This window comes from Centroberyx gerrardi, chromosome 11 (genome assembly GCF_048128805.1).
Source record: "Centroberyx gerrardi isolate f3 chromosome 11, fCenGer3.hap1.cur.20231027, whole genome shotgun sequence".
NCBI lineage: Eukaryota > Metazoa > Chordata > Actinopteri > Beryciformes > Berycidae > Centroberyx > Centroberyx gerrardi.
In genome coordinates this window covers 3179626-3323804 of record NC_136007.1, presented here as the reverse complement: position 1 = coordinate 3323804, position 144179 = coordinate 3179626, and the positions used below count along the sequence as shown (strand labels likewise).

Sequence of the window (144179 nt, the reverse complement as noted above, 5' to 3'; positions counted from 1 at the left end):
CGTGCTTTATTTTCGAAACAAGAAGCTCATTTATTATTAGTAGTTTCTGAGCCAGCGCCCCACATTTCTTCGCAGTGTGCTGTGGGAGAGAGGGAGTCGCTCCGGATGAGTCAACGCTCTCCGGAGCTGCAGGACGGCTGCGAGACTCGGCTGAATATATATGAGCTCATCTGAAATGCAGGTTGAGGTCGGGGGGGGGGCGGGGAAAAAAGGTCAGTCTGATCAAACCTGGACTGGACACACTTTGTTCTTCTTCCTCTTGTCCGGGAGAAGCAGGTTTCTTGTTATAAACACAACACTGGATTTGTTGAATGAAAAGGCAGATTCTGTTTATCGAGTTGTGTTTTACATTTTGAACTTAACTAAGTAACTCTGCATTATAACAATGTAAAATATTATGGCAACAATGTCTGTGCACTGTGAATAAATGCTGCATGACTATAATCAATTAGATGGAGTGGCTAAAGTGGCTTTGCAGTTGGACAGTTTTGAACATCATATGAACAAATCATTTTCCATTTCTATTGTGCCTGTGACAAGAGTTTTATTCCAAAATGAGCTATTCAACATTTCAATAAATTCACGCCTACTCTGACAAAATGATTGCTGACATGAAATAAAAGCACATTATGAAACACTAGTTTGGAGTCATATTTAGATCTTTGGATAAAAAGCAATAATTCAGGAGGAAATCATCTTTCAGGCACCAATGTTTCTGAAATACTGACTGACAGGACCAGACTGGGAACAAAATTCAGCCTTGGCATTTTTTGTTTTGACCAGGCCATCCATCCATCCATCCATCCATCCATCCATCCATCCAGCCATCCATCCATCCATCCAGCCATCCATCCATCCATCCAGCCATCCATCCATCCATCCATCCATCCATCCATCCAGCCATCCATCCCATTTAACTACCTGGAATGTTCTTTTTTGAGATATACATTATACAAGGTGTGCTCACTAAGAACAAACTGGTATAACATCTGAATTAGTAACAAAGTGATATAACAGTTAATTTAACAAACTGGTATAACATTTGATTCAATATGTTAGTATCAGTTATGTGTTCACAACTCATTCATAATTGACTATTCTGTGACATTACTGTATGCCAGAAGTCCATTCATTCCCCTTGGGAGAGGATTTTGACAGGAAGGAAAACTTTTACGTTTGTCTCCAGTCCTGACTTGACTCTGATAACTCAACCAGAAGCTGTATTCTTGGCTGGATTTGTGAGTTATTTACACAATAAAACATCTTATGAAAAATGTCTCATGATTTAGTGACAGTGACAACGTTACCTCACCTAACATCACCAGTGTATGATAGGCTATTTTGCTTTGCTTTAAAGGTCCCATATTCTCCACTTTCCAGTGTTTTATTTTCTGTCTTGAGGTCCATTCAAAGCTGTGTGTGTGGTGTCATGTACCAAAAACACTCTCAATCCTTTTTTACACATTTTCCAGCATCTCTCTGAGCCTTACCAAGAACAGGCTGTTTCTGTCGCCGTGTCTTTAAGGCTCATTAATATTAACGACCCCTCTGTTCTGATTGGCTAACCGTTTCAAGAGTGAAACGTGAGACGCCGCGGCCCGGCGGCTACAGGTAGGGAAAACTCTCCGGTTAATAAACAATGACAACCGCTCAACCGCTTTGAAAAAAACACTTTGTTAGTCTATTATTTCTTACAGAAATGATAATGAGCGAACCTTTGTGACGCCACAAAGTTACGGAAGTCCAAACGGCTCGTTTAGAGGCTCGCTTTTCTAATATGGATTGTGTGGATTTAGTTGGCGACCGTGCGTTTTGATACTTTCACCATGTTTAGATAGACCATCCAACTCCTTTATCATCACAGAGGCAAGGGGAGTCCTGTTTTACACGATATGGGACCTTTAACGAACAACAGAACCTCCCTCCAAACTGTTTTGCAAACAAAAATAAACAGCCGTCCCACTCAAAGAGGAATTTCAAGAAGGCAACGGAAAAGCCTAAAAACAGTCACCGCTAAACTTTCCTCCCTCCAGCTGGGGGCGACCTTGCGTTGGCGCCAACTTGCGTGAAAGACTAAACCGCGAAGGCGACGTCGCTAACAACAAACAGGTAGAACATTTACACACCGACAACTGAACTGGAAGCAAACGGAGAGAGCGTGAGAGCTCAAATGTTTGTCAGCTGACGTTGAATCCCGCCGGGCGTTGTTCCTCCCTCTCATCAGGCCTCGTGGCAGCAACTGTCACGCTTCGCTTTATTACGATCAGCCGCGGCTAAATCGAGGGGGGAAAAAAAGCGCTCTTCCTGTTGGGAGGCGGCGGGTTTTGCCAAGGGGCTCGATCTCAAGATGAAAAAAAAAGTCAACATGGTTTGAGGGGAGGAAAAATAAATAACACAAACGTTGGGTATGGAAAATTGCTACTGACTCCTGCCATATTGTATAAAGTGGAAAGAAATTTGCTAAGGGGGGGAGGGTATTGAATTAAGATGGTTATTCAATCAAATGATATAAAAGCCCTTGACAGCATGTAATTGCAATCAGTTAAATTGCTTAATCTAAATGGAGAGCCATGGGGAGCCACTGTTGGCTGAGAGAGAGAGAGAGAGAGAGAGAGAGAGAGAGAAAGAGAGAGGGAGGCATGGAGAGGAAGAGAGGGGAGCAGAGAGCAAGAACAAATAAGAGAGAGAAAGATATTGAGCATGCTTTTTCCTAACCACCTCTAACAGTGTTTAACTCAGTTAGCACACTCAATTAAATCTGAATATTATGTTGGTTGTATTGTGAGCCAATTTGCTGATGAATATACCCAACATGACTTTAGAAAGTGCCAGAAAAAAAGGGAAAAAAAGACAATTTTCAGCACCATGAGACCATGCTGGCTGCTGCAGGCTACAGGGAAACACACAGCGGTGCTTTCAGGTACGCTGACTGGCTTCACCTCCAAGGAAAATTAAAGTTTTTGAATCTTTCAAGCTATCCAGAGGGACAACTTTGAATAGATTTGTCTTTCTTTCGAGTGAGTAAGGGTCTGAATACAATACATTCAATATTTCAACGTGTTACATAATCATCATTTCTTCAAGAAGTAATCATACAGTCACATACGGTTGTCATCACAGGTAATATAGCATCCCCACCTACACAAACATATACACACTTATCACACATACACACACACACACACACACACACACAAAAAAACAGAACAAAATAAAAACGAAAACAGGGTTCCTTAAATTTTATGGATGCTGGGTGATTGTGATTTTGCGGCTCCACTATCTACAGAGCTTCATAAATTGAGCTCCATATCTTGTGAAATTGTTTCTCTTTGTTGCTTTCCTCCGACATCGTCCTTTCAATACTCAAGTAATATTTCATTAATGTTTGATTTCTTTCTTTCTTTCTTCCTTTCTTTCTTTCTTTGGTCTTGCGGTGAGATGTTTTTCAATTTTTTTATCTCTTATGCATAAATTAGTAAACACAGCTCCTCTTTTTTTTTTTTACTTTTTATCATCATATTTGATCTCTGTTAGGGTTTGACCGATATATTGGGCCAATATCCGCCGTTTTTTCAAAAATCGGATATCGGTGTATCTTTCTTCTCCGATATGAAAGAGGTTATTCTCCAGATCCCTTTTATTAAAGAGGTGACTCTACTGTGCTTATTCAAACATTTTATTAAAAAGGGATTTACTCGTTTTCTTGTTTAGTTTTTGGCGTAGTAATTTTCAATTTTAAAGATACTGAATATCGGCAGCTTTAGTTATTAACTATCGGTATCGGTCTTTACAAAAAAAAACATAACGGTCAAACTCTAATGTCTGTATTTTTAACACTTTCACTGTGCAACTAACCTGAGACTAAAGTATCCCTGCACATGCACATGAAGCATGGGCTCCAGCTGAAAGGAGTACAGATTATATCCAAACATTACCCGGCCTGGGAGGAGCCACCCTTTATTTCCCTAGGCAGCCGCACTGGGAGAACACAGGTGCATGATGGGAAACGGTCCGGTTCCCTCGCCGTGCTCACATGAACGTTGACAGAGTTTATATTCGGGCGTTGGAGTGGAACATGTTGTGGCACTTGGTAGGAAACAGAGAGGCATTTGTCTGAAGAAGATGGAAAGAGCAAGTGGGTGCGGAGAAAGGAAGAGACAGAGGAAGAAACAGAAGGAAAGAGAGAAGGAGGGAGAAAGGAAGAGAGAGGAGTGAGAGAAAGTTTTAGCGAAACCAAGAGACAACTAGAGAAATAAGAGAGAATGAAAAAGGAAGAGAGAGAGATACAGAGGCAGAGGAAGAAGAAACGCAGTAGAGGAATGAGGAGTTTCTCTCTCTCTCTCTCTCTCTCTAATTTATCCACTTTTCAGTGAGAAGCCGTGGTCGCTGCAAGTCAACTGATTGAGATAATACATTTGGAGTGTTAGTAATGCCACCTTAAGTGCTGCTGGAGGAGCCGGGCGAATTAATAGCCTCCGTGACTCGATCTCAGCCAATTACATTATCCCCTGATTTATGAAACAACGGCCTGAACGCCGCCGTAACCTTGAGACGAAGAGGTGCCGCCGAAAACGGGCTTTCTGTGAAGTTCCACCGGGGAAAGGATGAAATAACAATTACCTTACTAAATTCTCTGTTCATTTGAATGTGAATATATACAGTATAATAATTATAATGTAAAAGTAAGTACTACAATTAAATAAAATAACAGGAAAAAACAATTAAATGAATATTATTAAACATATTATTGTTTTTGTGTTGTTTGTACAAGTCTTTGGACATTACGCCATTAAAGCAGCATGCCATCTTGCTTTGCTCAGTGTTTCTGTGCGGAGTGTACGGAAGAGGATTAGGGCCACATGTGAAAAATGCATTTGAGTTCTGAGATTAATCTCAGAATTCTAAGAATAAAGTCAAAATTCTGAGATTCTGAGATTAAAATCAGAATTCTGAGAAGAAGAAAAAAAGTCAAAATCTGCGAAAAAAGTCAGAATTCTGAAAAATTCTGAAATTTTTAAAGTTTCCTCTTTGATTATGAAGGTGAGTTTTAGCTTCAGTTTCTGCTCGTCTGCTGTCATCTCTTGGCAGTCATCACCTCATTTGCATAACATTATTACATTATGTATCTAGTGCTAGTAACATTACAATTTTGTTGTTTTTGTTGTCTTTGTTGAATTGGTTTGTCAAGTTTGTAAGTTGCCACAGGAAGTTGTAATGTAATGGAAGCTGTTACCATGACGACTTGAAAAGGGCTTATAGTGTGCTACACCTCTACCCTGCACTGATACCATGTGCTTACATCACTGTGTGAGTTACTGATGTGTCTCTGCACCAAAGTCACCAAGACAAATTCATTAACATTTATCACACTTAAATAAAACCATTCAGATCCTGATTCCGACTGTGATAACTGTATTTACTCAACAATGTGAGAGATTAGAGCAGATAAGAGGCATCGAGGAGAAGATTAACAAGGCAAACAAACTCTCTGGTCGACTGTTTTTATAGCTGAGCTGTTTCCCTTCTGCTGTTTCTAGTTGGGCGTATGCATTTGCCTTCAATGCCAGCGACCAAGGTCCGTTTCTACTAAGGAAATTTCTACTGTGAGTCAAATTTTAATTTTTAGCAAAGGTTTTTCTTATTTAAATATGACCAAAGCCAAGTTGGTTTAGTTGCCTAAACTCAACTGTTAGCCAACATTTAGCTGAAAATGCCGTGTCCAATTCATGTTACTAGAATTTATAACCTCCTCATCTCCTCCTCTCCTCTTGTTGTCTCCTCTCCTCCTCTCCTCTCCTCTCTCCTCTCCTCCTTTCCTCTCCTTGTCTCCTCTCCTCTCTCCTCTCCTCCTCCTCTCCTCGTCTCCTCTCCTCCTCTCCTCGTTTCCTCTCCTTGTCTCCTCTCCTCGTCTCCTCTCCTCCTCTCCTCTCTTCCCCTCTCCTTGTCTCCTCTCCTCTCCTCTCTCCTCTCTCCTCTCCCCTCCTCTCCTCCTCTCCTTGTCTCCTCTCCTCTCCTCCTCTCCTCTCCTTGTCTCCTCTCCTCCTCTCCTCTCCGCTCTCCTCTCCTCCTCTCCTCTCCTCCTCTCCTCTCTCCTCTCCTCTCTCCTCTCCCCTCCTCTCCTCCTCTCCTTGTCTCCTCTCCTCTCCTCCTCTCCTCCTCTCCTCTCCTTGTCTCCTCTCTTTGTCTCCTCTCCTCTCCTCCTCTCCTCTCCTCTCCTCCTCTCCTCTCCTCCTCTCCTCTCTCCTCTCCTCTCCTCTCTTCTCCTTGTCTCCTCTCCTCCTCTCCTTTCCTCTCCTCTCCTCTCCTCCTCTCCTTGTTTCCTCTCCTCTCTCCTCTCCTCCTGTCCTCTCCTCTCTCCTCCTCTCCTCTCCTCTCCTCCTCTCCTCTCCTCTCTCCTCTCCTCCTCTCCTTGTCTCCTCTCCTCTCCTCTCCTCCTCTCCTCTCTCCTCTCCTCTCCTCTCTTCTCCTTGTCTCCTCTTCTCCTCTCCTTTCCTCTCCTCTCCTCCTCTCCTCGTTTCCTCTCCTCTCTCCTCTCCTCCTGTCCTCTCCTCTCTCCTCCTCTCCTCTCCTCTCCTCCTCTCCTCTCCTCTCTCCTCTCCTCCTCTCCTCCTCTCTCCTCCTCTCCTCTCCTCCTCTCCTCGTTTCCTCTCCTCTCTCCTCTCCTCCTGTCCTCTCCTCTCTCCTCCTCTCCTCTCCTCTCTCCTCTCCTCCTGTCCTCTCCTCTCTCCTCCTCTCCTCTCCTCTCTCCTCTCCTCCTGTCCTTGTCTCCTCCCCTCTCCTCTCCTCCATGGTGGGACACACAAACACACAAACCGCTCTCCAGTTATAGTAGTGGGATTGTCACAGAGTCCAGTTCGTGGTGGAGGAACGTAATTTTCACATAATTGGTATCCACTACACATAATCTGCATTTCAGACTTGGTGCTCATTTCATAACATTTTAAGAGATCATGTTGAGCTAATGAGGACCGAGAGGACTCAACTACAGCTATCAAAGAGGTCCGGCATCCTGCAGCTTTCCCCCACCGGCACCGCAACAGCTGGTGTGATTTTGATGAAACGTGGCGGGATGACGCATCTTTCTTGTCACTGATTGGCCCAAGGACCGTCTGCATCATTTGTACCCTGTGGAACAAAATTCCAACTAATTCCTCTCAAAGGTGGAGCAACGGTGCAGCCGAAAGTGCACCTCTGCTGCATCTGTATGTGCACAACCTCATGTCCTTGAGAGGCGCTGGAGCAGTTCTCACAGCCTCTGATTTGTCTGAATGTATTTATCTCTTAATTAAGACTGCGGGCAGATCGCTGGCTCCGGTGCGCTCTGAGGTTCGGCTGCTCCCGCTCTCTCTGAAGCACCATTAAATGTTTCTCTGCATTGACCCTGGGACCATTTTTACTCCAAGGGTGTGTAAAACAAAAGGTGCATTAATTGTGCAAGTTGGATCGCTGTGTTGTGATACAAGGTTAAGGCAGCAGATGGAGGAGCAAAAAGTAGACCGCGGAGGCCAGAACTGCGACCAAACGGAACAAAACTTCAGAGAATGAGGTCAGGCTCTTGTCTTACTTTCACTTTCCTCCTTCTGTGGTAAAAACACAGCAGAATCTGAAGTTTAAAGTCTTAAAACCCACTTTCACCCACTAGCTTTTTGTTCTGATTGATCAGATGTCTGTGGATGTATGTATACTCATGGCTGTGTGGGTCTGTGTGTAGCTATGTCTGCTTATTTCTTTTTTCTGCTCTAATGTGTTTTTATTCTTCTTGCATTTCCATTCTTGTCTTGTTTTATTCCTTGTCTTTTATAACCAATTTCTGTAAAGCACTTTGGTACAAACTTGTTTTGTTTTTTAAAGCGCTATATACATAAACTTGAACTTGAACATGAGTGTTGAAGTAGTTTAGTATCAGATGTATTGAGTATTAATATAGATAGATCTTCTTCATTCTGATTTTGGCGTGCTTTAGCACAAAAGTTGGGCCTACATTAATGCGGTTAGGGTTAGCGGTTGTTTCATGACGACAGCAGACAACACTGAGAATAATCAGCCGCTCGAACGTTACATTTCTTTGCCTGCTATCAAAATGAGAGCCGTTCTTTAGCGTTTAATTTGCTGTGACTCAGTGATCAACTCCGCCACGGCTTTATTACCAGGAGGGGTTGAGAGAGAGAACAAAAAAACAACAACAACAACCAAAACAGTCAGCGGCGGCACCGGCACCATGCCTTTGACGGGCATTGTTGGTGATTAGCTTGTCTGTATCTGCGTGTCGGTCGCCGTGAGTTGCTCGATGGAGACCCTGAAGCTGATTAAAGGCCGGCGCTATTCGCTGCCTCCTAAACAGCTTGTGACAGCCTCCTGTCCTGTGGGCTCCACAGAGGCTCCTACTGCAGAGAGGCCGAGACTGGAGGTGCCATCGCTGCTTAGACTACGTGTGACAAGAGCAGCTTTATAGCCCGGCAGACAAAACCCACAGAAATCAATAGACGCTCAGCAGCGGCATCGCGGCTCGGGCCGCCGCCGCCGCCGCCGCCGCTGTCGAAATGTGTGTTGCTTTGTTACAGCGAGCTAGCAGTCTGTGAAGGCTGATTTGATTGCAGTTAGCCGGTGGTTACGAGAGAGAACGGCAGATAGAAATACAACCCAGCGCTCCAGAACGTCCTCTGTCACCCTTAGTGGGCTATCTGCGTTTTGAATGGCAGACCCACAAAGAGCCAACTAAATGGCTATATGCAACAGTAAACACAGTACAAGGGGTGCACGTAATGGCTCGGCTCAATACAACACAAAGTCTCTCAGCTGAAAAGAAGTTAATGGCTCCTATTGATATTGGAGGGTACAAAGGTGTAGCAGGTGTTTCAGCATTTTGGCGACATCAGAAGAAAAAAGCAGCAACTACATTAATCACATCTGCTGCAACGAGATTAGCAGGCCCTTGATTTTGTTTTGTGACATTTATTTTATTTTTTTTGTAATAATAGCTAATAGCTCCTATTGACATTCAAGAGCAAGCAGACACAGTGTTTTGCCATTTCAGCTAGGCTACATCAAAAGAAAATAACACTTTGTACTGCGCCAAGATAAACAGAGCCTGATCATTATTTTTTTTTTTTTTTTCTGTTCTCGTATCAAACTCATGATGTCACACATACAATGAATGTGCCCACTGAGCCACCAGGGCATCACATGATTGTAAAATTTGACAAAAAACAACTCTATGTAGCCACTATAGAAGCATCTATACTGCATTCATACTTCAGACATGAAACAGCAGGACCAAATGTCAATATTTTAAACAAAATTTTCTCTTAACTAGCAGTTAATCAGAACATTGTTTTTAACACAGTTCAATTGCGTGCACAAGTCCAACCTGGGTCCATGCACATGACCCGTACATATTCCTTTACATATCTTGAGCCAACACACATTTCTACACATTTCTTTGCATGTATGCTGCTTCCATCTGTAAATGCTAATAATGCACATTTGCACATCCAAACTAATTTCTGTGTCTAAGATACATCCATCTGTAAGTTTTACAGGGAGATGGCTAACAATGCTCAACTGTACATTCTGCACATAGTATTTCTATACATATGTTGCCTGCATCTGTATATTTGATAATGTGAATAGCTTACAAAGCACATTTGCGAGTCTGGACACATTTGTTCTCCCATTGGTACACCTGATAACCTGTAAACCTGTCAATGAAGACACTGTATCTTAAAAATTTGCTTTATTTTGGAGTAATTATTTTTTTTATTTCACTTAATTTATTTCAGCTTTTCTAATTATTATCTTCCGTACTCCTTGTCTTCTTCTTATCTATATCCTATTCTCTGCTGCGATGACCCAATTTCCACCCATGGAGCGTTCATGCTTTATCTAATCAAATCTAATCTAGTTGCAAAAGTTGATTTTCGTTCCAAGCATTTCCTCTTGAAGATGGAGTGAAAGTGTAACAGTAGTTCAGCAAGCATGCGGTAAAAACTCCTGCAAAAGGTCAGATCTGTAACCGTTACTCCAGCAGCAGCAGCAGCAGCAGTGGCAGCAGCAATTAGAGAAGCAAGCATGTGACCAGAAGGCTTAAGTCTCTACTGGGAACATCTGGGCGGGGGAAGAGAATAAGACGACGTTGAGCTGCCCTTGAGCAAGGCACTTCTCCACCCAAATTGCCCCGGGCAGTTCCTCAGGGTGAATATCTGTAATTGAACGAGAAGCAGGGCAGAAGAGCTAATCCTTCCTGGTAAATAAAGGTTAATAACATATGCATGCATCTATCGCATACAGATTGTGTGTGCACATACACAAGAGTCTACAAAATATCACCACCACCGGCTCTTTCCATGAAAGATGATTATTTATTTCACCTGCTAAATTCTCTTTAGTCAGGAAGGGATGATGTGAATGAAGGAGAGGAAGCAGGTTGCCTTGAGACAGAAGGCATTTTGCAGAAAGGGGGTGCAACTCAATATTAGAAAGGTATTCCTTATGTTTTTTTGTGCACTCAGCGGCAGCCAGGCAACAATTACTGACATGCTCCGAGGTGACAGAAGCATTTACGGAGAGTTTGCTAGTCTGTGCATAATTCTGCATACTACAGGGGAAGCCACTAGTACAGCAACTTTTATTTTTGAAAATGACATCAACTCATGAAATGACATTAAAAAGAAAGAAAATAGGTAAGGATAATAATAAGAAAAGAATAATCCCGAAGAAGGCAATTGATGCCGAAACGTTGATGTATTAAATTTAAACTGAAGCATCGGAGTGCGGCTTCTCTTTCTTTTCTTTTTGACGTCTATGACCTGCCAGTAAGTCAGCACCTCAACCACATAGGTGTGCATTTTTCCTTCTTTTCCCTAAGGATAATAATAAAACATATCAATAAAAGAAAGAAAGAAATAATAATAAAAACAACACCTGTTGCATCTACATACAGGTGATTTAGCAAAAGGCCACAGAGAAAATGAATGTTTTGAGCCTGCTTTTAAAAGAGATGACAGTGGGAGCAAATCTCAGGCCATCTGGAAGTTTATTCCAGCAACTGGCAGTGTAATTACTAAACGCGGGAACAAATATTCTCAACAATTCACCTCCCAGGTGAAGCCTTAGTGCAGCAGCAAGCGTGCAGTTAAATGTGGGACTGCTACACTGTCTGCATCTGTACATACTGGCTGTGTGTGAGAGAGCAAATTGCTTCTCCCCCCTCTGGGAGCGGGCTAGTTGACACTCCAGGCCCAGCCAGACAAATGACCATTTGCACATACACAAAGCCTTACAGACAGGGTCAAGTGTTGGAGAGCCATGCCTCCATTATCTGGATCAGCCCATAGAGGATCCAGGTGTCTACACTTGGAATGCATTAGGTGATTAAGGAGAGGTAAGATGCCACGGTGTGTGTTTGTATGTGTGAGTACACATACTGTATGTGTGTGCGTATGTGTGGCGTAGATATGAGGAGGGCCTTATCCATTGCTCTAGTAGCACTGTGCTCTCCTCTATGTGCTCTCAGATGGATCAATCCCTAGCCATCCAATTTAGACTGTGGGGAAAGGGTGCCATCGATCCAAGCTGGGAGTTTTACACACACACACACACACACACACACACTGGTAGCCGTCAGAAAAGTCCCCCGTGCTGCAACTATCCCTCACCCGCACTGCAACAGCCGCTGCAGCCTATTCCATCTCAAATGTTGTAGATAGAGCTGAATTGGCGCATTATAACTCACACCTGTAATCTTTCAAACTATTACTTGCCAGACCATTCTTTGCACCTCCTGATGGGTGAAAACATTGTAGCTCAGTCTTGGACCTAATTTGTCTTGGTCTTGTCTTGGTCTCGAATTACTCAAATTTGTTTTTAGTGAAATTAAGCTGATAAACACTTCTATAAAATCAGTGCATTATTCAGAAAAAACCCCAAACCCTCATCAGTTTTGTCCTGACTGCTGCTGCCTTCAGTGAGAACTGTGCGAGGCTGATCAGCAGCATATCGGTAATCATTTAAACCACAGAGAGTTTGTTCATGGTGTGAAGAAAAGACACACAGCTGTGTGCCGGTTCAGCAAGAAATCCATAACAGACAAACCAGGACAACAGGTTTGGACAACATCAGGTTTCTGCCAGCACATTGAAAGGGGCCATGAGGCTAACGTTAGCTACTTGGGAATAAATTCCTCTTCTACTAAACAGGTTGGAATATTTATGAATATCAGTTCAGAAATATAGTTATAAACAATATCTGAATCTGAAATCTGATTAGCACACTAGCTAACGTATCTAGTAGAAGCTAGCATTAGTAGTGGCTAGTCTGATGTTAACAATTAACATAATTTGCTCTAAATTAGCCTTCTAGCTAGTTAGCTAGCTAACAGTTTGTGACTTCTCAAACTACAACTCAGAGTGTTTTGGAGTAGAGACTATAGGGCCAAAGACAAGATAGTTTGTGCACAGTAACCAACATTTGGAAACAAATCCACCTTATCAGACTATTCACTTTTATTTATAACTTACTGAATGGATCTACACTGACGCCACAACAAACTTTTTCAGGTATCTCTCTTTTTCTAGCCTGGTTGTTATATATTCAGACATTATCTGTGCACAGCTAATTCTCCACTGGACCTCCATGATGGCACCAGATGTGGTTGCTGGGAAATTTATGACGCCAACTGCAAAGCCTCTATCTGTAACAGTCAATGTGTGAATGTGTGGCCCTGTGCTGTGTAAAAGAAGATATACATTGTGAAATGTATGATGTGTTCAATGGATTTTCGGGTGAATGGGAGAGAAGATTCATAATCTGATCTGGAAGTTTTGAAGAGGGCAGAGAAGGAAAGAGATGAGAGAAAATCATAGCAACAGAGAAAGAAAGAGGGAGAACGAGGGAGGGAGATATTTGGGGGAAAATGAGAGAGGGTAGAGAGAGGAGAGAGATGAATAGAAAGACAGATTGAGGCAGAAAAGAGAGGGTAGAGAGAAGAGAGAGATGAATAGAATGACAGATTGAGAGAGAGAGAGAGGAGATTGAAGGACAGAGAGAAATAGTTTATTCCCTCATTGAGACACTCCACAGCAATGCTGCATCCCACTTGCTTGGGAAGCAAGTGGGATGCAGTATTGATAGAGCAAAACCCCCGACAATCAAACCGCATATAAACCTTTATGACCCTCAGGCTCTGACTTAAAAAAAAAAAAAACAGCTCAGCGTAAACAGTCCAGCATATAACCAATATAACCAAAGCTGTGTGTTTATGACACTGTCGATGCCGTATGTCTTTCATGTTGATCACCGCAAGAGATTGTCAGAAAAATCAATCTCAATCTGGGCCTCCTCAGACTCACCCATCCTTGAGCGTCATCATCGGTGCCTTTAACGATCAACCGCAAGGGGGGATCGTCTCCTTAGACCAACTGGAAAGATGGCAGAAAGAGCCGAGATGACGTGACATGGGGCACCCTACTGGTCTAAAAGGTGCGTACCATGTAAACGTAACGTCCTGGGTTTGAATCGGACCCGGGACCTTTTATTGCATGTCACCCCCCCTCTCTCTCCCAGTCTTTCCTGTCTCTCTCTCTACTTTGAACTGTCAAATAAAGTGAAAATGCCCAAAAATAAATCTTAAAAAAGAAGAAGAGATGACAAACACTGCCAGGTCAAAGTCATGGTGTCACAAGTACATGGATGCACCTTAGTTTACTGATCAATCAAGGAACCACAAAACTAAAACTAAAACAGGCGTAAACATGACATCCTGGTTTGAATCCGGCCCAGGACAGTTGTTGTCATCCCCCTCTCTCTGCTAATCTTTCCTGTCAAAACAACAACAAAGGCAAAAAGCCATAATAATAACAAAATAAAATTAAAAAAAGACTAAAATAAAAACCAACTGGCTTTGTAACTGCAGCTTGACGGCACAGCAGTTGCCTACAGCAGTGGTTCTCAACGTGGGGTCCGGGGACCACCAGGGGTCCTTGAGGGGGTTGCAGGGGGTCCCCAGCAAACTGATGAACTTCTCCATTATTTCATCTAGAAGAATGTAGAAGAATGACTGTTTTGATCATAGTTTCACTGTTATTTCTCTACCTACAGTACAGATGGGCTAGTCATGGAATTCTGGATAAAATCATAACAATAAAAATGTTCTCAGATTTGGGTTCAAGAGACAAAATTTTACCAAATGGGGGTCTGTGGCTCTAATGTGGACTAAATTAGGGTCCCTGATATGAAAAAGGTTGAGAAGCACTGGCCTACACTACTTATAGCCAAAGTTTCACCGATTTACATCCGGTTGTAGTTAGTGAACGGGACATCTTTGTGCAGCCTGTGCCACACAGAGCAGGAGTTAAAGTAAAACAACATGTCCAGTGGCATCCAATTAATGTAAAACAACAATGGTTAGCACATCACGGGAAATAATAGCTTTTGATCATTCCAAACTGTGATTCTACCAATCATCACTGACTCCAGGCTCTTTGAAGCAATAATTGCGAGTGAGGAGAGCGGCTGATTGAGGGTGTAGTTTTTTCTGCCTAGAGACAGTTTCGATTGCAAAGTGCCCATCATGTCACACTTCTTGTTAGGGAGGACATTGTATTCCCTCTCCAAAGATTTAATGCAATCAAAATGCAGGGCTGTAAAGTTTGATTTGTTTCCTGGGAGTTGTGTGCCAAACTAGTTTTTGGGGCTGACATTTTGGTTGAAGTAATGGATGTGTAGTTTGAGGGGTGTACGCACATCAAGGTGAGGTGCTGTGCTTGGTATTGTAAGAGTAGAAAAGAATTAAGCCTGCACTAGGAACTAAATTTATCTTTCTCATTTCTGATCCAAGCACTCCTTTCCATTGGTTATATAGAAATGTAATAATAATTATTCTGCTCTGTTGCACTCATTGTAAATCTAGATGAGAGACAGGTAAATGCATAAAATGTAAATGTGAATGTAATGTCATCTTCAAGTGTTTGAATGGAGTTGCTAGTTTGCGGACTTTTTTCTGTTAAACAACAGTAATGCCACAGTTGAATGAAAATTGTGTTCCCATTCTGCTACCAATGTCACATCATTGTACCAAACAGATAAGCAAATCTTCCCCATGGGGGTCGGAAATCAAGCTGCTCTGATAAGCTGATCAATGACAGTTGTGAATAGAGCGGCTGTATGGCTATCAGAGTGGCTGCTGTGCAGTCCAAAAGCCATTAGCAGTAGTTCAACTTGAAATTAAATTAGATATTATTACATGCATTTTATTTCGACCAGGCATTTTTCTGTGGAGTCTATTTAAAAAACTTGGAAGTGTGATACTTGTTCGCATCCCTCTTGGAGTGCAAGACACTCGAGCGAGACACAGATACCGGATCCGGGGGTGCCACTCCTGGCTGCACCTACGTTCTCCTACATTTATGTATGACACGGCATATGCAAAGAAACAAATTCCTAATCATGCCTTGTGGAATAAGGTAACTGAAATGCTCTAGGGGGAAACTCCACCACCAAGTTTGGAAAGCAGAATTTGGGGGTTAGAGGGGGACAGAGCTCTGGTCACCATTAGGCTGAGGGAACGAAGACATGATGTGATTATCAAATCCAAGAACGCAAACTCGATACTTGTGTCCTCGTGGAGAAAGTTCTTCCCAAGTTGTCTTGGAGAGAATGAACTTCTCAAGAACACAGAAGCATCTTGATAGTTTGGGATGGGTTGTGTGCTTGACGTCACGCAATCAAATACGTTTCTGTTTCTACTGGCTCTGTGCTATAGGCCTAGACCAGGGATGGGGAACCATGTGCCACGAAGGGCCCAGAGTCTGTAGGTTTTCATTCCAACCAAACACTACACCAGATTAGTTCCTCCTCTCTGGTTGAACGTGGGCTCATCAGTGAAATCATGCGGTGTAGTATTTGGTTGGAATGAAAACCTGGTTGTGTTGGACATGATGTTTCGTTCTTGCAATGCATCTTGAGTGTTTGCGTTCTTAGTTGAGAAGTAATCTTCAAGTATCTTTATCCATCCTCGAGTTCTTTTGCTTTGGAATCGTATTTCAGCCGTTAGATATTACGTCAACGTCATGCAGGACAGAAGAGTGCACAAGAACACATATTAGTTTCCCGTCTCCTCCCATCTTCCTCCGTCAGCCTTGCCTCCAACAGTCCCAGCTCGGCAGCAACAGCAGCTTGTTGTCCTTGGGCACGATACCCTCTGGAATCTGCACCACAATCTGCTAAAACGATGAGGTTCATTTATCTTCTTAAGTAGGAGAAACATGCTGAGATGTTTTGCCGCTTGCAACAAACCACAACCTTCCCCCAAAACAAACTTGCGTGCAACATTTCCAAACCAATTAAGAATGTAATTAATGAAACCCAGCACCTGTAGTGCCAGAGCAATCACCAGAGAGGGGACAATGAAAAATGTGGCAATCAAATTAATCAAGCAAAAGGCACAGTCCAATTACTCACAAAACATCTAGAGTGCGATGCTGTGTTCATAGAACAGGTGATAGTTATCATTAAATTAGAGAGAGAGATCAGTGGCTCGGGCCGTTTCATCATTTGGGACCTTGATGAACGATAGGCCAGGCTCTGCATTTGTTGGTGGCAGACGAGACAGCCCAGATGTTCGCTTGTTGAGAGGAGAAGGGTCGGCAAAAGGCAGAGGAGAGATGGCGATAATCATTAGTGTGAATATGAGTCACTCTGATGCAGCAACACAACACATACATGACGTCTACCCAGCCTGAGCTGGCAAATATCAATCGTCTCTGCTACAGCACACAGGAGGGGCATTATCTCTGGTCCTGGTGAGTGCTAATGGATCATTATTGTCCTAGGTGTGAACACACACAGCCTATAGTATTGGATGAAGTTATCTGAGATAGCAACCTATAGAGGCTTTGCAGTTATGTCACAAATCGCCTAGCAACACCAGCTGGTGCCATCATGGAGGTCAATTGCAGAATTGGCTGTATGCAAATAATTGCTTAATATATAAAACCGGGAAAAAAGAGATATTTGAAAAAGGCAGTAGTAGCATGGGTGTAGATCCATTCTCAGCATCACAACATTATCAGTAAGAGCTCAGTTGAACGAACTGTTGGTTTGGCTTGTTAGGTGGCCGACTACCCAGAAAACACTTAGTAAAGCAACTAATGGTCATGTTAACCTGCCGCTACTAGCCACTAGGCACTAGCTAGCTAATGTTCGCTATTGCGTAAATCAGATGATGGTTAGCTGACCAGGTCAACCTGATCTCACACAAATACGTGAAATGAACACGACTTGTTAACACCAAATTACGTGTTGTTGGTGGCATGTAAAGTGTTAAAATTCTGTTTCACATGACTATAGGGACTAGTGTCACATTGAAGTAGCGCAGTGGAAAGTAAGGGTGTTGTGGTCGGGTGGTGGATGGGCGGATGAGTTTGCCTTCAATGTCGGCGACCAGACTTCAATTCCCAGCTTTTTTATTTTAATTTTTAGATAAGGTTTTTCTTATTTAACTATGACCAAAGCCTTTCCCTAACCTTAACCAAGTTGTTTTAGTCTAACCCTTAACCCAAATCCAGAGCGGTATATTAAAGCAGCTCACATCCCCTCCCTAGCTGTAGTTCCCAGTTGCTCAGATCTGATTCAAATTAAATGACATGAAGACAGTACAGTGTCCTGCACAGTATCCAATGGGCTGTTTTGTCTTCTTGCTCTGTTTAACATCCCTCGCTGAATTAAACAAAACGATTACAACAAGGGATGCAAAATGGCAGCTGCAAAACATCTGCAGAAGGTTGCTGTGGCATCGAGTGAAAATAAAGGATAGACTGAGCGTGTTAGAGAGAGCCTGAATGGTGCTGTGCATTTTAATTGGCTCAAGCTGCTGTCGAGTAGAGTGAAGTCTGAGCGGAGCTGTCCATGGTGCTGATTAGTCTGGTGTGTTACAGCCTGGCTGAATGGAAACAGCTCTGATGGACTCTGTGTAATAAACCATGATGACCCTGCACTAATCCACATACTAAGACCCAGAGTCATTAAAGGTTTGCGCAGGGAAGGGAGCGCACTATATCACCAAAATGACCAAATCAGAATACCATGTTATTCACTAACCATGAGCAATAAATAGAAAGCTGCCTCATAGCACTGGTCAGAAAATAAAGCCTCTTTTTCACCTGTTGTGTTATATTATTTCAAGTTTATTTATATAGTACTTTTGCTGAAATTGGTTATAAAAGACAAGAATAAAAATGCAAGAAGAATAAAAACACATAAGAGCAGAAAAAAATATATATTTGTTCATAGATTGCTCCTGATTCACCAAAAAATTATATAAGATCATTTGAAAGGTGGCGTAAATACTTTGCACATAGAGTTTTGTCATTCAGAATGGCTGCTATCACTGATGCAAGATGCGGGCTCCGTCGACAGCAAGTCAGGCAAGCGAGGGAAAGAGTTTTCCATCTTTGAATCTCAAATCAGATCAGAAAGCATTCCAATTATAAAGGGCAGAAGGGTACCGGCCTCGGTGGATTAAAGCTGAGGCACACAATTCATGCTTGCAATTGGTGATCAAGGGGTCTATTTGCTTGTGCAGTGCTCTTTTAGATGGTTTGTTTGCACTACAACTCAATTTGCATACATTTCTAAATGAAGTGAGTGAATGAGATGAAAACCGCGGTCTCAGCTGCAGGCAAAATGCACAAATTGCCTTTGCAATGTAATCTTAGTGCATCTGGATCTAAGTGTCTGCACCCCTGTCCTGTCCTGCACTAGTGTTATATACAGTAGAAGCCATCATAGAAATCCCCCACCCTGTATCTATACTGCATTCAGTATCGTATTCATTCTGTATCCAGTAGTAGCCATTGTAGAACTTCCACTGCATGTCATGAATCCTGCAGCTCTCCTGCATCAGTACAGTGATAATCACTGCAGAGGTATACATCTGTGTTTGGAAATGCTTTAAAGTGCACAGAACAGCATTCAGTGAAAAGTTCATAGTGCAACAAGTATAGTACATTCAGTGTGAGTGCAAGTGCACTAAATATATTAGTAATAATGGCAAATAACCATGTCTGGCTGCTGATACCGTGCTCATCATATCCAAAACTGCTAAATAAATATATAATAAAATAAAAATAAATAAATAAATGAACAACGTCGCACTGTCGTCGTCATTTTAAACTCAATTTGAAGCTCCTTCAGTCCCCACTCTGATAATAGGCTACTCATGAAAGCATATGTTAATTACTCCATACACCATGTAACATACAGTATGTTCTCCATAGCTAACATCCGTCAGGACCTCACCCGTCTCGATTCAAGTGAAAGCTTGGAGACGATGACGGAATGACATTCTGGCTTCTTTTCAAGTCGCGCATATGTTGTGGTTTCTTATCGGTACTGTACAGGATACTGTGCAGTTAAGTTTAAAGTTCTGAATGTTTGATGCATGGCGATCCATGGAAAGTGCATGCAGGGGCAAAAGCAGACAAGATCCTTATATCTGGTCTGGATTAGTTTCTTATCTGTACAGTACAGATGGATACTGTGGCATTTGAATCAATACGGAGACATTCAATTTTTTTGTCATTTTTGATTCATGAGGTTCTCGCCCCAACTACCCTACATTTGAATCATGAGATTACCTGAGTCTCTTGTTGAATGCAGAGGCCAAAACAACAGAATGTAGGCATCCTGGCTGTTTGATAGTGAACTACTGTATGTTTGTTTTGGTCTGGTTTCTCATCTCTACTGTAGGTATTGTAAAGATACTATGACATTTGAATCAAAGCAGCGATATTCAAAGTTATCCCGTGTTTGAGTCGTGAGGTTACCAAAGTCCACTGTTGAACGCGGATACCAAAATAACAGAATTCAGTCACCAAGTGCATTACATTTGGTTTGGATTAGTTCCTTATCTGTACTGTACAGATGGATTCTATGGCATTTGAGTCAATACAGACACATTCAAATTTTTGTCATTTTTGATTCATGAGGTTCTCGAAATTGGCCCGGTTTGGACACCAGAGACTCAGAATCCCATTATATTGAGTTGCTGATCGTGAACTACATTTGGAAATGTGACCGATTCTTTTCTTTTTTTTCTTTTTTTTTTTTAAACAGCTCGACTGGAATAGGAACAAACACATCATTAAATCAGCAATGTCCCACTGTCATTGTTATTATGAAACTCAGTTTGATGCCAACATCTTTCATTAATAAAACATGGAGTCATTTGGGGCTCAGTGTTCCCCTGGAACAGAAGGATGACGCTAATCACGGGCGCAGTGCAACCCGAGCTAATTTATGCCTGAGGAAAAAAATTCTCTGCTTTAGGAACGTTTTAAAATAACACCATTAAAACAATAATTGATGAAGTTGGCTTTGAGCAAAGGCACTAAGCACTTTAAAAGGTTTCGTTGTCTTACAATACGATTTCCAAATCAATATTTCATTAACTGGATAGAGGTGCAATGTTCTTGGTTAATAAAGAAGGTTTCGGCTGGGCAGAGAGTTAATGCTTAGTTTTAGTGGCGCGCGCGCACACACACACACACACACACACACACACACACATTCTGTATATGCTGTACACAATCTCAGCATATTATGTGACACCACAACACACCACACACACAAAATCACTATATTACAGTACGTGCGCACTTGCAGCACATTGTCTGCACATATACTCAAAACACACACACAAACACACACACACACACACCTATTCAGTATTCTGTACACACTTGCAGTATATTATACACACACACACACTCACACACCATACACACACACACACACACACACAATCATGCACACATATTGAGTATATTCTGTACACAATTACTATATATTATATGCGACGCCACACACACACACACACACAATCACTGCATTTTGTGCGTACATCGTCTGCACACATCACGCCATGCACACTCAGTATATTCTGCACACACTTACAGTATATTATGTGCGACGCCACACACACACACACACACACACACACACACACATACATTCAGTATATGCTGTACACACTCTCAGCATATTATGTGACACCACAACACACCACACACACAAAATCATTATATTACAGTACGTGCACACTTGCAGCACATTGTCTGCACACACACACACACACATATTGAGTATTCTGTACACACTTGCAGTATACTATACACACACACACACATTCACACACCATGCACACACACAAAAACCACACATGCGCACACACACACACACAATCATACACACATATTGAGTATATTCTGTACACAATTACTATATATTATATGCGGCGCCACACACACACACACACACACACACACACATTCACGCATACACATTCAGTATATTCTGCACACACTTACAGTATATTATGTGCGACGCCACACACACACACACACACACACACACACACACACAGCTCCCAGGGAGAACCTGGTCCTCTCTTGATTGTTTCCGTGTTTAGGGTCTATTTTACGGCCGGAGTGCGCCCGGTCTCCTGCGGCGGCAGCGGCGGCGGCTCCGGGTGACTTTCCCCGCGGCGGCAGCGAGGAGCGTGAGCCGCTCGACTTCCAATTCATCTCTCGCTGTATTTACAGAGCTGTAAACACAGCGAGGGGTTCAGGACAGAATTAGCTTACAGAGAGACTGTCTGCTGCACATTTGAAGAGTGGATGTAAATTATAAAGGCTGGGGACAGAGGTTAGGGTTACACCGATATATCAGTTTGCCTTTTTATTAAATATCGGCCAGTCATGTGGTCCGCTGCCAATATGATGATTCCTCCCTGAAAAAACCCTGAAGTCTTATTTTCTTTGCACATTTGATTTATTCGTTTAATTGTTCAAGTTTGTTTTTTTGTAAATCAATTCTTCATTTAAAGGCAGTAATGTATCCCAGAGTTTCCTTACCTTTGAATAGGTGCCTGCCTTAAAAAGCTGCTAACCCTAAAAGAATTTCATCAGTCTGGGAGAGTTTTAGTGTCCCATGACAGAGAGTTTTAGTGTCCCATGCTGGAGAGTTTTAGTGTCCCATGATGGAGAGTTTTAGTGTCCCATGACGGAGAGTTTTAGTGTCCCATGACGGAGAGTTTTAGTGTCCCATGACGGTCTAAATGCTTCAGTGTTTCTCCCAGAAGTTTATTCTTGTCAGGGTGGAAAAGCAAGTTTGAAACAGACTTGTAGCCTAATTTTTTGGCATAAAAATGGAAAAATGTAAAGACATTGAATATCGGCACAAAGTATCAGTACCGGCGGCTTCAATACAGAAATATCGATGTCGGTATCAGCCTTCAAAAACTCATATCAGTCGAACCCTAATAGAGATGACGTGTGCACAGACACACACAAGGATGGATGTGCTTTCCCTTTGTCTATGTGCTTCAATTCTATTTTTAATTGTATTTATGTCCTTAAAGCACTTTGTTCCTCATAAATCTGACTCGACTTGTGATGGATTTGTCTGGAGAGGAGTCAGTGTGGGCTGGGGTGTAAATGTAAATGCAGGGGTCCTTGCTGCGTTTGATTAACTATTGTACAGCTGTAATGAAATACTGGAACATACGTGTACAGTATCAGAATTACAGAAAGTTAATTTTACCATAACGGTCTTTAACAATACGTTACTAATACTTTTTGGCCCGCTGCACACGCTGCTCGGCCGATGGGGGTCAGCACGCGTGACGAATTGAAATATTGAAATTCATCTCGATGAATCGAAGAGACACGCAGCGTGCATGCATACCCGGCAGGACCGTGCGGGATTGGTTTCTGTGTCTCGGTGGGAGATTCGGTGTGCGGTGTGATGCGGCGAGGAGAGACGTCCGACCCGTTCAGTCTGGTGAAACGTTCCTCTCAGGTTTTCTGCTGCTGCTGCTGTGGGAGCCGGAGCACAACATGCTGCATGAAGGATTCAGACGTGACGCAACAGTGACACCCAGTGCACCCGATGACCGCAGAAATGTCTCACACAACCTCATGATTTAGATGTAGTATGTGAATATGGTCTGTCATGAAAACCTTAAAAGGGAAGGCAGGGCAAACTTTATTTATATTGCACTTTTCATACAATGTGCTTCACATAAAACACAAAAAAGTACATAATTTGTCCAGTAAAATGACATTAAAAAAGAAAGAAAGAAAGAAAAAAATAGATAAGTAAGGATAAAATTACATTAAAAAAGAAAGACAGAAAGATAAAATAAAGTAATGATAATAATAAAACATATAAATGAATAAATAAAAAACACCTGTTATGCTTATATACAGATGATTTAGCAAAAAGCCACAGAGTGACACAGGAATATATAAAATATATAAAATAGTAATAATAACAATGACAGCTTGCTAGACAATCATTTCTAAAGGGAAAATCAGCCTTACGTAAAGGGAAGGACTGGTAATATCAAAATTAGTTCCCATTAATATTGCTGAATATGCTGAATATAATAATAATAAAAAGTCTTAGAATCGCCCCTGCTCAGTCAGTAGATGCAGTAGATGATGTGGTGACTTCATGCCTGCAGCTGTTGGGTATAACTGAACATGTGGGAGGAAGAGTCAGGTGAGGAGGGTGAGCCTTCGTCAGCTTCCTGAGCTCATGGGGAGGGTGAACGAAAAACTGAGGCAGTCCTGGAAGAGGCCAGCGGTCCGGTCCGAGGATTCCTGTTGACTTGGACCCCTGCTGGCCTGGTCATGTCATTATAGCTGTGATTAATTTCTCATTTGACTGAAATCAAAGTGCGGAATTTCCTCTAAAATAATTTTTGAGGGAAGTCCTGATGTAACTGCAACCTCCTGGGTTCAAATCCGGAGCAGGACATTTGTCACTTTGTGTAACCCTAACCCCTCTCTCCCTATCCCAATCCTGGCCTGTCACCACACACACACACACACAACCTAGTAGCACTCACTGACTACGAGCAAACAGAAAGCAACAGTCACAGAAAACAATATTGTTGGCGAGCGGAGCGGTAGTTTTTACACACAGAATCCACTACACTACAGACCTATAAAACACAGCATAAGGGCGGCGGCCCCAAACCAGCAGACCTTCACAAGTGAGCTTCAGGGGAAAGCGAGGAGCATAAAAAGTTGAGTTTTTTTCCATGCCGACCCGAGCCCGAATTATTTATTTAGAAACCAAGCCCTACCAAAACCTGACATACAGCCTCGGGGTCCTGTGGGGCTCGGGTCGGGTAGCAGACCTCTAAACCACGGTACTGCAGGGTGGTGTGATGGTACTGAATGGTATTTTCATTTGTACCATGGTACCGGCCATGGTATAAACAATTGGTGATCCAGATGATGTGAATGAAGTACAGGGAAACAACAATCCAGATCCACAAGTTAGTACCTGGCCGTTAATCACTATCCACAGTCGGTAAACCTTCCATCTTTGCTTTAACCAAGCACTTACTTCATTCAGTGCTTATGAACATCATTCAGTTATAAATTATAATATTTGAGAGCATGAAGAGACTCATGCTGATTTAAAGGGGGGAAGGTGAACCCACATGATATATGCTGTTATGAAAGGGTTAATTCTATGAGCGTCAATTCACGTGACATCCAGCAGAGGGTGCGTCGCACGTCTCGCACCATTTTACCTCAGTAGATGGAAATTCTTTCCACTGTGAAGTTGCAACATTAGAGCTTTGGTGAAAATACATAAAAATAGAGAGAAAGTTTGAGATATTCGGCAAAATCATACCAATACTCGTTGATAAAGTATTCTTCTATTGATAACTCAACTACTGCATCGTGGGAGCCTGTTTTTGTTACTTTTTGTGTTTCCTTTCTTACATTTTGTTTATTTATGTATTTTTTGTACATCTTGGGATTTGTATTTGGTTTGTGAACAACGACAAGTTTATTAGTTTTAAATTAACAGTACAAACAATAATTAGAAGTCTGTTGTTTGGTGCGTGTGCTACCCCAACGCCCACAATTCAATTGAATAAAGATCTTGTATTTATTCATTTTAATTGTAAATTGTAAGACAATATGATAGAGGACATTTTTGCATTGAATAATTGGGATAGAGGTGGGGTTTTCGCATGTTTTCTGAAGAGCATTTATTTCAGTAACTTTAGGAAGCTTGTGTTTGCAATGTTTAAGATGGAGCTGACTAGTCCAACTGTGTTTCTGTCGACTTGTGAATGCAGTCATCAGTCCAGACGATCACATGGTCTTGGCACACACACACACACACACGCCTTCTTCACTGAGCACACATGGTCGTTCCAGAGTCCCAACCCTGGAAAACATGCCATGAGAAACAAGGTTATTATCGTTAACGAAAACTAACAAAATAACAAAAACTAGGTGTGAAAAAACATTTTCGTTAACTGAAATAAAAATAAAAACGAGGCTTTACAAAAAAAACGATAACTAACTGAAACTGTATTGTGTGTTTACAAAACTAACTAAAATAAACTAAAATTATAGAGAAAATGTCTTTAGTTTTTGTCTTTGTCAATTTATTTCATACATAAGCCTAGTATTTTGGGTGGATATGAAATCTATCTTTCAATTTTTTTTTTTTCAATTTTTTTTTTACTTTTTGAATCTCGCCCCTGACAAATACCCCATATTACAAAAAAAAGACTAAAACTAACACTGAAACTAATAAAAACTAAACTAAAACTAAGCATTTAAAAAAAATAAAAACTAAACTAAACTAGCAAACCCGCTTTAAAAACGAATTAAAACTAAACTGAAATCGAAAACAAAAAGTCAAAACGAAATAAAAATAAAAACGAATGAAAAATGCAAAACTATAATAACCTTGATGAGAAAACGTCAGTGAAACATTGAGTGAAAAAATGTGTTGTAGCTCAAAACATTTGCTCTTTCTGCTCTAGTCAAAACTAAATCTTATGATACTTGAGAAAGGCAGCTTGGCATTTCATCATGAATGTCTGCATGCAGCAAGGTTACATTTAGTATCTGTATACTGATGTCTGTGTGCGTGTGTGTGTGTGTGTGTGTGTATTACCTTTGCCCCGGCAAAGTTTCTCCCACTCATGAATAATTGAATACAGCGGTTCCCATTCATCTTGTACCATCCTTCACCAAGGGTAAGACATTTTATTGCTGGATATTGTCTTTTACAGTTGTCCTCAACCTCAGCTGTAGAAACATCAGCTGTGTGAACACCAGCGCTTTGACTGAAAAGGTTTCTGAAGGTTTTGACTCTCTGCTCTCTGCCCAGTGCAGCTGCGTCTGTCAGGTACTTACACCTGAACCATGTTGCTGTAGTGTCCTGGATGTGCAGCAAATTACAGCAAAGTACAGCAAAACTGGAATATGAGCTGGGAAAGTCATGCAGTCAATCTCTATTAACAACAGATTTAAGTGCCGTATTATGTTACATGTTAAAAGAGGAGCTTTAGCTATTCTGATGTCCTTTGTACCTTCTTTTACTCTACACTTCTTTTACTCTACACTTCTTTTACTCTACACTTCTTAAATCGCTTTCTTTGCACTTTTATCGACTCGCTTAATTATTCTCCTTATGATTTTTATATTCATTGGCATGCATTTTGAGTTATGTTATGTATTAGTCCATTCAGTTTTATTTTCAGACTTTGAATTACTTCTTAAAGGGTAACTTCGGTATTTTTCAACCTGCAACCCTATTTTCCCATCTTTTTGTGTCTAAGTGACTAAAGGGGACAACAATTTTTGAAATTGGTCCAGTATTGAGCGAGATCGCTTCAGCCGGCAGCCGCGAAACGAGCTGCGATGTAATCCGACGGGGCAAATCACACCGTCAATGTACGTCCACTAAAAGTTCTTGTTTTTGCCACTGACAGGCTCAGATTGTTATTATAAGTGTCTGACACCATTATGGAAAGGACCCTACAGAGAAATGAAGCGTTTTTCTTTACCTTTCGCTTGATCCGGTCTGTGTGTAACAACTCAACTCTCGCGAGACTTGAGTGAGACTTGGTTACACACAGATCGGATCAAGCGAACGGTAAAGAAAAACGTTTCATTTCTCTGTAGGGTCCTGTATTATGTATTCTGGGCCTTATTCAATGAAACAGCTGTGATATGACACTTTATTGATCCTCGTAGGGAAATCCTCTTTCCTCTTGCCCCTCCCTCCACAGAGAGGTCAGAGGTCAGCTACAGACCTGGAACTGGTAAGGATTCAACGTCTTATTGAACCCTCTGGTTGGTCCTCAGGTTGAAGGGCTCCCAATTAAAGTCACAAGGAAACGGCATTCCGATGGGTCTTCCTTTGGTAATTCAACGTATTTCCGGTTGCAGCAGGATGTCGGGGCGGGACAGAACGCAGGGAGGGGCTGTTGGGCTGTTCAAAAATTCAGGGTTCTTCAAAATGAATAAAGTCCAGCCACCAGGATGCAGCTGTGGTGTATTAGGAAAAGGGAACAGTGTGTTGTGATGGTGGAAACCTAAAAATGCGCTGCTGTACCTGAGTGACTTTGCCAGTCAATTTGAAATTTGGGAAGTTGCAGGTTTTACATGATGTTCAAAAATCTGTGATGGTGATATTTGTTTGGAATTTTTATGAAGTAACTGCTAAAAAACCCACCGTTTTCCAGGAAGAAAAAAATTATGAGATATTGATCAAAATATGTACATTTCTTTGAATTTATTGTTAAATAGGTGCATGTTATGATATGGAGAATTATCTAACAATGTGGAAATGTCATTTTTCATCTCACTGTGACTTTAATCGAAAAGGGAGTATAAAATAATTCTCACTGGTGATCGTTCCAAAAAAAAACCCCGTCACCTGAAATATGAAGCTGGAACAAGAAGAGACAAATCTCGTTACTTTTGTTTGTGTTTTTTTCTTTTCTTTCAAAAAAAGCGGGCGGGCCGAGGAAATAAAGACGGAGAGATAAAGACAGGCGGTGAGTTTATTCAGGGGGAAAAGCGGTGAATATTGTTTCATCGGAGGCGGTGTGCTGAAGTCCAGAGAGAGCTAACAAAGTGTTTCCTGTCTGGATTCGTTTCTCAAGGGCAAAGCATCCAGCGCTGCCAGGCCGGCTGGTTTGGGCCACGGATTTCATTTGGGAGCTAACACCATTTTGCAGCTGTCGCTCCACGCTCGCCGCCAGGAGAGAGAGAGAGAGAGAGAGAGAGAGAGAGAGAGAGAGAGAGAGAGAGAGAGAGAGAGAGAGAGAGAGAGAGAGAGATAAAAAAAAACATGAAATGGAAAAGCAAAAGGGAAATGAAAAACACCCTGAGGTGCTCCCAACACAACTCACTTGTGATTCCTATTTGTTTCTGGATCTAAGCCTCCGCTAGGCCGCACTGTCACGTTAGCGACAGCCCACATGAAAAGTATCATGATGCCCCACTCAGGTGTGTGTGTGTGTGTGTGTGTGTGTGTGTGTGTGGGTATGACTTAAGTCACTTTCAGGGACACACACCAGACTTAAGACCAGTTGATTGGGGACGGCTTGTGCAATTGGGGACAAAAGTCGTGTCCCCAATTGGTAAAAAGCTGATTTTTGGGTCAGTGGTTAAGGTTAGGGTTAGAGTTAGGTTAAGGTTAAGGTTAGGGTAAGGGTTAGGTTTAGGCAAGTAGTGGTTAGGTTAAGGTTAGGGTTAAGTTAAGGTTAAGGTTAGGGTTAGGTTAAGGGTTAGGGTTAGGTTAAGGTTAAGGTTAGGTTAAGGGTTAGGGTTAGGTTAAGGTTAGGGTAAGGGTTAGGTTAAGGTTAAGGTTAGGTTAAGGTTAAGGTTAGGGTAAGGGTTAGGTTAAGGTTAAGGTTAGGGTTAGGTTAAGGTTAGGGTAAGGGTTAGGTTAAGGGTTAGGGTTAGGTTAAGGTTAAGGTTAGGTTAAGGTTAAGGTTAAGGTTAGGTTAAGGTTAAGGTTAGGGTTAGGCAAGTAGTGGTTATGGTTAGGGTTAGGGTAAGTCTCCAGGAAATGAATGTAAGTCTATGTAAATACCCCAAAAGTGACTTAAGTAAGACTGTGTGTATCTGTGTGTGTGTGTGTGTGTGTGTGTGTGTGTGTGGCGGCCACTTTATGTAACAGCAGTCTTGTTTTAAACGCACGACTTCACCCGTCATGAATAATAAAACCCGACTAAATCGAGCCTATTTGAATCTTTTCTCCAGCGACTCCCCACGCCGGCAGCGCGTCGCCTCGTCCCGTCGGCGGATGAGCGTGCGAGAGAGAGAGAGAGAGAGAGAGAGAGAGAGAGAGGCGATGCATTATTCACCTCCTTTAGCTGCCAAAACTCTGGCGGGGGAATCCCTGAGGGGGGCGGAGCCAAACGAGTCAGAAGTTCAGTTACTCGCTCTCCATGCTTTATTTATGACAAATTTTCATTGAAACCTCAGTGGAGCAAAATGAATGTTTTACTACACCAGCGACTCTCTTGTTATGAAATGGTGTGTTGGTTTTGATGTGTGTGTGTGTGTGTGTGTGTGTGTGTGTGTGTGTATTGGGGGGGAGGGGCAGAAGTAAACAGGTGTTTATGCATCCAAAACGTACCAGAAAAGTTGTTTTTGATTCAAAAACAACAACCTGAAAAATTCATGATCATCTAACTCATTCATGTGCCAGAGGACAGAGCAAAACATATGGCACACACACACACACACACACACACACACACACACACACACACGAACAGACATGTAGCTGTACCCGCACACAGACACACCCACTCACTCACCAACATGTTTGCATATACACAAACCACACACACACACACACACCAAATGCAACCCACTGCACACACAAATTAATTCACCCACTTACGCACACACACACACACACACACACACACACACACCAACGTTTTCATATGTCCAACAGAATTAACCACACACACATTCACTCTCTCTCTCTCTCTCTCTCTCTCTCTCTCTCTCTCTCTCTCTCACACACACACACACACACACACACACACACACACACACACACACATAGTCTCACCAACATGCTTTTATATTATATATCCAACACAACAATCACATTCACACACAGGCACACACACATACACACATTTTCTCTTATAGCCAACGCAACTCACCACACACACACACACACACACACTGACATACCAAACGCAACCCACCGCACACACAAATTCATTCACCCACTTACACGCACACACCAACTCACACACCATGTTTTCATATGTCCAACAGAATTAACCACACACACATTCTCTCTCTCTCTCTCTCTCTCTCTCTCTCTCTCTCTCTCTCTCTCTCTCTCTCTCTCTCATACACACACACACTCACTCAGCAACATGTTTTGATAAATCCAATGCAACCCATTTCACACAGACACACTCATATCAAACACAACTAACCACCTACACACACACAAACACACACACACACACACACACACACACACACACACATGTATCCACTCACTCGCCAACATGCTTTCATCAATCCAACGCAATGGACCACACACACAACCACACATACACAGCAACATCTTCACAGATATCCACATGCCCTCACACACACACACACACACACACACACACTTGGCACAGCATGCACACACATCCATTAATCAGCGCTGTTTCCACGATTCACGGGAACATGCTTTTATCTTCTGGAGAGGCTTTCAGCTTTATTGGACCTGACATGCCGAAGCTTTGGCAAACAGTTTCCACTCTGTGCTGGTGTGTATCTGTTCACCTGGAGCCCGATGCAATCATCTGTACAGTGTCAGCTAATTGGTGGAGGCATTACACAAGCCGTGTGTGTGTGTGTGTGTGTGTGTGTGTGTGTGTGTGTGTGTGTGTGTGTCTGTGTGTAGCCTGTCACCAGACGATTACAGCAGAGAGAAGAACAAGTCGACACTGTTTTGTTTCTATTGTTGCTGTAACTCTAAATGTTGTTTTTGAAAAGCTGTTGTACAAATAAAGTATATTATTAGGGGTTCAAGCATGTAGAGCTGAGACCTTATTGTTTTTGTTGGGGTTCTTCTTCTTCTTCTTCTTCTTCTTCTTCTTCTTCTTCTTCTTCTTCTTCTTCTTCTTCTTCTTCAGCCCTAAAACGATCTGTACCTCAGAGACCGTAAGTCCAAGAGCCAACAATTTGGTGGCTAGGTTTGAAATCTCCCCCACTACTCAGACAACAACAAATACACTGATTGTCCAGACGGTGGCGCTATGACAAGCAACTTTACGTTTCAGCCAGTAACTCCTGAACCGTAAGGCCTAGAATCCAGTTTTTTTCCCTCTGATTTCTTGGCTCAAACCCGTTGCACAAACAGGTTTTCATTTCAGCCATGATTGTTTTTCTGCCATTTTGAGGTTCATGCAAAGCCTATTTTTCGCTGTTTCTTGCACAAAGTTGATCCAATATCAACGAAATTGCCGGCAAAGATGTGCAAACAGGAAGTGAGGCAAATGGCAATATATCAGGCGACATTTCAGCTGCAGGACTGTCACTGAAATGGTCTGAGATGTAGAACTTTCCCAAAATGATGAATTAAGCTTATATTGTCACCGTCAAATCGTCTGCCCCATAGACTTTGACCCCACTAATGGCCACTTACAGTTATATTTATTATTATTATTGCGTGGAGAACAGCAAATAAGAACTTTCTGCAAACATAGGCTATAGCAATCAAACCGCCATTTGTTATTTTGTATAAATACTCCAATAAATGTTTTCTACATGATTATGTGTGTGTGTGTGTGTGTGTGCGCGCGCGCGCCCAAAAGGAGGACAAAAGGAGGAACAGTGAATCTGTAGTGCTTTAAAGCAGACAGAGAAAGAGAGAGAGAGAGAGAGAGAGAGAGAGAGAGAGAGAGAGAGAGAGAGACAGAGAGAGAGAGAGAGGAAGAAGAAGAAAAGGGAATGGGAACAAGCTCTTGCTCTTTTCTCTTTGTGCTCTAGGAGCGGGGGGGGGGGGGAGACCGGGCCTCTAACCTGAAATTGAGGGCACTTGTCTGCTGAAATTGAGGCCAGCAGATGGCATTTTATTTGAAAATACACTCAAAGCTATTCTGCGGCGACGGGGGCTGTGGAGGGATGCGGTGACAGGCAGATAGGCGAGCTGGATCACTCACATCAGGAACATGAAACCAAAGGCCAATTAGGAACAGCAGAGACCAAAGCGCCAGACCTCTGCAACACTGAGACTCTGTAGCCTTTACAAAAATCCTATTAAAAAAAAAAACAGAACAAAAAAAACCCACAGAGGACGTACTCAAAGGATGTTCTCATGTGTCCTAAGTTTGTTCCTCTAAGTTCCTCTTTTCTTTCCTAAGTTTCATCGACTGGCAGAAAAACAGACAATAATAATGAAGGAGAGGTTGAGAATAGGATGAAAATAAACTGATAAAGAAATAAATGAAAGACAGCAAGTTCAGCACACACAATTACATTCTTTGGGTTTTAGATAAGAAGACGGCAACAAAAGAAACAAAATGCAAACTGTCAAGAGTAATTAAATGAAGAAACAGAAAGAATGAATGTGTGTTTGTGTGTGTGTGTGTGTGTGTAGCTTCACTAGAGAATTTGGAGAATTCTCCACCCAGATAATAACATTATGTTTGTAGACGGGTTTCAGGTTCCAGGTGATATAAGCACGCTGGCAGCCATATTGGAGGTCCTTCAACTCTTGGGCAAGGATGGCTGATGTGTTTCTAAACTCGTATTGATCTGATAAATTTTGTGTTTAGATGTCAGCTTGTTAGCTAATCTGGTTAGCTAACAGTCACTTGTTGTAAACACACCTGATTTGTGTACTAGGCTAGCTAACATCTAACAGAAACTAGTTAATAGTGGCTAGCAGTTGCATGATCAATGTTCTTTTGCTACATTAGCCTGCATGCTAGTTAGCTAACAAAGCCAGAAAGCAATTGTTTAGGTTAACTGAGCTGATCTTCTCATGCTTTAGTACTACGGCTGAACAATTAATCAAAATTTTATCGAAATCGCAATCTATGGCCTACTGCAAATTTTCAAATCGCAGGAGGCGCAATATTTGTTAAAGGCAAAATGTGTGTCAAAATACCATTTTAAATTAAATATTGTCGTGCTGCAGAGATGTCCTGGCCTACACATCATATTCTACAGACTTAAGAAAACATCTTTGTTTGGTACAGATCCCCGCAAAAATCACACCATAATCATTTTAATACGTTTTTCATTGAAAATGAGAATAATGATGTAAAAATGATCATTCCCTCTAATATCGTAAATCATATCGCAATTGCAATATCAGTCAAAATAATCGCAATTACATATTTTTTGAAAATCGTTCAGCCCTATTTAGTACCAATCTTTTCTAGCCTGGTTGTTATAATCACCTATTATTTACGTAGGCGACAGCGTCAGCCAATTCTCCAAACATGGCTGCTAGGGATTTGTGGTACAACTGCGAAGCCTCCATAGTAACCTGTAATGTGTTTCCCTTTCATAACATTGAGCATTTTGTAAGAGTATGTTTACTATGGTGGATTTTGGGATGAAACTCCTTCGTTTTTGTCTTTTGCCTTTTCAGCCTCCTCCTACCAAAGTGAATCACTTGTGGAAAAGAAAAGGCAGTTTCAACTTTCCAGTTTCAGTAAAAAAAAAGCAGTGAGGCCCTCAGGACAGTCCTGTCCACAGGCGTCCGTCTCACACAGCTGGTGGAAGTGAAGGGATAAAGGACAACAGAGCTCACAGGTTAACACTCGGGGGAGGTGTTGTGGTGACTGCTGTCCACCATACCCACTAAACCTGTCACTGTGACGCTGTGAGAGTCAGACAGGCAACCAGACAGACAGAGAGACCAGATCCAGATCCTCCATTATTGTTCAGTGCATTCCAGGAGTTATTTTGTGGTCAAGTGTTGTAATTTACTTTTTGGTGAACCCACTTTCCCTCAACCTGCCTTGTCTACATCTACTCCAGTTAGTGATTATATACATTTCCCAGAATGCCTTTCAACATAAATCTTTGCCAGGTAAATTCATAATAAGTAGTATCAATGAGTATCAGTGAGATAAGTTGAAGACCCAGTGCAATAACACAGTCAGGAAAAGTTTGATGTTGATTTCGAACAGTTCATCTATCAGTTTTTCATGGTTAGATGGTACAAAGTTTGTAGGACTGAGTGAGAGCTGAACCGTCCACTGTGGTCTTGTATTTCTATCTTTGGGGATCTTGAGGTAATTTCTCATTATCTCGGGAAAACAAAATGTGTTATCTTGAGATAATGACATAAATAACTCAGTATCTCAAGAAAACAAAGACTCGCTATCATGGGAGAACTGCGCAAATACAGTGTATGAAAATACTGTATGTCCTCAATGGGCTTCCGTAGAAAACCTAATATCCATCCTCACCTGCATGTCCAAAGACATACAGGTCAAGTGAATTGAAGATGCTAAATTGCCCATAGGTGTTTGTGTGTAGTATGTCATACGATGTAGTAAATGATGTATATGAAGTGTATCTATATGACCTAGTATAGGATGTATATGATGTGTATGTATATGTATGATGTAGTATGGTATATGACATGTATATGATGGTATGTAAAGCCCTTTTGAGACTTGACTGTGATACAGGGCTATATAAATAAACTAGACTATGTTGCATTTATATTTTTGTTCAGTAGAAGTCAGAAAAAAATCACTGAAAATACAAAAAAATAAACAAAAAAACACAACCGATATGACAGGGTCCCAGTAACCATTTATTCATTTATTTATTTACAAATCACACACAGAAGGAACAACAGAAACATGACAGCACGTCCGGCCTACAGACTGTGGGTGATGGTGCGGTTCTTCAGGCTCTGGACGTACTCCCTGGCCCGGTCCAGGCCGCTCTGCTCCTCGGCCCGGGGCGGCGGACCCTCCACCAGCTTCACGAAGTAGTGGCAGTGCACCTTGTCCATGATGCCGAACATCCCCCTGCCGTGGTACCGGATCCGCTTCAGGTACTTCCCTTTACTGGAGAACGACTCCGCTGGAGGGGAGGAGGGGAGGAGAAGAAGAAGAGTTTTCCTTTACTGTCTGATTCTCAAATACAAGCAAGATGATGCTGTGTTTATACATCATTCCAGACATTGTGATTAACATTGTATATTGACTGTAAATTTATATGATATTGTACATCACATATGTTAGATTTTACCATTTTGTTGTTAATTTATAATATTGCACCTTAAGTTTCCTTTTTCCTGTTGCTTTGTTTCCTTTTTGCATTTTAATCACATATCATATGCACTTATTGACAAAATGTAAGACTATATAGAGTCCATACTGCTTTGGCAACATTGTATCCTGACTGTTATGCCAATAAAGCTCATCTGAATTGAATTTGAGAGAGAGAGAGAGAGAGAGAGAGAGAGAGAGAGAGAGAGAGAGAGAGAGAGAGAGAGAGAGAGAGAGAGAGAGAGGTCATGTTTTTGTTCCTCGTTTTATTCCCATCTGTATTAGATGTTGTTGAACTGACTTGAGACTATTGACAGTCATTACATGGTGTGTCAACCCAACACACACACACACACACACACACACACACACACACACACACACACACACACACACACACACACACACACAGATACAAAGCATGGTCTGTATCTTAATGCTTTGGCACTATGTTCTTAACTTTCATGCCAGTAAAGCCTGTTGAATAGAGAGAGAGAGAGAGAGAGAGAGAGAATGTGTGTGTGGTTAATTTTGTTGGACATATGGAAACATGGTGTGTGAGTTGGTGTGTGTGTGTGTGTGTGTGTGTAAGTGGGTGAATGAATTTGTGTGTGCGGTGGGTTGCGTTTGGTGTGTGTGTGTGTGTGTGTGGTGAGTTGTGTTGGATATATGATATAAAAGGATGTTGGTGAGACTGTGTGTGTATGGTTTGTGTACATGCAAACATGTTGGTGAGTGAGTGGGTGTGTCTGTGTGTGTGTGAGAGAGAGAGAGAGAGAGAGAGAGAGAGAGAGAGAGAGAGAGAGAGAGAGAGAGAGAGAGAGAGAGAGAGAGAGGTCATGTTTTTGTTCCTCGTTTTATTCCCAACTGTATTAGATAGTGTTGAACTGACTTGAGAATATTACATGGTGGAGTGTCAACCCAACACACACACACACACACACACACACACACACACACACACACACACACACACACACACACACACACAGAGATACAAAGCATGATCTGTATCTTAATGCTTTGGCACTATAGTTCTTAACTTTCATGCCAGTAAAGCCTGTTGAATATAGAGTGAGAGAGAGAGAGCGAGACAGAGAGAGAGAGAGAGATAAGGGATAGAATATCTCATTTAATCCATAGGTGCCTTTGAATGAAAACAGGTCACAGTAAAAAAGATGGTGGTGAGTTTAGGCTTATCTATAATGACGCCTGCAGCTCTGCATGAATTGCACACTCTGCACAACTTTTCAACTGAACAGAAGTCTGTTTCTTACTCGAAATGTGAAATTAATTTACAAAATGTGATAGATGGAGACTGCAAAACAATACTTGGAAATGAATGGCACTTGACATCACTCTTATTAGTTAACTCAGAGGCTTGCTTTGTTCTTGGCAGATTTTAAGGCCAAATCTGTAACTGCGGTGCGGCGTCCTCTGGGTGAAATACAATCGCCTCGACACTGGCTTTGTTTGCAAGGTGATTCGCTGGATTAAGGTCAGCTTTCTCATTTATTTTCTATGCTTTTGGCTGCCAGTATGCGACAACTGAACATGAGTTTTAGGGCTGCAAAATGTGTCTTCTCATTTGCAAGATTTGTAAAAGAGTAAAACTGACCTATAGTTTGAGATATAAGTTTAAAAAGAAGTTCTAAAAAGTCTAGATGGTTCAAATAAATACAGGAGTGCATCTTTAAGCAATTTGCAAACATACAGCACATTTAGAGATACACAATACAAGCCGTTTCTATGAAAGGTTCACTTGAAGCAACAGCATTTTAACAGGAGAGCACACATCAGTGCTGCTGACTCACCTATATACAGGTTGGACTTGTACTCCACATTGTGACTCCTGACCGCCATCTCCTGCGCTTCCAGAAGGACCTGGACAAAAAAAAACAAAGAGCCATGAGGAGAAGCCTGGTGACTGGAGGCTGAAGCAGGGTCAAAACTAAACAGGCAGTGTGAGCGACTGTCCTCTCATCATAACTACAGTACTGAGCAAAGTACTTAACATTTATTTTTCACTTTAAATATCAAGGATTGAAATACTGTTTTAACTCTGACAACAAAAAACAATATTTTCAGTCACAGCTTTTTGTGACATTTGATTGACAGTATTCAAGAAAAAAAACCTCAAAATAAAACTAATAATATTTCAGGAGTTTTTCCTAAACTCTTCTCCCTTTTATCATTTTTTAATCACTTCTCCAGACTTGGAAAATACAATTTTAAAATTCCATGACTTTTCCAGGTTTTCCAGGAGTGTGGGAACACTGGCATTATGAAGGCATTCCTGTTGATGTGTTTTTAGTGTCCAGCAGGGTAAGAATCAAACTTTTTTCCCCCCATTGCTTGTCCCATTAAGATTTCTTTTAACTTCTTTCCCACTGCTGGAAACTGGCAGAAGAAGAAGGTACCATGTTCCCCTCTCTGTCCTCCCAGTCCGTCTTCCACCCCTCCATTATTGAGTGTCTTTTTTTTTTACCATATTGGTTGTGTGAAATGCAATAAAAGGCTGCTCCTAATCAGAGCACTTTTCGCCCCCCCGTTTTTTTAATTTCACCGGCATTTTATGAACTTTCACGGGCAATTTTCGCCCCGAGCCTCTGTTCACTTCTCACCCCGGTGTCCAGCTGTATTAAATATTAAATAGACACAGACAGCGGATCAACCTGTGAGGCCAAACATCCAGGTACCGACCTCTTTCATGATCTTAGCCCCCTTCTTGTCGTTGAACTCCAGCTGTGCGATGGCCTGGTCGATGCTCATCCCTCGGATCTGTGGAGGAGAACGAACAACTGAATTAATTAATTATTTCCCACACTCAAATTCAAAGACTTTTCAATGACTTTCTCAAGGTCTTGTTTAGTGAAATTCGAGGACTCAAAATGGCCATGTTTTGGGGAGAGACGTGACATCGGTCAACATTTTACAGAGGCCTCATTTATTACTCATCATGTTGTCAGGTCAAGAAACCAGTGGTGAAATCATTGATTTTAAAATGGCTGCTATATCAATACGAATCTCCATCACAGGGTTTTCCTCGGGATGTGAAGTGTTAATGCTAGGACAGAAAGCTGAGGCATATTGTTGAATTTGGGTTCTATCATTTAATTTGAATTAAAGTACTTTCAAGGCCATCCATTAATTTTGACATTAGACTTGTGAACAAATCATGGCGTCACTTTGGAAAATTCTTCTGCCCTGGGATTGTCTGATATTGCCGACACAAATAAATCTTTATATGTTTCTATGGGAGAGTAGGGCTGGGCGATAATTCAATATTATCGTTTATCGTCTTTCAGTGGAATCGTATCGTGATGATATGAAGATATTTTAATATCGTGACACACATTTCTGCTGTCTAAATTGATGATGACAAGCAAATTTTACTTAAAAACTCTCATAAAATTAGGTATGGTAGGAATATTATTTGAAAATTTCAGTTTTGTTTGACATCACACCTAACATTACCATTCGGTTCAATGAGATGAACATTCATTTGATGATTTAACGTGATTTTGCATACATGAACCATATCGTGATATATACTGATATCGAGAAAAATCCTTATGATTATCATGATATTGATTTCAACCATATCGCCCAGCCCTATGGGAGAGGTTTGCTGCAGGTCTCACCAGTCTGGCCAGGTACCACATCTTGTCTTTGCTGTACTTGATCTGCCTCCTGCAGTGATGGATCTCCTGTGGGAAACAAACACCGAAGCGTTCAGACAGGAAGCGGACAAAAACTACTGTCTTTACAGCTTTACTGCTGGGTGAAGAGCTCGGCTGCCGGAGAACTCATGACCAGTATTACTGACCATGAGATGCCTCTATGTTAACATTAGAGCCATGATGCACAAACAATAACTTCAGGTACTGTAGATGAAGAAATTTAGCAGCAGTCACTGTATTTTTTCATATTTAGCCCATTATTTCATTATACACAGCCCACTGTGCTACGCCATTTTCAATCCCCATCCTCTATGAAGGTAATATTTCTCATGGACATCGCCATCGTGGATTTTTCCTTTAAGCAGGTCGGTACCGGCTTGAACCAGGCTGTCCAGCTGAGCGACGGTCTCTCTAACCACTAGGTGATGCTAAAGTCACTCCTTCAATATCCTGTCTGGAACGGCTTGGATACTATATCCTAAAATCTGCAACCAGTTACGAATGCCTTCCCTACAGTGTGACGACTGATAATGACTAGGAATGGGACAATATATCAAAATTCAATATATCGCGATACAAAAATGTGACAATACATATATTGAAGCAGAAAAATGAATTGCGATATTAGCTCCATTTCATTCTGCTGTAGTAATCACAAATGAGACGCTTGACCATCACGGTTTCACAAGCTCTTCATCCAAATTATATTATTGTCACTTTGTAATGACATTTTTAAATTGTTGTTTACATTCTAGCAGCCAATGCCATCGCTAGAAAGATTTGTGGCTCAGAAATAAAACAGAATTCTGCACAGTCAGACTTTGTTGTCGCTGAACTTTTATTTATTACATCGTATCATGGTTTTATCCAATTCTGAACCCCATATCACGTATTGAATCGTATCAGAGATAAGAATATCGTCCCATCCCTAATAATTACCAACATCACTACTTTTTTAATTCACTAATTCTCAGTTTTCTGCAGGTGATATCTAACCCAGTCATCCCGTCACTGTGTGCTTTATGTTGCTACCGGGCGACTGACTCACTGCTGGTCTGCGCGGCTCGTCCGGCAGCTGAGGCGGGAACATCTGCAAGTTCCTCCTGTCCCAGTTCTTGCTTTCCAGTGCGGCGCTGCTGTGGAGGCAGGACAGCTGCTGCGCTCCGCCGCCGACCAGCAACCTGTACAGGGGTGAAATTATTATTATTATTATTTTAAATATTATTTATGGGCATTTTTTGCCTTTATGGGACAGTTCCAAGTAGAGAGAGACAAGAAAAATTGGGAGAGAGAGAGAGAGAGACACTGGGATCCAAGGTTATTACGGGAAACTAAAACTAAGACGAAAACTAGCTTAGGTGTTAGAAAAAAACGATTGTAAACTGAAATAAAAATAAAAAAACAAGACTTGAAAACTAAAACTGAATTAAAATGATCCTGTCAGTGGAATCATATCCTGATGATTTGGTGACTTTGGGACATCGTGACACAATTCTGCTGTTTAATAACAAGCCAATTTTAATTAAAAACACAAAAAAGGAGGTATGAAGCATTAAGGAATATTATTTGAAAATGTAAGTTTTGTTTGATTTTGCATATGTGAGGCATATTGTGATATATATCGATATTGAAAAAAGTCCTTATGATGACCGTGGTATTGATTTCAACCATATCGCCAAATCCCGCTTCTATGTACATCATTGATAAATACATTTTTGCTTTTAACAAATCGATTACAACATCAATTACATACATGATGCACGTTTTTGTTCAAAGTAGCTGTGTCACTTAATTTCTAAAATAAATCAATAGTCACTGAAATGCTACTTTTGACAGATTGCATTTTGTAATTATTTCCAGCCAAATGCTATTTAATATGCCAGAAGTCCTGATTTACGACTTCTAAACTACGAAATCAAACCCCTTAATTTTATCCCTGAAATGTCCTTAATTTCTCCATTACATGAACATTAATTATCCATTAAAAATAACATAGTTTTAAAAAAGTAAGGTTAGTATCATGAGTTTATAAGGGATTTATTCATGGGTTGATTCACAGAGACACTAGAAATTAAGGGATTTTTCATGCCTTTTGTGCATGGTGGTTTACAGGGTTATTAAGTGGAAATTAATGGAAAAGTTGCTTTTCATCAAATTAGAAAGTAATGAGTCAAGATTAAGGGTAAGGTTAAGGAGGTTTCGATGGGATCTCCTCCATTAATAACTCCCTAAATTATTAATTTTATGGGAATTTTGCATGAATTAAGGGGTGAATCAATGTAAATGAATGAAAATGTAAGGTTATTTTAAGGGATTACTGGTTCGTAGAAGAAGTAGGAGGTTACGAGGAGCACCTGAACGCAGCATTATTAACATTAACAGTACAAACCTTAACTCCTCTCTGACTGTGAAACATAGAGTTGCACGACAGAAATGTATTGGCATGTCTTTGATATTTGGTAGTCGGCATTAGAAACTGTAACCGCTGTCAGTTTGATTTGTCCTTCTGCAGGTTGACACTGATGTGATGAAGACAACAGACTTTAACGTTACTTACCGTGAATGTAACTGTCCGGTTAGACTCCTAAGGAACGAAAGCCCTGAAAACAAGAATAAATACATAAATGACACTAAAAACAGAGACAAATAATGCATTATAACGGCTCTTTTGGAGAATAAAGTGTCTCTATTTTCCTTACCACGTCCTGTCACAGCGGCCGCCATGTTGCATTTTTTGCGACGAGTAATGTTTGCTTTACGGTAGTCGTAGTTACTGCACTATGCAGCTATGGCTTGCTAGTTTTCTCCTTCTTTAACTTACGTAGCCTATGCGCTTTGCCTATTTGTCACTAAAACGCATCATAGAAAGCAAAATAACAGACGATTAAAGGGTTAAAGTGTCGAATACACGTATCTGTGAACTCAGACAGCAACTTGGCATGATTTGGTCCAAGTGGGATTCCGTAGTCTGGCACGACCGGTATTTACGACACCTCTCCGGACACATACGGCCGTCGATGTATTCGCTACGAAACACAGCAGCATGGACGGTGCAGTTGACATGTGATAACTTCAGTTCAGGTTTCTATTTAGACTTTATTAAGCATCGTTAAACGCCAACCGTCCAGCCGACATGCACGAGCGATCCCTCCCCGCCTCTCCGAACTGGTACTGCTCCCGGTGCAGCGACGTCAACGGCGCCGGTTTACTGGGCTTTGGAGCCAGGAACATCATCTACCTGATTGACGTCTCCGCCGCTTCCTGCAGGGTTGTGGGTGAGTTTGTTGTCACCGATGGAAGAGAAATCCATCTGATACATAACCCGCAAACTGACAAATCTTCTATTCAGTCTGCTGTTCTCTTCAGATTCATGAAACAGGCCTGTGGATCCTAACCCCAAGTGTATTCCGGAGTTTATTGGATTCTTGATCACAGTTAAAAACTGAATAAAAGCAGACATAAGCTCACATAAGAATGAGGGCCTATCTAAAAAAAAAAAAAAAATATGCAGACACATAAACATTTATCTCCTTCTCTTCTGTTCTCTTTCCTTCTATTATGTTATTTGACAATGCCTGACTTCAGTTTTCACCTGCATACCAAAACGTTAAATATATCACAATCATTTATTTTTATTTTTATACATTTTTCATGTTTACGCCTAGTAAAGGAAGGCTTTAAAGTAATTAAGTTGACAATTAATGAATTCATAACAAGTTTAGCTCTCTCTTCGGGATGTTTAGTGCCTGTCTTTTAAAAACTCATTGCACAATAATCATGAAAATCGAACAAGTCGTATGGAAAATGCTGCTCCTTAAATCAAAGTCTTACCCTAAAGTTTGAGGTCTGGAAAGCTATTAAAATGCCTTAAATGCCATTATAGGAGATCTCATCTCTTCCACCATGCAATGACTGGTTTCTCTGCACTGCATGTTCACTCTCAGATTAATGCAGGACAGGGCATCCTATCCCCTTTACTAAACACAATACGGCTTAATATCCCTTAAGAGTTAATTTCCCCTTTGTCTGTTTTCTTATTCTGCCCATTTTATAGTTTCAGATCTTTTTATTTGCTGTGTTCAATCAAAAATGGTCTGTTTGTTCCAGCATTTTGTTTTGTTTTTGTTGTTAAATTTTGTCTTAAATTCAGTTCTAGCTGTCATTAAAAAGTCAAACTCTTTATTTTAAATTCTAGTCAAGACCCGAAGATTTCTAAGACACCAAACATGTCAGGCTGAATTACAGGGAAACGTGTAGAAAATGATGCACAAGACATCTAGTTTTTTTTTTTCCATTTGCTGTAATGGTGCAGCTGTAAAAAATGACATCTTGGGTTTGAATATTTCACTCAATATAAGCAGCTGTAGCTTTAATGAAGCGTTGGAACGAGCAGATACAGAATATGGATGTGACATTGTCGTACAGTATGGAATATTTCTAACTTTGAAGCTACTTAAGGGGAAATTTTAAGGGGAAAGTCAGGGTGTGAGGGGCTAATGGTTTGTGAAAAAAGCAGATTGTCCCAGATTCCTTTTGACTTGATCCTGCAGACATGTAGCTGACTTGTCCCTCAGTTTTTGAGAGCGATCTTTGCACCTTTTGGCCTTTTTTTTAATGTCTTTGCATTGTGAAAATATTGATCTCTAAATCTCTGCGTCAGGTGAGCTGGTCGGCCACAGAGAGACGGTGTCCGGCTTTTCGTTCTGCCACCATGCGGGACAGACTCACATGTGCGTCAGTTCCTCTAACGACGGGACGGTCAAGTTCTGGGACTCGGACAACAAGGTTCTTATAAAGGAGCATGCGGCTCATCAGGTGGGTGCTCTGTCAGATTTTTAAGGATTTTGAAGGCATAACAAGCCCTTCACCAAACCACTTGTTGGCTTTTATTTGTGCAGGGAAGTTTGACTGAACATGCATTGATCTTCCTTGCTTCACATTCAGTTGCACACATTCACTCCTGGGATAATTGTTTACAGCCACCACTTTCCCTCCAAACTCAGCTCCTAAATGTCACATTTTGGCAATTTATGCACAGTTGCAGTTTTATGATCCTTTGAAAACGGGTGCGATTTATCCAGACTCGATGAGGAAAAACGTTTTGTAAATGAAAATAAGCCTCAGTAAAGAGATATAATGCTGCTTTGTCTCTGCTAACTTTGTCTTTGGTGCTACGCTGGCCGTGAACACACCGTCAGAGTCAGTGACGCGCGCAATGCATTCTGGTTGTTGTAGGATTCCCCCTTAAGAGAGATATGGGGAATCTACAGCCGTTTTCTCAGTTTTCTCTGGTCATAGGGCTCCAATTTCAAAAAATAATTGCACATTTCTACTACATGGGTGACCTAGTTTTAATAAATCATCATATTCACAGTTGCACACATTCACTCCTGGGATAATTGTTTACAGCCACCACAAACTCAGCTCCTAAATGTCACATTTTGGCAATTTATGTACAGTTGCACATAAGGCTGAGCGATATATTCAGTGAACAATGAAATGAATAACATAAATAAATGAAAATTAAACTAAAATGGGCAAAGAAAATAAAGATTCATGTCAGGTTTTCCAGCCTGTTTTTCTGTAGCTGTGGTCAGGGATGCATCATGTCAGAGATGGACGACGACTGGCTGATATGTTGCTGATATTTAATAAAAGGCCAACATGTGCCTGATATATCGTCAGACCGATATATTAGTCTGACCCGACCTCCGGCAGGATGTCATGTTGTTGTTTGGTCCCTGCAGAGCTCCATCACAGCGGTGCACTGGTCTCCGCTGGATAAAAACCTGGTGGTGTCGGGGGAGGAGAAGGGCGTGGTGATCTGTCACTGGCTCCACACGGGCGACACCGCCAGCTTCTTCCCCGAGCCCAGGACGGTGTTCTGCCTGTCCTGCTCCCCGCACACCTGGAGCCACGTGGCTGTGGGGTAAGAGACACATCGAGGGCACCAAGTAGGGCTGGGAGATACGGGTGCAATAAATATCACGATAATCATAAGGATATTTTTTTATATCACAATATGGCTCACGTATGCAAAAGCACATGTTAAATAATCAAGTTAATGTTCATCATGATGTCAAACAAAACTGAAATTTTCAAATAATATTCCTTAAAATGTTTCATATCTCATTTTTTAAATAAAATTTGCTTGTTATCATCAATTTTAGAGGGGCAGAATTGTGCGTCATGATTTCCCAAAATCACCATATCATCGCCATATGATTCCACTGAAAGATAAACGATAACATTGTATTATTCAAGTAATGGACTTACGGCTGCAGTGTAGTTAGCTTAGTTACATCACTGATGATGTGTTCAGGTGCATCAGAAGATGTGTGGATAAACCAGTCCCACCCTGCAGTTGATATTGTGCGGTGGCTAGGCTTGGGCCAGTATTCGATAATATAAAGTGTATTATTGATTTAATAATATTTTTTTCAGCAGCAGAACAGTGTGAAGATGCATCATCACTCCAAGTTTCGTCACAATCGCACCAGTAGTGTCTGAGAAGTCACATTTGAGTTAAAAATGTTGACCTTTAGTTAAAGCGCCCTATTCAGCCAAGAAGTGTAATTTATAAGGATAGCTGGATTGGTGTAGCAGGTTTTGCAAGTTTCAATCGAAACAGTTTAGTTAGCCTTTCAATATCCTGTTTTAACAGGAAATACATCACATTAAGGAGGCAAGACGCTCTCAAAACTGTGACTTTAACTATTCCAGTCCACATGTTTACGCCCTCTGGTGGTGATGCTGAATTAGGAGTTCATCTTGCAGAGCATGTGGCGAAAGTATCAAACGTTTCTAAAATTCAATGTCGAATTTAACCTTTTGCAACAGTATCGATGTAGGACAGAGACAGTGTTTGTGGCAACGCTGTCGTTATCTGTCTCAGGTACAAAGACGGGATGATCGTGCTGATCGACGTGAGCAGGAAGGGCGAGGTGCTGCATCGTCTCCGCGGACACGATGACGAGATCCACTCCCTGTCCTGGGCCCCGCTGGCCGGAGAGGACGGCCTGTACAGCCGGCCGGAGGACGGCTCGGGTAGGAGCGCGCTGCTTTACTGCATTTTTCTATATGTGTGTTAGTGCCACGCAAAATCACTGCATTCTGAGGCTGGGCGATAGAATTTGAAGCCCTCAAATCCACGATATTGTGGCACATTTACCTCAATAATGATAAATGAAGCAATAATGTTGTTTAAATATTGCATTTACCTAACGTCAGGGATTTAGTTGAAATTCAGAATTAATCTGCCTGACATCTCATTTTCTCATCTCATCTTATTTCAAAATAAATAAGCGTTTGTCAGCTGCCTCTTTTTTTTTTTTTTTCTTTGCCGTACACTCACCGTCTTCGATGAGGTGGTGATGAAACAAATTGCCTGTGTCCCTTTCGTAGTCCAATGTTTACACTTTGCTTTACTCTACATCATGTTTTCTGAAGCCAAAATGTGTCCAAACGGCCAATACAGAATCCTTTTTTTGGTACCGGGTCTTCTTTACTTCGGTACAAGCATCAGCAGTGTGGAAAGTTTTTTTTTTTACCGAACACACCAACATGAACAAAATCAGGTCTGTGAGAGATTCATGTCGGTATCGGTGAATTTTGCAGTGCATCGCCCAGGCCCGGCTAGATTCTGTCTAATGGGAAAAGATCTTGTAGAAGCTAATGCGATGATGTAAAAAATCAAATCTCAAAAGGAATCATCCGCTTGTTTCACTTGGACCAAATTGCCTTCCTGCCCACAACATTTGATCATATCTCACTCGCACTTCGTCTTCATTAGCAGATTCGATATTCCAAGAAAAACGAAGGAAGTAGAGGCGGCCGCCGGGGGAAGATCTGTGCAGAGGCAGCGCTGTAGAAGATGCTGCTCTTTTGGTTTTGGGCTAAAATACCAAAGCTGCAGTTTAACTTTTTATATTGAACAGTGCCTTGGAGTTTTTTTTCAGCTACTCAGACTTTAATGCCATATCAAGAATTGTGATTAATGATTTAAAATGTCAACAAATATATCATTTTGTTTTATTTTTTATTACTTCAGCAACCAACGGCGTGACAGAGGGAGAGGAGAAGGGCTGCCATCTTGCATCCGGGAGCAAAGACCAGACAGTGAGGATATGGAGCACAGCAAAGGGCAAAGGTGAGACATTCAGCCGACCGTCGCCTCGAGGGTTCGACCAGTACGGGGTTTTTGAAGGCCGATACTGATATTCTTGGATTGAAGCTGCCGATATTAGCTGCTGATATTTTGTGCTCACTCGGTGTTCTTGTCAGGGTGGAAAAGCCTCTGAAATGGCATTTAGACCATCATGGGACAGACAAATTACATTTTTAAGGCATTTTAAGGCATTTTTGCACCTTGGCAGCTCCAAACGGCAGCATTACGTCATTCGCTGTGGGCCGAAAACGTCCATACCCGACACCACAATTTAATTTTGGGCAAAGAGAGCGAACTACAGCATCTCAGCCCCACATTGTGATTCAGGCTGATAAAACTGGTGTATTTTTACATTAAATCTTGTAGAGCTGCAACGATTAATTGATTAATCGATTAGTTGTCACCTATTAAATTAATCGCCAACTATTTTGATAATTGATTCATCGGTTTGAGTAATTTTTTAAGAAAAATAAGTCAAAATTCTCTGATTCCAGCTTCTTAAATGTGAATATTTTTTGGTTTCTTTACTCCTCTATGACAGTAAACTGAATATCTTTGGGTTGTGGACAAAACAAGACATTTGAGGACGTCATCTTGGGCTTTTGGAAACACTGATCGACATTTTTCACAATTTTCTGACATTTTATAGACCAAACAGCTAATCGATTAATTGAGAAAATAATCGACAGATTAACCGACAATGAAAATAATTGTTAGTTGCAGCCCTAAAATCTTGCCCAGTGTAGCTTTAAATGATGAAATAGAACCTCTGTCACATGTCATCCCCTCTCTCCCTGTCCCAATCTCTCCTGTCTCTCTCTACTTTGAACGGTCAAATAAAAAAGGCAAAGAAAATGTGCAAATAAAATACATTTTACAGGTTTTCCAGACTGTTTTTATGCAGCTGTGGTCAGGGAGGAACCTCCAGCATACCGGCGGTGGACGATACCGACTAGCCGATATTCAATAAAAGCCAAATATCGGCCTCTTATATCGGTCAAACCCGTGTACCAGGTCGTCTACATCCTCTCGTCTCATTTCGCTCCTCTTGCAGGTGTGATGACGCTGAAGCTGCCCTATCTGAAGAAGCGAGGCTCGGGCGTCGACCCCGGGGTCAAAGAGAGGCTCTGGCTCAGCGTCCACTGGCCCGCGGGACGGCCCACGCAGCTGGTGTCGAGCTGCTTCAGGTACGCACACGTCGCTTTGAGTCACAACATGGGACGCGGCTTGATAAAACACGATGACCGCTCAACAGCCGGTCATTTGGCGTTTTTCTTAACCATGTTGTAGATTTAGCAGAAACGGTCTAACTTGCTCTGGGAGAGAAAGGTGTGTATGATGCGTAAAGGTGGCACCTATTTTCCCTCATTTTTCCCCTTAAATTTGTTTTGCGATTGTCACATTCATTTCCTTTTATTTGAACTCAAACCCTAACTTGATCACTCCTGCTACAGTTTGTGCCATGTAATTGTTTGCCTTGCTTTATTGACATATCCCTTGTTTTTGTTTGTTTTTATATAGTTTTACATAGTTGGTTTATAGTATAGTTTTTATACTCGCTATGTATTTGTACAGTTTTTATTTATGCTAATAGTATTTCATGTGTGTCCATGTGTCCCTGTGTCCCATGTGTCCATGTGTCCCTGTGTCCATCTGTCCCATGTGTCCCTGTGTCCATGTGTCCCCTGTGTCCATCTGTCCCATGTGTCCCATGTGTCCCTGTGTCCCTGTGTCCCATGTGTCCCTGTGTCCCTGTGTCCCATGTGTCCCCTGTGTCCCATGTGTCCATGTGTCCATGTGTCCCTGTGTCCATCTGTCCCATGTGTCCATGTGTCCATCTGTCCCATGTGTCCCTGTGTCCCTGTGTCCATCTGTCCCATGTGTCCCATGTGTCCCATGTGTTCCATGTGTCCATGTGTCCCATGTGTCCCTGTGTCCATCTGTCCCATGTGTCCCATGTGTCCATGTGTCCATCTGTCCCATGTGTCCCTGTGTCCATCTGTCCCATGTGTCCATGTGTCCCTGTGTCCCCTGTGTCCCCTGTGTCCCATGTGTCCCTGTGTCCATGTGTCCCATGTGTCCCTGTGTCCCTGTGTCCCATGTGTCCATGTGTCCCATGTGTCCCTGTGTCCCATGTGTCCCTGTGTCCCTGTGTCCCATGTGTCCCTGTGTCCATGTCTTGTGTATCCAGCGGTGAGCTGGTGATGTGGGACTTGACCAAGACAGGGAAGCAGAAGTGGAGTCTGTTCGGGACGTCGTCGGAGGGGCAGAACCACAGCAGGATCGTCTTCAACACCAGCTCAGTCCGCCTGCAGGACGGCAGAGAGCTGCTCATCAGCACCTCCATGGACAGAGAGGTGGGAAAGGCCGCGATCAGGGCTTGTAAACAAAAGTCACATGACTCACCGGTAGCTCTTTTATTGGACAGAGTTTTGGTCACCTGTCATCCTGCGGGTTAGAGATCAAAACAAATCTGATTCCAATTCCTGTAACTTTAGCTCAGCATGATGGACTTGTCTGTCTCTTCTTCTGTGGTGTTCATACCAGTTAAGAAAACATGAAGAAACAGCTGAATATGAGCATCAGTCCAGACTTCATTTTGTTCTGCTAGGCTTTCCAAGTATGAGGAACTGCTGGCTATCAGATGTCAACATCCATCTCCTCATACCCATAATCCCTTGCGTTTTGGGGTGGTTTCCTGTGCTTAAGTTCGCACTCCTAACGAAACGCACCGCAGTTCTCTTGTTAGAGGACTGAGACTCGCAGTTTCAAACGGCATCGTTCTCACCTGGACTAACAAATCAAACTAAAACAGTAAATACTCCACAGTTCAAATAAACCGCTTGGTGTGAACCCAACCTATATTATATAGTGTTGTATTATATATTTGTGCAGGTGAGACAAAAACATCAAGGGAGGGGTTAATAAATTATCTTACTAAACAAAGAAATAGACAAATACATTGTTAAATACATATTTTTTTCATTAATTTTGACGTATTATGAACACTTATTCTTTATTTATTCAGACCAGACAGTTAAAACACATTTGTTATTGATAACAACGGCATGGCATTACCACAGCTGTTTTCATGTGTTTCTCAGTCGGCTGGTTGTTTTTTTAATTTTTTTATCCCAGATTAAGTGCTGGGATCTGGCCTCTCTGGACCTCTGCTGGACGCTGCCCACGCTGGGCGGCTTCGTCTACGCTCTGACCTTCTCCCCCGTGGGCGCCGGCTGCCTGGCGCTGGGCGTCGGCGACAACATGATCCGGGTGTGGAGCACCCTGACCATCCAGAACCAGTACGACACCAGGTCCTTCTGGCAGGGCATCAAGTCCAAAGTCACGGCGGTAAGGGTCGTCAGAGGGGTCATTTCTGTTTTGTTTCTTTTTTTTTCATTTCACTTTGTCAGATTTTTTATTTTTTAACCCGAAACTTCTTCATATCTAATGGAAGATCCCTGTTTTCCTGCCTGTTCTGTGTTTCTGACCACAACCTTGATTGATTCAGTTAATTTAATTTAAGTAATTATTTACTGTTTTTTTTTTCCAGAAATTCCCGTCTTTACAAAGGGGTCTTGGGAAGAAAGGGAATGTTAAACACATCATAAAACATAACATAAAATGTCCAAAATGTTGAGAACTTAAAATGTTTTCTGATAATATAAGAACAGGACCCATAAAACGTATCCAGAATGGATCAGACAAATTTATAAAATAATAACTGTATTCCATACAGTCAGTATGTTAGCGACCAGAAACCCAGGTCTGGAGTTTGGTCAAGGAGTTGTCAGGACAATGACTGAATTTTATTACATTTATTAGGAAGAAAGAATAAGATCTCAAAGGTCTGAGAGGGAAATGACACAAAGAACGTAATTCAATTTCTGATGCTGTTTTCATTATCTCCCTCCACTCACCTCACCTCAGGCTGTCAATTACCAGTTAAAACATTCTTGGCTTTTAACCATTGCTGATCGCTCAAAAAATGATCCCCAATATGCTGAGTCCCCACAAATCCCCATGGTGGTACAGGAGGATTTTAAAATCATTATAAATTGTTAAAAATCCCACAGTTAACATGCATTATATGGCCTGGCTGTACAGTGTCATAATTGATTGTCCATTTGGAAGGAGGTTTGAGCAGAGACAACTTTACACAGTTAATTTATATAATGGGGCCTGTTGTTATTGAACTGTGTAAGTATTATCCTGTGGGGATCCACCAGAACCAAGCCTGTGACCCTTGAATGGGCCCCGACCCATAGTTTTTTCTGTATTTGTTGCAGCTGGCCTGGCATCCGAAGAAAGAAGGATCCTTGTCTTTTGGAACAGATGATGGTAAAGTCGGTATCTATGATGTCTTCTCTAACAAGTAAGGATAATTATTTGTTTTTTTAGTTTTGCAAAATTAAAAGTTATGGAGTTATGAAGTTGTGTAATCCAGTTGTTCCATACTTTACTTTACTTGACTTTAACCACAGATCCTCAACTGAAAGTTTTTATCCCTGTGCAGCTGTCTAAGTTTGCTGATTGTTACTGAAATGAAATAATCGTGAAATGAAACTATTGCTCATTTTGCCGGGGGCCCCATGGATCCGTCTCAGTGATCCCTGGGGACCCGAATCCCATTTTTGGAGCAATCGATGTCGTCCATTCATGACTGGACATTTGTTTTGCTTCATGTCCTCCTAGGCCTCCTCAGATATCCAGCTCCTATCATCGAAAAACTGTGTACACGTTGGCCTGGGGACCCCCAGTCCCCCCGATGTCATTTGGTAAGTTCCTAATGAACTCTCAGCAACTGCTGCTGTTTGTTCTGAACGCTCTGACCCAGCAGAAACACCGGCGGTGGGACGCCAAAACGAGCGAGTCAGCGGAAAACCTCCAAACATCTCTCGACGCCTTTTTGTAATCTACTCCGTAATTGAATGAGCTGGGAAAACGCTTACCTCCCTCCCCTTCAGCCGCTCGTGGGGAAATCAAGACGTAGAAAGTTAATTTTACCAGCTGTCGGCAGATGACATTTTGATTAGCGTATCAGTCACTCCGCTTTGAAGCCGTAAACGTAATTGTTGCAGTGTGAACAATCTGCTGATGGCTCCCGAACGAACAAAAGGAGCCGCTAATTTGTTTACACACTACATTGGCGCCGGTTTGGTTCAGTTCATTTCAGTTGACTTTTGTCGGGGGGTGAAGCAGGAGCGGGGCGTTCGATCTCATTGGTTCAGATCATCAAGATGATGTACAGTGAGTGTACAAAATAATCTAGGACCAGCTGCTGCCTCCGCGGCTGTCAAGACCGTGTCAGCTGTCACATTCCCGTCCCGTTCTTTACACTGAATCTACTGCATACTGTGTGTGGAGTATATGAACATTTTTGTCCCACCTGCTCTTTGGATGAAACGGACTGTGGACGGATATTGTGGGGGATCGAACCCGAACCACCCGCTGACCTCTTTGGTTAGCGGACGTTCTCTCTAACAGCTGGGCTACTCTGAAACCCATCTGTAACCTTGTGTGTGCTCCTCAGGTGCGGCGGAGAGCAAGCCGTCCTGCAGCCTGTACAGCTGCGCGGGCGAAGGCGTCATCCTGCAGCACGATCCCTACAAGCTGAGCGGAGAGGCGTCTGACATCGACCGGCTGATCAGAGACACCAACAGCATCAAGGTGGGCGGGACATGCATGTTTTCATAACTTATTTTAGGCATTTAACATAATGCCATTTAATTTGTAACCTGGGCCGTTTTGCAGTACCATGAGTGCGTGATTTTTGGGCTAATCGGTAACAAGATGCATCATCCCTCCCAGGTTTCATCCAAATCAGACCGGTGGTGGAGCAGTTATGGTCTTTAAAAGTTTGAAAGTTTTTGACCTTTTTAACGAACCTTTTTAACTGCTCTGGCCCATTCGACCAATCAGTGTGGTTTTTGTAAGTGCCAGAACACAGCGCCAAAGTGCATTATCCCTCAAGTTTCGGCAGAATCGCTCCAGTGGTATCTGAGATATTAAGTTTGATTAACAAACTTGCCTGTTAATTATAGCGCCCCCATTAGGCCAATCAGTGTCATTTGTAAGACTAGCTGGATTCAGGGTCCATACCGTTATACTGGTATGATTTCTCTTAATGGTTAATTACTTTGCTTTTCATCCTCTTATCTCCATCTGCTCTTACCTTCGTCTTCTCCTCTTACTTTCATCGTCTCATCTTCTCACCTCCATCTTCTCTTCTTACTTCCATCTTCTCCTCTTATCTCCATCTTCTCATTTTACCTCCATCCTCTCCTCTTACTTCATCTTCTCCTCATACCTCCATCTTGTCCTCTTACCTCAGTCTTCTCCTCTTATCTCCATCTTCTCATTTTACCTCCATCTTCTCCTCTTACCTCCATCCTCTCCTCTTACTTCATCTTCTCCTCTTACCTCCATCCTCTCCTCTTACTTCATCTTCTCCTCATATCTCCATCTTGTCCTCTTACCTCAGTCTTCTCCTCTTGCGTCCCTCTCCTCCTCTTGCGTCCATGCTCAAACCTCACCTGACCTCGTCGAGACAGAAGCACCCTGTCAGGCACAGTAACACCTGTCAGAAACACGTTGAGGTGGACAACAAACCCGGGCCTTTACTTGAAAAGTTAACAGAGTGCCCGAGCTCTTATCAAGCAGGTGTCTTCATCTTTTTTTGGGCTGGCACTCTTAAATTAGGCTACGGCAACTTGGTGAATGCGCTGTTGAATGTAAATGCAGGTGATTTGAATAAGTTGTTAAGGTGAGCTCTGCTTCCCACAGCACAAGCTGTCTCCGCACACCGACCTCAGCTGGAAGCCAGATGGGAAAGTGGTTGCCATCGGCAACGAGGACGGGTGAGTGAGTCGCCGGGCCTGACCCATCCCATAATAGACCGTCAGCCTTAGGAATCCTGGGAGGAACCAACTGTCCAATGCCAGTCTTGAGTCTTTAGGCTACAGGATAATGGATGGTTTTGTGTGAAATATGCACTGTTGTACTCAGCTAACTAGGTCACATCCTGAGTTTATCAAACAGTCACATGGACTCAACTCAACACTTCCTGAACCAGACGGATCAATAGTAAAAAGACTGTATCACAAGGATTTAAAGTCGAGATGAAACGGCATTTCGAGAGCATCTAACTTCTGTATCGTGACGTATTTCCGAGTGAAACAGGAAAGACAGGCGGGACGTAACGTTGGGAGGAATTTGATTTGAACGTTGAAAAGTGGGCGTGTCATAACACCCGAAGACACACCGAAGTACCATGCTGTTGCTAGCTAGCTAACTAATGAATCTTAGCGTCTTAGCTCTGTGCGCTAAAAGTTGAAGATTGATTGATGGGTGGATGTCATGATATTATTGGTTGAAATTGTTTATGGGCATGCTTATGTAAGCACACGGCATATTTTGTTTTACAGGAAGAAAACATGATTGAATTTTGATATAAGAACACAAAGAAATTGATTTTTTGTATTTTTTTTGCATATATTGTTAAATAGGTGCACAGTATGACCGGGGATGTGATCTAAAAGGGTTAAAAAGGCATTTTTCATTTCATCTCGACTTTAAGGTTTTCTTGGAAATGCAACTCCTATTCATTTCTAAGGAAGGGAGATTACTGTGTCCTTGCTTATATATTTTTGTATGCCTGATCACACGCTGCAGGTCTGTTGAGGTCTACCAGGCTCCCAGTCTGAAGCTGCTGTGCAGCATCCAGCAGCACCACAAGATCATCAACACGCTGCGGTGGCACCATGAGCACAGCGCCCAGCCTGAGCTCCACTTCCTGCTGGCCTCAGGCTCCAGCAGCGCAAAGGTCTACGTCCACGATCTCCGCTCCGTCATAGGTGGGAGGAGATGTCAATCAAATCTTTTATTTATGCCGGGCGAGGGTTTTGCTGAGTATGTTCTTTCGGATCCTCCTCGATGTCTAACAGTGTGTTAGACATCGTTTATCTGTGTACTCACTTTTCCCTCAACGTGCCTCGTCTACATCTACTTCAGTTAGTGATTTCCTACATTTCCAAGAATGCATTTCAACAACCCAGAGAGAACGGGCGTGAACTTGTTGCATTAAGTTGTGGGTTCACCAAAAAAGTAAATTACAACACTTCATCACAAAAAAAGCTCCTGGAATGCATTGAACTTCACAGACTGATGCATTATTTATTGAGCTAGTTAATGATGCCGGCGTTTGGTTTCCCACAGAGAGTCCAGCAGACAGTCCGGTGGTGCTGACGGAGCCGTACCGCAGGCTGTGCGGTCACACGGCTAAAATCACCGGCATGGCCTGGAGTCCGCACCACGACGCCCGGCTGGTCACCGTCTGCTACGACGGGACAGCCCAGGTCAGTTCCTGCCCTGCATTACGGGGCATTAATTCATTAAAACCACAATAATGTTCTTGTGGGGAGCCACCAGAAACAGTCGAGGCTCAACACTGAAGGTAATCGGGTTCCCTAGAGCAGCGGTTCTCAACCTTTTTGTCTCGTCACCCCTTAAAACAAAGCAATGCCTCCTCGCCCCCCCATCACAGGCTGGATGAGCAGAGAGGTGAACAGTTCAACCAAAGAATGAATTCCCCTTTTCAGGTTGTTTCATTTGATTATCAGAGGAGGCAAATAGGCTAAAAACTATTCAGTATTTCACAAGAAAAAAGCAAAATTTAGAGAAAAATCTGAAATATTACACGATAATAAATTTGTATACTAGAAATATCGTTTTTTCCTTTACCATAAATCATTTTGCGACCACCTGGGGGTTCCTGAACCCCAGTTTGAGACACCCTGCCTGAGATACTTTGGCTAGCTAATTTAGTATCGTTGCTTAAATCATTTTTTAAACACATTTTTATGGACTTGTTTCTATATAATGTTTCTGATTTTACCCAGTTTTCAATCTTAGGTGTTTCACAATTTTTACCTCCTTACACATTTCATTATTCCTTGTTTTAACGCCTAGAGCAGTTTGCAAACTTTGCTCTTTCTTCCTTTCTGATTTACTTACTTAATATATGAGTCAGTCAGTGGGGAAACTAGCTGCGTGTGTCTGTCCTGCAGGTGTGGGATGCGCTGCAGGAGGCTGCGGTCTGTAACTACCGCGGTCACGTCGGCCACCTGCTGAGCGTGGACTGGTCTCCTGTCGACCCGGACCTGGTCTGGACCGGAGGAAGAGACTTCACCGTCCAGGAGTGGAGAGTCTCCCAGCAGGAGTTCACAAAGCCGCCTAAAGGTGATCATTTGCAGGGCTGGAAAGAGTACTAAAACATCCTGCTCAAGTAGAAGTACTGTTACTTAGATGATATTTTACTTAAGTAGAAGTGAAAGCACTGTTGTAAAAATCTACTGAAGTAAAAGTAAAAAGTGTCTCATTTTAAAATGTCCTCAGAGTAAAAGTTCCTGAGTTCCTTTTTAGAAAAGAGAACGTTGTCAGCTGTGATCTTTTCCATGTGATTCTAAAAGGAGAGAGGTCAGAGTTCAAACTAGATTCTTTTCACTGGAAAATGTGGAAATTACAAAATAAAGTGCAGAAACAAAGTAAAGTCAGATTTCTCTTCTCACTGTGAATGGATCCACAGTTTGTCAATTTACCACTGTCCAGTTTCTGTTGCTGATGGAAAGACACAAATGTGTACGTACAATACTTCAGTAAAAACGTACTTAAAGTAAAATTACTGACTTAGAAAAATAAAAAAGTAAGTACACAATACTATGTAGTAGTAGGCACCTAGCACTGTAGGAAACTGACATTCTCATTTTCCCTCTCAGGGAAAAAGACACTGGAGCTGATGGACAAGATCAAGACTAATCCCAGGCAGAAGAAGAAGAACAAGAAGGCGTCGGCGGGGGCGGGAGCAGGGGGAGCGCTGTCCCCGAGCGTCAACGGAGGGGGAGGAACAGCAGGAGAGAGGGCCGCTCCGGCAGAGGAGCCGTCTGAGGAAGAGGAGGAAGAGGAGAGCGGCTCAACACGCAGCGCCGCACCGCCGCCGACAGGTAACAGAGTAGAGAAGAGCAGCATCACCAGGTTTGAGAAACAGCAGAACTGGCACTGTATATTGTTGTGTTTCAGCTTCAGGTTTGGCAATCGGCATAATCAATAACAGACGTGAAGATTTAAGATGAGAATATTGCTCTGACCTTTTTGTGTCAAGCTAACGATTCTAAAATTTCATTTCAGCCAGTGTTGAGACGCTGAGAAAATCCTCTAGTGCCTTAAAGAACAAAGACAAACCAGGTACAAAACTTCAATTGAATAATGATCTTGGTATTATAAGGTTCTATCTGACCTTTTTGTCAAAACTGAGTTAGTCGCATGAACCTATTCTATGAGTGCCTGTTGACATATGTGTGGTGTTATTTTTTGAAAATAATGATTTTTGAGTCTGTAATTTTTAAAACAAAAGGACCCATCTCCATTTAACTCAATGGATGCTGAAAACTTTGAAGCTCAATATCTCAGAACTATCCTGAAGGCAGATAGAACCTTATAATTCTAAGCTTTATTATGTCTGAACATCCATCCTTTGTGTGTGTATGTACATTTCTGTGTGTAACTGTGTGTGTGTGTGTGTGTGTGTGTGTCTCCAGAGTTGCATTTGCTGTCACTGAAGAAGAGGAAGCCTCGCTCCATGCTGCCCATCAGCACGTCCATGGACCACCGGTCCAAAGAGGATCTGCTGCAGGACTGCATCACTCTGGCCACAGTCACCAGCAGCCGGGGTGAGAGAGCATCAGCTGTGGCAGAGTGGAGTTCAGCTGCACCGTGACAAAATACAGGAGCAAAGTGACAGAATTACAGAGGCTATGTTTACAGGCACAGTAACCTGTAACCTGTGTAGTGTGATAAGTAGGGGTGTCACGATTCTCCAAATCCACGATTCGATTTGACTTGAGATTTTAAGGTCACGATTCAATTTTCGATTTAAACTTTTTTTTTTTCAGCACTGACGGCTATGCCATTGTTAGACTATCGAGTCTTGATTTGTAAAGATCAACAGATCATTGGTTTTATGCCCTGACAACTGTCATTTACATTTTCAAATTCTTCTTTAAAAAGATGGTATCAAGTGTAATATAACTGCCATATTTTTTTTTTTTTGGAATGTACCACACTAAGGCCATATGGTCAAATTTTTTCAAAGTTTTTCCATTTAAAAAAACACAACTTTCCCTTTAATTTGGTACCAAATACATTACAGTACAATTTTTGGTACATTTTAAACGATTTAAAAATGACGGGCGCTCTTGGGCGCTATAGTGAAATATAGAACGGGCGCTCTCTAGCAGCCACGCTGTGTCGTCACTGAAATGTTTTTTTTTCTTCAGGCGCGTGCAAGTAGGCAGGGGTGGAGAGAAAAAAAATACTGGGAGAATCGCGAACCTGCTTGTGATTTCGAAGGTCGAAATCGAACGCTCATTTCGATCGATTTTCGATTTAGAATCGAAATCGTGACACCCCTAGTGATAAGGTATTGATGATGTCTGATATCAATATCATTTAGAGTTAGCTTCAATGAGATTTAAATAACGGGGCGCCAGATAACAGACATCATCTGAAGGACTGAATTCTCAGCTTGTTCAAACATTGCTATCTAAGCCCCATGTAAAGATGAAGAAATTGAATAATGCAAATAACTATTATATAAAACATCACAGTTAACATATAAAACAAAGAGATATACATTGGAGTCCACCACAATGTGACGACCAAGGCAGTCGCATAGCATAATTGTGATTGGCCCTGGTGCAAATATTTTTTCTTAATATCTCTAATATCTCTTCTTTTCTTGCTAAAAGCTTGAACCGTTGAGAAAAAATTGACGTCACGACGTCCACGCAAGTTATCACAAATGACAGGGAGCAAGGTCATTGGACAAACAAATTAGCATTTCCCAGCAAGCCTTCTTCCTTTGTAACTTTTGAGAAGAAAACAACCAAATTAAATAAGTGGTGGGTAGAAATAATATTTATTTTTAATAAAACATGCAGTTTTGGAACATTTCAATAAGGACAAATAAAAATACATAAAAATAGGCTATGACTCAAAACCGTAAGTGTTATACAAAAGGTGGGAAGGTGGTGTATATATAACGTTAGCTATCACAATCACAAGTAGTGATATCCTTGAATGGTGACTTTGAAGACTGCGTGAGACGGTAAATGTGCGAGAGGGCAGTAAAGCAGCGTAAAATCGCCTTCCTACATGGGCCCCTGACAGCTTCTGGGCCCCGGTGTGCTGCATCGGTTGCACTGTCGATATTTCCGCCAGTGGACCAAGGTTTCATGGGTCAAGTCAAGTTTATTTATATAGTCCTTTATCACAAGCATGTCTCTGAGGACTTTACAGAGAATGTGTCTAGCTAGATCTAACTAAACACAATCAATGGTGAACAAAATGATGTAGGACAAGCATAGCGAGCAATGAGTCTGTAGCAAAGATTTCTCCTGATTTTGGACACATCCCAGTGTGTCTCACCCCAGACTCTCTGACTCTCTGGGGATTAACAGAGACAGGCTGAGTGTTGCAGTTTTATGGCTGTGTACCAGGTCTGTTCCTTCATACCATCTTCATACCCCCCCCCCCCCACACACACACACACACACACAGTGCTGATCTGTTATCAGGAGGAAACTCACAGACAAGATGCAAAAGGGGATCTGCTTGTAGGATGACAGGCTGCGTTCACTACACCTCCAGTTAAGGTCTTATTCAGGTTAAGCTGTTTACATAACCTTTGATACTTTTTGATATTGCTTGCATTTGGCTGGTGGCTGCTGGTAATTCCCCCACCCTGCTGTATTTTGTCGTTAACATGTATGTGTGTGTGTGTGTGTGTGTGTCTGTGGTCTCCAGCGCCCCCAGCAGGCTGCACCCCAGGCCAGGGAGAGCACATCCACCTGGGCCTCTTCTCCGACAGACAGGCCCTCTACCGCATGTTCGAGGCGGAGGGTAGGAACAACTCCGATCTAGCTGCTTTCCCTTTCCCTTCTCCATACCTTTTTTTTAGTAGTTACACTAACTTAAATCCTTTTATATAGATATATAGATAGATTTTATAGATGGGTTTGATGTTGTTTGTTTTTCCCCATGCAGTAACAGGTTCCTTTGTGTTACATGTCCTCTCTCTCTTTCTCTTCATGTCCCTCAACAATTCATTTTCTGTTGCCCTCTTTCTTATTCTGCCAGTTCACAGTTTCAGAGCTTCGATTTGATGTTTTGCCAAGCTTTTCTTCTTTATTTTCTTAAATTCAATTCTTAAAAAGTCTTAAATTTGTCTCTCTGAAACCTGCAGATACCCTGAACATGCACACATGTGCGCACACTTATTCGCATACTTATAAAACACTTATTACACACTCTGCACGTGTGGTATAAATCACAGCACTGGATTCATGTGAAATGTGAAGAAGCTTAATATCCACATCGCAATTTAGCCCTTAATGGAAATTGAAACGCCCCATTTCTGCCTGTTTTAGTCTCAAGTCTCTCACGCTGCAGATGTTCAGTGTTTCAAGTCGTTGGGTCCTCATGATCATGTGGTCTTGTTGTTCAGAGGAGGGCCACGTGGAGGCCGGTCACTGTGACTCGGTGATATACCTGAGGCTGTGGAGCGGAGACCTGCAGGGGGCGCTGCAGGTCGCCACGGAGAGAGGAGAGCTGAGCGACCACCTCCTGTCCGTCGCTCCTATGGGTAAAGTTCACAAAACTCCTCACCTCCGTTCACTAAATCTGCCATGTGTGATCGAGTATTCCTCATTCTTGTATTCTTTATGTTGATTTGAAGTTGAGCCTCAGCTGATACTCTGAACCGCAGATAATATGCAAATTGCTTGACTGCTGTTATAGTGTGTTCAGGTGGTTTGAGAGCAGTTTTCTTTACAAATGGCTTTGCAAGTGCGCACCAATTGGGAAGGGGTTTCCTCTAGAGGTGAGGGGACAAAAAATACTTTCCACCACAATATTGAAATAATAGGTTGATGCCAAGTATTAATGATTGATTTTAAAGTTGAAACTTTCAGATGAAGAACCATAATAAAGTTTTTTTGGTAACACTTTACAATAAGGGTACATTAATTAAGGGTTAATTAACAGTTAACTAATGTGTCTGGTAATCCTTTGCTAATGGTGTTCATGTTAACTAAGGTATTAATTTATACATTAAGTCATCTTTATAAACTATTAAATAATGTATAAATTAATACCTTAGTTAACATGAACACAGTAAATTACACATTAGTTAACTGTTAATTAAGGGTTAGTTAATGCTTAATAAGCATTAACTAACCCTTATTAAGCATTTACTAACCCTTATTAAGCATTAACTAACCCTTAACTTAGTGACCCTTATTGTAAAGTGTTACCGTTTTTTTTTACATACATACAATATAAAATACAAGTAAGTACAATATCGGGGGCTCTCAAAGTATCGTGTTAACATGTTATTGTATGGTACTGTATATAGTGTATCGGAAGCTCTATGCTATCGAGTGCTCTCAAATATCGCGATAATATGTACTAGGAGCTCTCTAAGTATTGTGATAAACATATGGAAATGATGCACCATGATGTACCATCTCGTTTCCAAGGGGGTCCTCAACGACAAAAATACAATATAAACATAATTAGACAAAACATTTAACAAAAAAATAAAAATAAAAAAAATAAGATAATTAAACGATACCAAATGTGACGAAAAACAAACAAACAAACAAAAAAACAATAAATATCAAATAATAAGAGATACAAAATCGGGAGATCCAAGCAGAGCATGAAAAATGGATCATTCATTCATAGATTATAGAAAAGTATTAAAGTATTAATGTCAGTGATAGCATTAAGTAATACAATTATAAAACATAATTATAGAGGTGTTATTATGGACGTGTACAACTGATCCTATAATAAGAAGACAGGGTATTTTTGAACAGGTGGAAAGATGATATGGACCGAATATTTACAGGTAGATTATTCCAATCAGCTTTAAACATAAAGGCTTTCTTAGCTATTGACTTAGAGACTGCAGGAACAGAAAAAAAGAGCTGTAACATATTGTGATAATATTGTATGGTGAGCCCTTCATGTGATGTAATAACATAGATATCGGGGAGCTCCGCAAGTATCACGATAATATTGTACGGTGATAATATTGTATCGGGAGTTCTCCAAATATCGCAGTAATATTGATCGCCCCGTCCCGGTGTGTTTTCCCCCCCAGCGGGGTTCGAGGTGTGGTGCCGGACGGTGGAGGCCTACGTGAAGCAGCTGTGTCTGCAGGAGCAGTACCTGAAGGCCGCCTCCCACCTGCTGTCCGTCAACAAGCTGTACGAGGCGGTGGAGCTGCTGCAGGCGCACAAGCTCTACAGGTGGGTCGGACCAGACCGGCGGGCTCATGTGCGAACACTGTCTGTTGAACCAACGTTATTATAGTTTTGCATTTTTCATTAGTTTTTATTTTTATTTCGTTTTGACTTTTTGTTTTCAATTTCAGTTTAGTTTTAATTTGTTTTTAAAGCGGGTTTGCTAGTTTAGTTTCGTTTTTTATTTTTTGAAAATGCTTAGTTTTAGTTTAGTTTTTATTAGTTTCAGTGTTAGTTTTAGTCTTTTTTTTTTGTAATATGGGGTATTTGTCAGGGGCGAGATTCAAAAAGGTAAAAAAAAAATTGAAAAAAAAAATTTGGAAGATAGATTTCATATCCACCCAAAATACTAGGCTTGTGTATGAAATAAATTGACAAAGACGAAAACTAAAGACATTTTCTCTATAATTTTATTATTTATTATTTTAGTTAGTTTTGTAAACACACAATACAGTTTCAGTTAGTTAGCGTTTTTTTGTAAAGCCTCGTTTTTATTTTTATTTCAGTTAACGAAAATGTTTTTTCACACCTAGTTTTTCGTTATTTCGTTAGTTTTCGTTAACGATAATAACCTTGGTTTGAACACAATCACAGTATGTGGTTATAACAGAGTCGAGGTGCTGCCTATAAAAATATCAGTAAAGAAAAACAAAAAAGTTAGGCGCAACACTCGCTCAGTGGAAAAATATAGTATAATATATAGTTTCATCTCTTTTTTTTTTTCGTTCCTGATCGCATCCCCACGTTATTTTGGTTTAAATGTTTTGGTAATGCCATAGACCTTATATGTGTGTGTGTGTGTGTGTGTGTGTGTGTTCATGTCAGGGAGGCCATAGCGCTGGTGAAGGCCAGGCTGCCACCAGAGGAGCCCGTCCTGAAGGAGCTGTACACCTCCTGGGCCGCCGTGCTGGAGAAGGACGGACATCTCTCCTCTGCTGCTAAATGGTAAGCAGTGGAAGAATTTGGGGTTTCTTCTCCCACAGAGCGCTGCTTTTTTTTTTTTTCTCTCTTTCTCCTTTCCTGCTTATTAATGAATTTAGTCACAGTCCTGGGGCGCGTTCACACCAAGCATGTTTGGAGCGGTTTAATCAAACTCAATGCCATTTGAACTACGGTGGCACCAAATATCGGCACTGTGATGTATGAAAACACAAGTGCCAGTCCTCTAACGAGAAATGCAGTGCGGTTTGTTCGGAGAGAGAATGTAATCTGAACCAAGTGCAGGAAACCACCTCAAAACGCAAGGGATTATGGGTAGAAGGAGACGGATGCAGTTCCTCATGCTTGGAAAGCCTAGCAGAACAAAATGAAGTCTGGACTGATGCTCATATTCAGCTGTTTCTTCATGTGTTCTTAACTGGTATGAACACCACAGAAGAAGAGACAGACAAGTCCATCATGCTGAGCTAAAGTGGTAACACTTTACAATAAGGGTACATTAATTAAGGGTTAGTTAATGCTTAATAAGCATTAACTAACCCTTAATTAACAGTTAACTAATGTGTCTGGTAATCATTTAACTAAGGTGTTAATTTATACATTATTTAAGTCATCTTTATAAACTATTAAATAATGTATAAATTAATACCTTGGTTAACATGAACACCATTACTAAATTATTACCAGACACATTAGTTAACTGTTAATTAAGGGTTAGTTAATGCTTATTAAGCATTAACTAACCCTTAATTAATGTACCCTTATTGTAAAGTGTTACCGCTAAAGTTATAGGAACTGCAATTTGTTTTGCATGTTACCTAGTGTGTGTTATAGAAAGATGCTTGTGACAGGGATAGAAAATAAATTACTTTTATGACACATCGCAAGCCTAATATACCGATGATTGACATCTCTTCATGGTTCTCTCCTTTGGCGCTAGAAAACTCCGGGGAAAGTTTGACTGTTATTTGTTTCGTTTCTTCGCCTGCCAGTTACCTGGCTGCCGGTGCCAGTTTCGACGCGGCCAAAGTCATCTCCAGGAAGAACGACGTCGCCTCGCTGCGGGCGGCCGCCGGGCTGGCCAGGATCTGCGGGGAGGCCGGCCTGGCTCAGTCCCTGTCCCTGAGGTGCGCTAAAGACCTGGCTGCCGCTCAGGACTGGGTGGGAGCGCAGCAGGTCCTCAGCTCACAGGACGGCCTGCTGGTTAGTGGCACAACATCATCAATACACACTGCAGTATGCTAAACACCGTGACGTAGTTTGTAGAGTCAGATTCAAGTCACAATTTGAATTGCTTGAGACTTGATGCATGAAGAAAATACCCGAGACTTGACTTGACTTGGGGCTTGACTTTGATGACTTGAAAAGGTTTCTAAAGTCTTGACAAAAGATCTTGTTTCATCAGACAACTGAATTTAAATTCTGTTTTCTGAATGTGTATAGAATAATGAATGATGAGAATTTCTTTAAGATATTAAATTGGTAATGGACTCTTGATTTGTTCTGATTTAGACTTGAGACTTGTGCTTCAAGACTTGAGACTGACTTGGGACTCGGGCAAAGTTGACTTGGTCACACAAAATGGGATTATCAACAATATATGGCATAACTAAATGAAAACAGTCTTACAAGTCTCACTTTTGTTTTGACGATGACTTTGTTCATCATTTGTTGGCTTTGTGAAACCTGCAGATTCCCTGTAAATCAGCATATTACCGTATTTCCTCTAATATTGGCCCGGGCCTTTATTTACCTCAACTGCAGAGGGTACCAGGCCTTTATTGGAAGCAGGCTTATATTAGAGACGGGCCTTTATTTCTAATTCCCTCTGTTTGATAAGTATATTTGCTCATATTTTAGTACGAAGCCTCCTTGTTTTCTGATCTGCTTCTGTTGGGGTACGTTAGGTAGACTTTTTTTGTTACTGCAATGCATTACTGATAATTACGGTAATCGACGATGGCACGCTCCAGAGACTTTTCCTTTGTTTTTTTCCCCGGCCTGTATTTGGAGCCGGCCTTTATTTGTTCGTGTCGACCACGGGCCCGGCCATTATCGGAGACCCGGCTTTTAATTGACTACTGGCCACTATTAGAGGAAATACGGTAATGTAAAAGCCCTTAATGATATGCTGAATGATGTTTTTCTGCAGGTGCACGGGCTGCATCTCTGCGTCACCGAGCTGCTGACGGTCCTGCTGGCAGAGTCGCAGGTGGTGACTTGGTCCTGCGTCTCCCATCACTCCTGGGCTTCGGCGGGCGAGCGCCGCCTCAGCATCCAAGACCGGATAAGAGAAGTGTGGCAGGAGGAGTTCGGTGTTCCGGGAAGATCGGCGGCACGAAGCGGCGTCACAGCTCTGCTGCAGGAGCTGAAGGCTGTGGAGAGTCCGCAGCCCACCGCTAACGTCCCACTCAAACAGGTGCTGAGCCACGGAACACCTGCACTTTCTTCTTTTGGGTTTTTTTTTCCTCCCGCTTTCCATTTTAAGGCGTTTTAAGAAGGGCCTGACATGTAACTGATCGACAGTGGAGGAAAACAACGCTCCAGGTTCATTTAGATGTTTATAAGGAGAGAGATGAAGCAAGTCAGACAATCTCAACTCCTGAGAATTACAGCTGATCAAGACAAAAACAATCCAGAGTTTCTCTTATCAACTTTCGACTGCTTAGAAAGATGCGATGCAGTTTGCCAGTTTTAATTCATAAGATTGTCTAATCAGACTGAGGTTAGGATAGACGGAGAGATTAAGTTCCATAGTGCTGAAACAATTAGTCCATTGATGGAAAATAAATCGATTAGAATTTTGATAATTGATTTTAGTCATTTATCAGTAAAAATACCAAACATTTGCTGGTTATAACTTCACAAATACCAAGATTTACTTGTTTTTCTCCTTTTATGCAATGAATACTCTGCTGGTCAGACTAAGTCAGCAATTTGAAGAGTCACTTTGGGCTCTGATAACTTTCTTAACGTTTTTATAGACTAAATGATTAATTGAAAAAATAATTGATGATGAAAATAATCGTTAATTCCAGCCCTAAAGACTTCACCAGGTGATTGCAGTGCTGCGGGAAACTCTTTCTTTCTCTCTTTTGTTTCACCTTTTTTTTTTTGCTGTCTTTCTCTTTCTTTCATTGTGCCTTTCCCTTTTCTGACTTTCTTTTATTGTCTTTCTGTCTGTCTGCCCCCCCTCCCCCTCCTCCCCCTCCTCAGGTCCTGGTACATTGCTCCTTACACCTGACCCAGGCGGTGTTGAGCTGGTTGGTGGAGGATGATGGAGAGTTAATAAAGGAGTTGTGGCAGGCGGCGGCCCGGCTGAGAGACGCCGGACACTTCTCCGCCTCCGCGGCGCTCTGCAGGCTGCTGTTCCCTGATGGTAGGCTGCACGGTCCGTCTGTCTGACACGGTCAGCCGATTAGAGGCTGAATGCCAATCTTACCAGATTTGTTTACATTTGTTACAGTGCTGCTGAGCTATTTTTGTTGGCGGAAGCTTGTAAATTATTTTTACATTTGTAGTAAAATCATTTTAACTCAACATTTCTCGTCAAATGATTATAGTCATTATAGCACAATAAGCCCAAACAAGTGAATCAAGACTCTGATGCGAAGCTCTTATCTCTTACTTAACAAGCGCTCTCTCTCTCTCTCTCTGTCTCTCTCTCTGTCTCTCTCTCTCTCTCTCTCTCTCTCTCTCTCTCTCTCTCTCTCTCTCTCTCTCTCTCTCTCTCTCAGGTGACGTCAGTGTTTGTTCCCGGAAATATCCCAAAGTGTTGCGTCACACGGAAGAACGAGCCAAAGCTGCTGCCCACAGTCTGCAGGCGTTTGTGCATTACCACCTTCTGTACGAAAGCTGGTGGAGCCACAGTTCAGCCGGCAACCGGGAGTCGACAGAGAGCAACTCAGCCGGCAACCGGGAGTCGACAGAGAGCAACTCAGCCGGCAACCGGGAGTCGACAGAGAGCAACTCAGCCGGCAACCAGGAGTCGACAGAGAGCAACTCAGCCGGCAACCGGGAGTCGACAGAGAGCAACTCAGCCGGCAACCAGGAGGCAACAGAGAGCAACTCAGCCGGCAACCAGGAGTCGACAGAGAGCAACTCAGCCGGCAACCAGGAGTCGACAGAGAGCAACTCAGCCGGCAACCAGGAGGCAACAGAGAGCAACTCAGCCGGCAACCAGGAGTCGACAGAGAGCAACTCAGCCGGCAACCAGGAGTCAACAGAGAGCAACTCAGCCGGCAACCAGGAGTCGACAGAGAGCAACTCAGCCGGCAACCAGGAGTCGACAGAGAGCAACTCAGCCGGCAACCAGGAGGCAACAGAGAGCAACTCAGCCGGCAACCAGGAGTCAATCCACGAAAGCCACAACGGACTTGCCACCTCAGCGGCTGACGGCCAGGCCGGAGACGAGGCGAACGGCAAAGTGGAGAACGGGGATTCGTCGGAGTCGGGAGTGCGCGTTTGCCCGGCGACTCGGACCGGCGGCGACGACGAAACAGACTTTAAAGCCTCGGTGCTTCTGTCCGAGGCGCACGCCGCCTGCCAGGCCGCACAGAGGGCCGTGGCAGAGATCCAGGAGCGGCTGGCGGCCATGGTGTCGCAGCACAGCCGAGCCCAGGGAGGACAGCTCGACCCCGGGGAGAAGAACCGGGCGGACGCTCCCAGCCGGCTCTCCACCGGCCCAGGATCCGCCGAGGCCGGGACACGGTACGAGATGTGTTCACGGCAAACCCTTCTGATTCACATTCCCTTGTTCTCTTCTTCTTTTTTGTGTTCAAATTGGGATGTTTGATTACCCAGAGCGTAAGAAAACCATTCAAAACACATTATGTAACTGGAACGCTATGCAATATCTCCAATTTGGAAAAAATGGATTGAAATTCATCCGTCCATATTTCAGAAACACAGATGATTTTGTCCTCAAAACTGTAACTATTTTGTGAGCAAATGTCTTCAGATGACTCCTAGCTTTAATGAAATGATCATCATCAATTTACCTGTGATTACAGTTTTGTAAGAGAGGCTTTACATTTTTCAAAGGTTGAATATCTCACTTTGGAGTGAAACTCTTCAATGTGAGGTTCCCAGCTGGGCTTGACATTTTTTTCATATTTCTCTTTTGTTTAAAAGCAAGTATATATAGCAATAATGTACATTATTTTCTGTGTAGCATTTGTTCGTGCCATCTGCTTTTCTTAATAGAATCAGTCCGTAAACTGCCATGCCTTTTTATTTATTTTTTTATTTTTAGTTCTAAAAAGCTTACATTTTGTCTCCTCTGTGTATTTGTGAATCCATCTGCTGTATGTGATTTAGTCTCGCATGCCGTACATCGCAGTTGACAGTTGTGCAGCGTCATTTAGAGGGAGTTTCAAAGCAACTTCATTATGAATATGAACATACATGAATATTTCAATTTGGAGTATTATTATTATTATTATTGGCATTGTTATTGTTATAAGTTTGTCTCAAGATTTCAGGTGTTACGGCCACCTGACTGCCTTGGAGATGTGATCAGGAAAACAGGAAAGGAAATCCAACAGTTCGATGATGATTGATTTAAGCATTTGCCCTTTTCCCCCCAGACCTGATGACCAGGAGTCCCTGCTCTCCTTGTCCTCCAAGATGACAGAGTACCACAAACAGCTGTCTGAGCTGCCCGACACAGTCAAGGTACAACTGCTGTACAAACCTCTTCTGTGCCGACAATACTGTGTGACTGCAGGAGCGGGTGAGAGGGGCTTAAGGCAGAGGTGGGGACTCGAGTCACATGACTTGCACTCGAGTCATGATTTGAATTGCTTGGGACTTGACTTGATGCATAAAGAGAAGACTTGAGACTTGACTTGACTTGGGTTCTGGTGACTTGGGACTTGACTCTGACTTGTACTTTGATGACTTGAAAAGGTTTCTAAAGTCTTGACTTGAGATCTTGTGTTTGTGTAAATGACTCAGATTGAAAGTGATGAGATTTGTTCCAGCAGACGACTGAATTTAAATTCTGTTTTCTGAATTTGTATGGAATGATTGAATTTATTGAAGTTGAAACTGATTATAGAAATCAAACTCATGATGCTCTTACCAAGTTTGTATCCTATTAAAACCATATTGCATTGAAAAGTCCTAGATATTTAGTTTTCTTTAAGATATTAAATTGATACTGGACTCTTGATTTGTTCTGACTTGACTTGCTGTTCTACATTTAGACTTGAGACTTGACATTATTGACACCTCTGGTGCTTTCACACTGAGCATGTTTGGAGCCGTTGATTTGAACTCTGGAGCGTTTACTCCTGTATTTTCATTTGATTTGGACTCTGACAGAGATTTCCCCTCTCTGCCCCTGTTGTCTCTCAGATGTTTCCTCACCCGGACGTCCTGGAGTGCTGCTTGGTTCTCCTGCACTTCAGCAGGCGTTCGGCCTCCGTCCCCCGCTCCCTGCAGGACGAGGCCAAGGATCTGCTCCGCAAACACGCAACCAGCGGCTCCGTCCTGAAAGCCTCTCGGCAGTTCCTCGCCTGAGCGTTTCAGTTTGTTTTGTTTTAAGGAAAAGAAAGCCAAGGAGAAAGAGAAGCACTTATACTGTACAACTATATATTGAATAAAATCTTTCATTACAAAATGTTACGCGGACGGCCTCTTGACTGAGTTTGTTGGATTCTACACCCAGAAGAGACTGAAGGTCATTCCATCAAGAGAAATGGGTTTTTTGGATTGAAGTACCGAACCTTGAGCAGGAAAATCTTTTTACCGTGACAATATACGCACTCCAGAACCATCTGTACAGTAGAAATTGCAGCTTATTGGTTTCCAGGTTGTGGAGGAAAGGCTTTTGGATGTTTGGAACACACACAGTGAAGGAGGGGAGGAACCTTGGAGTTTTAGACACATTTTTTTTTTTCTTAAACCGTTATCTGTGAACCGTCCTGTAAGCGTTCTTGAGAAATCCCCATGCTAATAAACATCTCCAGTTGGCCTCATGGGGGCGCAATGCGACTGGTACAAATCATCCAAGCTGCAAAGGACAACTTCTCAACCTGAAGACTATGGTTCAAACTTCTCAGTCTGATCTGAAAAGAGCATTTTGATGCAGTGATCAGTAAAGTATCACATGGCAATTCCCTTAAAAGTATATGAGAAGCCCCTTCTAGTAGTCCTGTGAGTGTGAACTCAGCAGGCAATGAGATATGAAATTGTCCAGGGTGGTCAGACAGTTTTTCAAAACTTCTGATTTCAGTGACTGGATTAAATCTGAAAATTGGGCATTTCAAAATAGATAAATTGGGATTCTGATCAGATTTGGATTTGGTAATCCAATCCTACCTTTTAATGAAGCTTCAATGTTGTGATCGTGTTTTTCAAAGAGAGTTTTGATGCCAAAAATCTCTATTTTTCTGCCCTGAACACAAAACTTCAACCACAGAAACTCTTGTCAGAATATTTCAGGACCAGCTGCCTCCAACTGGTCTCTGTCTTTTTTTGCCTTGCTTGGTATTGCTTAAAGTTGTGATAAAGGGCTATATAAATAAATTGACTTGAACTTGGTGAATTCAACAGTGATTATTATACATGATTGTTCTGTGGTCACAGTAATGCTGTGTCACATAAATGATAAACAGGTTGTGTTTGTTGGTGTGTGGCCAGAAAGACAGATCAAATACTTAACTTTTACATTCAAAATAGAAAACAATTTAATATACAACTGTTTAAAACAATGCATAATGTAAAAACAATATCAACCACAACATCTGTGTAAACTTGACGAACAATTTTGGTGGTGGGATGGGGAGGGGATGGGGGGGGAGGGGGGAGGGGGGAGGGGGGCGGGCAAATGTACAGAACAGCAGCAGAACGCCCATTTAAACACATTCAGAACCATGGACAGACAGACAGACACTTGACACCCATCTTTAAAAGTCGCTTTCAGTGGAAAAAGGCTAAAACTTTTTTTTTTTGTCATCAAAATTGTACATTTTAATTCATATGCCCTTCCAGCGTAACTTAAAATGCAATCCCTGTAACAAGCAAGGTGTCCCATCCATGAGAGCGACACACACACACACACACACACACACACAGCGGGGCGCGTGACGGTCGAGTCGAAGCTGAAGTATCTGTGAAGCTTCCTGTAAAAAGCCGGTTCGCCTGAAAACGGACGCAGCGGAGCACTCAAAAATGCTGCGCTGCTGAAATCACAGTATAATACAGGAGCTGGTCCCATGCTGCCACAAGAAGGGTTTCGATTTCTATAATGCTGTAAAAAAGGATTTAAAAAAAAAAAAAAAAAAGAGAGAGAGAGAGAGAGACAAAGTGTTATGAATATATGGCCATATACTCAGTAAAAGCGACTAAAATGAAGTGAGGGAGCCAGTGAAGGATCCACTGGAGCTGAAGTGAATCACGAGTCCATTTTGAAAGCGAGTCCATTCTGCAGCCAAGTCAGTCGATCGGAAGGGAAATGTAAAGAAACTGATTTTTTTTTTTTCCTCTTGTTTTGGGATTGAGTTGAAGGGAAAGGGGGGGGGATTCGGGGGGGGGGGGGGGAGGAGAATGATTTGCTGGTCGGGTTAAAACAAGTGCGTATTCCACTTGAGGCGCCGGGCGGGCGGCCGGGGCGGGGCGGGGCGGGGCGGGGCGGGGCGGGCGGCCGGTCAGTGCTTGTTGTTGGTCTCCTCCTGGCCGGAGCTGGAGATGCCGTTCTGCGGTTGGGTGGAGCCGGAGCCCAGGCCGTACAACCTCCCACAATACTTTGCGTCGTCGATGTTGTCTTCAAAAAACAGCTAAGAAAGAGATTGGGGGAAAAAATGTGAGAGATTTCAAATATCAAAACTGTTAAGTACTATCCTCGCTCACTGTGTGTATACTATAGAAACAAACATGCTACCTGACTAGGACTGATGAGTCTTCTTTAACCCTTTTCCCTAAATATAAATGTAATATGTAATATGTATGTTTTATATGTAATATAAAAAAATTTCCAAAAGTACCGATACCAGCCACAGGTAACAGTTTCAATTATAAAACAATAGCATGGAAACAAAATAATAATAATCAAAAGAGAGTAAAACCTAAAACTACAGCCTAAAATAATATATATAACACTGAAGGTTAAAGTTTGAAATGCAATACTGTAAACTTTGCTATACATTTTTTTCAAACATCTACTAATAGTTCCTCTGAGGAGGTCCAAATTTAGGGAAAAGGGTTAAAGACGACTCATCAGACCATATGATTTTTCCAGGTCTTGTATGTTACACCAGGTTATGCATGTGTGTGTGCGTCGGCCCTGAATATAAGCGGTTTACGAACAGCAGCCCTGCCATAAAGACCAACTTTTGTTCAGACAAATTATTGATTTTCTCTAGATTTTGATCGATTAAGCACCGATCCTGTCAGGTGTCCGCCTGCCCTTTGACTGCAGCTGCCGATCCTCTTTGCCGACGCGGTCTGTCCGTGTTTGACATGTCATGACTTTCCAGACTGTTCCCCCCGTGCTGCCTGCACCTACAATGCGACCACTGACTATTTGACCTCTTTGAACTATGTTAGTTGCTTTGAAAACTCACATAAAAAAAGGTGATTGTCAGACCTCTTTTTAAAGCTGACAATTACTGCTAATTGGCAGTCACCTTTATATGACGCGCCTGTGTGGCTGCCTTTGTAATTGTGATTTAGTTACTTTTTCATGCAGTGTTTCCATTTTTTTTGTCCACTTCACAAACTCAGGAGGCCAGAGTTAAAGAAGATGCTCCTGAAGCTTCCCTTGGAACTTGATCTGTGACCGACTCTGAACCCTCTCTCTAAGAAAAGTGTGTGTGACCGTACCTCTTTCTTTAAGAAAAGTGTGTGTGACCGTACCTCTTTCTTTAAGAAAAGTGTGTGTGACCGTACCTCTTTCTATAAGAAAAGTGTGTGTGACCGTACCTCTTTCATCCTGAAGAAAGCCATGCCGGTGAGCAGTGAGTCCGATCCGGCCTGATGCTGCCTCCCAATCCTCTTCAGCTCCAACTGGTCTGCCACTTCCTGTAGTCCTCCCTGCACAAACACAAACACACACACACACACACACACACACACACACACACACACACACACACACCAGTCAGCCACCTCAAGCTTCATTTTGACATTGGGCTGGGCAATATATTGCATTTTCAGGTACACAAGCAGGTCCGAAATGAATATTTGCCAAGTTTATATACAGTCGGTTATATACACTCTTCAGTCTTTGCCTGTTCTCAAACTTTGTCCCTGCTGGCCACCGTACACTCTCTCTGACCGTGAGTCAATCAAATCAAAGCAAAACAATGGCTCTGTATCAAACAGGCTCCTGATCGGCTGCCTGTTATTTGGCAAAACATTGGTTTGTGCTGCGTTTCAATACAAAGTGCAGACTCTGCAGTCAGACTTGCAGGCTGCGATTGTTGTTTACCTTTAGGTTCTTGCAGCTCTTCATTAAGTATTTGACATCGTAGATTGCGGGGAAGAACAGGTTGAGGATCTGGAAGAAGTCGTGCTCCTCCTCCGGGAGCCGTGCGTCCGTTAGGAGCTTCACCAGGTAGCCGAAGTCGTAGCCGCTGCCAAGCACAGAAAGAGGATTTATTACAGTTCGATCTGCAGAAACAACATTACACTGACGCACTGATGTCAGGCAGTTCAAACTAAGACACTGTAAGACTTTCTGATGTCTGTTCTGCAAATAATTTGATGTGAAAAATGGAACATCGCCTCCTTAAAACAGGGGTTACAAGATGATTGATATCAATTCTGAATTTTTTTTTTAAAAAAAAGGGTAAAATTGCTATGTATTGGTGTTTTTTTTTTTACTTAGTCGTACTAGGTTTCTTGCTAGAGAGGCAAGAGTCTGAAACTGTATTCAAGACCTTTTAAAGCCTTGGATTTAGATTGACAAATTTCTACAATTTTAAGATTCATAAAGCAGAGTTCTTCGAATTGGCATCAGCCAATCACAACAGACACAGACGACTAACCAACCTGTGGAAGGAGAGCCACTTGACGTTTTCGCACAGCACCAGGCCGGAGGTCATGAGCAGCTCAGCGAAGTAGAGCGTGTCGATTCCCTCTTCTTCGTGCTTTTTGAACTGGAGGCCGGAGTTCTGCAGCAGGTCGATGGAGTCCTGCGAGTACATGTCCTCTCTGCGGAGACACACAGAGACAACTGCAGATTCACATATGACGCCTGGCCCGGGACAGCTGGTAGGATTTTGCCACGAATTCAGAGGGAGAGTCTCAAAGTTGGAGAGAAGGCAGGCCAATGTAAAAAAGCATCAAGAATTATTTTATTTTAGGTGTAGGTTTCTGTATTTTATCTCTTTGTTCATTGTAGTTGTATGTAGTGTTGTATGTCCTGCTGTAAGGACTGGGCAATACTTCAACATTAGCTTTTATCATCAATAGAATCATATTGTAATGAAATAATACTGAGTTCTTGTGATACACAGTTCTGTCTAAATTAAACGTAAAAAGCAAATATTAATTAAAATTGCTCACAAAATGAGACCTGAAACAAGTTACAGAATTTATAATTACAGTGTTTTGTCACTTTATATTACCATCAATTTGATTATTTAACATGTGATTTTTCATGTTAGTGGATATCGTTATATATTGATATCAAAACAATTTATGATTATCTTGATATTATGCTTGTCCATATTCGCCAACTGGTCGCTGAAAGACACGATAAAGATTTGATCTTAAACAAGAAACATTACATGAGATGATTTCTTACCCAGCTGCAAATTTAAAAAACTGCTTTGGAATTGGAAAATAAACCAAAACCTGTGTGGAAGATATCGTCTCCAGTTTCCAGTGAGTGGGTTAAGGTTAGGACTAGGACTATTTATACGTTTTAGGTAAAAATGTTCACCAGTTTTTGTGTTTCAGCTTGGCCAAAACAGAAGAAACCAACTTTCTCATCCACTGCTCCAATACTCAGTGGTCACTTCCTCTATTTTACCAACTTGCGTCATTTTAAATAACGGTTGGCTCTGTAGTAGCAAATGGATACGACTGCCCATTTCCTAGTCTGATCATGTACACTGTCTGTACACCGAAAAAGATGGAGAAGCAGAGTGGGAAGTTTCCAGAAGTAAAAGCTGCTATTATTTTGACTGTAACTGGTAAGATCATCTACTCTACCAGCCACTTTAGCTGTTGACCAACTATCATTTGGAGGCCATATTCTATTCTACTCTAAAAATCTAGTTGGCTGGTAAAATTGTGAAACAGGCTGGTAAGATGATCTACTCTTCCAGCAACTGTGGCAAGTAAGAAACCACTATTCAGAGGTCCAGTTCTAAAACTTCTAGTTGGCCAATAAAATAGTGAAAATGACTGGTGAATTTTGGGATATACTAGCCAAAAAAAAGCGAGTTTCCTGCCCTGTGGAGAGTAAGGGACCACCTACGTGAGGTTGAACTTGAAGTTGAACTGCCACGTCGTCGTGCCGGGCGGATAGTCTCCGTCCTCGTTCATGAACGTTAGCCCCAGCTGGATGATCTTCAGGAGGTCGACGTTACACCTCAGCAGCTGGTACTGGTAGTCTACTGTGCTGCGAAACTCGCCTATTGGTCGGACCACCACTCCGGGGAACTCTGTGTCCTGGTGGAAAATAAGACATTGTTAAAGGAAAAATCCAAATCCTCGGTGGATTACACCGTTAGATATCATAAATCTGCGATGTGCAATACATTCCAGGAGGTTTTGTTTGTGATGAAGTGTTATAATTTAAGTTGAACCCATTTTCCCTCAACCTGTCTCGTCTACTTCTACTTCAGTTAGAGATTTCCTACATTTCCCAGAATGCCTTTCAGGCTTTGCAGGCTAAGACGCCGATCAGATTTTGACAAAACTTGGGGAAATGATGCAGCTCACTACTGCACTTTTCAAATTTACAATGACCGGTCCAAGGGGGGGCGCTACGATTACAGGTCAAAGCAAGGTGACAAATTTGTTACCGACTGGCTGTGAGGGGAACTGCTTCATTCATGGGAACAACATAATATTTACTGTTGCCTTGTTTGATTCTGTTTTGCCCCGGTGCAGCTCAATAGGTACAGCATGACACAACACTGTCGGGGTTCGAGGTTAATGTATATTTTTTTATTTGTATAAACATCCACCAATGACATATGACGTTTAATGCCAAAGGCTCTCTCTGACAAATATTTCATCCCAGGACCTTGCTCTAGAAAGCTGTATGTGCACACTTCTACTCAATCATATAACAAAAAGATGGGACAATTACTCCGCACTCTTTTCATTAATTCTGCTGCTAGCAAATCGGACGCCATTCCCATCATCTGACTCTTCCCAAAAAGACCGTCTCTTACCATGGCGATGTAATTGTAGCTTTGAATAATCTGCCGGATCTTCCTCATTTCCTCCTCTACGTTGCTCGCCCATACTTCACAGATTATCTGACTGGAATCTGCAAGTGCGGCTGGCATTTTGGCAGATCAGGAAAAAGGACTGAAAACCCCAATGATCCTAAGGCGCTCTTGAGGGGGGGCAGTCTGATGAAGAAAGTCAAGTCTGGAGGAGATGAAAACATGAGACAAGGATTAGTGAACGCATTCAGAACTCACCTCACTTACCAGGATTATCGGTTAGACAGCGATGCAAAGTATGAGGCATAACTGAGTGTACAACCATGTGTAAAGACTGAATAAAAGACTGAAAAACAAGCAAGACTGCCCACTAGCTGCCTGGTTACCACAAGACTTGGCTTAACAACCAATACAGATACTTGGCTGAAACTACCCATTGCATAATGTGTGTTATGATGTACATTGATGTCCGTTTTCCATCCCCTGTAACACCCAAGGTTGGGTATCGAGAACCTGTGCCGAACTGGGTACTGGCTCCTGATTGGTCCGCGCCAAAAAACTGATAAGCTCCTGGACAAGTGTTACTGCTATCGGTTCTTCAAGGAATAAATCCGCCCTGGCAATGTATCTTGTATCTCTTCTCCTTTCACTTCAGTTAGTGATTTTGTATGTTTCCCAGAATGCCTTTCGACAACCCCCAAAGGACTTGTTGCATTCAGCTGTGGGTTATACATGTAGCTAAATGGACAGAGTAATAATTATAGTGGCAGCGATAGCATAGTAAGAGAGGAAGAGTTTCCAGTTGTGAAAAAGTGAGAGTCCACCTGTCTTGTGGCTGCATTGCATTCTGGTCTATTGAGGCTACTGGTGGGAGAAATTGGTCTCTCTGCCTCTTCTACAATGGATTTCTCCCTGTATGATTGTTGAACGTCGGTGCAAAATGGGAGAGTCTAGAAAGAAGCCCTTGCTCTGATTCTGAAGGGCTGATACCAACACCTGACGTTTACTGTTGTTTTAGATAGCTAGATAGATTAAAAACTTTATTAAACATTTTCTGCTATCAAACTCCACTGCAGCTGCTCTGCAAATATCTTGATGACACGTTACATCGTCTATGTTTAGCCTGGTATCCATGGGAATAAGAAACATACACCATCAAACAACAAAATGGGCACAGAAATGCAAGGTGCATCGCTGATAGCTGCTTTTCAACAGTGTTTTAGGGTGGATTTTCCCTTTAAACTAATGTTACAAGTGAAAGAACTGAATCTAACTGAGCCTAACCAACCACATGATTATCCCCATATAAAATCAGATTCACACACTGAATGAACAGAACCCTCCTCCATCATTACGCTGAAATGAGGATGCTGACCTCGGGAATCGCCTGCCAGGTCAAATCCCAGCTGAACCTCTGACTGCAGCCAGCTGGCGAAACGTAGCTACAAACCGGAGTGCAAAACCCGCCTAACCTTTTTGAATCCGGCTTGTTAGGTTAAGAGGAAAGGACAAGCATGGTGGTGAGCTAGCTAAGCTGTGTCCAGCAAAACGCCGCTACCTATGAGCTGCCTAAGCTAATATCTGGCTAGCAAGCGGCAAGCTTGACCGTTCACGTCCCATGCAGCAGCGGCTACGCAGCTACGCAGCTACAGCAATAGCTTAGCAGGCTAGCTTGATAAAACACAGCGTTTCAGCTCCCGTTGACTGCTGAATGTCCCACAGCAACTGCCTACATTTGTAAGTATGACCGAATAGTTATGTGAAGATAATAAACCACAAAAACACGGCTTACCTGAGGCGCTGGTGGGAATTTTCTCGACGTTACCTGCTGCTAACGTCGTTAGCGCCTCCGTCAACTGAAGCGGAAGTCAAAGAATCAACAGCGGAAGCGCACCGAGAAAAAGCGTCGTAATTTTTTTTTGATGAAAAAGGAAATTTGTAGAAAAAGACATACAAGCAGACATTTAAAAAAGTGTACACGGTAATAATTCGGCATACATTTTAAAGTTGACTCACTTTTCTACATTTTTATGTTAATACATTTAAGAGAGAATACAAGTATTTTCTGAAGCAAGCCGTGCATTTCATATGCATCATATTTGCATTTGTGAATATGATATTTACCAAGTACAATGACACTGTTTACTAAATGTTCTAGCGAATTAACCCCACGCTCAAAATAATTATAAATATCTGATTACAATCAGATCAGGCCTCAAATACTGTCCATATTTGAGATTCAGCATCTTTACAACCAGAAAATCAGTTTCGCCAGTGTCCATGAACCTTGACACAATTGTTGTGTAGAGTTTTGAAATGCTCTTTTCTGACTTTATTAGAAATACAGTAGCCTAGTAATTAGTAATCCTGCTTTCTGCCACAAAATATCTGTTAAAAACGAACTCCAAACGAATTTACCTCTGGGGAAAGTTTCCCCTTTCTTTAAAATATGTCTCTGGTATGTTTGTTAGCCTACTGTGTTTTAGATCTCAAACATACTAGAGATGTTCTTCAAAGAAAGAATAGAACCTAGTTGATATGGTCTGAAATGTTTAAGACAACTGATTGATTGAAAGATTGCATTACCTTATACATTTTGAATAAAACAAGATCAATTCAATTTACAATAGGCCTACTTCATATCATATATTCCACTAACAGTTATGTGTCTACTTTTGCAGATATTGATATCAGATTTACTTTGACGGTCTCTATTAGTTCACATTTGATTTTACTTTTAATCTGGATCAGATTTACACAGATTTTCTAATCCTCTCTTTTTGCAGTCTGAGATCAGACTGATCTATTGATTTTGAGTTGGTTCTTCAAAGTATTTTCAGCTAGGATTATTCTGGTTCAGATAAAGATACAGAATCCAGATTTGCTGTCTTTAAATAGGCCTCTATCTCGCCATCTGCTGGACAAATAATGTTACAACATGTTGTCAGGCCAAAAAGACATGAGGGAAATGGATGAAAAAAGTTACTTTAATTCACCTGTCAAGTATACAAAGCATGCGAACATAAAGACAAAATTCAAAGTCTTATTGGATGGCAAAAGTAATTCAAAACTAAACTTCCCATTTCCCTGCAAACTGTTTTCATTCATTAATTCAAGGATCCTTTTCAAAATAAAGGTTCACAAGAAGATCTCTCATTTAACCGTCCAGCTGGTTTTGAAGATTTTGTTCATTTAATAAAATGTTAACTTTAAATACTATTTTCAATCCGTTTTCAAGATATGTATAGGCTTCAGATATTCTGCATCAAAACTCTCCTAATCTCTGCCTTTGAGTTTTGAAAAACACATTTTCCAAGTTTACAGTTTTTTCCCCAGAATTTTTTTTTCTTGTCAGGGTGGAAAAGCCTCTGAAACATCATGGGACACTAAAACTCTCCACTGGACTTATTCAGTGGCAACTCTGGGATACATCAGGCCTTTGAATGAAGAATTAATTTACATAACTGAACAATTAAATGAATAAGTACAAAGAATGAATGCAGAGAAAATAGAATCTCATGTCGGGTTATACAGCCTGTTGGAACCTCCATCATATCAGAGGCAGACATGACTGGCTCATATCCAATATTTCATGAAAGGACAATATCGCGAACCAATATAACCACACACCATTTTCAATTGCAGTACATTGTCAATTTTTTTTGTATTGTTAATCTGATTGGTGGATACTTGACAGCGCAGAATAACCTTGAAACACAAAAGGATCATGAAAGACAGTGAAACCAAAGCAAAAAATCTCTCACAATCAAAACCTCAGTTTAAGGAAGCATATTTATTTGAAAACCATTTCAAATATCTGACAGTTATCGTATATATTGCTCCAAAAAAGACCAGAGATCACTTCACACCCCCACAACACAAAGCTGTTGGTCGTTCAGGAGCAGAAGCTGAATCCAGATCAGAAGAAAATCCGCTCCAATCCAAACTTTCATGGAAGAGAAAAACTGTTTCATCAGGCAAAAAAAAACCCACCTGAAATACTGAGGCTATTCTGAGGCTTCATGAATAATACATTTAATAACAGGAGAGATAAGCCAATCCAGATGTAAGCCTTACTGTATTTAAAATTCAAAGAATCACAATCCATACATTAGGGATTTGGAAAAGTACTTCTTCACACTTGTTCAGCATGTACTGAGAGATATGCATAGAAACAAATTCATCATGACACTGTGCACAATAAAGAGAAAAATATATCCGAATGTATCTTGCCAGGAGAGACACACCAAGATTTCTTAAACCAGTTCTCTGAGGAATAACTGAGACTTTTTATACAACAGCTACCGACACACTGAGTGCGTCTTAAAAGTAGCGAAAAAGAAAAAAAGATGACTAACTTACTCCCTGGTTACACAAGAGTTTGCATTAGGGCTGAACGATTTTGAAAAAATATCTAATTGCGATTATTTTGACTGATATTGCATTTGCGATATGATTTGCGATATTAGAGGGAATGCTAATTTTTACATCATTATTCTCATTTTCATTTAAAAACATATTAAAATGATTATGGTGTGATTTTTGCGGGGATCTGTACCAAACAAAGATGTTTTCTTAAGTCTGTAGAATATGATGTGTAGGCCAGGACATCTCTGCAGCACGACAATATTTCATTTAAAATGGTATTTTGACACACATTTCGCCTTTAACAAATATTGCGCCTCCTGCGATTTGAACATTGCAGTAGGCCATATTGCGATTTCGATAAAATTTCGATTAATTGTTCAGCCCTAGTTTGCATATTAACCAATTGACTGTTTTGTGGGAATGATCAGCATTAGATCAAACTATCTCTTGCAGGGGGGGAAAGGTGCTGCTGGCTAATGAGTCGCACCCAAAGCAAGCATGAAAATATCTGCGTCCTGCTGGGCTTTTATTTTGAAAATGAACGACAGCTCCGCCAAGTTTCTCCGCTTTGTTCCCTTTTAGAGTAGGAGTTGAGAGATCGTCATTAAAACACGAACCCCATTAACTTCCTCAATACTGTAACTCCATCCTTCCGTCCTTCTACTTGTGCTTTACAAATAAACCGGCACTTGCAATAAAAACCCGCAAAGAGTAAACACTGTCTGACAGCAACACACACACTCTTCCTCCCGGGCGTGAAATTGCCTTTTGTCTTGAACCGAAAACATTTTTTAACACTTTAATGATGCGTCGATGCTCTGCTTTGATAAGAGTCCCTGCTTTTCTTTTCTTTTTTTTTTTTTTTAAAACACCGACGGAGGGAAGAGGCGTCGTTCCCCGCTCACTGCTGGCTGGACTCGGCGCTCCTCTGGATGTGGGAAACCTCCAGGATGGGCAGCAGCAGCTGGAAAGCATCCTGGATGTAAGACGCGCTGTTGGACGCCTGGAAGAAGATCAGAGACGTGTGTTAACCCGCGGCACCCAAGACTTTCCTTTAAAATTCACAAATCAATGTCTGTAAATCCCTTTAATGTCAATCAAGGGTGACCGGGCCTTTTCTGTTAGGGCCCCCACTCTCTGGAACAACCTGGCGAGCTCCTTATCCTCTTTTAAATCCCTCTTAAAGACATATTTTATTCATATTTATATTTTTTATAAGTGTGCTTTCTCAGGGCTTGTGGTCTGATTTCACTTTCACCTTTTAAGTCACTTCTTAAAACCTATTATTATACAAAGTCATTCTCTTGTTCCTTATTTTATTGATTATTTTAATTATTTTATAATGTTTTATTTTACTTATTATACTCTTCCTCATATGTAGCTTTTTTGCTCCTATATTTCCTTCCCAATGTTGTATAACCTTTAAACTGTTTTAAAATTGTTTTTACTATTGTTGTCCACCATTTTTATTTTGTCTTGTGAAGCCCTTTGTAACTTTGTTTTGAAAGGTGCTATATAAATAAAGTTTATTATTATTATTATTAATGTAGTTTTATACACACACACACACACACACACACACACACACACACACACAGACACATCTACAAGCACTATCTCACATTCCCTTTCTCTCTCTCACACTCTCTTATGCCACTTTGACATAAGACACATTAACTTCACCCCTGTGCTCTAAAAACAGTGGTTCTCAACGTGGGGTCTGGGGGACCACCAGGGGTCCTGGAGGGGGTTCCACGGGGGTCCCCAGCAAATCGATGAATTATTAAACTTCACCATGATTTCATTTACAAGAAGTTAACACAATTAGAGAATATAGAAGAATGACTGTTTTGATCATAGTTTCTCTGTTATCTCTCTACCTACAATACAGATAGTCTTGGAATTCTGGACAAAATCATATCCGACAAAAAAAATATTCTCAGATTTGGGTCAGAGAGACAAAATCTAATCAAATGGGGGTCCGTGGCTCTAATGTGGACTAAATTAGGGGTCCTTGATATGGAAAAGGTTGAGAATCACTGCTTTAAAATACATTATTTCTAATGGCTTGTGTCACACATGAATTAAGCGAAATGCGGGCGTGGCGGTGCGTCCAAAGTTCAATCCTAGTTGAACTTTTGCACCGCAACATTGTGATGAAACCCTGTGTGGCCGATAGAAACCATAAGGGAAGGAGCTGATCAGGAAGTGGAGGCAAAATTGATTCAGGCATAATCAGAAGTTACTGAAACATACGACACAAGTGTGCAGCTGTACAGTCACTTCGGCAGAAAAGCTCTGCCTGGAAGCCTGTTTCTAACTAGCAGGTATACCAGGGCTGTTTAAAAATCACAAATCTTCTCCCTGTTTCTTGAAAACTCTTTTCTGTGGGTGTCTCTCTCTGTGTATGTCTCTCTCTCTCTCTCTGTGTCTGTGTGTGTGTCTCTCTCTCTCTCTGTGTCTCTGTCTGTCTCTCGCTCTGTGTGTCTCTCTCTCTGTGTCTCTCTGTGTGTCTCTCTGTGTGTCTCTCTGTGTGTCTCTGTCTGTCTCTCGCTCTGTGTCTCTCTCTGTGTCTCTCTCTGTGTGTCTCTGTCTGTCTCTCGCTCTGTGTCTCTCTCTGTGTCTCTCTGTGTGTCTCTCTGTGTGTCTCTCTGTGTGTCTCTGTCTGTCTCTCGCTCTGTGTCTCTCTCTGTGTCTCTCTCTGTGTGTCTCTGTCTGTCTCTCGCTCTGTGTCTCTCTCTGTGTCTCTCTGTGTGTCTCTCTGTGTGTCTCTCTGTGTGTCTCTCTGTGTGTCTCTCTGTGTGTCTCTGTCTGTCTCTGTCTGTCTCTCGCTCTGTGTCTCTCTCTGTGTCTCTCTCTATGTGTCTCTCTCTATGTGTCTCTCTCTCTGTGTGTCTCTGTCTGTCTCTCGCTCTGTGTCTCTCTCTGTGTCTCTCTGTGTGTCTCTGTCTGTCTCTCTCTCTGTGTGTCTCTCTCTCTCTCTCTCTCTGTGTCTCTCTCTCTGTGTCTGTGTGTCTCTCGCTCTGTGTCTCTCTCTGTGTCTCTCTCTGTGTGTCTCTGTCTGTCTCTCGCTGTGTCTCTCTCTCTGTCTCTCTCTCTCTCTCTCTGTGTCTCTCTGTCTGTCTCTCTGTGTGTCTCTCTCTCTCTGTCTCTCTCTGTGTCTCTCTGTCTGTCTTTCTGTGTCTCTCTCTCTCTCTGTGTGTCTCTCTGTGTCTCTCTGTGTGTCTCTCTCTCTCCGTCTCTCTGTCTGTCTCTCTGTGTGTCTCTCTCTCTCTGTGTGTCTCTCTCTGTGTGTCTCTCTGTGTCTCTCTGTGTGTGTCTCTCTCTCTCTGTCTCTCTCTGTGTCTCTCTCTGTGTGTCTCTCTCATCGAAAAGTCACATCAGTGATCATTTTCCAAGATGAATCTTTAATGATCTCAAGGGGAAACTGGCTCATTGGATATAGATACATGTACAACCAGTGATCTAACAGACTAATTCAACTCTCTGTATGTGATGTGAGTGCAGTGACAGTGAGACACAAACCTCTAAGAAGACTCCTGTTATTAGTGGATTGAGGACGTCCGCCTTCTCATTGGACTGTAAAACAGAGCGATTGGGTCTGATCAGCATCGACCAAAACACAACAACGTTATGCAGCCAAATTTCAAATGATTCATAATGAGCTGTACATAAAATTCATATAGGGAGTAGCAAAACAGATATTTCTTTATATAAAAATGTTAGAGATTATCACTTTAATGGTTCAAAAATACAGATACAAATATTTGGTAGGCCGAGGTCTTAACCAATAACTAAAGTGTTTTTTTGCATAATAAGTTCTACTTTCATATCAACACTTGTTTGTAATGTTAAATGTTAAAATTTTGGAACAAAATGCACAGTGAAGTCAGTAACATCAGCCTTACCCCTGCTGCTGTCAGGCAGGAGGTGAACTTCTTGGACATCAGGGAGATTTCTTTACACAAAACAACCATTAACCTGAGGAAAGACATTATGACAAATACAGAATGAGAAATATCAATCATGAAATAATGATTTGTTCAGTGTAACTCCTACGATCCCTCCACACATGTTCAAACTGACACACACACACACACACACACACACACACACACACACACACACACCACATGCTGCCTTACTGTGAGAGCAGGCTGGCCTGTGTGTTGCTGTTGGAGAAGAGGATCGTCTCGGCCAGTTTGTGGAAAAGCTCGATGGATCGAGCCGTCAGCTCCGCCAGGCTCCTGATGGCCGCCGCGTGAACGTCCTGACAAGAGCCAACGAGATGCAACAAGGTTCAACAAGGTTCAACAAGATCCAACAAGATCCAACAAGATCCAACAAGATCCAACAAGAGCCAACAAGGTTCAACAAGATCCAACAAGGTTCAACAAGATCCAACAAGATGCAACAAGGTTCAACAAGATCCAACAAGGTTCAACAAGATCCAACAAGATCCAACAAGGTTCAACAAGATCCAACAAGATTCAACAAGATCCAACAAGTTTCAACATGTGGACACACAGCGCTGAACGGACCAGAACAACACGCAGAGGAAAACACATGCCTGCAACGCACACTGCAAAATTATCCATCCTTTTAAAATGTTATCTTTCTTAAATCAAGTGGAAAAAGTCTACTGATGGAGTGAGATCATTTCACTGGTTCCCAATACAGTGTCCGCCTTGACAAAACAAACCCCACTTTTACTGCAAAACCCCCCAAAAAATCTCAAACTCCATTATATATGCTTTGTTTTCATTGAGACCAATTGTGGCATCTATATGCTAACGTTAAGTACGGGATAATTTACAGGGAACCGGTCATTAAGGCAAAATAAGACTCAACACTCCAACGGAAAGCAGAGGGCTTATTTTGCGATGATGACCAGCTCACTGCATATTATCCCGCTTATTACATGGCTGCTTAACAAAGACATTAATATGACACAAAATACTGATTTAAAATAAACACCTGTAGCTAGCATCCACGGCTACATTGTAGCAGAACTCATAGAAACATGAACAAATCTGGTAAGATCGCCATTCAGCCTCAAACCAGCAATCAAAAGTTTCATGCTTGGAAAAATCTTCCATGTTTCTCACCAGTGAGCTGAGTGGGCATAATAACTGTAACGTTTAATACAAAATGTTATATATGAAAGTCAATATTCCCATACCTCCACAGAGAATGTTTTCTTCACATCCTCCTCCTTTCCTTCCTCTTCTTTTAATGGTTTGGTCATTTCAGCAATCTTGTTGCATGTGCTCTTACAAGCCTGGTTGGGGGTAAAAACTCTTATTATTAGATAATAAGATAATACAGAGTTTGTGAGAATGGAGCAGAACTGTTACCCTAAAAATATTATTTCCAATCCATTTGCCATCCACTGAATTAAATTAATCTTCAAAGGGGGGGGGAGGATTTGGCAACAAGCACCGATTGTAATGAACCTCAAACAAGAGGGACAGCATGTCATGTAAGTCAAATATATTGAATTGGACCGGATTTAGTTGAATGAAATCCAGTCAGAAACACAGAAATGTGCGGCTGGTACCTTGCCAAGCTTGTCTGCTGTGGCAGAAACATGGAGCCCATCCAAGGCCTCCGCTAAGTCCCTCTCAAACTCTGAGCCATCTGCATCTGGAACCAGAAATAAAACGGACAAGGAACCCATTTTAGTCTTTTCTTGTCTTCATCCACAGGCAAACAACAATTTGTTCAAGTGTAATTGTGTAATACATTAACTGTGAAGTGCTGATATTCTGTTTACCGTTTGTTGTCGTTTTTCTTTGAATGATCCCCTTATGCTTTTTGCAGACCGCCATTACCTGTTTATTCTATTTTTTCTATTTATCATATATAGTTTAGACTCTACCTTTCTTCTCGTCCACTTCCTCGTCGTCAAACTCCACCAGGGAGAACGGCTCCTTGATGAGATCCAGCTCGTCTCTGAGCCGGACCAGCTCCTCTCCTGACAGAGTGGTCAGCACTGACTTCACCTACACACACACACACACACACACACACACACACACACACACACACACACACACAGTGTAATTACAAATGTTACTGCGGGTGTGCAGAGAGGTGTAATTTTGTGTGTAATAAAAATATACTGTGTTGTTGACAGTTGGTTAATAAGCAATATGCCAAATATTATTTTGCACTACAAAACTATATCGGTCTATATATGAATTGACTTGTATCTGTATAAAAGGAATTAAAATTGGCATCTCCTGAAATAGGACAGTAATTCATTTTCTTACATTTCACAAAACTTTCATTGCCAAAATGTTATTTTTTTCAAGAACTGGGTGATTTTTCCATTCATGCCCATGATTTTTTTTTTTTTTTTTTGTCACTTCACAATGTATTTTAAATTGTTCGCCCTGGTCCCCGGGGAACGACACATTCTCTACAAGCAAGACACAATGTCAGTTTCCCAACAGACACACATCACAGACACACATCACAGACACATCACTGAACTGCTCAGTCAGGACAAGCTGCCCATTTGTTTTGTTGTTTATAATGTTGGTGACTTGGGAGCTGAAGCTTATTCTACTGTTGCACTCTACTGTTACATCCTACTTCAGAATACGAGCGTCAGCTATACGTCCAACATGTATAATAAAGACTTTTTCTCAAAATGCTATATGTCCTTTATTTATAAACTAGAAATGTATCATTCACTGTCTCTGCCATATAGAAGATCTATAGTCTAAAAGTCATCTTGTTATCCAATTACATAAGTCGCCTACTATCCTTTAAAAAGGATCTTTAGTTCTTTTAATATACACATCATCAATAATTTTGTAGGACATGATGTTCCTTTTTTTCTTTATTTATTTTCACAAGATGTGTTGTTATTCCTCATTCAACTTCTCGTTTTTGATTCAAATTCCCTGTGTGATAACTGCAGTAACACTAGGAATAGTAAAACAAGAGGCACAGTCTGCGTTTTTCCTCATTAATATGCAAATTTATGCAACAAGGTGCTCCAAAATCTCATCAGATCAGCTACATTGTACGGGGAATCTGTGGTGTAAGTATGAAGTTTCATGTGTTGTACCATGGTGGAGGGACATAAAAATAATGGCTCATCACATCTTTTTTTTTCCCGCCATATGCCGGATGTCTTATTTTGGAACGACTCTCTTCAAACGCACCTTGGACTCGCTGTCCCGGGACAGGATCTCCAGCGCCTCCAGGTGGGACAGACCCTGAAATTCGTCAAACAGCATCCCGTAGTGAGCGACCGCCTTCCTCTCCGGATCGGACGACTCCTCCTCGGCCGTCTGCAGCTCCTCTCGCTCCTTCGCCTCCCTCAACACCTGGGAGGGACGAGAGGACAAAAGAAGAACCCCGAGTATTCGGAGAAGTTAACCTCAGCAGAGATTTGACTCAGTTTTAGATCGGTTTAGTTTATTTGCACGGTGATAAAACACAGAAGTCAAGGGATTAAAACAGTGATCAGTCTCATCTTGTCTAGTCTAGTTTAGCTTAGTGTAAGTTTGGTTGAGCTTCTTTACACAGCGATAAAACATCGAAATAAAGAGATAAAAACAGCGTTTAGTCTCATCTCTTCTAGTCTTGTCTAATTTAGTTAAATTCAAATTAGTTTAGTCTGGTTTAATTTTAGCTTAGTCTTAGTTTCAGTTTATTTGTACGGTGATAAAACATTGAAGTGAAGGGATTAAAGAAATAGTGGTTAGTCTTGTTCCATCTGGTCTCGTCTAGTTAAGTTTTGTTTAGATTAGTTTAGTCTAGTTTAAACTTAGTGTAGTCTTGGTTTTTGTTTATTTGTACGGTGAAAAACATAGAAGGGATAAAATCAATGGCTAGTCTCATCCCATCTAGTCTCATCTAGTTTATGTTAAGTCTTAGTATTATTTTTGTTTAGTTTATTTGCATGGTGATAAGACATAGAAATAAAGAGATAAAACATATAACAATGTTTAGTCTCATCTCATCTAGTTTAGTTTAGTCTAGTTTCATTTAGAGTAGTTTAGCCTAGTGTAGTCTTAGTTTTAGTTTATTTGCATGGTGATAAAATATAAGTAAAGGGATAAAAACATCATCCTGTCTATTTTCGTCTAGTCTCCTCTAGCTTAGTTTTGCTCATTTGCATGGTGTTCAAACATAAAAGTCAAGGGATAAAAATGTTTAGTTTCATCCCATCTGGTCTAGCTCTTTTTTTTTTAAGTTCAGTTAAATTAAATAGTGAAGTCTAGTCTTACTTTTAGTTTAGTTCAGTGTATTTGTCTTGGTCGACAAAACGGATCCTCTAGGTTTCAGAAATCCTGAAATGATGAATTTTAGAGTAATAATAAAAAAATGAATATGTAGTGTTTTGGAAGTGAAGTCTTCATCCCACCTGAGACAGAGTGGAGTTCCTGCTCATCAGCCCCTTGGTCTTCCTGAAGCCGGGATCCCCCTCCGCTATCACATCCATGGTTTTCTTCCCGATGAACTCCAGAGCATCCAGACCGCCCGTTATCACCGTCTTACCCTGAGTCAAGATCATTATATTAGATTTAACTAAACTGAAATAAAAAGGAAAATTAGACTTAGTAAAAAATCCAAAAATATACTAAAACTATCTTATCTACTTGTAAAACCAAATCCAAACCTAACTCCAAACTAAAATACAATAAAAACATACATGAAATGTTTTTAGTTTTTGTCTTTTTGTTTATGTGCAGGGTAAAAAAAAAGAGAATGAAATTTGGGCAGAGAATATTTGTAGTCCTGTTTGGGATTATTTTAGCTAATAAAGTAAATATGGCATGAAACACTACAAAATAGAGACCAGTTTCTGGAAAAACACTGCATAGCAATGTTGCCATTTCTCAGATCTGGTACTGGTGTACTTCATGACAAACCGGACACTTAGGAGATACTGCTCTGTTCTCCTTTAAAAGAAGAACATAAAAAAAACATATATATATTTCTCCTGTTAAACGCCCGCTCACTGTGCTCTGGACGACACTGGTGAGCGACGACAGCATTCCCATGGCACTTCCCACTGCTGACGCTCCGTCTCCCTCCGCTTTATCCGCCTCACTGCTGCCTTCACCTGCCAGCAGGAAAAACACATGCAAGACATCAGAATCAGAATCAGGTTTATTGCCAAGTAAGTTTTCACAATACAAGGAATTTGCCTTGGTATGTAGGTGCATACAATAAACATGGAGAAAAATAAGAAAGTAGAAGTAAAAAACACAAGTACTGCAAGTCAAAAAGTCAAGAATATAAATATAAAAAACAAAAATAGAGATATTTACAATACAGAATATGAAAAAATATAATACAAAATGTGCAATATATCTGTTTTTAAAGTGGAATGAAAACTGTACACATGTATACTCACTATCACAGATTACCCACTATCACTGCCAGAGTTAGTGGTTTGATTCCCACTTCGGCCCCCATACTAAAAACCAGTACCAAATATATATACCAAAATATATATACCAAAAGTATATGTAATTTAGAGTAAATGTGGTTTCCAACTGTTTTTGTTCAGGGCAGACCATCAGTCCCGACCAAGCCTTAGATCAGGGTTTCCCCTCCTGATTGTCAGCATGGACAAATATGGTGTTGGTATGGTGGTCTGCACGATAATCCTCTAGTGGCGTCCAGCCTAAGCTAGCTAATGAGAGCGGTGATCCAGCTGGGAGAGTCTTTAGTCTTTAGTTCAAAAACAGAGAACGGGCCAGAAAGTGAGTTTTTGAAAGCCAGAAATCTCAGCAGCTGACCAAGTAATCATTGAGTCACTGGTACTGATCAACAACTCTGCATCTTTAAAGAAAAATATTTTATAAAAGACCTTGAAGACACTCAGAGAGCTCAATCCTCCGCCAAGGCTAAACAACTGTCCAACCTGCACACCCAAAGACATCGTATTTATCATCTAAATTAAGGAAAGTAAATGAGTTCAATTGATTAAACATATTGTTAGGATTCTGAATGAAGTCTGTATCGCTGTTAGTTTTATAGTTATGAGAAAAACACGATAATCTAATGGTAAACAGTCTAATGGTTTAAATCTGAGATCCAGATCGCCACCAAAATCTAATCAACTGTTCCTTAGCTCAAGGCCGATCTGTCCACCAAATTTAACGGGAATCAGTGCATACATTTTTGTGAGACATCCTGACAAACTAACAGGAGGGAAAACACAATAATACATTATGTGTAATGTATCCAAAGTGGCAATAAGTGAATATACACTCACCGGCCACTTTATTAGGTACACCTGCTTGTTAAAGCAATATTCCACTTAGTTTTAACATGGGGGTTATTCGGCACTTGACCGCCATGAAAACCAGAATATAAACTACCGTATTTCCTCTATTATTGGCCCGGGCCTTTATTTACCTCAACTGCAGAGGGTACCAGGCCTTTATTGGAAGCAGGCTTATATTAGAGACAGGCCTTTATTTCTAATTCCCTCTGTTTGATAAGTATATTTGCTCATATTTTAGTATGAAGCCTCCTTGTTTTCTGATCTGCTTCTGTTGGGGTACGTTAGGTAGACGTTTTTTTGTTACTGCAATGCATTACGATAATTACGGTAATCGACGACGGCACGCTCCAGAGACTTCCGCCGGCCGAGCCGTCTTGTGGCACTTGTACGTTACTACAAACTACAGTTACATTATATAACAGGCAGCAGGAGTTTACCGGTATCCACCGTTGTTTGCATGTAAGCTGAAGCTAACTGAAGCTAAGAATAGAGAGGAGAGGACAGCGGCGGAGAGAGGAGACGGACACGGTCCAGCCATATACTAGGTTTTGACCTAGTCTTGTTTCCTTTGTTTTTTCCCCCGGCCTGTATTTGAGGCCGGCCTTTATTTGTTCGTGTCGACCACGGCCCCGGCCATTATCAGAGACCCGGCTTTTAATTGACTACAGGCCACTATTAGAGGAAATACGGTATTCACCAAGATCAGATGCAGCGGGACGAGTTTGTAGCGTTTGAATGAGGCCACGAAAATATCCTGAAAACTTAAATTGAACAAGTTTGTGAACAGATTCAACAACAGATCCTGCTTTTAAGACAGTAAAGCAGTCGTTGGTCAGTCGTCATTTTGCTTGTGTGGGTCCAGGAGGATCGGCACCTCTAACCCCAGCAGTGTTAACGCCTCGCTCCGCCCAGTGAACTACACCGGACCACAGAACAATGTCTCACCCTGCTGTCGCCGCTCCTCCTCCACCTGCGCCGACAGCTCGGTCGGACTGGGGAGTCCCAGCGACGTCTCGGCCTTCTCTATCGCCTGGGTGAGCCCCTGGCCTGGGAGCGACATGGGGAGAACCATCTGAACATCACATGATACTAACATAAAAAAAAGTGCTATTTCCAGGAGAAGATGTGTGGCCGAAAGCAGCTGTAAGATAGATATTTTAATATCGTGACACACATTTCTGCTGTCTAAATTGATGATGACAAGCAAATTTTACTTAAAAACTCTGATAAAATGAGGTATGGTAGGAATATTACTTGAAAGTTTCAGTTTTGTCTGACATCACACCTAACATTACCATTCGGTTCAATGAGATGAACACTAATTTGATTATTTAACGTGATTTTGCATACATGAACCATATCGTGATATATATTGATATCGAGAAAAATCCTTATGATTATCATGATATTGATTTCAACCATATCGTCCAGCCCTAGCTGCAAGTGTGCTGATTTTTTGGTGCCAGGTGATGTCACCACCTGTCTTACTCTATAGGTGACATCACCTGGCACCAAAGATCAGCCAATGGCAGATGTCCATTTCAGTAGCATGCTTTTTACCTTTAGATGTCATGCTTTACACAGATTTGGGTTTGGGGTTTAGTTACTCTTTAAAAAGTTTAATTTATTAGAAAGAAGTTAATCTTTTTATGTCCAGATATCAGCGTTCTCTCGCTGCCATTCATTCGTATGAGAAAAAAATAAAGAAGTTAAATCTCTTAAAAAGTATAAAGAGTATCAAAATGTAAATAATAATACTAATAAAAAATAATAATAAACAGTGGGATAGCATGACTGTGGTATTCTGCCAGTGACTCAGCATTACTGAGGAGCTTGTGGATGTAACTCACCCACAGTGGCCACTGTAGCTGTTGCTGTGGAGAGGATGGATTTGCCCCAGCTGCCCCAGTATCCCCACCCACCCTGAGCCACAGTCGACTCACTGGACGACTGGGAGGAAGGACACAACGGAGAGGATGAGGAGGGGAGGAGGGAGAGGAAGACAGAGAGAGAGAGAGAGAAAGAGAAAGAGATTACATATGAGTGTGGAGTATTTGAGACAGAGAGACTGAGAGAGAGAAAGAGACAAGATCAATTGACTTTTGTAACGCAATTCACATCCATAAAAAGAACTGAACCTTGGTCTGGTCCCGAGGTGAGTGGAGGATCCTATTGATCCAAGACTAAGGAGCGAGGAGATAATGAGGCAAATATTGGACTTTTGGACCTCAGAACACTTGGATTATGCTGTTTGGAGCAATTTTATGGTCATTTTTTTTGCCCTTTTTGAACCTCTAAAGAACCGGGACACTCTTCTTATGGAGAACTGACTGTGTTTCAATTGAGTAGATAATGACCCAATTTTCATTTTTGTGTGATCTATTCCTTTAAGTAGCGGGCTTTTGGTCCAAATCCACGGACCAGGTGGGAAATTCTGGGGGGAGGAGAGTGAAAGAGTTATATTCTCCCTTCCCTGAACAACGACAGCTGGAGTGCCCTTTAGCAAAGCACTGAACCCCCCAACTGCTCCAGTGAAGCTGCTCGATAATCAACAGGAGAAGAAGACTGCGGCTGTACTTCCAGAAGTTGTGATAACCCTCTCACTCCCCGAAAATACACCCCAAGACCAAATAACAAAGAGAATATTCTCACTCAAGCTTGCCTGGTTTAAAACTTATCTCTTCAAGAAAAATACTTCACAACCCGTTCTGCCTTATCTTCCCATGCTATTTTCTGAAGTTTAAAAAATAACCTCTCATTTCATTGCCTAGTTCTTCTCCAGCAGTTTGTTATCCTACATGACCACTGTACAGTCACAGGAACATTGACTCTGACCCTTGCACTAATCATTTTGATGGACATTTGTCATTATTTCTGACATTTTACAGACTAAACGATGAATTGATTAATCAAAAAAACAATCAATAGATTAACTGATAATGAAAATAATCATTAGCTGCAGCCCTAGCTGTTTAAAATGGTTAAATACGTGTTGAATATCTTGTCTTACCTTTGCCGGTTGCTCCTCTGCTTTAGGCGTCTCCTGAGTCTCCTGAACTTCGACATCAGGTCTGGCGTCCGGTCTCCTCCTGGCCTTCCTCGTCGGGGCCACGTCAGTCGAGTTGTCGGTGGAGTTGTCGGTGGAGTTGTCGGTGGAGTTGTCGGTGGAGTTGTCGGTGGAGTTGTCAGCTGAGCTGTCGGCGGGTGCGGTGTCCGGCGTCTTGACCCGGGAGGCCTCCTGCTTCTCTGCTGCCTCCTCTGAACTCCCAGCTGGCATACTGGAGGCTTCGCTGTCCGACATCTTAACTTCTCAGCACATGCCTGCAGGGTGTTTTAAAACAACAACAACAACAAAATAAAAGCAGGATATTGCTGTTAGGCAGAAAACTATTTCAGATGTTTTTTCGATGCGGAGAGTATCTAATGCTGCAGGTATCCCTAGGAACCAAAATCAAAGTTGAATTTGCCAAGTTGTCCAAAGCCACAAATCAATAGAGTAATACCGCCTTGTTTCTGGATTGGAAACAAATCTAGCTAATGCTTAGCAGGGTGGGCAGATCAATATTGGAAGCTGTGTTAGTTAAAGATCAATTAGAGGACTTTGAGGTGGGAAGTGCTTTGTAACAGCTGCAATTTATGATGTTCAATGTATTACTGGAGTTGTCTTGTGATGAAGTGCTGTGATTTACTTTTTTGGTCTACTCACTTTCCCTTGTCTACTTCAGTTAGTGATTTCTGACATTTCCCAGAATGCCTTTTGACCCCCAGAAAACAAGCCTGGACTTGCTGCATTCAGCTGTAAGTTATACATGTAGGTGGAGAGAGCAACAGCAAAAGCAATAGTGATAGTAGAGGGAGAGTTTTGCCAGCCAAAATAAAATGAGTCTCCTCCTTCGCTCAAAACGCAACATGTCTCGTGGCTGCATTGCATTCTGGTCTATTTTCTGCTACTGTTGGAGGAGAAATTGGTCTCTCTCCTCTTCTAAGATGGATTTCTCCCTGTATGATTGTTGCATCCCTCTCCTGTGGCAACCTGCCTCAACTCTTCTCCCAGGACAGCACAGCTACTCTCCATCTTCCTTTGTAAATTAAGATATAAGATACAATTCATGTTCCCCTCTTCCCCTGATCACAACCCCAGGTCTCCCTCCTGTACTTTCTCCAATTTGCTCCAGTCTGAAGATAAAAAAATAAAAATCCTTTCTTCCCCTCTCCGTTGCTTATATTCATCTTATTCCCTTTAGCATTTCTCTTGCCCCATACAAATCCATTCTAGGGTCACAGGAATATTTTGTTAAATTCATATTCAAGGCACTATAACTCTGAAACATGCAGTGTTTACTGTGAGTTGCTTGTTATTTGGCGATATATGAATTTAAGCGTATTGTACTGTTGCACGCACTGTACGTCGCTCTGGGTTTCAGCTAAATGACTCGAAAGTAAACGTAAATCATGGAAGCTTGAAAGTGTTAATATTGTTAAAACACCAATCTAGTCTTGGAGAAACAACAGCCACTTTTCCACTTTTGCTATCAGTTAGCTTTTCTCCTGCTCAGCTGTCAAAGTCTCGTTACTAGCAGTTAACGCTAAATCTCATTCTGCTAACTAGCTTACCAGTTTTTCTCATCAAAATCGTCGTAAAAGATTACAACAAAGGCTGACTGCGGTATACACTGCAATCCGTTCACGTTACAAACCTTTTCGCACCCCAGCAAATACTTCAATCTTTCAGGTTTTCTCTCTCTTTTTGTCTAGCAGGATTAGCCACGTCACATTTGTTTTGACTGGCCAGCGTCAAGCTCGTCAGAATGAAAAATAAAACTTCCTGTTATCATTTTCAAAATAAAAGCGTACAACTCATCTTTTCTTCCAGGGGTGACTAATTTTACGGTTTTATTTTAAAAGGAAAGGAGCCTTCGTACCGGTATTATTCTGTCAATTGTAGGAGGTTTTATATTAACATGCAGCTCGTTTTGATTGACCACTGTTAAGTCAGATAGAATAAACAACACAGTACTTCCGGTGACAACCTTCAAAATAAACCATTTAACTAACATATTGAAACGTTTGACTAACATATTGAAACGTTTACTGAGTAATATACAAAATACCAATGTGAAGTTAAAGAATCTGTTTCAGTAGGGATTAGTAGTAGATGAAAATATAATTGTTATAATTATTATTTTTCTTCTTCGGTTGCTCTCTTGTAGTTTTGCCTACACACTACCACCTACTGGTATGTAATGGATCAACTTTCCCCGCTTCACGTTCATGTATTATGGTGCATTCATGGTATGTGGAAACGATGGGAGATACGAGTTTACCATTTGAAAATACCGGTTTGCTGTAAAACATGAATTCAGGTGTTTCACTCAATTAGTGCATGTGTGTTCAGTGTTCAACCTGGCAGAAAAATCGTGTTTTGTGTCAGTCAACGATAAGATAACACCTCTTACATGCACCTCATCACATATTACCATCATAACTAACAGTCGTTTAAATGAAGTTCGTTAAATTAGGTTGATAGGCTAAAAGACGTCCACGTTTGTTCATCGTTTGTCTTGATTTTAACGACAAAATAGCACGTGAATGCAACGCTGTTTAGAAGCCGACATGGAAATCCCGAATGTCTGACTTTCCTGCCAGCACGTGAACGCACAACAAGGTGAGCGAGCGTCCAACGCCAGGTTCTGACTGACAGGTAACCACGCCCACTATTAAAAGGAACCAGGAAGTGGACAGACCTGTTTGGTTCGAGTTTGTCAGTGAAAGCAGAGCGACTACAACAGGCTGCAACTAATATATGTCTGTTTTTCGTCAGTGATACAGTTTAAACCTGTGTGTCGCCACGTGGAATAACAGTTTGTAGTGTATAATCTTTGTCTTTGCCGAGACTTTTTCTATTTTGGTCCGAGCAACAGGTGGAAGGGGAATCTGTGCTGACTGATAAACTATCAGGTGAGGTATTGGTGATTTTGTTGTTTGGTGTGTGGATTTCTTCTTGTTCTGGAAATATCTGTTGGCAAAATCGATATTTTAAGTGTTTACAGACTGAAACAGTTTAGTCTGAGTTTTTTTCAGCCATCTCTAACAAAAACTCACCATAACATTCCTGTAGGGACTTTGTGTGTCTGTGGCACTCAATACTGAGTTAATAATGACTTTATGCTACTTTATGGTATATTTTTTGTCTCCTATATTATCAATATTGTCACTTTAATATTACTATAATATTTCTATTCATAGTATTCCCATGATGTCACATGCATTTCCTTCTAATACACATACACACAGCTCATTGGCTGTGGCAATCACATGTTATTTCCATGTGGTGATGGAACAGAACAAAGACTCATAAATGTGCTGTGATGTTTGTATTTATTCTTCTAGGATCACATACTTTTATTGAGTTTATTTTTACAGGACACATTCATCAACATTTTTGTAGCCTAAATGTGTTTTAATTCTGACATTAAAATCACTAACAGCTACTCCAGTTCTTGTGTGTTTTCTGTCCTGTAACCGCGGGCTCTTCCTGTCCCGCTCCTGTTTGGCAGGTTCTTGTCTGGATGTGAGCTGAAGCTGCTCCTCCCCCCCCCCGACATGCCTCCTGCCTCAGAGCTGCTGCTCACAGTGCTGCTGCTGTGCGGGCGGACAGGGGCGGGCGCAGCGGCCGTGGCTCAGAACCGGTCGGAGGCGGCGGCCCCACGGCGCCCGTCCGGCCCCCCCGCCCCCAGGAGCGTGGTGGTGAAGGAGGGATCCGGCGCGCTGATCGAGTGCAACGTGACAGGAGCCCGAGATGACGTCCAGTGGTACAGCTCCAGAGGGCCTGTCCCGGGACAGGATGGAGGTAACGGGAAGAAATACATCGCTGCTGTCAGGTCTAAACCTTGTATCTCCAAAATTAGGGCTGCAACTAACCATTATTTTCAATATCAATTAAAATCCCCATGAAATGAACTCTCATTACTTTTACTTCCTGAAAAACAGAGTATCTTTAACGGTGACCTCATGCTGCACCAGTAGGCGTAAATATACATTTCAACCAATGAAATCATCACAGATTTTTGAACAGTCCCGCCCCTCCCATCAAATAAAACTGCCTTTCTCTCCTGTTTCAATAAGGAAATGCATCAAATCAAGGAAGTAAAGATGGCATTTCATGGGGTCTTTAATCATTCAGTCTATACAAATGTGTTTTCAAACGTTGCCAAGTCCCTGAAACGTGAATGAAACTAGACCACGCCTTTCACTATCTGTCTCTTTAATCAAGGTGCGAAGTGGCAGATTGAGGAGCAGGGAGCGCTGAACATCACTGCGGTTTCCTTTGAGGACCGCGGCCGCTACACCTGCGTCGCCTCCAGCGCCGCCGGCACCGCCAACTACACCGTCACCCTGCGGGTCGCCCACACCGGCAGCGGCCTGGGCCTGTACTACGTCATCGTCTGCCTGGTGGCCTTCACCGTCACCATGATCCTCAACGTGGCGCGCCTCTGCATGGTCAGCAGCCACCTGAAGGAGACGGAGAAGGCCATCAACGAGTTCTTCCGCACCGAGGGCGCCGAGAAGCTGCAGAAGGCCTTCGAGGTCGCCAAGCGCATCCCCATCATCACTTCGGCCAAGACGCTGGAGCTGGCCAAGGTCACGCAGTTCAAGACCATGGAGTTCGCCCGTCACATGGAGGAGCTGGCGAGGAGCGTCCCGCTGCCCCCGCTCATCCTCAACTGCCGCACTGTCGGGGAGGAGACCGCCGAGACGGTGGAGGTGATCGGGCAGAGGCAGGCGATAGCTCCGCCCCGTTCTGACGGAGAGGGGGAGGGAGGAGGGGAGGCGTGTGAGGCGCTGCTGGCAGATCGAGGTGGAGGAGGAGGAGGAGGAGGCAGTCTTGACATCAAGGTGTCAGTCCACCCGCTTTCTGAATCTGTAGGTGAGGAGAGGCGGGCGGAGGAGGCGGAGGCGGAGGAGGCGGAGGGATGCGGCCCTGCGCTCGAACCAGGCTCATGAGAGTTGGATGTAGGCAGTTTCTGAGGTTCAAAGTCCCATGAAGAGAAAAATGAATCTTCTGAATTGTTATGTAAAGTGTCTAACCACTCGGTGCTCCAAGGAGGTGATACAGCCCAAAACAAAATCAGAAAATTACACATTTCTGTATAATTCTTGTACTCAACACAGCCAAAAAATCATTTTCTCCATTCTTCCTTCATTCTTTAAATGCTGAGTAAATGCTCGTTTATTGAACCAGCACAGCACTCGTCTCGACGTTTTGATTGACATCTCTTAGCGAACCCATGGTGCTACACTGGGGAAAACCCAGCTAACGCTAGTCAGTTCATCTTTCCCAAAAAAGGGTTAATGAGCCCAGTCAGTTGCAACAATGGCATAGTGATAAAATCTGTATTTTATAATTTTATTCATTCATATTTCTCATTACTGCTTCCTTTGTTCTTTGTTATCTCCTCAGATGTAGCGGTTTCTTTCCCAGTTGACTGCAGAAATAATTACAGTCATACTGTTTTTTTTTAGTTTACATTCTCTCCTGTGGCTGGTGAAGGCATGCTCACTAGTTTGAGTAATAAGGTTTTGAAGGGATAGGGACTCGTTTAGAGCAAGTTAGTAAATTTATTGTTTTGTGCAAAAGGTTTATAGACACATAAATAGAGAGAGCACCCACTGGACCACTTGACCATACAGTTGACCTGCTCTGAACTGCGCATGAACAGAGCATGATTGTAGTTTGAGTAATGCTGAAGAGCATGTTGTGCTATTTTGTAATAACTCTCGATCTTGCTGCGTGCGATTGTAGAAAGTTGTTGTCATGGTGAAGCTGAAACTGTAACTCTCAGGGAAGGAAACTTCTTTTTGCTGCTGTAGAAAAAGAAAAATCCCCAAATCTGCCAGCTCTTAGCAGGTGGACGGTGGGAATTAATTTCCCACCCTGGTAACACTGGTAATATTCCACTGGGTGGCGCTGTTGTGTTAAATATCGGCCATTTGGGCACTCACTCTCTAGCAATATTGTTTTTCGGGTCATATTGCCCGTACACTTTGATGCCTTAGATGAATGCTTGATAATGTTAAACAGAGGTTTACTGCATGAGACTCAGAGAGCCGACGTGTCAGCTTGGTGTTATGTAATTAGTGGATTTTTGAGGAAAGGTGTCCCCAGTTACACTGAATTGGAGTATTTCAGTTGGTTATAATTACTGATTAATTTTAAGTAAATTTAAGACAGTTTAATCTAACTAATTAGATTTTGAAAGTAATCTTCCCTCTCTCTGGCTCTACTCTCATTTGATGCCCATACAGTTTCCCTGGTAGCGCTTTACAAGGCTTTAGACCGGTGTATTAACCTGTGGGAAAGTGTACAAAGCACACAGTGACACTCTTTATGCGCTCATTAAAACTCGTAATCACGCGGCAAACTCGTTAATTTAACTCTGAGAGTGTAAAAATCCACACTTAGTATCAGAGTTAATTGAAGAGCGTCTCCAGAGCCAGATCAGCTGTGCGAGCGGACAAACAACTCTCCAAACAACTGTGACTGAAAAATCAACACTTAAATAAATGCTGGGAAAATGCTGTGTGTGTGTGTGTGTGTGTGTAACTTAAACGAGCGTAACACCTTGTTCTTAAATTGCACCCTTGTGAGTAAATGCTGCACTGTGTTTGGGAGGCAGTGTTACTGTGGAGCTCAGTGCTTTTCCCCAGAGGTTAACACAGAGGATTTTAAAGTAAAGTGTTACTGTCTGCCCTACCTGTGAGATATCAGGTTGGATTGCAGCCCAAATAACAATAACCTTGGTCCTGTGCGTTGAATAATTTGAAAAATCCATGGCTGTTTCCTTCCCCGTCCTCCCCGGAGGCAACCTTATCTAAATAGGATTGATTGGCCAGAGCTATCATTCATCATGGCGGGCCGAAGCAGACATTTAAGGAGAGGAGGAAGGAAGATTTTAAGGATAGCAATTCACACCGGGCCCTCGGGTGTCATCGAGGTAAACTCAGCAAATTGATTGGGCTAAAAGGACAGGACGCTTCCACAAACTGTGTGTGTGTGTGTGTGTGTGTGTGTGTGTGGGAAGGAGAGAGAGAGAGAGAGAGAGAGAGAACACAAGCATGTACATGAGATTGATTATCTTACAGGACAGAGAGTTACACCAACTAATGTGTGTGTGTGTGTTTGTGTGCATGCAAGTATATACTGGAGAATGACTAGTCTCAAGGACAGCGACTTCCACAAACCGCCGTGTGTGTGTGTGTGTGTGTGTGTGTGTGTGTGTGTGTGTGTGTGTCTGTTTGATTATGCATCATGAGGGTGCATGCGGTGGATTTAGGCCTCTTGAATTTAAATTGCCTATATAAATAGGGGTCAGAACAAAACTGTTGCTAATTCCCTTTTATTTCCAATCAACCTCGAGCAACAAGAGCAAGAAGCCAAGGACAGTAGATGATGAATTAGATAGCATGGGATGAAAAGTGCTCGTCATATCCTTTAATTAGAGGAAAGACTTTGTGCAGATGCTCTTCAGCAGCAGCTGTGATTAGCTGTTTTTCCCGTTCTGGCTGTGTGTTTGTGTGTCTGTCAGTTGTCATTGTCGGAGTGTCAGTGCTGGTGTGTGTGTGTGTGTGTGTGTATGTGTGATTAAGTGTGTGTATGTACTCCATGTGGTTGGCACAGTCCCAAGTAAAGTCTCATCCTCTCAGCTCAGCGCTGGATTGAACACAGTTTACTGAAGGACGATCAAACAATGCAGACTTTTTTTCTCTCTGTAAAAACAATAGATTAATTGTGAGCGTCCCTTTACTTTTACAATGGGAGAGGCTGGGTTGGGGGGGGGGGGGTTGTCCTTCTAGTTGTTGTTTGTCTTATTGCATTGACAAAAGCACAATTTAAACTATGTGTAGCCTACACTGTGTTGACGCTAGCAAGGTTCAAGCTTTTGAAATTAAATCATGAATATCAAAGAAAAGCAAACACAATTTAAAAAAAGCAAAAGGCTCACTACTTTGTGCAGCCTGGTGTTGGGCATCTAAGCCTTCTCTTCTTCTTGACATCTTGAAGAAAAGACGTCAGCACTAATTTACGTAGCTCCTGCGTAACGTACGGGCCGCTTTCATTCTGGATTTAGTTTTAGCACCACGGCTGCCGGAGGGTGTGTTGCGTCATCTGAAGCCCTCAGCACCCTTCAGGACCTGCTCTGTTTGTTACAGTCTGTGTTCGGGACGTTGTCTGCTGCTGTGATTATCAGCACCGCAGCTCCGTCAGACCCATAATCAAAGTGAAGAACGTCCTCCTGGGTGTTATTGTGTTGTTTCATTCAGCGGAGGCTCACCGCCCCGGTGAACACACAACCGGGTCTGAAAAATCACGGCTTTCAAGGACGTTGTCAGTGACTTCCAACTTTGTTTCTTAAATGTGTTTGATATTATCATTTTCCAGACCGTTCTGCCTTAGTCTAGCCCTCTTCTTGTTGCGATATGTGAGGTTAGTTGTATCACTGTGCTTGTTTGTGGACTTTTTGTACTTTTGGTATTGTTGTTGCTGCAGGGGTTATTTCTGCTCAGGGTGATTATTATGAAGGAATAAATGTGTTTGAAACTAATTAAAACCATGGAAATCAGTCAAAATGCTCGGTTGTCTGCGGTCTTTCATTCTCTTGCAAATGTTAATAAAATAATGATTGGATGTCTTGTTAATTAGGGCAACAGAAATATACATCAGCAGTGTTTTTTCTGCATGTCATTAATTCAGGCCCTGCACAATGGATTATGGCTAGGTTTGATGATAAGAACTAGCTGCACATGTTTGCATTTGCATTACAATTTACATTTTAAAGGGAAGCTTCAGTGATTTTAGAACCATGTCCACTATTAGACCATTCAAAACATTTTTACATCACAGTTTTTGTGAGAAATCAGCACCAGCCCCCTGTTAGCATTTGTTAGCAATGCTAGTGCAAGTCAATAGGGTGTGAAACCATTGCTTTCAAAATCCAAAGTGCTTTGAGCAAGTTCTATGTATTCTTACTATTACTACAGCTGTGGAAGTATAGGGAATGGCTTGCAAGTGATTTTAAGAGTTATGGTTTCATACCCCATTGACTTGTGCTAGCATTGCTAACCAATGATAATAGGAGGTGGTCAGTTTATTGCTGTCACAGAGAGCAGTGAGTGAAAGCCATTAAAACACGTGTGTGATTGAACCGAATTCAAACAAGCTTTATTGAGTATAAACAGCAGAACAACAGTGTAAAGCATTTCAGTACATTATGAATCAAACCGTAAGCTACATTTCATTTACATTAGAAATAAAACACTAAAATAATAAATGCATGTAGAGAGAGAGAGTTCAGCAACATCTAACATCTGTATTTGGATTTCTTCTTTCTTATATCTATTCATCTCCCAGTCAACTTTGACATCTACAGCTTTGAATCACCGCAAGCAAAAGTAAAACCTGCATGGTTCAGAATCTGAGGTTTTCCTCCCCTGTCTATAACATCTATTAAATTAATTTTACGCAGGGGGGACTCCACGTTCATTTTACATCCCATTTCTAAAACATCAGGCTCCTCGCAACCATTACAATAACTGCAAATTACACCCAATTCTCCTGATGGTGTAAGATATGAATACCAGACAGCATGAAATGTAAAGGCACATATAAATGAAATGGGGAGGAAAAGAAAGTTAAATGAATCCTGCCGTGATTCAAATTGAAAAATAAAACACACTAGCCTTTTTTTTTCCCAAATCCATGTCTGCTTTTATCTAACCCTTATCTGAAAAGATTTTTCAGAAACAGGCCGTGATGGTGCGCCTGTGCTAGCATGGGAGTGAAGTATTAGACATACAGTATGCATGAGGTGAGAAGTTCGGCCTGAGTTATCACTGTAATCTAGAAGAGGAATAGAAAAGAGTGATGAAATGAAGTATGTAGGCAAATCCCAATGCAGAAAAAATACAGTTTCTCCCCATACTCTCCCAATTCTCCTCCTCTTTTTTATAAGGCAAGTTCAGGTCAGGCAGTCAGTCAGTCAACGCTGAGATGTTGCTTCTGTACAGGATCTGTGCTTGTGGTTGACTAGCGGCTAAGTGGCTAACGTGATTTTTCCATTGACCGCAAAGTATGTCTGCTGCAACTAAACAAAGCAACAAATGGTGTAAGATTCACCTCTCTACGTAGCATAAGCTTTTAGACAATCTGCACGTTTCTGTTATTTTAGGGCGTAGAATTACAGAAAAGACGATGGAGAACTACAACGTAGAATGTAAGCCGGAAACTGTTGGTAGACGCTGGTTTTCACCTCTTGAGATGCAATTTGGGACTTAGCTAAAGTCTGAGTCTGAGTTCAGGCACATGATAACTGCTGACATTTTTCACAGTAGCATGTGAAGCTGCAGCTAGCTAGCTACCGTAGCCAGGAGATGGAACATTCCAACTAGCTAACTAAAAACTCATGTAAATAATACATATGAATTTTTGTGAAATTAAGCCAAACAAGTGTTGATGCTTACTACAGTATATTTCAAACTTTAAGCCATATGCTTTTTAGATTGCTTATATCAAGTAACCTCGGATGGATCGATATCAACTTCGGCTCCCTAAGCTGTGTGCCTGGCATGCAGCCGACATCCTTCCACATAAACATAAAGCACAATGTTGCTTTGCTAATCACAAGCAAAGATAACAAGAGAAAGAGTGCTGCATGGGTTCTTCTGTATTTCCAATGGACAAAATCCATACAATAGCAGGTGCTCTTTAGAATGGGCATTACATAATACCAATAACAAGATCTGTCTGAAGATAGCTGTCTTTAAAGTGTGGATGGCAGTCTTGGGAAATGTCCAAGGCACTCTGATTAGGTGAAAAAGTAAAAAAAAAACAACCTTTGTTGACTTTTTAACTTGTTTCAGCCATGTAGTCTGCCACACTCTATCTTCAGACAGATCTTGTTATTTTTTACTTGTATCATTTAAACATTTATGATTTCAGAGATTGCCCACTGAAAATTCCCAAGAATCCAGTAACCAAAAGACAGTTTCTACACAGGCTTATATAGGCTGTATTATATGTATCCAGGCAAAGCTACATATTGCATAATGAATTTGGAGTTTCAAGCCTATTTGATGCCCTAAATTTGAGATAACTTGTAAATAATAAGGTCAGGTGCGTCGGGGAACCAGTCCGGGTCAGAGAGCCATAAAACTGCACATGTACTGACAAAAAGAAGGGTCGCTCCTGCTGGCCTGATTCTCCACAGGGTCCCACTGCTGTAAACGGCCCTACTGTCAAACACTAATGTAAAATAATGGCTGTCGCAGCGTCACAGTGGCAGGCTTGGGTCACTGGGGACCGGGGTGAAGGTATTGGGGTCAAATCCTTTCGGCTGTCTCCTTCCTCTTTTGCACAGGAACAATACATCTAAGAGAAAATAACGGATGTCAGCAGGACCCATTATCAGCCACTCGTGAAGCTTTGAAGAGAGTTGTACGGGAAGCGGCGAGTCTCCAGCAGAGCGTTGGACCAATGTACCATGAGATTGTTTTACTAGGTGCCATTATCATCCTGCACACTGAAAGCTTCTCTTCGGCTCCCTTCCCCTTTAAATGTGAACAGACAAGCGGGACGTCCAGGGGCGGCACATCTCCGAACACATTTACAAGAAGATAGCGACGACTTCATCAGCCGAGCAAACCTGAGGCTGTTTGGTCGAAGTCGCAAGTGACACTTTTTTAGGGATTATTATCAACCCATCCTTAAAGTTCACAAAGTGCATCATATGAAATATTAAAATTGTAGTAGAAAATTGCTTCTGTTCAGTGTTCCATTAGCGCTTTGCACTGAGAGCATTTTTTTTGGGTCCCATTACTGTCAAATATGAGAGAATAGAAAGGGAAGCAATCTGAGCCAGAGCAAAAGGGACAGAGTGGAACCCGCTGCAGGATGTGATTTGTTGCCTGTCATTATGTGAGTCATATTCAGACCATATAAGTGCCTTTAAACTGAGCCTTTGGGTTGCCTGGAAATTGCTGAGGAGGCCCCATCATCTCCATCATCCTTCTTCAAACCATCAAAGGCAATCTTAACGATTTCCACTCACATGTGTCCACTCTGCTCCAGCCTGCAGTGTGCAATCTAAAAGTTCCACGGAGTTACATCTTTTCACTTTATTCACCCAGGGAAAGTTTACTGAGCACAGACCTTTTTCTGCAACTCCTTGTTTCACATTCATACAGCTGTGACCATCAGGACAGTAGGCCTAGCTCTGTTTAATCTTAAAGCCCAGGCTTCATATCCTGCTCACCTGCATCCTCTCTGCATCTCTGGTCGTTCTTCAATATTTAACTATTTTATCTTCTTCTAACTTGGGTAGTCACATTGAGATTAGTCAGTGTGTATCACCATAGTCTTCTACTTGTGGCTACCAAACAGCTCCAATGGAGCAACTGGGCAAGTACCTTGCTCAGATCGGGGTTATTGGGTGCTGGAGCCCTGTTGTATTTGCTGGAATCCTTTCTTCTTTCTTCTTTTTTTCTCTGCTAAAAGTGTCTGTAGCTCAGAAACTGTAGAGCAACTGCAGTTGGGCCCCTACGGCTCCCCCTTCTCTGGGGACAGTTCACACGTATTGGCCAGATGGTGGCACTGTAGTGCACATATTTATGTTTTGGTCCGTAACTCCCACATGGCAAGTCCAATTGATGCCAAACTTCATCAAACACATCTGGACGTCCTAGATGTACAGTTTTGCCATTGGGACTACCCATGTCAGCCATTTTGTATTTTATGCAAAACGTTTTCTTTTCCAATTGGCTCTCTCAATTTTTGTCCTATGTGTGTCAAAAATTGGTAGACAGCTTCAGGGGACTGAGATACAGAAACCTACTATAAACCAGCCCAATCACACGAACTGTTTGGCTGAATTTACAAACAATTGTGGCCAACTACATAATTGGCCAGAACTCCATGGCAGTTTGTTCATCATCATCATCTATCATCGTGAAACTAGATGATAGATATGCTAAGTGGTATATGCAAGTTTCATTGGAAAAGCCAAAATCATTTTTCGCAAATTCCTGTAATCTTGTGAAAGGTAACGTTGTGAAATGTGTCACATGTCCAACGGGCAGAACTCAACACCATATACTGGTCGGTAGGGGGCGGTATAATCCCCTTCTAAACTCAACATAAAAAAAATGATAAAATGTGTATAAAATCAAATTACTTTGGCCTAGAGGGCTGCAGCTTTGAGGACACGTTGGCCTAAGAGAGATAAATCTTCCCTCTGTTTATAGCAAAAACTGACTGTGATCCGACAGCGCTGTCCTCCTAAACTGTAAGCTCCAGAAAGCCATTTTGAAGTTGATTAATGATGAGATGAGTTATACTTTATTGATCCCACAAATGAAAATTCACTCATCAAACCAGCTGCAGGTCAAGTACTAATAACATAAAAAAAAACATAGGTTAGACCAGATAAAAACAAAAGACACAGCCATTCCAGACAAAGAGAAAAACCTGTTGTGTATGCAAGAGTGTGTGCGTACGCCTGTATGTGTGTGTGTGTGTGTGTGTGTGTGTGTGCTGCATAAACAAGATGAAAACTTACATATATTTTTATTTTAGTTTAGTTTTACAAGTAGATGAGAAAGTTTTTCAGTTATAGTTGTTTCACAAAGTCTAGTTTTCATTTTTATTTCAGGTAACGACATTGTATTTTCAACACCTAGTTTTTATATTAACCATGGCTCAGATACACCTCGTGATAATCGTTAATGGAGTGGAGAGTGTGAGTCGTTTACTTTCCCCACAGTTTTTCAACCTCCAGGCTATACACTTTTGGATTTGGAGAGGGCAAGGCTGAAACTTTCAGGCCCAAATCGAGCTCTAATCTCAGTCTTCAATTATGAATCACATTCCGTATGGTTTCTCTTTAGCGCTACAACCGGGGCGATTAGATACCCGCTGCCTCCATGTCGACGCAGATAAAAAGCCAGACTCAACCTAATTTACAGAGTTAATTCACTGATATGCTCTGGCTCTTTTCTGTTGTACGTATTGTCTTCTGATGCTCTCAAAGACAAATTTCACACCGCAGTAGATAAGCTAACAAGATTCGGCCCGTGTTGTCATTCCGCTGGCGGTAATGGCTCTGCGGTCTTCACTTGGTGAGGCAGTTAAATTAGATGAGTTGGGTCTCTTCTGCACTGCGAGGCTCTACTTTGTGGCTGTTAGGTTAAAGATTGTTTCACAGCACCGGCTCAGACAGATTTACCGAGTGGCAGACACACTATAAATATGCAGTAATGAAACTCATGAAATATTTATTGACCAGCTTCTTCCTCCTTCTTGTCACAGGCAGGTGGAAAGTGCGTCTTTGTGAAATGTGAAATAAGACTCTGGAAGTTACCGGATTACATTTACATGTACAGTTACTATTCAAGCCGCTATTCAAATGGAGGATTTTAGCTGTGGTTATATTTACATAAATCAGCCTAGGCCAAGCTGTCAGAGGCAGTCCCAGGCTAGAGCATTATTTTTGGATTTGCCAACATCCTTCAGCCAGTTGCATACAAGTTGCATGGCAATGGCATTTTGTCATATCTAGGCCATGACAACTGGCAAGCCAATTACACAGTCTGTGCACAATCTTCAAATACATAACACACTGCAAACAAGTGTGTGTGTGTCTGTGTGTGTGCGTGTGGATGGGTGGAAGTGGAAGTGCAAAATGTACAGACATAGTTTGTACTTGCATTGTGTTGTTACACCCTTTACGGAGACTTTAGGGAAACTACTGCATATTGCAATACTGTTCCATAACTTAATACACAGGTTATTACACAGGAATAAGGCCATTGTAAAGTAAAGGGGGACCATGTTCTTCTCACATTGTTTTAGCTCAGTAGTAAAGTCTGGCTGAAGCCACTATCAAGTGGGAATAAAGTGATGGAAGATTATTATGTGAGGGAAGACAACATCCTGGATTTTAGTTTACCTTTAAATACTGTAAGTGATGAAGATGGTTTAGCCAGATCAATGTAAGAATTAAATAAGTGGGCTGCTCTGAACCTTATTGAGTATTTAAGTGGTGTGAAACATCGATAAATGGAGGAGGCTTGGCTGTGTGGTTGAGCAGGTATGGATTTGTGAGTTAGTAGTAAAACAAATTATTGAAGCTCTTGGCAATCCTTGTTTTTCACTGTATAAGCAAATGAACATATTTGAAGAGTATTGATATTATGAACTGTTAGTATTCTAAATTTCTGAAAAACAGGTGTGGAAGGTTCTAGTGCATTTGAATAAGTGGCAACTGCTGAAAAGTGGCAATAACTGGCCAAAGATGCCTGACGTCACATTGAGATATTTCCAGCAGCTACAGTGGAGTTTGATATGAGAAAATGTTTTAGGATCTAAAACATCAGCGGTAAACGTCAGGTTTCGGTGTCAGTCCCTCAGAATCAAAGAGCGAGGGCTTCTTTCTAGAGCCGCCATTTTGCACCGAGAGACGTTCAACAATCATACAGGGAGAAATCCATTGTAGAAGAGGAGAGAGACCAATTTCTCCACCCACAGGAGCAGGAGAGAGACCAGAATGCACTGCAGCTATACAAGACAGTTTGGATTTTGAGTAACTCTCTCCACTTCCACCTATAACCCCCAGCTGAATGCAACAAGTTCAGGCCCCTTCTCTGGGGGTTGTTGATAGGCATTCTGGGAAATGTAGAAAATCACTGACTGAATTAGACGAGGCAGGTTGAGGAAAAGTGGGTTCACCAAAAAAATGAAATTACAACACTTTCATCCCAAAATAACTCCTGGAATGCATTGAACAGTAGACAGTAGAAGGTGATCATGTCTGTAAAAAGTATGAATGTGAAGTCAACTTTCGCTGGTTGGAAAAAGTATTTGCTAATCCACCATGAAACGAAATCCACTGAGTCAGAATAACCTCAGTATGAGTACCAAACAACGTGGCAGGACTATTCAGGACGACTCATGCGGGGACGGAGGCCGGAGATGAGGAGGATATGAAGCTCGGGTTTTAAGATTAAAGCAGAGTGCCTTTGTGTTAGCCAGAAAGCTGAAAGAAAGAAAGAAAGAAAGCTGCCTTTTCCCTCTCTCTGCACCCTGGAGATGGCCTATCATTTTAATGCCTCATTTCTCTTTCGTCTACAGCCTTGGGTTCATTTCTGTGATGTTCTCATTAAGTTCCCCTGAGTGGATTCTCTGGTATGACATTGACAATTTATGTAACGTCTTACTTCACGTCAGGCTATAACACACTGTACTGAAAATCTAGGAGGGCCTGTCTGTGTTTGTGTCAGTTAAAGAGCCCGACCCAAATCACAGAATTCATGTTGAAAAGGTGGGAACACAGCAAACCATTTGCTTGTGTAGAAAAACATCAGTCCAGTGGGTTTTTTTTTGTCTAAGATTGGCTGCTGGATCTTTAGTCTTTATGGGGTTATTTTACGAGACGTTTTCATCCGCCTCAGAGCTCCAATTACTCCCCGAATGAGAGAAATCACACCCTGAAAACTCAAATGGATCTTGGCAGGGATGAAGCGACCAACTCATCTGCCGTAACGGCTTTGTTGTATCGTTTTTAGTCCCGGAGCTGAATGGCGCCGCAGACAAACCCTGTCAGTGTGTTTGCTCATTTGGCAGCAGATTCATCGAGAGCTCTTTTCTGCAGTGAGTTTTCAGAAAGCTTTTATACAGGGGGAATCTCCACATGGGAGCACCAGCTTGTGTAAACAAAATCCTAAGCACAACCACCCACTCAAACACAGACAGACAGTCACACATTCACACACACACACACACACATTCACAACACACAAACACACAAATTGAACAGACACACACCCATGCACTCATATAACACACACCTTTTCATTGCCCTCCGCCACCTACTTCACAAGAACAGCAGTTTCCTCATAACACCCATATGCCAGGACTCCGATGTCTTCACACCGCATAGATAACAATAACACACTACTGAGCTGCTGAGATAGCAAAACCAATTAGGAGTCTGAATATGCTTCACTAATGGAGAAATGAGATTTAGGATGGGAGTGGCTCAAACTGTGGATGCCTGCCAAATGGTGATGAAGGACCTAGAAGATTTCATCAGAAACATCTTCCAAATTTAAACAAATCTGCCATAACAATGTCTACAGAGCTACTGAGATTAGTAAAGCCAATTAGGCATCTGAATATCTCCAGTAATGCTGTTAGGGCTGGAAACTCAGGTCTGGAGTTTGGTCAAGGAGTTGCCAAGACAACGACTGCATTTTCTGAAATGTATTAAAGGAAGAAGATCCCAGAGCTCTGAGAAACAAGAGTAACACAGAATGTAAACTTTAACAGTGATTCTATATTTATTATATCCTTCTTCAACCTGCTGATAAGGCTGCAAGGCCATGCATTGTAAAGTGAAGTGTTACTATCTGTATCTGCTAAATATCAGGTTGGATAGCAACCAGAATAACCTTGGTCCTCTGTGTAAAATAACTCTTCTGGAACACAAAGTACAAATGTAGCATTTTAGAATAAAGCTATTGGTAAAGTAGTATGGCAGCTAACTGAAGGGTAAGAGAAGTGTCATGACCAACTAATGACAAATTTGAGCTTAATTGTGTCATCTTTGTTACCTTGTTGAGACATTTGTCACAAAGAATGTTGAATTTGTACAGAGGGCTTTCATGTGACAAAAAAAGAAAGAAAGAAACCCTCTGGCGGCCATATTGGAGGTCCACAGCTCCAGGGCAACAATGGCTGTGAACAGTTGGTTGCATTTACAACTTGGCCACTTAAACAGAATTGAATACATTAATTCATGTGCTGGTTTTGACTGGGAACTGATCATTTCACCACTGATAAATATTATCGATTTTGTGATCATGTCAGCTTGTTAGCTAGCTAGTTAACCATAGACAATAGTCATTACATCTGATTTGCGCAGTAGCTAACCTATCTAGTAGTGCTAGAAGCAGCTACTAGTAGCTAGTAGTTGCATGTTAATATTAAAATTGGTTATTTGCTAATTGGCCTGCTGTCTAGTTAGCTAGCCAACAAAGCCAAAAAACAGCTGTGTGTTCAGGTTAACTGAGCCTGAACTGAGACTTGGGCTGTGGCTGGAATGGATCACTATCTGCGTTTTAGGGCACTAATACGTACGTCAGACATTTTTTGTTAGTGTCCGAATCGTAAAATGATATTGTGGAATGATTTTGAGGGTACTACATATTTCCCACAATGCACTGTAATATCTAGTGAACAGGCCTGGTCACTAAAACCATGAAAGTATACCAAAATGCATTGCGAGTCTGTCGTCACCTGGCCGTTACCAAGCAACGAAGTTGTAACCCTTCCGTGGTTTTATAATGATGGCATCCTCTTCTTCACCAAACCTCGTTTACAAATGCACGTAAATACGCTTTTTTTGGTACCCAAAAGATGTCAAGCTATTCTAAAGATGTTTTCCTTTAACTGCCAATTCATAACTAATTATAAGTGCACGTTTTGTTAAGCTAATTTGAGCTCGTTAACGCTAACATTAACATTAAGGTCTGTTGTTCAGGAAGGTATTTATCTCTAGCTGCAAGTTATAGGGTACATAGCTTATTGTAACGTGTTTTTTGTTAATGTCAGCTAGTGAGAAGTCCAAAACGTGAAGGAAACCGCACACCTGGATTGGCGAAGTGCTGGCTGTGTGAAAATAAACAGAAAAAAGTAGCCGCACACAACTCCGATGCATAGAATATTTATTCACCGACATAAGGTCGGAAAACGCCTAGATGGGAACGTCGGTGAATATTTTTTTTTCTGTTTAATGTCAGCTAGTGACACATATATGGTTGGCTTTGAAGGAATATTGGTAACTTGTCAAATGTTAGTTGAAACATTTGTTTATGCGACTGGTGAATGCAGACGCAGGTTGATGATGAATGATGATGAATTAAGTGTCCGAATTCACTCCGAATTAATCATGTGTGATTTACCGCTAATTAGTGCACTAATAGAGCAGCACTATATAGGGAAATACAAATGAGGGAATAGCGATCCATTCCGGCCACAGCCTTGGTGTGTCACAAGAACCTCATTTTGGAAACAAATCTACTTTATGGGATCATTAATTTTTATTTATAACATTGCTGAATTAATCTTCATCCACACCACAACAATCTTTTTCAGGTATTTCTCTTTTACTAGCCTGGTTGGTATATTTAAATTTTCTGTGCACAGCCAATTCTTCCAGTAGACCTCCATAATACCAGACATGATTGCTAGGAGATTTGAGATGCAAATGCAAAGCCTCTATATATCTTGAGAAATATGTATCGTCTCCTAGAGCGTGTCTGTTCCTTTAGTATGGGAGGTCGCGTTGTCTTTGTACCACATGCCAATATGCACCGTGAAACTCCACTGGTACGAATGTCTCCGAGACAGTTCCTGTGCGTTTACCGCAGTTGGTTATTAAAGTGATCCCTCCATACACTATCTCCCTCTGCGTCTCTCTCTGACACACATACTAATGTGCTTTATATTGATTCTCTGCCTGCCAAGCTATCCCTCCCTTCCTAGTCTGTGGGCATCCCGAGGAGTCAGTTAATGGTGCGTTACTAACTCCGGCCCAGTCATCCTTTACATGCTGCTCTCACAAGATCCCCTTCACCCTGAATATCCATCACCGCCTCAGGGGGGCAACAGTATAGTAGCAGCAGGCCTCGCCCATAACATATTTATGAATGTGGCCTGAGGCGGGCTCCCGTTCAGAATGCTGATGTGCTGCTGAGAGTTGAATCTCTCCAAGACGTCACATCTTTATCACTTTTGCCTCCTCTTTCTTCAGCAGCTCCTGTTCAATCCTCAGGCAGGGTGGCCTGTACGCGTAGAGAGAACGTCCAGGAAAGGGGGAAACTCACAGGTTTGATCCCCGCAAACAGCCGGTGTGTTACGTGTCCCTTTGCGCACGACACGGACCCCCTACCTGCCCGCTCACTGTGAGTCGCTCTGCGTGGGAGTGTCGGCTGAATGCGTGCAAAGTGAATGTAAATGTCTCTGTGTGACCAGATCAGGACTCAGGAGCAGCGAGAGTGTCACGGCTGAAAAATGGGAAACACCGTGTCATCCAACATCTCAGTGGGGTGCAGATGAGGTGTAATATGGAAGCCCATTGAGGACATATATTCATACGTTTTATTTATGCTGTTTTCCCGCGATAACGAGTTCATTTGTTTTCTCGAGATATCAAGTTATTTATGTCATTATCTCGAGATAACACATTTTGTTTTCTCGAGATGACAACGTAATTTTCTCATTATTTCTCGAGATATTTTGTCTCGAAAATAAATTAATTTATATTGTTCCTCGAGATTTCCAAATCCGGTGCATCACACTTGCCATAACGCCATGCTGGCTGACTGAAGACGCCCTGAACACTAACAGGTAGATGTAGTTCAACATTTGGGATTTGAATAATATGCCTTCCTTTAGGATGTTGGTTCCAAGCAGAAAATGATGTCATTATCTCAAGAAAACAATGGTAACACTTTACAATAAGGGTACATTAATTAAGGGTTAGTTAATGCTTAATAAGTGCTAACTAACTCTTAATTAACAGTTAACTAATGTGTCTGGTAATCATTTACTAATGGTGTTCATGTTAACTAAGGTATTCATTTATACATCATTTAATAGTCATTTTTATAAACTTAAATAATGTATAAATTAATTAGGTAACATGAACACCATTAGTAAATTACACATTAGTTAACTGTTAATTAAGGGTTAGTTAATGCTTATTAAGCATTAACTAACCCTTATTAAGCATTAACTAACCCTTAACTTAGTGTACCCTTATTGTAAAGTGTTACCAAAACAATTGTTATCCTGAGATCCTCTCAGGAAAATAATGTGCTATCTTGAGATAATGACATAAATAACTCCAGAAAACAAAGAAAATTAACTCGTTATCACATGAACATGCTATAAATAAAATGTATGAATGTGTGTCCTCAATGGGCTTCCATAGTGTAATCAACGGTTTATTTGATATCACACCATCACCCAACCAGAGCAGCTTAAGCTGAACTTTGCCTTTTATGAATGTCACCGCTTTTTCCTGGCGAGAATGACATGACAACACAAATACAGACAACAAAAACATTACTGATATTGACTTTCTGCTTGATTAAGTCGTGTACGGCGGAGCGAGGCGGGAGAGACTGGAGAGCGAGAGAGGATGTAACATAGATCATGTGTTGAATTTGATTGCTCGAGTGTGTAGTGCAAACACACTTTCATTTCAGCAACTTCTTTCCAAAATGAGATAGCCGCCATTTGAAAATGATTGCCACCGTCTCTTATGAAATGATAGCTGGCAGGAAAGTAGCATCTGTCATCTTAAAGGAAAAATCCTCCCTTACTCTTACTGTGTTATATATCATCAATCTGTGATGTTCAGTGCATTCCAGGAGTTATTTTGTAATGGAGGGAATACATTTCCCAGAATGCCTTTGTAACAACCCCCAGAAAACGGGCCTGAATTTGCTGCATTCAGCTGTGGATTTTATGTGTAGCTGGTAGAGTGATAGTGATAGTAGTAAGAGCAAGAGAGTGAGTTTTTCCAGTTGAGAAAAGGTGAGTGTTGCACCACTTGTACTCAAAACTCAACCTGTCTCGTGGCTGCATTGCATTCTGGTCTATCTCCTGCTCCTGTGGGTGGAGAAATTGGTCTCTCTCCTCTTCTACGATGGAAACCTGACGTTTACCGTTGATGTTTTAGATCGCTGAAACATTTTCTGCTGTCAAACTCCATTGTAGCTTCGCTGGAAATATCTCAATGTGACGTCATGCGTCTGCGTTTGGCCAAGTATGCACGGGAATAAGAAAAATACATCATCAAACAACAAAATGGGCCCTTAAATGTAAGGAACATCACATTTTTAACATTCTTTAAGTGTTTCAGGACTTTTACCTTTAAGATCTTTGCTAATGAAATAATGTTGTTTTGTGGATAGTCATCTGTGTGTTCAAAATATTGACTGTTTGAAAATGTTAGAATCAAAAGCTTCCTCAAGGAGCCTTTAATTCTTTTTCCATTAAAAACCGCTGCAGCGAGGTTCGGTCTCCCAGTTTTTTTTCTTTAATTGCAAATGTGTAAGCTCAAGCTCTTCATAAATCAAGGACAAAGTCCCCAACAAAGATTGCTTTTCAAAAGGATGTCACTATTCCCAATGATGAAAGGACTGTAGGTCTGTCTTATTGTTTGGCTCTGACTTAATCAAAGGGTGTGAATTCTCCTTTGATCTGTGCGTGTGGCTTTTCCCTTTGAGATCCACACCAGACGTTTAGCTTAAATAGCAATGGGAGAGTGATGAACAGAATAATGCTTTGTAGAGGGACAAAATCTTTTGATGTTACAAATTGCTTTTTCCCAGTCATGGACATGGTAAACATTTGCTGATGCAAAATTCACTTTGATGGCCCTCTGACAAGTCTGCCTCTCCTTTTACCAGCAAGGCAACAGATCTCAGACTATATCCTCCTATAGGGAAGAATACTTAATTAGAAAATGAGTTTTAATGCAACGCTATAGGCTCACAATACTAATTCTGTCTAACTGTGGAATCACAGAGACAAATGTTTGTGTCTTCAGTTGTTTCTCTTCTGGTAATTGCGCTGTACCTTTAGTTTTTGCAGTAAGGTGGCTGTTCTACAAAGTATATGGCAGAGACCAATATTTAATGGGAAAATAAGCTATAAGACGCTTAATACCAACAATCTTTAAAGAAACACAGAGGCACATTTCTTCTTCTTCTTTCTTTTTGCTTGGGTGTAATTCTGTTGGTTTATCTTTACAAAAAAGACATAATGGTTCCAGTAAATGACGGAGATTGTGGTGATAAAATCTGCTCGACAACAATCATACTGTACATTACCACTTCTGAAGCACTGTGTAATCCATTGCTGCCACTTAGCATTTGACTACGATTATTATTATGATTATCACCTCTATGGGCCCTCCCACTGTTTTACTGACATTACTCCCACCCACTTTTCTTTTTTATGAAGAGCGCTGCAATCAAATATATATTTATATATATATATGTATAAATATGTATATCATGGTATTTATGCCTCTGGTTTTCAACCTTGATGTCAGGACCTGCGAGGAAGAGTTTGGGTCTTTGCAATACTGTAAATGTCTTTTTCTCATATTTTTCTCATATTATATATTATTATATTATATTCAGCCTCCAGGCTTTTCAAGCAAAGTAAAACAGCAAAATAATAATCTTCATTTGGTGTCAGAGTTCATCACTCTGGATGTTGTGAGTAGGCATTGCCAAGTGTCACGGCTCTTGCCGTGACTCTAGTTTTCCTTGTGTTTCTCGTTGTTCCCTGCCCCCTGTGTGTCTCCGCCTCCCTGGTCTGTCTTTCTGTGTTGTCTGTGCATGTCGTGTGTGGCGTGGGCGTGGCTCCCTCTCCTTCCCAGCTTCTGGGTTCCTGAGTTGCCGACACACCTGAACCTCATCACTCATCACCTCCTGTATATCAACCCCGGCGTTCCTACCAGTGGTCGCCAGATTGTTCCACCAACTCCGTGGTAGACACACTCTCGGTCGCTCTACACTTTCATGTTTGGACTAACCTTGTGTACCTAGTTCTGCTCATGTTGATCGTGTCTCTCCTGTGCCCAGGATTTCCTCCATGAGTCTCTCCACCTGCCCGCGCCACATCTGCCAGCCACCCAGCTTTCCTGCCTGTCTGCCAGCTCGCTATATACCAACCCGAGCTCCAGCCAGCCGTTTCGCTCGCCGGCTAACCCGCCAGCTCGTCAGCTCGCCGGCCAGCCCAGCCCCGATCATCTTCCCAACTCCGGCTGCCTGCCTTCATCTCTTCACCTCTAAATCCTACCTTCAATAAACCCCTTTACCTTTTACACCTTGTCCGTGTCTGCATTTGGGTCCAAGAAGACAAACCACTCCTAACACCAAGGGTGGAAGTAACTAATTACATTTACTCACGTTACAGTAATTGATGAGGTTTTTTGAGTACTTGTTCTTTTTTGAGTTTTGATCTTTTTTAAAGTCAGTAATTAGTAGTATATTTTTACTGAAGTATTGCTACATTTTAAATCACATCCATCACAGAGTACAGATTCTGAACACAGTGAACAGTCAGCAAAGAGGAGAAGGGGAATCTGGCTTTATTTTGTTTGTGCACTTTATTTTATAATTTCCAAATTTTCCAGTGAAAATAATCTAGTTTGAACTCTGTCCTCTCTCCTGTTAGAATCACATGGAAAAGATCACAACTAACAATGTTCTCTTTTCTAAAAAGGAACTCAGGAACTTTTACTCTGAGGACATTTTAAATGAGAGACTTTTTACTTTTACTTCAGTACATTTTTACATCAGTACTTTTACTTCTAATTAAGTCAAATATCAGTAAAATAACAGTATTTCTACTTGAATAGGACATTCTAGAATTCCTTCCATCACTGGGCTTTGCTTCGTTTTTATGTGTCACAAGCTGAAAAAATTGAGAATCACTGATTCATGTACAAGTTATAATGTAGAGGATTTGTGCAACTTAGAAGTTTCCACAGAGGGAAAGGATAATTATTTTTAATTGCAAGATGAAAGTTATCTTCCATTAGAGAAACTGGAGAGTGTTTTAGAGTAAATGTAAGGAGAATTTCAGAGTTTTTGATGCTAGCATACCTGGTAGCTTAAACTGTTTTGTTAGTTGTAACAAAAGATATTTGTTTGAAACAACAGTCAGAACAAGTAACACTTCTTGAATTTAAATGCATTTGGTTGCTATGCAGAGCTTGCAGCTTTTTCATTCAGCCCCAGCTCAGCTCCCTCTTCCCTCACCTTCACGCCACCTTTCAGTCTAAAATGGTGGAAAATAACAAAGAAGCAGGAATCTGTGTGGAGCAAGGCGAGCAGATAGAAACAGCATTTTGTTATGAACAGGGAGGAAGACGGAGTTGACAGGAAAACCTTATCTGACTTGGTGTCCGCTGCAATCAGAACCAGCCAGCTGTCTCTCTCTGTCTCTTTGTCACTTCCTACACCTGCCTTTATCCATCAGTGCATCCATCGATCAGCACGGAGAGGCTGGTGAGTGATGCGGCATTATTTACAGCAATCACAACATAATTACAGTTTAGATGGCAAACCTGGGTCAGCAGAGAGAGGGAGAGGTGCGTGTGTTTGGCGAGAGCCCATCCCATAACAGAAAAATCACAGGATTGATCCCTGCAGCGGCCATGTGTCCTGTCCAAGCATCCTGGAGCAAGACACTTACTGAAAACATGATGTCAAACGTCTTGTGGCTGCATCGCATTCTGGTCTCTCTCCTGCTCCTGTGGGTGGAGAAATTGGTCTCTCTCCTCTTCTACGATGGATTTCTCCCTGTGTGATTGTTGAACATTGGTGCAAAATGGCGGCTCTAGAAAGAACCGTTGATGTTTTAGATCGCTGAAACATTTTCTGCTTTCAAAATCCATTGTGGAAATATCTCGACATGTCATCATGTCCTCTACGTTTGGCCAGTTATCCGCAGGAATAAGAAAAATAAACCACTGAACGACAAAATGGACCCAGAAATGCAAGGCATACTGTATCACCAATAGTTGTTGAAGTGTTTTAGTCTTTTTTTCCTTAATTATCCCACCAAAGGCACTGTCAGCAGTGCTCACCACCTCATCTCCCAGAATTAAAATTACACCCAATCAAAGACAAGCCTGTAAAGCTGAAAACAAACATCAGAAGGATGGAGATGACATCTGGAGGATTTCAGGTACTTCAGCAGTCAGCAGCACCTGCAGGAAGACAGGTTTTGTTTACTTCAGTGCCATATGCGCTGAGAGTTGCATGCAGCTCTCAGCATGTGTATTTGCGCAGACATTCTCATGCACACACGGCCATAGTACCCATAGTACCCACATGCATGAACACACACACTTCTATGGCATTTGCAAATGCAAGCGGTGCAGCAATATTTTCATCAACGTGCTAAAATCAACAGGAGATGACAACAAAGACAGATGACCACATGGTGCTATGAGCAGTGATGGATGGCAGGAGAGGCAGACTGAGTTAGAGGCGGAGAGACGCCAGAGATCAAGATGACAAAGCTGCAGCTTTCCCCTCACTGCGTTTGTTTTTCTCCAGATGCTGCAAGACAGCAGACCCCTGCCTTGTGCAGAGAGAGAGAGAGGGGGCCCAAAAACACCTTGATTGCCTTCGTCATTAATTAAACATTAAGCACCTCACCCTAAACGTGAGCGGGGAAGTCTGGGCGAGTTTTGCTGCCTGAAACCCAACAGATGCCAGTGTTTGCGGTGTGCTGGAGTGCCGTGACACAACTCAGGGGAGGAAGTCAACCAGCTGCAGCTGTAAAAACAAAGATAAATCTGAATTCTGTGAAATCTGTTGGTTCAAATGTTTCCCAGTGAACAGGGGACTCTGGGATGTCGGGGCACAGGAACCATGTGTCCACACTGCGGGCAACACACTAATGTGTGAACAGTCAACAAGCTTGTCGGCAGAGAAAACTTTTTGTGGTCATCGGCCAACAGCAGCCAATCAGATTTCTGCGCTTCCTTGTTTCCCTAACGATGTGATTTTCTTTACACAAACAATAAGAAAGAAAAATGAACGAGAAGTTGATTACAGCTATTCAAAGATTCCCAGTTCTATACAACTTTAAAGACTACAGGAATAAGTGTTGACAATAGAAATGTTTTTTGCATTTCTATTGTCAACACTTATTCGTCTTGGCACTCCATGCTGCTGATTGCGTATGTAATCAAAAAATCTTCATATCTAATCAATAAAAGCCTAAAAAAAATATGGAATTTTGAAATAGAGGATTTCTAGGAAACCTGGAGCAAACAGAATGAGGAAGCGAGCGAGCCGTATCCGAGTTGAACCGGGGCTGGAATGGGAACGTCCCGCTTTGCTAGAGCTTGAAGCCTTTTAAGTGTGATTGCTGCACGCGTTGAATCACTTACAAAAGCACAAAGAAAATTGCAAACATTACAAGCAACCAATAGCATGGAGTGCCAGGGTCAAAACAACAGCACCCAGACAATACATGGAACAAATATCCCCGTGTATTTATTCATTTATTTATTTAATAGACAGGGAGCATGCACAACAATGCATTGATTATTTCCATCTGTGGCCAACAAAAAAGTAAAAAGAAAGAGACAAAAGAAAAAAAAGCATTACAAATGTATCAATACATTGCCTTTTTTTCCTACAATATAAAAGGCGCCATTAAAAAGAAGTGCTGGATTGTAAAACTGTCACAGTTCACTTCTTCTGCACTTGCTGTGAAGCTTGCCAAAGTGCTGCACTGTTTATTGTTTATATTGATCGGAAGGGTTTTCCATATGTGAAAACGCTTTAACTGAAAAGGCCATCTGACCAATTTTGTCCCCCTTGTATTGAATGAAATAGTCTCCTCTAATGAATACTTGTTGCCCTTGTATTGTGCCTAAAGACAGGCATCAGCAAGGCATCAAAAGCTTTAAACAAGTTGTTTTTCTAACAATATTGCATTGATGGTAAGTTTTTTTTTACCCCAAACTTTTAATGTTTGCTTATAAAGCTGCTGAAGTGGTTTCATTATCGTATAGCTAGTTTGTGACCAGGATGTGACACAATAAAAAAGGTCAGATAGGATCATCAAATGCATATACATTTTTGCTGCATCAAATCGGAGTCAATAATGACTCCCAACTACTTAAAATGTGACACAGCCTCAAGCCTCTGTCCACTGACAGTTACCGCTGGTTAATAATTATCATTGCCTCTGATGGAAAAGAGCATACAGCTTTTAATGTATTCAGTGTCGGGGCAATTTTATCCATTGCAGCAGTGAGTTTGCATGCAGCTTGCCAGTTTGTCTTAGCATGGATGTAGATGACTGTATCATCTGCATACATTTGCATATTAATTTCTGGGCACAGGGAAGGCAAATCATTCATGTAGATACTGAACAAAAGAGGGCCCAAAATAAATCCTTGGGGGATTCCAGGTGAACAGCTAGAGAATGTTGACAATGTGTTATTGATTTTGGTACAGTGCTTCCTTTGAGTTAAGTATTATATCCATTTGACTGCATCAATTGAATTTGTGCACCGAAAATTTCGACAGCAATACTGATGATTCACTGTATCACATGCTTTCTTCAAGTCTAAGATAACGACTCCTATGACTCGCCCCTCATCCAGGTTTGATCTTATTTCCACAATAAAAGGGCGGTTTGCCTTTTCACTTGAATGCTGTGCTCTGAAGCTAAATTGCATTGGGTGAAGTGGGAAATGATTTGTGTTTAGGTGGGATGCTAGTTGGATAGCTTCCACTTCAGTTTCCCTAAAATTCATATGATGAGATGTGCTACGTAATAAAAGCCAGGTGGAAATAGTTTTTTTTTCTTTCATATTTTATCTACAACATGGAGTTGTTTCTCTGTATCTGGTTATTGATATTCTTTACCCACATCTTATATAAAATCTCAGACGTGACCAATTTAATTTGGTCAGCTGTTCCACTTCCTGACTATAAACATTTGTGTTTTAAATCACTCTCACTAACAACAGTGACATCATTTGAATGCTGTGGTAGAAGGCAGACTACCTCGCTATTTGTCATCATTAGTTGTTCCCAGGTAAACCTATACAAAGGCTCTTAAATTTCTCCAAGCAATAACTTTAAGAAACCTTGACTTCTCTCTCTCTCTTGTTCCTTTCATTTCTTATCTCCTTTTCTCCTCCTCCACAGTAAATGTCAGTCTAACCAACCCCTGCCTCACCTCTCTCCGGGCCTGAGGGCTGGCTGGGAAACCGGGGAGCTTGGGATTGGATTTATGGGACCAGAGCCTGTGGGCAGGACCTTGATGGTTGGAAGTGTGTGGAACCACAGGTTTTATTTCACGGCCGGTGGGCCGGGTGCTGAGGGTAAAGGGCTGCAAGGGAGATCGCTAGTGGAAACACTCTGAGACTGAAGATTTAGGCTGTGTTCACACTGCAGGCCTTCATGCTCAGTTCAAAATTGCTGCTTGTATCTGATTTTTTCTGATGACTGTTCATATGTATTCTTGGATGAAACCCAAATCTGACACCAATAGGAACTGACAGCGATGTGGAAAAGACATACGTGTGCAGAGTAACAGTGACAAAAGAAGTCACATCTGTCTTTGTACCTACACTTCTCCAAGTTGTTTTGAACACATTTTGGTTATGGTATGTTCCTTTTGAATATACTTAATGACAACTTCTGATTTTGAGCATTCAAATGCTAATCGAATGTAGGTTACATGCCTGGGAATTCTGCACCACATATCCATGGAAAAAATTCAACTCCATGCTTTTTGCTTTTCACGCTGATTAGAAAACTTCAGATCTGAATCTGAATTAGGAAACTATCAGCTCCAGCTCCCAGCTGAAGACCGAAAGTGTTGAATTTAAAGCTAGGCATAAATGACATTACGTTTGGCCCCATTTAGCTGTCCCAGACAAGGTTTTGAGATCTTAAACAAAATGCCCATGTCAGAGCGGACAAGCGTTGCCAAAGCTCATTAAGTTGGAGCCGGTCTGAACCGGTCTTTGACCCGTCTCAGACACCCAGAGACTTCCATACATGTTTGATGTCTTCACAAAATCTGCAAGCAGCAGTATGAGCATAGCTGTTTTGACTGGACTTCATCATTTGGGCTTTATAATTTACCTCCAACTCTCTCTGAAGAACAGACAAACAACGCTTCCCAACCATTCTCTCCTCCAACTTCGGTGTCTAGTCCTTTTCTTTTTTTTTCCTTTTTCAGCACAAATAAGTGCACACGCAATAAGCGCTGCGAGCTGCTCTTCTTTCTCAATTTTGCACAACTGGAGGTCTGGAGAGTGAAAGCCAGCAAGGAGGGACAAGGTCAAGACAGACTAAGAACCTGATAATAGGAGGCTGATGTCTGAGACCCGAGGGCCGGGGAGACCGGCTCCTGATTTGGGATGCAGGTCAGACCCAGCCTATCAACGTGCGCATGATAGAAAGCTTTTGTCTCACGGGGGTTGGGGTAAGAGGGCTGGTGGTCCTAATTGGCGGTGAGCTACAGAGCAGAATGCCAGGACTTGTAATAAAACATGTCAGATTCAATCACCTCAGCTGCACCACAACTGGAGGACACTTTGTTTTACTTGGCTGCCTTTGATTGATTCCCCACCACACACACACACACGCACACACACACATAATCCCACTACCCTCCACCCCCGAATGCTTGCTCATCCCATGAATTCACCAATGCTGAAATGGGGAAAACCACATCACTAACCTCTCTGTATGTGTCACTGAAGGCAGGGAAAGGAGCAGAGGAGGGGGAGGCCACCGGCTGCAGTGAAGCGTACTGTTTGAAACTTTGATTCATGGAGAGAACATCAAACTGTCCTCCTTGCAGTGGGACTGATCTGCACCGGTCTTGTCGCACCAGCAGCATGTCAGCGACAGAGTCAGACCTCCGTTTGTGTCCACGCTGGTTCTGCTTTAGTTGCGTTTTAACCGCCACATTCAAAACATGAAATCAAGCACATAGCTTAGAAATACACACACATTTTTCTCCAGCGTGCAACAACAACAACGGTGCGAAGTCTACCATTCATAAAAGTGATTATTTCTTTTATTTAGGGAATTGCTATTTCAGTGATCTTTTACACTTAGCTCTGTATAGGAAAATTAGATTTCAAATGCTACCAATATCAAAGTCAGTCAAAGAAGTTAAAAACAAGTATTGGCACATTTTGGAAACAGACCCTGAAATCGGCAGGGCATTTCAAGTGCCACCAAGATTTTTCTATAAAAGGCAGTCTAATCTGCGTAACTACCTGGTGAGATCTGATTTACCAAAGAGGTCTTCTCACTTCTTGTCTAGTATCCCAAGTGGGAACTTTCCCTGTTTTAATTGCGTTCAATGTCATGGTCTGATTAGAGGTAATCACTTTCCCCATCCTAAGACTGGAACTGTTGTAAATGTTAGAGGCAGAATAACATGCAATACTAAATTTGTTGTATACCTATTAAAATGCCCATGTAACCTATATTATGTTGGAAAAACAAAGCATGATTTAAAAACAAGGATTTGTGAACATAAGTGTTCAATCCGCAATCATGATGTAAAATCATCGGTTGCTAGGCATTTCAACAGCCACCACCACACAACAGGAGATCTCAGATACATGGGCATTGAGACTGTTAAAACTCCACCTAGAGGTGGGGATCGGGAAAGAATCCTTCTTCAAAAGGAAAGTTTTTGGATAAATTTTCTTGATACACTGGAGCCAAGGGGACTCAATGAAGAGTTGTCTTTATCTTGTTTTTTGTGAGGTTTTTTGTGATATTTTTCTATTATGTTAAAACATGGAGGTATGCCTAACCTAGATAATGTTTAGGCTATGCATGGATGAAGAAAACGAATTAATTAGGCTATTTTGCAATGTATAGGACTACATAAATATTTGCTTATTGTTGGAATAGCCTAGAGGTTGTTTCATGTCCTCTGAGTGCTGTTAGGATTACGCCTTATGTCCTCTGAGTGTTGTTGTTAGTACATCTAAAAATGATATAACTAATTTGTGTTTTTTTTGGAAGCTGCTGTGTCAGCCTGATTACTAATAAGAATCACCTGCGAGTGACCGATTCAGTTTGTTTGCCTAAAAAGCGCACTGAAGAAGGGCGTTTTGCCCAAAACGTCTGTGCGGCAATAAATATAAATTAATTAATTGGAGTGCTCTCCTGGAGTATTTCGTTACATATTTTTTGAGGATTCAGCACCCACATAAATAACTGAGGGTTGAGCGCGTTTTTTGGTATATTGTTTTGAATGCTACCAATATAACAGGAATGTAATAAAAAAGTTAAAATATACAAAAATATAAATAGGAATGTTCACTATCAGTCTATGATGAACCACAAGGAATATGGAAAAGAAACTTCATTTTTCAGAGGGCGACCTTGCAGACATGGGATCATTCTCAGCTGTTGTCTGGTTAATAAAGAAAATACACCAAAATACTGGTATTTAAATGGTTTAAAGGATTCTGCAATGGGTGTTAAATGGTGTGTGTGTATGCGCGAAGGTTGAAAAAAAATAGACTTGATGTGTAAAAAGATGCAGCAGGTTGGAGTGAGGCGTGTGATGGAGCCGAGCAACATGATCTCATAACATTTTGTGAAATGAGCACCACCATGAATTTAATTCTGTGATAATAACATGAATTGGACATGACATTTTCATCTAAAGGTTGGTTAACGGTTAAGTTTAGGCAACTAAAACAACTTGGTTAAGGTTAGAGAAAGGCTTTGGTCATGGTTAAATAAGAAAAACTTTACTAAAAATGAAAACTCACAGTAGAAATCTCGTTTGTACAAGCTGGGGATTGAACCCGGGTCGTTGCATACGCCCATCCACCACCCCGACTGCAACACCCTTACTTTCCACCATGCTATTTTTGATGTTTATAGTCCTCCAAACATAATTCTGGAGCACGTATTTGCATTTTAAGACTTTGTTCTTATTTCACGAAATTTCAGGAGATCAGGCTGTACATGAAAAGAGTAAACCCAAACGTGGCATGAGAAAATACCATCATTTGAATCCACAGTTGATTTGAGTGCACAGTAATACATCAGTGTGAGCTATGGGCTGTTGCTGTGTGAGACGTTGCATTCAGCCTGCAGAGTCTGAATGCAACCCTGCAGGTTTCCAAATGAGACGTTTCTCCTGACCTTCAAAAGCCTCCTGATGCCCTTCACCTGTCCACACTGCTGTTCACCGCCGCACATCTCCGAACAGACGCGCTCAACTCCAAAAACTGACTCTGACATATACAAAATTACAGCCTGCGGACACAGAGAAAAACATCAAAAAGTAGGGATTCAGATCTTAAACACACACACACACACACACACACACATCCACTGCTGCATTTGATGTGCTCTGTGTGTAATCCTCCTTGTGAGATATAGGAAGGAGCTGCTTTGCCGTGGGGAAAGCCATCATGTAGAACAGCAGCTTCAGGCTCCGGCTGATCAAATTATTACCTGCCTGATCTGACCTGCCTGCTGCTTTGTAGTTTACCAGCAACCGGAGGTAAACAAATCCCTGGAAAACAGCTTCTGCACCTACAGCGCTCTCACAAGAGTCTCGCTCAAGTCCTTTGAAATGATTTTGTGATGAATGTATTTTTGTGATGAGAAAAAAAAAAAAACCTCCTCTGAGTCACGAACAGGGTGAGAAATCAACAGCAGCCACCAGACAAATAACAGAAAATGTTGTCTAGTGGATGGAAAGTTTGTCTATTCTACTAAACCATTTTAGCAGTTAACCAGCCATCAAGTGAAGTACTTATTTCAATTAACTGGAGAGAATTGTAGGAATTGGGAGTTGTTTTTTTTGTTCTACCAAAATAATTACAGCCATGATTCTCCACAACTGTTGCAGCCTTCAGTGCTTTCCAACAAACACAAACCTCGTTCTGACAAATGCGCCGTCCTCGGCCCACTCTTGGAAACTCTTTTACGCGGTTTTAATCAATTTGAAGATGTTCAATGCATTCCAGCTGTTATTTTGTGATGAAGTGTTGTAATTTACTTCTTTGATGAACCCACTTTCCCTCAACCTGCTTTGTCTACTTCTATTTCAGCTAGTGATTTCCTATAGTTCCCAGAATGCCTTTCGACAACCCCCCAGAGAACGGGTGTGACCTTGTAGCATTGAGCTGTGGAGAGAGCGACAGCAGAGCCGGAGTTTTTCCAGTCGAGAAAACATAAGAGTATGATTGTTGAACGTCTCTTGGTGCAAAATGGCGGCTTTGGAAAGAAACCCTCGCTCTTTGATTCTGAGGGACTGAAGACCGAACTGAAACATTTCCTGCTATCAAACTCCATTGTAGCTGCTGGAAATATCTCGACATGACGTCATGTTTGGTCAGGTATCCTCAGGAATAAGAAAAATACTCCACCGAGCAACAAAATGGACCCAGCAATGCAAGGAACATCGCCAATAGCTGTTGTTTTTAACAGTGTTAAAGTGTTTTAGGGTGGATTTTTCTAACATCCATCTAAAAATGTCACCATTATGATGCTTTCTGCCATCTAAAAACTGCTTGATATCCGTGTCTCATAACACTTGTAACTTATACTTACTGTAGTCTCTTCCAAACTACAAAAGTGTTGACTTCTGCCGCCCGCCATCTTGGTCCAGCCCAGTACAGACAGACAATACAGGTGTGTATACGACCTAACTGGTGTCTATCAACGCAAAAAAAAATCCACTATGTTACTGCAAATATGCTTACTTCAACCAAGAACATAATCATATTTATATAACCAGAGTATGGTGTTTATATGGGCCCTACATTGCTGTCTTAATTGCTTTATAATCACATTTTTGATGTGCATATAAACCACCACTGACGCTGAACTTTTGGATTTACCAGACATTAAAGTCAGCGGACAAAAAAGTTTACTTTCCCGCTCCGGTCACTACACCTCATAGTTTGAGTTGTATTCATCGAAAAGTCGTGATTTAAAGCATCTGTTCAAGGCTCTGTGAACAGCACGCCGAGGTAAACAGGTGTTGAATGTGAAATTGTTTTTCTCCCCTCCAGCAGCGCCGTTGATTACACACCGAGGTGAGCGGTTAGCCTAGCCGCCGACACGACTCATCTAATAGCATACTGTATGCTTTCACGCTCCCATTTGGATGATTGATTCTGGGCATCTCATCCAGCTCAGCTATGCATTAGTGATGAATGGCGGTGTGATTTTAATGTGATTTCTCTTGTGGAAGCACTTGGCAATCAGCTAAATCTGTACACAACACAACAACACCTGCATTCTAGTTGTTTTTCCATCAGGGGAAAGAAAGCTGAGGACTAAATAACAATGACTCTCAAAACACAATTACCGAAGGACACGTACTAGGAAATGTCACTTAAGATTATGAATGCAATGTGAACATGATTTCACACAGAAAGTCGTAGTGCAATACTGAAAATATTGTCTGAAGCTTATTATAATGCCGTATACAGTATATTATGCAAAATGAAACAATTTGATGTGAAATGTCATACTTACCGTGTCGTGTCAATACAGCGCGTCACATGAAATATCTCTAATAAAGCGTCTATTCGCGCGAGGTGTCGATGGGGAAAGTGGCTATATGCTTTGAAGAGATTTTGTTGTCATAGAAATGTCGGGCAGGATGAGCCACAACCCCCGAGGGGAGACTGACATAAATCCTCGGTCACAGTGCACAGTTTTCTGATTTGTAGTTAAACCGCAGTGGAAGACATCTTGTTACATGGAGTGTCAACATTATTATTTCTATCAAAACAAGCCATCGCTTCAAGTGCAAATGACAAAAGAGTGTGTCCTGTGTTTTTCCCGATTGCCACCCGTCCGTGTCCGCCCCCGCACAGGCGGAGGGGGCCGAGTCGAGGAGCGGCAAGTCTGCCAAAGGTTGAGTGTCTGGGAGTACGATACGATACGATACGAAATACTTTATTAATCGCCCAGGGGGGGAAACTGAGTGCCACCATACATACAGGACAGACAACAGGTAGGACAGTAGGAAAAGGCATGTATCTCAAGACAGTACAAAATAAGGGGAGAGCACAACACCATAATACATAGTGTAAACATCAGTGTGACTGTACTAGTATATGTTAGTGGTTATATAAGACATCAACATCAACATATTCATGGACACCAACATTACCACACCATCCTAGTCATCAACATCAACATCAGATCGTCATCAACAACAGTCAGTCCCTCCAGGAACTTGCGATTTTGCGATCGCAATAATTAACGCAAATTCAAGAATTCAAGATTCAAGAGCTTTGCAGTTTTGCAAAAATTGCCGCAACTTTTCCGCATGAAACGGCCAAATCAACAGACCGCTTATGATTTGGAGCAATTGTCGCATTCGGTGTCGTGGTAACTTACGTCATCGCAGCGCGCATTCAGGTGGAAGATGAACAAAACTCACCTGCCAACAAAAATTACTGCCACAGACCATGCAAAACAAAACAAAAGCAGCAAGAATCGAGGTGAGCGCAAAATTCAAGCTCTTGGAAGAGTTAATAGCTTAAACGGAGAGTGGGAGAGAATAGGGGGAGGCTGTGTGTGTGTGTGTGTGTGTGTGTGTGTGTGCGTGTGTGTGTGTGAGTGAGTGAGAGAGAGAGAGACAAAACTTTTTTTTTTCTTTGCTTGCAATTTTTCCCCAATTCCCGCAATTTTACCGCAAAAAGAGCACATAAAACCTCGCAAATTGTATCGCAATTTTTGAGAAAAGCCGCAGCAAAATCGAGCATTTTTGGCCGCAATAATCACAAAAAAACTCTTAACTTCCTGACGCAACTTCCTGAACTTCCTGACTTCCTGAATCTTCCTGAATCTCCTGAATCTCTCTGAAGAGCACCTGCGGGTGCTCTTCAGAGAGATTCAGGAAGTCCTTTGTACATAACAAACCTGTCGCTAAAAGAGCTCTTCAGTTTGCTAAAAACATTGTACATTGGATGATCCTCATTTTGCACAACACTCTTGAGTTTCCTGCCCATTCTTTGCTCCGTGACCACTTCTAGCGAGTCAGGGGTCAAGCCAATAATGGATCCTGCCTTCCTGATCAGTTTATTGATCTTGCTTCTGTCCCCTGAGCTTGAGCCGCACCCCCCAGCAAACAACAGCATAAAACAGAACACTTGCTAAAATGCTTTGATAAAACACGTGACCTGCTGACATCAAAAGACCGGAGCTTCCTGAGGAAAACCAGCCTGGACTACTGGGCTCTTTTTAAAGATGGCACTGGTATTCTCTTTCCAGTCCAGCGTGGAAACGGACTTCCTGCCTCGCCCGTGATATTCCATTCTGTTTAGTGTGTTGAATCAGAATCAGAGATGAGCAGATTTAGAGTTTCAATTCAAAACTATCTCACTCACTCATACAATATATATATTTTTTTTGAGATGTGCAGCACCTCATGGATCCAGAAAGCAACACACTCACTCGTTCATTCATTCACTCACTCACAGTTAGCCTATCTGCCCCTAGTGGGTGTCCTTTGTTTTGTCTTCGTCTCCATTTTTTGGTTTTGCCGCCCTCACACCTCTCATGTGTCGCCACATGGGGATAACATTAAGTTTCAGCTGACGTGCGTTCGTGTTCTGGTGGGAAAATCAGAAAACCGGGACTTCCAAGTCGGCTGCTAAACAGCGGTGCATTCATGTGCTGATTTGTCTGTAAATCAAACCCGGAAGACAAACAATAAACAAACAAACACAGATGTCATGCAGCTTAACAAGCTAATTTGACAAACTTCATTCAAACAAATGTTAGGTTAGTCTGGCTGACGACAAACTTGCAATAAAGCAGCATCTGTGCTTTCTTACTGTTGACTGACACAAAACTTTATTTTTCGCCTTGTTGAGAAGGTTAAAGGTCACCGTTCCGTCATAACTCAGTTTCCGATTTCCGATTTCCAAGCAGGAAATTCGTTCTTCCGATATATCCGATAGCACCTGAACGCATCATATTTAACCATCCAGACAGTGGAGGAACAGAACTTGTTACTACCTTGTGCAGAGCAGCGTAACAGGCAGCCAACCAGCCACTTTGATACATCGGTTTGCTTTGATTTGATTGGCTCACGGTCAAAGAGAGAGTATGGTGGTTTGTTAACAGGGGGGAAAGACCAAAGCCTTTATATAAACAAGCAAATGTTAGTCTCAAAAAGTTACCAGCCCTTATTGTTTTATCCACCAACAAAAGACAAATTTTACCGGCATTTGGCGCTTGGCGGGTGGTGATTTTGGACTCTGGCTGCACAGCTTCAGAGGGACAATTGGTCATTAACTCAGCCAACAATACTGTTGGAAGAGCCACCTCCCTCTGCCTCTGCCATCCATTATAACATAATGAAACCAATGTTGCACATTTAGGTTCATTTTCATTCCCAGTGTTGGAACAACAGACAGCCTGCTGAGCCGTCTCTCTCCCTCTCTCTGCATGTCTCTCTGCAAATTAATTAATCTTCTGCATGAAGTGCATTCACACAGATGTTGACAACAATATTGAAAGACAATGAAGAGGATAAAAAGTAATAACCCCTCTAAAGCCCTATTCACACGGGGATAGCATTATGTGGGGACCTCATGTAATTAATGAACCGCTGCGTTTCAGGAGACGCATTCGCACGGGATAATGAAATCCCCTGAACTCACCACAGGCCTGGATACAGTTGTATAAGGACAAGATTTTACAATCTGTCACTTCTTGATGTGGCACAAACAAAAATCCTTCCTCTATACCACTGCCTCCATTTTTCATGACAGGAGGAACAGGAGCAATTTTGTCTGAAATTACCGATAATTTGATTCACATGAGAATAGTGCAGGAGATTTAGGTTTACATATCATCACCGCAAATGCACCATGGTACCGTCCAGAGTCAAAATTCACATGCTGCTGTACTGTTAATGTTTCCTAACATAATGTACTGTTGTTTTTCTTTTTTAACTTTATTGTAATTGTTATGTTGTTGACCTGCCTGGGGACTACAGATGTAAATTAGCCTCTTGGCTAACTCTGACACATTTACATTGAAGTGTGAACTAAAATGTTGATTGATGTGTACTGTCCCTGCCAAATAAATCTTAAAATAAGTAAATAAATAAATAAATAAATACATAAGAGAAGGAATGCGGATCCTCCAGGAGCGGTGAAAGAAGCGTCCTGCATTGGACACTCAACAGTAGCCGACAGCGCTTTAAAAGGTAAACACATTTTTGTCAGCTCTGAATATTTCTTATACTTTTCATACAAAGAGAAGAAAATAGCAAATGAGCCTTGGTAAGATTGCAAAGGCCAGCTGAACAAAGGGCTATTCTTCATTTCATCAAGGATGTTTTCCTTGGATCCTTATATCCCACTTTAAGAGCATGTGTTAAGAAATATGATGTTTGATATGCCTTTCTAAAAAGACAATAAACTATAATAAAGCCTATAAACTGCTGTATAGTTTGGGAGCTGCAGCAGAGACTTGGTGTAGGAGGAGACAATTTCTACTGGTTGCCAACAGAAGTCATAGATTACTTAATATCCCTTTAAATTAGAACAAAAGAGCATTTCAGAGCAGTTCATTTTAACTGTTTCGAGTCAATTCCAGTCAGTTCAAATTCTCCAGCCTCCATTCAGTAGGTTTTTGCATTAGAAGTTGGTGCTGTCTACCAATCAGGGTCCAGATCTGTGACTTTTCTGCATCTGCAAATTATTTTGTTAAATTCATTCAGCAAATATATAAATTCTGTTGTCCAAAACTGTACTTGGCTGTCTGAACATAAACATGAGATCCACGTTGCACTTTAACACCACAAGCTGTCGTCTCTCTCCACATAATGAATCAGGGATTGTAGCCGACCGCACCGCTCTGCTCCGGCTGTGATGAAATGATTAGCATTATGCTGATGCTGTAATACCTGGGCTTGTAAAATATGACCAGAAAACACAGAGAGATGGAGTTCGCTGATCCTTAAATGACAAAGACAGGGAGCGGGGACAGTATTAACGTTATGAGCCGGATTTATTGCTGGCAATTAATGTGACTTTTCGAACAATCTTTGTCAAGATCAGACAAGGGCTTAATCTATTATCTCAGGGCCTGTTGGGAATATATCAGCATAGCCATTTATTATCAAGATACATTAGAGCTAGCTGCATCTGACATTACATCTGGAAGTCACCAAAGATGTCACTAACGCGGACTAATTTGAATAAGTTGATAAAGAAGCAAGAAAAAAAAAGTACCAGAAAGGATGTGACATTAACAGTCACTTAGGGTCAGGTGGGACTCACAGCAAAGTGACTCTGACAGTTCATTGTGACCCAGTTCAGAAATGTACATCAAGTCCCATCCACTAGAGGTGCATGCAAATTAGAATCTGACTCTAATTCTTAAAGCGGGAGTCGTATTTTCATTGGCTACACAGAATGTCAATCACCAGTTTTTTTTTGGTTTTTCGTCATTTTTGTTTTGTGCCACTGTATTAAGCAATCCAGTTGAGTTTGTTATTAAAATGCAGATGTCAGTTTGAGACTCTGTCCTGCCTCAGGTTTGTGCTAACATCATAATACAGATGAAGCCTTTACAGAAGCTGTTTACAGGAGTTAGATGTGTTAGCATGTCTGCTAACAGGCTACGGAAAAGGCTTCTTTGCTCGATTCTGATTGGCAGAGGTGTGACCAAGTCAGGTCCAAGTCAAGTCCATGTCATTAATGTCAAGTCTCAAGTCTAAATGCACACCATGAACACCGAGTCAAGTCAGAACAGATCAAGAGTCCAGTATCAATTTAATATCTTAAAGAAAACTAAATATCTAGGACTTTTCAATGCAATATGGTTTTAATAGGATAAAAACTTGGTAAGAGCATCATGAGTTTGATTTCTATAATCAGTTTCAACTTCAATAAATTCAATCGTTCCATACAAATTCAGAAAACAGAATTTAAATTCGAACAAATCTCATCACCTTCAATCTAAGTCATTTACACAAACACAAGATCTCAAGTCAAGACTTTAGAAACCTTTTCAAGTCATCAAAGTACAAGTCAGAGTCAAGTCCCAAGTCACCAGAACCCAAGTCAAGTCTCAAGTACTCTCTTAATGCATCAAAAGTCAATTCTCAAGCAATTAAAACTGTGACTCAAGTCCAAGTCATGTGACTCGAGTCCCCATCTCTGCTGATTGGTCATCCGTTTCCTTTGCTAATTCTCCGCCCCTTCTGTGTGAAACAGGTAGGGAGATTGAACAGGGTTTCTTGCGTATGAAAGCCTGGTAGAGGTTGTAGTTGTTGTCAGTCTCATTCCCGCCCAGATTTCCCCTGCGTCTATCCTGTGACTAATCTCCACAAGTACTGCAACCGCTCTGTGTCTCTCTCAAGCATCACAGATAAAGCAGAACAAGCATTTTGTAACACACAACTAGAGTCTTTCATACTGACTCTTGCCAGGTCATTTTTTTTGCACCTTCTGGAGGCTGGAAAGGAATTAAAATTTGAATTTGAATTAGCTGGTTGAGAGACATTAGATTGGATTATTATATTGTTTCACAGTATACCAATTAAAATGAAATATTTTTTGCAGTACTTACACAGGATAGATGCAGGATAAATGCATGAAGCAGGAATTCAACAACCACTTCCACAGATGACTAACAACAGTCATTACATGTTTCCCCCTGTTATTTCCACATTTTCTTCTCTCCCAGTTACCCATCCAGATAATAACCGCCGCGGGCAAAATCATCAACAATGTCTCTTAACACCGCTGAGCAAAACACATCACTGCAATTTACTGCAGTTTTTCCCTACTTTAATTCTAAATTTGCATTAATGTCATTTATGTGTTGAGTGACACTGATGACTGTTGGGCGCTTGAAAACCTGTTAAAAACACATTCGGTCCTAAAAAAAAAAAATGCATGGGTGTTAATGAGAAAATAAGCTCTTTCACATGGTTTTCATCTGACGGCGGCGTTTACGGATCACGGCCTTTTAGAGTCTCTGCGGAAAAGATAAGACGAGACGTTGAGTCAGACCCTCGGAGAGCAGGACCGGAGCCTCTACAGCCTGCAATCACCCAGAACAATAACAAGCAAATGTAAATCATATGCAGAAGTAAACATATGACAAGCAAGATAACCGCGAAGGAGACAATGAAGGGAGCAGGGAGCGAGAGGAAGGAGGGCTCATTGGAAATGTCATTACGGTGCAGGCGATGGTTCAGCTCCCCTGCTCGCTTAAGTGCCGCATCTAGATAACAAATTGACATTCGAAGCCCGCGCCGCTGAGCAGACTGGCTGTTTACACAGTTTGCTTATGCGTGGCTAATGTAATAACTCAGCACAGCCCGTACACAGCCTGAATCAGCGCCATCATTCCTCACTTGTAGGGAATTTGCTGAGATTAAAGCCCTTTGCGATGATTAATGGGCACTGTTTTAAGTTTTACTGCGTCAACAACTTGTCAGACAGCAGCTAATTTTCTTGCTTTTTCATCTAAATTACCAGCCGAGCGCGCCATCTGTGTCTTATTGGACTCGATGAAAGCGTTCTATCTTTCCGAATGCAATCTGTGAGCGATGAAAGAAAATTAAAATCAACACGTGGTCGCGGTAAAGGCCGGGACACAAGCAGTTGTTTTCACAGCGCTCTTGTTTATGAAGGCAGAGAAATTGATTGGATTTGTCTCGCAGAAACAAAACGGCCCGGGGACACATTGCTTTGTAACATCAGTCAGTGATATACATGCAGATATGCCTTCATCTGATGAACTCAATGACACAAACCAAGCTGCAGTCGAGCTAAAGTGCATTTCAGAGTGTATCCATATTTTAAAATGGTATAGACAGCTTGGAGAACAATCGTGTTTTTTTTATGTTGTGGTGACATTTTTTGTGAACCTTTTATGAGTTGGGTTTGGTGTTGCCGAGGCACGATTGGCTGTCAATCGGCCAATCAGAGCCCATTTTCCAGCTACAAGTTGTTTTCAGCTCATTGTAAGTGTGTTGCGGTGAGAAACAATAATTAGTTCATGTTCTTACTCAAATTTGCGGTAAATTAAAGCGGAATCTACAGTGTCACTCTGGAATCACGTATCTTACTGCCATAACTTGTGTTTGCCTTAGAGCTCTGTTGTATTATTACTCCCTATATTTAAGTGAGCCATTTATATTTGTTTGAACCTAAATATAATTGGTGCAATAGGCGGCATCGGCCTTCAGCTGCGACCACCAGAGACAGAACAGACTCAGACAGAGTTTTAGACTGAGAAACTCACTTTCTAAGGAGCGGTAATGGATCTGAAATCTATCTAGTCTGCAGTTTATGTTGTGTATGTGTGTGTGTGTGTGTGTGTGTGTGTGTTGAATTGGGAATGAGATGAGAGACCGGTGTGTATGCTGTACACTGTATTCGGTCAAAAGTCTGTTGTCGAAGTGACTCGCATTTCAAGAAGTCTCGCCTCTCTGCGCGGTTCTGTAGAGTTTTTTAATGTAATATGACGTACTTCTTCTTCATCTTCATTATGACTGAAACGAGACTCTTGGTAACAAGCATCTGTTTGTGTGGATAACAGGTGGAACGAGTGTTAACAGCCGGTAATGACTGCTTCATTAGCCGTATGAGTCGACTCAACTCATAAGAACTGGAGAGACGCAACATCAGGGAGAGCCAGAGGAGGAGTGAAGTGCTGCGAGTTTTTAACAACAAGCTTTCATGTTGCAGCGCATACAGTTGTAGCCTTTACACTCGCTGCACTTTGGCATTTCGGTTGTACTGTATAAGGTTCAGGAAGGACTTGGTCTGCAGGACTAATGTCATATAAACATTTGAAGGGCGACGCCTACAATGGCTTCCAATTTTAAAGGAAAAATCCACCTGAAAACACTTTAACACTGTTACAAACAGATATTGGTGATGAATCTTTTTGTTTTATTTTTAAACCTTTGGCGGAGCGGAATTCTGTGTGTGGACCTATTTTAAGACATGAGATATTTTTATTATTCGAGATATTTTCAGCGCAGCTACAATGGAGTTTGATATCAGAAAACGTTTCAGGATGTAAAACATCAGCGGTAAACGTCAGGTTTTGGTGTCAGTCCCTCAGAATCAAAGAGCGAGGGCTTCTTTCTAGAGCCGCCATTTTGCACCGAGAGACGTTCAACAATCATACAGGGAGAAATCCATCGTAGAAGAGGAGAGAGACCAGTTTCTCCACCCACAGGAGCAGGAGAGAGACCAGAATGCAATGCAGCATCAACACAATGTTGAGTTTTGAGTAAGCGGGACGGCCCCGATCATAGCCACACCCCGATGTTTACAAACTAGTTGGCTAACTGGCTATATTTATATGCCAACATGCCCACCTTTGATTGAAAGCAACAAGTTCACGTCCTTTCTGTGGGGGTTGTTGAAAGGAATTCTGGGAAACAGGAAATCACTAACTGAAGTAAAAGTAGACGAGGCAGGTTGAGGGAAAGTGGGTTCACCAAAAAAGTAAATTACAACCCTTCATCACAAAATAACTCCAGGAATTCGCTAAACATCAGAGAATTGATGATATCTAACAGCGTAAGAGGATCTAAGTGTAGATTTTTCCTTTAAATGCGTCCTTTACACTCATATTTGCGGCATCAATTCAGCTCCCAAAGCACTGCCAGCACAAAGTGTCTCGGCTGCTTCAGGGAAAACTTCACCTCGCTACATCAATCGCATAGAAAGCCCCATTTTTAGCCCCTGCTCTCCTGAAGTCGGAGTCGCGCTCCACTGCGATCGGCGCTCGCATCTCTGCCGGCTTCGGTTCTGCTCTTCAACTTCCTCCCCCACATGAACTTTCTGTCTGTTTGCCTCGCTGTCAGCAGGCGTCGTCACCGGCATCCGGCATCCTCTGCATCCGCAGTGATGGAGGATGGAGGCCTTTATCCTCCCACACAGATTATTGGAGGGTTAGAGAAAGACAGAGACAGGGACCAATTAGCATCTGTGAGGCAGCCTTAAACCCCAGAGAGGTGCGGGTCGTCCCAGGGTTTTCATTATGCAGGAGCGATCTTGTTATTTTCCATAGAGCTTGCTGTTTTAACTCACTTCAGAGAACTCAAAACTTTTTCCAAAGCAGTTCTTCCATATTTTTCATGTGCTGAAAAACTGCAGCTGCCAATCAAAGCAAAATGGGAAAATGCCATTACAGAAAAATCATGACTCCATTGTGTGAAGGTTACTGTTTATTATTCCATTCATATGAAGGTTGCTTTTTCCACATTAAGCAGCACAATGAAGCCATACACTACCTCAGATATACATGCTTTCTTATACTGTCATAGTGACACATCCCATGGTCCGTCTCACCTCAATACTTTTTATTTTTCTGCCGCTTTCATTGCTCTTGTATTTGTGTTTTTTTACAATTATACTTTGGCCTTGCCTTCTTACATTTTATTGTTTTTACCCATGTATTGTTGCTCATACTAATGCTGCTTTGCACTGTAGCTATTGTGCAAATGTAATGTTTTTGTCTCGTGTGAAACGTTGAAAAGTGCTATATAAATAAAGTTTTACCTACTTACTTAATTACTTACTTTTACCCTTGCTTATTGTACAAGTGAAGCCATCAAAATCTCCCCCATCATGCAGCGATCCACTCAGCTCCACCTGCAACAACAGCTGCTGGCTATTCTATCTGAAATGTGCTGAGCTGAATAAACTCAAATATTTGTTTCTGGTCAGATTCTTATTATTCTTCCCCCTTTGGTATTGGCTCTAGCTCAGCATCTGATTGGTTGGCGTTTTTCAAATTTGGCGCACACATAGCATACCCCAGTAAGCAGGTGTCCAAACAGTTTGGTGGCACTTCCGCCACAGGGGGCGCTATAACATGCAGTCAAACTTAAACGGTCAGCCCCGCCGCCCCGTTTGACCTAGACACTTGAAACTTGGTATATAGCTGTCATTTGGCATGCTGAACAAATTCATCTTGGAAATTTTGTGAAATCTTTGACAATCTCCGTCTCCTGAACCATAAGTCCAAACGACACCAAATTTGGTGAACAGTACTTTGTGTAATGATTGGGCTTATTGGGCTTGAGTTATTAGCCAATCAGTTTCTGACATCCAATCTATCACAAGCCTATGACCTTGGAACTTGGTGGGCACATTAGTGACAACACGCTCAGGGACTGTACCAAGTTTGGTGTTGATAGCCCAAAGTACGACAACATAGTACGAATTTCAATTTGTGCTATGCTAACCGCTAATGCTATAAATCACACATGAACAGCATCTACTCATAAACCGTGACTCGGATTCACTCCTGATTGCTTGTGGACACTTCTCACACCGGTCCTGAGTGATTTTCAGAAGCGGTCGCTGGACTAGGCGGTCGTGCGCTGTGAATACCTTTCGAGGCTGCTTGCAACTTGAATTAATCTTAACCTCTTGTCAGATCATTTTTTGCACCTTCTGATGACTGAAAAGGGAATACAATTTGAATTTTCCAAACAATTCCTCTGTGAGGCAAATTAGTGCAGCAGCAGAAGTCATTACATGTAGAAGTCCCACTTTTTACTATAAGCTTATTTAGCTCCATCACCAAAAGGGGAAAAAAATCAAGTTCTGCTGTCTTTTCTGGTAAGTTATGAGGATTGGTCGGTAGAGAGACATTAGTTTGGTATTAGAAAATGTAGGTTCTACTGTAAAACACTGAAGAAAGAATTGTCTGCAGCAGTAATGCAAGAAGCTCTGTTCTCCTGTCCAGACTGAGACAGGAGAGCGGACTGAAGTGAAAAATATCTGATAGATGAATCACAAAGCGTGGCAGGAGTGAAGCAGCTGAGCCTCCCATGATAACGCTCCTCACATGGAATTGTTGAAAAGGTCAAAGTGTTGTTTATCTGACACCCACTGACTGAGATACAGTCCACAGCCTTCCTGTCATTGTGCACAGTGTGGGGGGAAAGTGCTGCTCCGGTAGCAGGGTGGCGGCAACGAGATCGCATAAAGAGTCGGTAAATGAGCACGAACTCGCAGATGTAATTCATGTGGACATGAATTACGTGAAAATTATATTCCTCCTCCACAAAGGTCACAAAGCATCACAAAGGTTCGCTCATTATCATTTTTGTAAGAAATAATAGACTAACAAAGTGTTTTTTTCAAAGCGGTTGAGCGGTTGTCATTGTTTATTTACCGGAGAGTTTTCCCTACCTGTAGCCGCCGGGCCGCGGCGTCTCACGTTTCACTCTTGAAGCGGTTAGCCAATCGGAACAGAGGGGTCGTTAATATTAATGAGCCTTAAAGACACGGCGACAGAAACAGCCTGTTCTTGGTAAGGCTCAGAGAGATGCTGGAAAATGAACGTGTAAAAATGGATTGAGAGTGTTTTTGGTACATGACACCACACACACAGCTTTGAATGGACCTCAAGACACAAAATAAAACACTGGAAAGTAGAGAATATGGGACCTTTTACACTTTACATGCCACCAACACGCAATTTGGTGTTAATAAGTCATGTTCATCTTATGTATTTGTGTGAGATCAGGTCGGGTTGGCAGCCATCCGCCCCGCTGAAGCGTCCTGAAGAATCCCTGCCAGGTTCAGCGTCACTGTGCTGATCCTGTGATCCGTCCTGCCTGAGGAGAGGGAAAAAGAAAAAGGCAATTTCAGCTCAGGGATCGATACTGTATCACGAAAAGGGATTCATCATTAATGAGGCCGGGCATGGTGCTGCAGCATTGTATTTATTGTCACAAACTAACTGTCATAAATCAAGGCTTTTTCTGTTTGCTTTGTGCTCTCGCTCTCCTCCTCTCTGCGTCTTCCTCCCTCTTGTATTTTTCACTCTGTCTTCCCTCTTCCTCTGGTTTATCCTCCCTGTGCAGAAGCATGCACAGCTAACTGCGTAGCCCTACGCCTCCATGACATTTCCCACCGCTCCCTGCTGTGTGTTTCTCACTACAATACAATACGAAACGATAGAACTTTATTGTCAGATCTCTCTGGAATTTGTTATGCGTCATAGCGGCGCCGTTTTAAAAAAGAAACACACATCGTAGAGAGGGTGAACACACAGTCACATTGCACATGAAACACATAATCGCACTACATTCAATTACACATAAACATCAACACTGATGCAGCACATAGTAGAAGTCCTTGATCCTGCATTTATCCTGTATCTATCCTACATTAGTACTGCAGAAATTATTTCTTTAAAGATCCCATATTCTACACTTTCCAGTGTTTTATTTTATGGTCCATTCAAAGCTGTGTGTGTGGTGTCATGCACCAAAAACACTCTCAGTCCATTTTTACACATTCATTTTCCAGCATCTCTCTGAGCCTTACCAAGAACAGGCTGTTTCTGTCGCCGTGTCTTTAAGGCTCATTAATATTAACGACCCTCTGTTCTGATTGGCTAACCGTTTCAAGAGTGAAACGTGAGACGCCGCGGCCCGGCGGCTACAGGTAGGGAAAACTCTCCGGTTAATAAACAATGACAACCGCTCAACCGCTTTGACCGCTCAACCTTTTTGACGCCACAAAGTTACGGAAGTCCAAACGGATTTTTTTAAACAGTTCCTCTTGGTGATGAAGCAACTGTAGCTCAGCAAGCATGGAGTGAAAAATGGGACTTTTACAATGGCAGTCAAAGGAGGAGGGAGCCACCGATAATGCAAACAGACGTTTATTTTGGCATCTTACACACTTGAAGTCCCAGTACTTCCCAGTGTTGTTGTACCTGCAGAAGCCTCCTTGGTGAAACAGCTTGTTTTTTGTTGTGTCCATGTCAGCCTCACACTGTATTGAACTACTACGTATTTATCTGAACTACTGTCAGTGCGCCAAATAAATGTCTGTTTGCTTTATTCCTCCCTTTTTGATTGCATTTCCGCCCCCTGAGTGCCTTGCCCTTTGTTTTCCACACTATTTTTTGACTTTTTACCATGGCAACATCAGTATACTGATAAAAATCAGTAAATATAATGATATTGCATGGCTGCATTCTGTGGGTAAAAAGCAGTTTGCTTCATGTATTGAAGGCAGAATTAGCTATGTGGGCAGAATAATGATAAAAATAATAATACCAATAACTTGATATGATAGAAAATTGAGATGAAATCTGCTGAGCTCTCTTCGGGTTCAGACAGATTGCATCTATAACAACTTCTGACGTGCATCAGAAAAATAACACTCTCCCTGAAAACACAGTCCCAAAAGGACTTCATTATCCTCTGAGTTTCTTGCTAGCAGTGAAAAACCCTAAATCAAAAACAGCAAGAGCTAAAAATGGAACATGATTGATGCACATCTACATGCAGTAATTATCCCACTCCTCTGATAACAGGGAGAGAAGACAAGCTCATTTCTGTGAATTATTAGAATTTTTAACCTTTAAAATAAAGGGATCAAAATGAGATGTTGTCTGCTTCAGCTGCCACCGCTGTCTCCCTTTTTGCTTTTCTAAACCTTCCCCGCCTCTTCTTCCCCCTTTCTTTTTCTCACTTCCTCTGTCTCTTCCCTATTCCTCCCCTTCCTTCCATCTCCTCGTCATCTTGTCTTCCTCCTTCTCATCTTTCTCTCTCTCTCCCTCACTCACTACATTACTTTTGTCCCATATGTCTCCATCCTCCCCATGCCTCTTCAGTCTCTATCATCTCCCGATTCTAGAGCCTTATAAAATCAGTTTTATTTTTTTCACAATTTCCATGTTATATTTTCTCAAATTCTTCCTGGTTGTCAGCGGTTTCATCCATAACAACGCAGAACTCTTTGCCATGCAATGAGCATTGCATGGGTTGGATTTATCCTACTTTTGCGTTATAAATGCATGCATAAACTAAACTTGATATTGTCAAAATGTTTGTAAAAGTAGCAATAAATGTAAATAAATATTCAACACAAAACATAAAGATTTGTCATTTATTGGTGAATTGTTGTTTTCCCTCCATAATAGTACTTGATTGATGATATGATTGATACATTGAAGGGAAACTAGATGAATAAAACCCATACACATCTCTGCGTTCATATAATTCAGGAGATGGGACGCTCATCCATTTGTTAGACCGCTAGTCAAATGCAGATAAACTTTGCATGCTGCTCTGTGTGGTCTGTACGTAAAGACAATACAGACAAATACATGTTACGGAAACAGTGTGTTGACAGCGTGACAGGGGCAGGGCTCTCTCTCCTTGTTTGCAGTGCTTCATGATTAAAGGACAGTTTTTTAAATTTAAGTTCCTAACATACTACCAGCAAGCAAACGCCCAAAGATATCGCTTTGGGAAA

The 144179-nt window shown here is 41.7% G+C and overlaps 5 protein-coding genes and 1 long non-coding RNA gene across 7 annotated transcripts; 3 read left to right on the top strand and 3 right to left on the bottom strand.

The window, feature by feature from the left end:
• Positions 1-34629: 34629 nt before the first annotated feature.
• Positions 34630-41585, bottom strand: mrpl22 (mitochondrial ribosomal protein L22). Its single transcript, XM_071894287.2, has 7 exons — positions 41496-41585; positions 41354-41396; positions 39845-39977; positions 38758-38823; positions 37817-37894; positions 36928-36997; positions 34630-34925 (listed from the first exon to the last, which is right to left on the bottom strand). The coding sequence occupies exons 1-7, from the start codon at positions 41518-41520 to the stop codon at positions 34717-34719; spliced, it is 624 nt and encodes a 207-aa protein (XP_071750388.1). The 5' UTR covers positions 41521-41585; the 3' UTR covers positions 34630-34716.
• A 132-nt stretch (positions 41586-41717) lies between these two features.
• On the top strand, positions 41718-70814 carry gemin5 (gem (nuclear organelle) associated protein 5). Its single transcript, XM_078286880.1, has 28 exons — positions 41718-42071; positions 43457-43611; positions 44544-44725; positions 45692-45843; positions 46847-46945; positions 48018-48150; positions 49155-49320; positions 50102-50314; positions 51253-51338; positions 51659-51741; positions 52497-52633; positions 53750-53823; positions 54638-54819; positions 55181-55320; positions 56032-56203; positions 56740-56964; positions 57149-57205; positions 57559-57690; positions 59825-59920; positions 60525-60662; positions 62187-62334; positions 63154-63273; positions 64260-64470; positions 65420-65686; positions 66484-66646; positions 67005-67977; positions 68856-68943; positions 69628-70814. Exons 1-28 carry the CDS (start codon positions 41930-41932, stop codon positions 69790-69792), a joined length of 4899 nt encoding a protein of 1632 aa, XP_078143006.1. The 5' UTR covers positions 41718-41929; the 3' UTR covers positions 69793-70814.
• A 122-nt stretch (positions 70815-70936) lies between these two features.
• On the bottom strand, positions 70937-78473 carry cnot8 (CCR4-NOT transcription complex, subunit 8). Its single transcript, XM_078286597.1, has 7 exons — positions 78415-78473; positions 76626-76827; positions 75701-75894; positions 74266-74427; positions 73703-73847; positions 73195-73305; positions 70937-72050 (listed from the first exon to the last, which is right to left on the bottom strand). The coding sequence occupies exons 2-7, from the start codon at positions 76740-76742 to the stop codon at positions 71922-71924; spliced, it is 858 nt and encodes a 285-aa protein (XP_078142723.1). The 5' UTR covers positions 76743-76827; positions 78415-78473; the 3' UTR covers positions 70937-71921.
• Positions 78474-80396: 1923 nt separating this feature from the next.
• Positions 80397-96034, bottom strand: fam114a2 (family with sequence similarity 114 member A2). 2 transcript variants are annotated; one of them, XM_071904310.2, is made up of 14 exons: positions 95949-96034; positions 94262-94572; positions 93102-93201; positions 92197-92298; positions 89975-90078; positions 89377-89511; positions 88169-88333; positions 86872-86995; positions 86551-86636; positions 86173-86271; positions 85136-85260; positions 84899-84971; positions 84516-84569; positions 80397-81993 (listed from the first exon to the last, which is right to left on the bottom strand). In XM_071904310.2, exons 2-14 carry the CDS (start codon positions 94550-94552, stop codon positions 81892-81894), a joined length of 1560 nt encoding a protein of 519 aa, XP_071760411.2. In that variant the 5' UTR covers positions 94553-94572; positions 95949-96034; the 3' UTR covers positions 80397-81891. The 2 variants fall into 2 exon arrangements, with proteins under 2 accessions (XP_071760411.2, XP_078143022.1); XM_078286896.1 differs by lacking the exon at positions 95949-96034 and adding an exon at positions 95866-95928.
• Positions 96035-96998: 964 nt separating this feature from the next.
• On the top strand, positions 96999-99255 carry LOC139915643 (microfibrillar-associated protein 3-like). The gene is made up of 3 exons (XM_071904314.2): positions 96999-97209; positions 97809-98101; positions 98525-99255. The coding sequence occupies exons 2-3, from the start codon at positions 97855-97857 to the stop codon at positions 99253-99255; spliced, it is 978 nt and encodes a 325-aa protein (XP_071760415.2). The 5' UTR covers positions 96999-97209; positions 97809-97854.
• Positions 99256-117625: 18370 nt separating this feature from the next.
• On the top strand, positions 117626-118208 carry LOC144541803 (uncharacterized). The gene is made up of 2 exons (XR_013506862.1): positions 117626-117872; positions 117967-118208. It is a non-coding gene; the product is annotated as an uncharacterized LOC144541803 (long non-coding RNA).
• The last annotated feature ends 25971 nt before the right edge of the window (positions 118209-144179 follow it).

What these genes read in the sequence shown, in the direction of transcription:
- mrpl22 (XM_071894287.2), bottom strand. Translation starts at nt 41,520, where the DNA reads ATGGCGGCCGCTGTGACAGGACGTG. An exon ending in TGTGGTACCTGGCCAGACTG is followed by an intron (nt 37,895 to 38,757) that starts GTGAGACCTGCA and finishes TCTCCTCCACAG; the next exon opens with ATCCGAGGGATGAGCATCGA. An exon ending in CAAGTCCAACCTGTATATAG is followed by an intron (nt 34,926 to 36,927) that starts GTGAGTCAGCAG and finishes CCTCCCCTCCAG; the next exon opens with CGGAGTCGTTCTCCAGTAAA.
- gemin5 (XM_078286880.1), top strand. Translation starts at nt 41,930, where the DNA reads ATGCACGAGCGATCCCTCCCCGCCTCTCCGAACTGGTACTGCTCCCGG. An exon ending in GCTACGACGGGACAGCCCAG is followed by an intron (nt 55,321 to 56,031) that starts GTCAGTTCCTGC and finishes TCTGTCCTGCAG; the next exon opens with GTGTGGGATGCGCTGCAGGA. An exon ending in CGCCGCACCGCCGCCGACAG is followed by an intron (nt 56,965 to 57,148) that starts GTAACAGAGTAG and finishes ATTTCATTTCAG; the next exon opens with CCAGTGTTGAGACGCTGAGA.
- cnot8 (XM_078286597.1), bottom strand. Translation starts at nt 76,742, where the DNA reads ATGCCAGCCGCACTTGCAGATTCCAGTCAGATAATCTGTGAAGTATGG. An exon ending in AACTTCAAGTTCAACCTCAC is followed by an intron (nt 74,428 to 75,700) that starts GTAGGTGGTCCC and finishes GTGTCTCCGCAG; the next exon opens with AGAGGACATGTACTCGCAGG. An exon ending in AAGTGGCTCTCCTTCCACAG is followed by an intron (nt 73,848 to 74,265) that starts GTTGGTTAGTCG and finishes TGTGCTTGGCAG; the next exon opens with CGGCTACGACTTCGGCTACC.
- fam114a2 (XM_071904310.2), bottom strand. Translation starts at nt 94,552, where the DNA reads ATGTCGGACAGCGAAGCCTCCAGTATGCCAGCTGGGAGTTCAGAGGAG. An exon ending in CAGAGGAGCAACCGGCAAAG is followed by an intron (nt 93,202 to 94,261) that starts GTAAGACAAGAT and finishes CCTTCCTCCCAG; the next exon opens with TCGTCCAGTGAGTCGACTGT. An exon ending in CAGGCCAGCCTGCTCTCACA is followed by an intron (nt 84,972 to 85,135) that starts GTAAGGCAGCAT and finishes GTCTTTCCTCAG; the next exon opens with GTTAATGGTTGTTTTGTGTA.
- LOC139915643 (XM_071904314.2), top strand. Translation starts at nt 97,855, where the DNA reads ATGCCTCCTGCCTCAGAGCTGCTGCTCACAGTGCTGCTGCTGTGCGGG. An exon ending in TGTCCCGGGACAGGATGGAG is followed by an intron (nt 98,102 to 98,524) that starts GTAACGGGAAGA and finishes TCTTTAATCAAG; the next exon opens with GTGCGAAGTGGCAGATTGAG.